We start from the raw sequence: 143,176 nt of genomic DNA, 5'->3' as shown, positions 1-143,176 counted from the left end.
ACAACCTACGGCAAACATTACTCCAACACCGTGTTCACTTCCCGGACTCCACCGAGAAGAGACCTTCACGATAACACACACAGTTGATTCATTTTAATTAAGTTAAAGTTCAAGTTATCTACAACCGGACATTAACAAATTCCCATCTGCCCATAACCGCGGGCACGGCTTTCGAAAGTTCAAATCCCTGCAGGGGAGTCCCAACTTAGCCCATCACAAGCTCTCACGGTCAACGAAGGATAAACCTTCTCCCGAGACATTCCGATCAGACTCGGCATCCCGGTTCTACAAGACAACTCCGACAAGTTAAAACAAATCCAGCAACACCGCCCGAATGTGCCGACAAATCCCGATAGGAGCTGCACATATCTCGTTCTCAGGGCATACTCAGATGAGACATCCTACGAGTAAAACCAAACCTCAAGTTGCCCCGAGGTGGCCTCGCAGTCTGCTCGGTCGGACCAACACTCAGAGGAGCACTGTGTTGGAAATATGCCCTAGAGGCAATAATAAATAAGTTATTATTATATTTCCTTGTTCATGATAATCATTTATTATCCATGCTATAATTGTATTGATAGGAAACTCAGATACATGTGTGGATACATAGACAACACCATGTCCCTAGTAAGCCTCTAGTTGACTAGCTCGTTGATCAATAGATGGTTACGGTTTCCTGACCATGGACATTGGATGTCATTGATAACGGGATCACATCATTAGGAGAATGATGTGATGGACAAGACCCAATCCTAAGCATAGCACAAAGATCATATAGTTCATATGCTAAAGCTTTTCTAATGTCAAGTATCATTTCCTTAGACCATGAGATTGTGCAACTCCCGGATACCGTAGGAATACTTTGGGTGTGCCAAATGTCACAACGTAACTGGGTGGCTATAAAGGTACACTACAGGTATCTCCGAAAGTGTCTGTTGGGTTGGCACGAATCGAGACTGGGATTTGTCACTCCGTGTAAACGGAGAGGTATCTCTGGGCCCACTCGGTAGGACATCATCATAATGTGCACAATGTGATCAAGGAGTTGATCACGGGATGATGTGTTACGAAACGAGTAAAGAGACTTGCCGGTAACGAGATTGAACAAGGTATCGGGATACCGACAATCGAATCTCGGGCAAGTATCGTACCGCTAGACAAAGGGAATTGTATACGGGATTGATCGAATCCTCGACATCGTGGTTCATCCGATGAGATCATCGTGGAATATGTGGGAACCAACATTGTATCCAGATCCCGCTATTGGTTATTGACCGGAGAACGTCTCGGTCATGTCTGCATGCTTCCCGAACCCGTAGGGTCTACACACTTAAGGTTCGGTGACGCTAGGGTTATAGAGATATTAGTATGCGGTAACCCGAAAGTTGTTCGGAGTCCCGGATGAGATCCCGGACGTCACGAGGAGTTCTGGAATGGTCCAGCGGTAAAGAATTATATATAGGAAGTGCTATTTCGGCCATCGGGACAAGTTTCGGGGTCACTGGTATTGTACCGGGACCACCAGAAGGGTCCCGGGGGTCCATCGGGTGGGGCCACCTGCCCCAGGGGGCCACATGGGCTGTAGGGGTGTGCGCCTTGGCCTATATGGGCCAAGGGCACCAGCCCCAAGAGGCCCATGCGCCAAGGGATAAGGAAAGGAAGAGTCCTAAAGGGGAAGGCACCTCCTAGGTGCCTTGGGGAGGAGGGACTCCTCCCTAGCCGCACCCTTCCTTGGAGGAAGGGCCAAGGCTGAGCCCCCCCTCTCCCTTGGCCCTATATATAGTGGGGGGAAGGGAGGGCAGCCGAACCTAAGCCCTGGTGCCTCCCTCTCCCTCCCGTGACACATCTCCCTCCTCCCGCAGCGCTTGGCGAAGCCCTGTTGGAATCCCGCTACTTCCACCACCACGCCGTCGTGCTGCTGGATCTCCATTAACCTCTCCTCCCCCCTTGCTGGATCAAGAAGGAGGAGACGTCGCTGCTCCGTACGTGTGTTGAACGCGGAGGTGCCGTCCGTTTGGCGCTAGGATCATCGGTGATTTGGATCACGACGAGTACGACTCCATCAACCCCGTTCCCTTGAATGCTTCCGCGTGCGATCTACAAGGGTATGTAGATCCACTCCTCCCTCGTTGCTAGATGACTCCATAGATTGATCTTGGTGACACGTAGGAAAATTTTGAATTATTGCTGAACCAAAGTATGACATGCTGGTAGGCAGTATGACTTATATCGCCCACAACTCACTTGTGTTCTATTCGTGCATATAACATCAAACCATAAAACCTAGGCTCTGATACCACTATTGGGGAACGCAGTAATTTCAAAAATTTTCCTACGCACACGCAAGATCATGGTGATGCATAGCAACAAGATGGGAGAGTGTTGTCTACGTACCCACGCAGATCGACTGCGGAAGTGTTGACGCAACGTAGAGGAAGTAGCCGTACGTCTTCCCGATCCGACCGATCCAAGCACCGTTACTCCGGCACCTCCGAGTTCTTAGCACATGTACAGCTCGACGATGATCCCCGGGCTCTGATCCAGCAAAGCTTCGGGGATGAGTTTCGTCAACACAACGGCGTGGTGACGATGATGATGTTCTACCGACGCAGGGCTTCGCCTAAGCACTACAACGATATGATCGAGGTGGAATATGGTGGCAGGGGGCACCGCACACGGCTAAGGAACGATCACGTGGATCAACTTGTGTGTCTAGAGGTGCCCCCCTGCCCCCGTATATAAAGGATGGAGGAGGAGGAGGCCGGCCAAGGCTAGGTGCGGCCAGGATGTGGAGTCCTACTAGGACTCCAAGTCCTAGTAGGAGTCCACCAAGAGGGGAGGAAGGGAGAAGGAAGTGGAGGAGAAGGAAAGGTGGCCGGGCCCCTTTTCCCTAGTCCAATTCGGACTAGAGGTGAGGGGGGGCGCAGCAGGCTCTTTCTCCTCTTCCCACTAAAGCCCATCAAGGCCCAATACTTCTCCCCGCGAATTCCCGTAACTCTCCGGTACTCCGAAAAATACCCGAATCACTCGGAACCTTTCCGATGTCCGAATATAGTCGTCCAATATATCGATCTTTACGTCTCGACCATTTCGAGACTCCTCGTCATGTCCCCGATCTCATCCGGGATTCCGAACTCCTTCGGTACATCAAAACTCATAATATAACTGTCATCGAAACCTTAAGCGTGCGGACCCTACGGTTCGAGAATAATGTAGACATGACCGAGACACGTCTCCGGTCAATAACCAATAGCGGGACCTGGATGCCCATATTGGCTCCTACATATTCTATGAAGATCTTTATCGGTCAGACCGCATAACAACATACGTTGTTCCCTTTGTCATCGGTATGTTACTTGCCCGAGATTCGATCGTCGGTATCCAATACCTAGTTCAATCTCGTTACTGGCAAGTCTCTTTACTCGTTCCGTAATACATCATCCCGCAACTAACTCATTAGTTGCAATGCTTGCAAGGCTTAAGTGATGTGCATTACCGAGAGGGCCCAGAGATACCTCTCCGACATTCGGAGTGACAAATCCTAATCTCGAAATACGCCAACCCAACATGTACCTTTGGAGACACCTGTAGAGCTCCTTTATAATCACCCAGTTACGTTGTGACGTTTGGTAGCACACAAAGTGTTCCTCCGGCAAACGGGAGTTGCATAATCTCATAGTCATAGGAACATGTATAAGTCATGAAGAAAGCAATAGCAACATACTAAACGATCGGGTGCTAAGCTAATGGAATGGGTCATGTCAATCAGATCATTCAACTAATGATGTGATCCCGTTAATCAAATAACAACTCTTTGTCCATGGTTAGGAAACATAACCATCTTTGATTAACGAGCTAGTCAAGTAGAGGCATACTAGTGACATTCTGTTTGTCTATGTATTCACACATGTATTATGTTTCCGGTTAATAAAATTCTAGCATGAATATTAAACATTTATCATGATATAAGGAAATAAATAATAACTTTATTATTGCCTCTAGGGCATATTTCTTTCAGTCTCCCACTTGCACTAGAGTCAATAATCTAGATCACATCGCCATGTGATTTAACATCAATAGTTCACATCTTTATGTGATTGGTTCACATCTCCATGTGACCAGCACCAAAAGGGTTTACTAGATTCAATAATCTAGTTCACATCGCTATGTGATTAAGACCCAAAAAGTGATCATGTTTTGCTTGTGAGAGAAGTTTAGTCAACGGGTCTGCCACATTCAGATCCGCATGTATTTTGCAAATTTCTATGTCAACAATGCTCTGCATGGAGCTACTCTAGCTAATTGCTCCCACTTTCAATATGTATCCAGATTGAGACTTAGAGTCATCTGGATCAGTGTCAAAACTTGCATCGACGTAACCCTTTACGACGAACCTTTTGTCACCTCCGTAATCGAGAAACATATCCTTATTCCAGTAAGGATAATTTTGACCGCTGTCCATTGATATACTCCTAGATCACTATTGTACTCCCTCTCTTAACACAGTGTATGGTATACAATAGATCTGGTACACAGCATGGCATACTTTATAGAACCTATGACTGAGGCATAGGGAATGACTTTCATTCTCTTTCTATCTTCTGCCGTGGTCGGGCTTTGAGTCTTACTCAACTTCACACCTTGTAATACAGGTAAGAACTCTTTCTTTGACTGCTCCATTTTGAACTACTTCAAAATCTTGTCAAGGTATGTACTCATTGAAAAAACTTATCAAGCGTCTTGATCTATCTCTATAGATCTTGAAGCTCAATATGTAAGCAGCTTCATCGAAGTCTTTCTTTGAAAAACTCCTTTCAAACACTCCTTTATGCTTTACAGAATAATTCTACATTATTTCCGATCAACAATATGTCATTCACATATACTTATCAGAAATGCTGTAGTGCTCCCACTCACTTTCTTGTAAATACAGGCTTCACCGAAAGTCTGTATAAAACTATATGCTTTGATCAACTCATCAAAGCGTATATTCCAACTCCGAGATGCTTGCACCAGTCCACAGATGGATCGCTGGAGCTTGCACATTTTGTTAGCACCTTTCGGATTGACAAAACCTTCTGGTTGCATCATATACAACTCTTCTTTAATAAATCCATTAAGGAATGCAGTTTTGTTTATCCATTTGCCAGATTTCATAAAATGCGGCAATTACTAACATGATTCGGACAGACTCTAGCATAGATATGAGTGAGAAACACTCATCGTAGTCAACACCTTGAACTTGTCGAAAACCTTTTGCGACAATTCTAGCTTTGTAGATAGTAACACTACTATCAGCGTCCATCTTCCTCTTGAAGATCCATTTATTCTTAATTGCTTGCTGATCATCGGGCAAGTCAACCAAAGTCCAAACTTTGTTCTCATACATGGATCATATCTCAGATTTCATGGCCTCAAACCATTTCGCGGAATCTGGGCTCATCATCGCTTCCTCATAGTTCGCAAGTTCGCCATGGTCTAGTAACATGACTTCCAGAACACGATTACCGTACCACTCTGGTGCGGATCTCACTCTGGTTTACCTACGAGATTCGGTAGTAACTTGATCTGAAGTTACATGATCATCATCATTAGCTTCCTCACTAATTGGTGTAGTAGTCACAAGAACAGGTTTTTGTGATGAACTACTTTCCAATAAGGGAGAAGGTACAATTACCTTATCAAGTTTTCTACTTTCCTCCCACTCACTTCTTTCGAGAGAAACTCCTTCTCTGGAAAGGATCCATTCTTAGCAACGAATGTCTTGCCTTCGGATCTGTGATAGAAGGTGTACCCAACAGTTTCCTTTGGGTATCCTATGAAGACGCACTTCTCCGATTTGGGTTTGAGCTTATCAGGTTGAAACTTTTTCACATAAGCATTGCAACCTCAAACTTTTAAGAAACGACAGCTTAGGTTTCCTGCCAAACCATAGTTCATACGGTGTCGTCTCAACGGATTTAGATGGTGCCCTATTTAACGTGAATGGAGCTGTCTCTAATGCATAACCCCAAAACGATAGTGGTAGATCGGTAAGATACATCATAGATCGCACGATATCTAATAAAGTACGGTTATGACGTTCGGACACACCATTACACTATGGTGTTCCAGGTGGCGTGAGTAGTGAAACTATTTCACATTGTTTTAATTGAAGGCCAAACTCGTAACTCAAATATTTTACCTCTGCGATCATATCGTAGAAACTTTTTGTGACGCCCCCGATTCAATCGTACACTAATCATGCATGCAAATGTGTACGATCAAGATCAGGGACTCACGGGAAGATATCACAACACAACTCTACAAATAAAATAAGTCATACAAGCATCATATTACAAGCCAGGGGCCTCGAGGGCTCGAATACAAGAGCTCGATCATAGACGAGTCAGCGGAAGCAACGATATCTGAGTACAGACATAAGTTAAACAAGTTTGCCTTAAGAAGGCTAGCACAAACTGGGATACAGATCGAAAGAGGCGCATTCCTCCTGCCTGGGATCCTCCTAACTACTCCTGGTCGTCGTCAGCGGGCAGCACGTAGTAGTAGGCACCTCCGGTGTAGTAGGAGTCGTCGTCGACGGTGGCGTCTGGATCCTGGGCTCCAACATCTGGTTGCGACAACCAGGTAGAAGGGATAGGGGGAAAAGAGGGAGAAAGCAACCGTGAGTACTCATCCAAAGTACTCGCAAGCAAGGAGCTACACTACATATGCATGGGTAAATGTGTAAAGGGCCATATCGGTGGATTGAACTGCAGAAAGCCAGAATAAGAGGGGGGATAGCTAATCCTGTCGAAGACTACGCTTCTGGCCACCTCCATCTTGCAGCATGTAGAAGAGAGTAGACTGAAGTCCTCCAAGTAGCACCGCATAGCATAACCCTAACCGATGATCCTCCCCTCGTCGCCCTATGAGAGAGCGATCACCGGTTGTATCTGGCACTTGGAAGGGTGTGTTTTATTAAGTATCCGGTTCTAGTTGTCATAAGGTAAAGGTACAACTCCAAGTCGTCCTGTTACCGAAGATCACGGCTATTCGAATAGATTAACTTCCCTGCAGGGGTGCACCACATACCCCAACACGCTTGATCCCATTTGGCCGGACACACTTTTCGGGGTCATGCCCGGCCGCGGAAGATCAACACGTCGCAGCTCCACCTAGGCACAACAGAGCGGTCAGCACGCCGGTCTAAACCTAAGAGCACAGGGGTCTGGGCCCATCGCCCATAGCACACCTGCACGTTGCGAACGCGGCCGGAAGCAGACCTAGCCTAGTGGCGTTCCAGTCCAATCCAGCGCGCGCCAGTCAGTCGCTGACGTCACGAAGGCTTCGGCTGATACCACGACGCCGGGATACCCATAACTACTCCCGCGTAGATGGTTAGTGCGTATAAGCCAGATGGCCAGACTCAGATCAAATACCCAGATCTCGTTTAGCGTGTTAAGTATCCGCGAACGCCGACCAGGGCCAGGCCCACCTCTCTCCTAGGTGGTCTGAACCTGCCTTGTCGCTCCGCCACAAAGTAACAGTCGGGGGCCGTCGGGAACTCAGGCCCACCTCTACCGGGATGGAGCCACCTGCCCCTTCAGCCCCCAACTCCGAACAGTATCACAGGTAATGTAACAGTGTAAGTATATAGTATATGCCCGTGATCACCTCCCGAAGTGATCACGGCCCAATAGTATAGCATGGCAGACGGACAAGAGTGTAGGGCCACTGATGGAACACTAGCATCCTATACTAAGCAGTAGGATAGCAGGTAAAGGTAACAACAGTAGTAGCAAGGACAGGCTACGCAGCAGTATAGGATTAACTGAAAGCAGTAACATGCTACACTACTCTAATGCAAGCAGTAGAGAAGAATAGGCGATATCTGGTGATCAAGGGGGGGGGGCTTGCCTGGTTGTTCTGGCAAGAGAGAGGGGCCCTCAACTCCGTAGTCGTACTGGGTAGCAGTGGCGTCGGTCTCGGTGTCTAGCGAGAGAAGAGGGGGAAGAAACAATAAATATTTAAGCCAACAGATGCATAGCGATGCATGATATGACAAGTATCGATGCTAAGGGTGCCCTAACGCAGTATGAGGTGATACCGGTGAAGGGGGGAAACATCCGGGAAAGTATCCCCGGTGTTTCGCGTTTTCGGGCAGAGGAGCCGGAGGGGGAAAGTTGCGAGTTCGATAGGTTAGGGATGCGTAGCGGACGAACGGGCTGCGTATCCGGGTTCGTCTTATCGTTCTGAGCAACTTTCATGTACAAAGTATTTTCATCCGAGTTATGGATTATTTTATATTAATTTTTATAGTTTTAAACATTTACTGAAACTATTTTAATTTGAAAATAATTATCAAATTGCTAGGGATGCCCAGCCCTGTGTACACAAAAATGTACCCAGGGGCTGACATGTGGGCCAAGGGGACACAGTTGACCAGTCAAAGTTGGACTGGTCAACAGGGGTGGGGCCCCCTTGTCATTCACTGTTTTTATAACCTAACAGATTAGTTGTACTAATTAGGTTATTAGACTATATAGGTTTAATTAGTTTAATTTAATCAAGTTAATTAATTATTTTGTTTTACTTACTTATTTTGTTTTTAATTCTTTTCGTTGTCTCCTTTATTTAACACAGGAGCGGGCCCACGTGTCTGTGGCCATGGGCCCTAGCGGGCGCTGGTCAGCGGTTCCCGGAGCGGGCGCCGGGTCGCCAGGACCCGAGCACGCGTGGGTGGGCCGGCAGCCACGGTGCACGGCCAGCCGACCGGAGCGACGAACGGGAGGGCGACGGCTATGTGGGCAAGCGACGCGGTCGCGTGGACGCAGCAAAGCAGAAGCGGCCAGCGGCAGCAGGCGGGCGAGGCCGCAGCGGGGAGTGGGCGGAGCGGGCGGCGTGCAGAGCAGGGCAGTGGCACGACGCGCGGGCGAGAAGGAGCTCTAGACAAGCGCGTGTGCGGCCAGAACGGGAAGGGGGCGTGGGCGCGTCACGCGTGCGATGCGGCAACACAGGGAGGGCGAGGACGGCGTGGTGTCGTTCTGTACAGGGAGAGGAAGAGGCGAGGCGGAGGCCGGGGGCCTCACCGACGTTGCAGGGGTACGGGGCGGCGAGGCTCGATGAAGCTACGCGGGGAGGAGATGATGACGGGGCGGCGACGAGGTGGCGGTGACGACGGACGGCGGCGTCAGATCGACGACGAGGCAGCACCGGGTCGAGGTCGCGGCTTCCGGCGGGTTGGTGACGAAGCTTCGCGGCGTCGGGGGCATTCGCGCAGAGGCGGGAGGGCGTCCCAGCGAGGGGGGGACTCGGCGTAGTGGCCGCGGGAATCGGCGGCGGCGTTGGGCCGATGGGATCGGGGATTTGCCCCGATCCAGATCGGGCAGGGGAGGGAGAGAGAGGAGTGCGAGGGGAGAGTGGGGGATCGGGAGGAGAGTGGGGCGGTTAGGGTTTCGGTCGGGTGGACCGGGGCGGTAAGTAGGCTGGGGCGCGGGGTGGGCTGGCCTGGTCGCTAGGCCAACTGGGCCGTGGCCCGGCAAGGGGGGGGGTTTCTTCTCCTTTTAATTTTCTTGTTTGTTTGTTTTTTTATTTATTTTACTTTATTCTATTTGGATTTTAGTTCCAGTTTATTTTTACTTAGTAAAATATGACAATAGCTCCTAAATTAACGTTTCAAAACAACCCTCATCCACAAAAGGTTTTAACCCAAAATAAAATAGTTTAGTGTTTTATAAAATACCAAAGGCATTTAAATAATGTTTTTTCTACCGTTGAAATCATTTCAGTGCATTTATACATTATATAAAAATGTGGATTCTTCATCATAATCATCTATGCATTAACTGGCACAACCCGAACATTTTGTTTCGTATCTTTGAAAATCTTTGATGTTTGCCTTTAATTCAATTTTGAATTTGAATCGGTTTGAACTACCCGAGATTAACTACAGCGACAGAGGTGACGTGGCATCATTAGTCAGGAACTACTGTAGTCTAATTATCCGGGCGTCACAATTCTCCTCCACTACAAGAAATCTCGTCTCGAGATTCAAGAGAGGAGTACGGGAAAGATGTGGCTATGAAATTCTATCGAGTCTTCTCGGTCTTGGTTGCTCTTCTCGGAGAGGTCGATCCTTTACATCGACGCCTTCATTCCTCATGCTTCAGGTCATCATCAGGAAATCATCATTCTTTTCTTCGGGAATTCCAACGTACTTACAAGTAGGTAAGCGGCAGCTCGGCTACGACAGCATGCTTACGAGGGAAACAATCTGGGGTTAACCATGATTGAGCATAAGATTATCTCTCGAGTTGAACATATAAAATACATTGAGAGTACAATACGAAGGTAAAATGAGAGGGTCCAAGCAGATAGATAGCTGCTCAAAGTCTGAACCAGAGTGAGAAAAGGGTTCAGAGCGGCGAGAGTAAGCATTGCGTCTGATACCAGAATAGAGCAGTAGGAAGTTGGCTCGCGAATTACCTACGAAACCAAGCATAAGGGATAACTTTGAAGCAGGGATGTACAGGAGAGTCAGGTTTCGATCCTGTGGAACTGTGGGTTATGGGCCCACCATGTGGGTTAAAAGTAGGAAGGGCGGTGACGTCTTGCACGATCATGTAAGCAAGGTATGTCAGAGGATAGCCTATCATTTATGTAAACAACAACATCAGTACCAAGGGCGAGGGACGAAGAGAACCATTTTCCCGCTCGTTGAACGAGGCGGACCAATAGGCAAGATTCTCGTCCATCGGTGGTTACCGGAATGCCATCAACAAAAGTAGCAGGGTCTTTCTAACAGAGTGGTACAACTGCTTATACAGTATAGATCACAAGAAGGTTTAAACAAACCAATGGAAAGGAAAAGTGATTAAACACATATTTCAAGGGTATATTCTTCCCAAGGACAAGCAGAACATATTACCCATGACAGGATAATGTAGAAAACTCTTTAGGTAAGGGGAGAAAAATTTTCATGACATTATCCATACAACGGTGTTTGGATAGTTGAGCAAGAAACAATTAGCATTGGGCTTCAAATGTTCTTGTTAGAACGGAGTACCATAGACATGCTTCAAGATAGCATTGACATGGTCAACAGGTGAAAATCAGACTTTGGAATCAAAAAGGATCCATCAGGAACAACTTATAGAATAAGTCTTACCATTTCCCCATGGAGAATGGCTAACCTTGTAAAAGGATACTATAGCAATAGGTCCTCCGACCAGGTGGGCTAGGCATGTTATCACCTTACTAGGTTATATAAGGATAAATGTTATGACTCTTGGAAAACGTTCCAACCATCATATCTGGCCGAGATTCAGATCTGATTGGTGTCAGGATAACTCAGACTCATGATGCCCGAGAAGGAAAGGGGGCAACACAATTTGATGAGATGGAGTTGCAAGATTCTCGGGAAATGGACTATGGAAGCAAGTTCCGAATCATGAGTTCATCATTAAACCATTGATAGGATGAGGAGGTGGCTGATGAACTCAACGACAAATCATTGAGATTTCCAAAAGATTGATTTCCACAGTTATGTGAACAAGGAGATAACATTTTTCGGATCAAATGATATAATGAGGTATACTCGACAAGAACATACACAATTAAACATTGATTGAAAGGTGCACCCGAAATATGGGCTTGGTTGCACGATCAATGTTTGAATGGTGACTTAATGAACAAAGTATTAGAATGAAACTCGACCATTAACTTCAAAGCAATAGGGTTGCTAGAAGTTTTGAATTCGCACAACATAGTTCAATTGTTGGTATTCTGATTAGAAAGAACACGAGTACCAAGACAGAATGGTGAGGATGAGAAGTATCACTATACCAAGAATTCTTAAGAGGTGGTGAAATTATCACGACATTCTTGACACAAAAGATGGTAATACTCCAAGGTAAAGAAGAACAATTGCTGGATAGCAAGGAACTCAAGGTATAACACAGAACACAAACAAGTTTATGTTGAACGAAAGGCAATAAAGTGGTCGATGATAACACAAACCATTGAGGGGCGAGGATGGTATTTCTCATCAAGAATTCCATTGATATCCTGGAAGGAGTCAAAATGTTGATGATGATCACGACAATTTGTTGTCGACAGGATCCACGAAGAAGCAATTGATCAGCGACTGCATCAAGCAAAAGGATTGATGCAGCAAAAGATTATTGGAGCCACAGATACGACACAAACTCGGGGTCAAGTTTGTTGTTCAAGGTGAAACGATAAGACGAGGAAAATCAACGTAAGATTAGCTCATCATCGTAATTTGTGCTCTGAGAAGGACCAGGCAGCACAGTTAAAAGTTTGCACGATAATGATATAGCCAATAAGGCTTGGAAATGACTTGAAGGATTATTAAACTCGTAAGCAACGAGAATTACTTAGAGTTATTGAATCAGAGTGCGGAATCGATTCACTTATCGGTGTTCTCGAGTGACTACTAACTCAGAACCTGGGGGAAATCTGAGATCGGTGAGAAGCAATACTAGATGAAGACTCGCAGGAAGCAACACAAATCTCGAGATACCAGAGGTTAATACTCGAGGAAGATCAAAACAGAGGTTGCGGAGATCTATCGATCAACAGAAGACAAGTGCTTTAACTTGTCTGAAAATGGAATCAAGGAGAAAATGTGGCAAGGACCGCGATTGCAAAGGATCAATACATAGATACCAGATGATATCGTATCAAGGAAATATTTATTATTACAAGAAGCTTTTATGATAAGTTCCACATCGGGTCCACGGGCATGAACACAAAGTTCAAGGTCGACTCCCACTTCTCCAATGCATAACCTTTCATTCACTTCTCACTTTCGAAGAACTTGTAGTGTTGAAATTTTATCTGGCAAAATACCAGAAGTGTATGACTCGTGAAAACTTTCGAGTTCACACATATTAAGGAAGGCATAGGTTCAACCCATCAGGGTATCGTGGAAATATATACCACAAGCTTCAATAGTAAATACCACCAGCTCAAAAGCTGAGCATGGTTGAGAAAGCAGAGGATACAATTTACCAAAGGCATTACGTATCTGAGGGAAGGCCCACAAGGTTATTGAGTATGAAGGACGTGGTTGGATAAAACCCAACAAAGGATCTGCCGGTCTATAATGGAGCTGATGTGAGTATCGGCACACAATCAGAGGACAAAACAAAGCAAGGGTTTGAATTATCGAAACAACTGACTAATCCAGAGCTCAAATGCAAAGGGATTATGATTTTTAAATCAAAGGGTCATAAGCAAACGCTCTGATTAAGGATGGATAAGTTGAGTAAGCTTAGGGGTAAAATCGACAACAATTTGATTGGTCGAGATCCAGCTCATGTTTAAAATGACGTCTGAGCCGAAAGGATGAATTTTAGGATCCGATTGAGGATTGCGAGCATTCGCAATATTTTGAATCAATGGACACAAAATGATAGAGACAAAGGCTGCCAATAAGATTATTATACTTATGGGCTTAACCATAATGCAAGCAAGCAAGAATTTCAAGAGCAATAAGCTGCTAAGGATTTGCGAAAGATTGAATATTATTTCAAAGACCTTAGTGGAACACATAAACAACGGGGAAAGAACGGATATCTGGTAAGTGTGAGGAACTGTCCGTAGGGGGTATTCATGTGGCAAGAACTGCAAGGCAGTGGGCATAAAGTATACTCGAAACATTATAGAGAATTTCGGGTTATCTTGTAATAACAAGATCAACCGGGAATAAAAGTAAGAACGACAGGTGTAAGTATTTATCCATAGGGATATTTCGGTGGAAGGGAATTGCAAAAGCAACGGGCACAAGGTCTCGAGAGAATATCGGAGAGTATCTTCGAAACCTTCTAGTGCAGCCGGCGATCATCTGGACTGAAGGGGCTCTCTGGGAGAAAGTATTTTCGAGAACCTAAAGTTAGATTTTAGTAAAAATCGTTTAACCCGAATAGAAGAGAGTTCAGAGTCGCAGAGTAAGGATCGAGGAGTAAAAGATCCTAATACCACCCAGAAGGCGACGTGGGCCCGTAAGGCACACAGCCATGTTAGTAAAGGTTTTTGAAATGTCTAGACTCAACTTCGGCCAAGGAGTTTGGAAAGGGGATTCCTACAGGCAGTCGGCTCTGATACCAACTTGTAACGCCCCCGATTCAATCGTACACTAATCATGCACGCAAATGTGTACGATCAAGATCAGGGACTCACGGGAAGATATCACAACACAACTCTACAAATAAAATAAGTCATACAAGCATCATATTACAAGCCAGGGGCCTCGAGGGCTCGAATACAAGAGCTCGATCATAGACGAGTCAGCGGAAGCAATGATATCTGAGTACAGACATAAGTTAAACAAGTTTGCCTTAAGAAGGCTAGCACAAACTGGGATACAGATCGAAAGAGGCGCAGGCCTCCTGCCTGGGATCCTCCTAACTACTCCTGGTCGTCGTCAGCGGGCAGCACGTAGTAGTAGGCACCTCCGGTGTAGTAGGAGTCGTCATCGACGGTGGCGTCTGGATCCTGGGCTCCAACATCTGGTTGCGACAACCAGGTAGAAGGGATAGGGGGAAAAGAGGGAGAAAGCAACCGTGAGTACTCATCCAAAGTACTCGCAAGCAAGGAGCTACACTACATATGCATGGGTAAATGTGTAAAGGGCATATCGGTGGACTGAACTGCAGAAAGCCAGAATAAGAGGGGGGATAGCTAATCTTGTCGAAGACTACGCTTCTGGCCACCTCCATCTTGCCGCATGTAGAAGAGAGTAGACTGAAGTCCTCCAAGTAGCACCGCATAGCATAACCCTAACCGATGATCCTCCCCTCGTCGCCCTATGAGAGAGCGATCACCGGTTGTATCTGGCACTTGGAAGGGTGTGTTTTATTAAGTATCCGGCTCTAGTTGTCATAACGTCAAGGTACAACTCCAAGTCGTCCTGTTACCGAAGATCATGACTATTCGAATAGATTAACTTCCCTGCAGGGGTGCACCACATACCCCAACACACTTGATCCCATTTGGCCGGACACACTTTTCGGGGTCATGCCCGGCCGAGGAAGATCAACACGTCGCAGCCCCACCTAGGCACAACAGAGCGGTCAGCACGCCGGTCTAAACCTAAGCGCACAGGGGTCTGGGCCCATCGCCCATAGCACACCTACACGTTGCGAACGTGGCCGGAAGCAGACCTAGCCTAGTGGCGTTCCAGTCCAATCCAGCGCGCGCCACTCAGTCGCTGACGTCACGAAGGCTTCGGCTGATACCACGACGCCGGGATACCCATAACTACTCCCGCGTAGATGGTTAGTGCGTATAAGCCAGATGGCCTGACTCAGATCAAATACCCAGATCTCGTTTAGCGTGTTAAGTATCCGCGAACGCCAACCAGGGCCAGGCCCACCTCTCTCCTAGGTGGTCTAAACCTGCCCTGTCGCTCCGCCACAAAGTAACAGTCGGGGGCCGTCGGGAACTCAGGCCCACCTCTACCGGGATGGAGCCACCTGCCCCTTCAGCCCCCAACTCCGAACAGTATCACAGGTAATGTAACAGTGTAAGTATATAGTATATGAGACCGTGATCACCTCCCGAAGTGATCACGGCCCCATAGTATAGCATGGCAGACGGACAAGAGTGTAGGGCCACTGATGGAACACTAGCATCCTATACTAAGCAGTAGGATAGCAGGTAAAGGTAACAACAGTAGTAGCAAGGACAGGCAACGCAGCAGTATAGGATTAACTGAAAGCAGTAACATGCTACACTACTCTAATGCAAGCAGTAGAGAAGAATAGGCGATATCTGGTGATCAAGGGAGGGGGGCTTGCCTGGTTGTTCTGGCAAGAGAGAGGGGCCGTCAACTCCGTAGTCGTACTGGGTAGCAGCGGCGTCGGTTTCGGTGTCTAGCGAGAGAAGAGGGGGAAGAAATAATAAATATTTAAGCCAACAGATGCATAGCGATGCATGATATGACAAGTATCGATGCTAAGGGTGCCCTAACGCGGTATGAGGTGATAACGGTGAAGGGGGGAAACATCCGGGAAAGTATCCCCGGTGTTTCGCGTTTTCGGGCAGAGGAGCCGGAGGGGAAAGTTGCGAGTTCGATAGGTTAGGGATGCGTAGCGGACGAACGGGCTGCGTATCCGGGTTCGTCTCATCGTTCTGAGCAACTTTCATGTACAAAGTATTTTCATCCGAGTTATGGATTATTTTATATTAAATTTTATAGTTTTAAACATTTACTGAAACTATTTTAATTCGAAAATAATTATCAAATTGCTAGGGGTGCCCAGCCCTGTGTACACAAAAATGTACCCAGGGGCTGACATGTGGGCCAAGGGGACACAGTTGACCAGTCAAAGTTGGACTGGTCAACAGGGGTGGGGCCCCCTTGTCATTCACTGTTTTTATAACCTAACAGATTAGTTGTACTAATTAGGTTATTAGACTATATAGGTTTAATTAGTTTAATTTAATCAAGTTAATTAATTATTTTGTTTTACTTACTTATTTTGTTTTTAATTCTTTTCGTTGTCTCCTTTATTTAACACAGGAGCGGGCCCACGTGTCTGTGGCCATGGGCCCTAGCGGGCGCTGGTCAGCGGTTCCCGGAGCGGGCGCCGGGTCGCCAGGACCCGAGCACGCGCGGGCGGGCCGGCAGCCACGGTGCACGGCCAGCCGACCGGAGCGACGAACGGGAGGGCGACGGCTATGCGGGCAAGCGACGCGGTCGCGTGGACGCAGCAAAGCAGAAGCGGCCAGCGGCAGCAGGCGGGCGAGGCCGCAGCGGGGAGTGGGCGGAGCGGGCGGCGTGCAGAGCAGGGCAGTGGCACGACGCGCGGGCGAGAAGGAGCTCTAGACAAGCGCGTGTGCGGCCAGAACCGGAAGGGGGCGTGGGCACGTCACGCGTGCGATGCGGCAACATAGGGAGGGCGAGGACGGCGCGGTGTCGTTCTGTACAGGGAGAGGAAGAGGCGAGGCGGAGGCCGGGGGCCTCACCGACGTTCTAGGGGTACGGGGCGGCGAGGCTCGGTGAAGCTACGCGGGGAGGAGATGATGACGGGGCGGCGACGAGGTGGCGGTGACGACGAACGGCGGCGTCAGATCGACGACGAGGCAGCACCGGGTCGAGGTCGCGGCTTCCGGCGGGTTGGTGACGAAGCTTCGCGGTGTCGGGGGCATTCGCGCAGAGGCGGGAGGGCGTCCCAGCGAGGGGGGGGACTCGGCGTAGTGGCCGCGGGAATCGGCGGCGGCGTTGGGCCGATGGGATCGGGGATTTGCCCCGATCCAGATCGGGCAGGGGAGGGAGAGAGAGGAGTGCGAGGGGAGAGTGGGGGATCGGGAGGAGAGTGGGGCGGTTAGGGTTTCGGTCGGGTGGACCGGGGCGGTAAGTAGGCTGGGGCGCGGGGTGGGCTGGCCAGGTCGCTAGGCCAACTGGGCCGTGGCCCGGCAAGGGGGGGGGGGGTGTTCCTTCTCCTTTTAATTTTCTTGTTTGTTTGTTTGTTTTTTTATTTATTTTCTTTTATTCTGTTTGGATTTTAGTTCCAGTTTATTTTTACTTAGTAAAATATGAAAATAGCTCCTAAATTAACGTTTCAAAACAACCCTCATCCACAAAAGGTTTTAACCCAAAATAAAATAGTTTAGTGTTTTATAAAATACCAAAGGCATTTAAATAATGTTTTTGCTACCGTTTAAATCATTTCAGTGCATTTATACATTATATAAAAATGTGGATTCTTCATCATAATCATCTATGCATTAACTGGCACAACCCGAACATTTTGTTTCGTATCTTTGAAAATCTTTGATGTTTGCCTTTAATTCAATTTTGAATTTGAATCGGTTTGAACTACCCGAGATTAACTACAGCGACAGAGGTGACGTGGCATCATTAGTCAGGAACTACTGTAGTCTAATTATCCGGGCGTCACACTTTTATTTTCTTGTCACGATGATTTTCCACTTCACTCTGAAATTCTTTGAACTGTTCAAATGTTTCAGACTTATGTTTCATCAAGTAGATATCCCCATATCTGCTCAAATCATCTGTGAAGGTCAGAAAATAATGATACCTGCTGCAAGCCTTAATATTCATCGGACCACATACATCAGTATATATGATTTCCAACAAATCTTTTGCTTGCTTCATTGTTCCGGAGAACGGTGTTTTAGTCATCTTGCCCATAAGGCATGGTTCGCAAGCATCAAGTGATTCATAATCAAGTGATTCCAAAAGCCCATCAGCATGGAGTTTCTTCATGCGCTTTACACCAATATGACTTAAACGGCAGTGCCACAAATAAGTTGCACTATCATTATTAACTTTGCATCTTTTGGTTTCAATATTATGAATATGTGTATCACTATGATCGAGATCCAACGAACTTGTTTCATTGGGTGTATGACCATCGAATGTTTTATTCATGTAAACAGAACAACAATTATTCTCTGACTTTAATGAATAACCGTATTGCAATAAACATGATCAAATCATATTCATGCTCAAAGCAAAAACCAAATAACACTTATTTAGGTTCAACACTAATCCCGAAAGTATAGGGGAGTGTGCGATGATGATCATATCAATCTTGGAACTACTTTCAACACACATCGTCACTTCACCCTTAACCAGTCTCTGTTTATTCTGCAACTCCTGTTTCGAGTTACTACTCTTAGCAGCTGATCCAGTATCAAATACTGAGGGGTTGCTATAAACACTAGTAAAGTACACATCAATAACATGTATATCAAATATACTTTTGTTCACTTTGCCATCCTTCTTATCCGCCAATCACTTGGGGTAGTTCCGCTTCCAGTGACCAGTCCCTTTGCAGTAGAAGCACTTTAGTCTCAGGCTTAGGACCAGACTTGGGCTTCTTCACATAAGCAGCAACTTGCTTGCTGTTTTTCTTGAAGTTCCCCTTTTTCCCTTTGCCCTTTTCTTGAAACTAGTGATCTTGTCAACCATCAACACTTGATGCTCTTTCTTGATTTCTACCTTCATCGATTTCATTATCATGAAAAGCTCGGGATTCGTTTTCGTCATCCCTTGCATACTATAGTTCATCACGAAGTTCTACTAACTTGGTGATGGTGACTAGAGAATTCTGTCAATCACTATCTTATCTGGAAGATTAACTTCCACTTGATTCAAGCGATCGTAGTACCCAGACAATCTGAGCACATGCTCACTAGTTGAGCGATTCTCCTCCATCTTTTAGCTATAGAACTTGTTGAAGACTTCATATCTCTCAACTCGGGTATTTGCTTGAAATATTAACTTCAACTCCTGGAACATCTCATATAGTCCATGACGTTCAAAACGTCTTTGAAATCCCGATTCTAAGCCGTTAAGCATGGTGCACTAAACTATCAAGTAGTCATCATATTGAGCTAGCCAAACGTTCATAACGTTTGCATCTGCTCCTGCAATAGGTCTGTCACCTAGCGGTGCATCAAGGACATAATTCTTCTGTGCAGCAATGAGGATAAACCTCAGATCACGGATCCAATCCGCATCATTGCTACTAACATCTTTCAACACAATTTTCTCTAGGAACATATCAAAATAAACATATGAAAGCAACAACGCGAGCTATTGATCTACAACATAGATATGCTAATAGTACTAGGACTAAGTTCATGATAAATTAAAGTTCAATTAATCATATTACTTAAGAACTCCCACTTAGATAGACATCCCTCTAATCCTCTAAGTGATCACGTGATCCAAATCAACTAAACCATAACCGATCATCATGTGAGATGGAGTAGTTTTCAATGGTGAACATCATTATGTTGATCATATCTACTATATGATTCACGCTCGACCTTTCGGTCTCCGTGTTCCGAGGCCATATCTGCATATGCTAGGCTTGTCAAGTTTAACCTGAGTATTCTGCGTGTGCAAAACTGGCTTGCACCCGTTGTAGATGGACGTAGAGCTTATCACACCCGATCATCACGTGGTGTCTGGGCACGACGAACTTTGGCAACGGTGCATACTCAGGGAGAACACTTCTTGATAATTTAGTGAGAGATCATCTTACAATGCTACCGTCAATCAAAGCAAGATAAGATGCATAAAAGATAAACATCACATGCAATCAATATAAGTGATATGATATGGCCTATCATCATCTTGTGCTTGTGATCTCCATCTCCGGAGCACCGTCATGATTTCTATCATCACCGGCATGACACCATGATCTCCATCATCTTGATCTATATCAATGTGTCGTCACATGGTCGTCTCGCCAACTATTGCTCTTGCAACTATTGCTATCGCATAGCGATAAAGTAAAGCAATTATTTGGCGCTTGCATCTTATGCAATAAAGAGACGACCATAAGGCGTTTGCCAGTTGCCGATAACTTCCACAAAACATGATCATCTCATACAACAACTTATATCTCATCACGTCTTGACCATATCACATCACAACATGCCCTGCAAAAACAAGTTAGACGTCCTCTACTTTGTTGTTGCAAGTTTTACGTGGCTGCTACGGGCTTAAGCAAGAACCAATCTCACCTACGCATCAAAACCACAACGATAGTTTTTCAAATAGACTCTGTTTTAACCTTCGCAAGGACCGGGCGTAGCCACACTCGGTTCAACTAAAGTTGGAGAAACTGTCACCCGCAAGTCACCTATGTGCAAAGCATGTCGGGGAAACCGGTCTCGCGTAAGCGTACGCGTAATGTCGGTCCGGGCCGCTTCATCCAACAATACCGCTGAACCAAAGTATGACATGCTGGTAGGCAGTATGACTTATATCGCCCACAACTCACTTGTGTTCTACTCGTGCATATAACATCAAACCATAAAACCTAGGCTCTGATACCACTGTTGGGGAACGCAGTAATTTCAAAAAATTTCCTACGCACACGCAAGATCATGGTGATGCATAGCAACGAGAGGGGAGAGTGTTGTCTACGTACCCACGCAGACCGACTGCGGAAGCGTTGACGCAACGTAGAGGAAGTAGTCGTACGTCTTCCCGATCCGACCGATCCAAGAACTGTTACTCCGGCACCTCCGAGTTCTTAGCACACGTACAACTCGATGACGCTCCCCGGGCTCCGATCCAGCAAAGCTTCGGGGATGAGTTTCGTCAGCACAACGGCGTGGTGACGATGATGATGTTCTACCGACGCAGGGCTTCGCCTAATCACTACAACGATATGATCGAGGTGGAATATGGTGGCAGGGGGCACCACACACGGCTAAGGAACGATCACGTGGATCAACTTGTGTGTCTAGAGGTGCCCCCCTGCCCCCGTATATAAAGGATGGAGGAGGAGGAGGCCGGCCAAGGCTAGGTGCGGCCAGGATGTGGAGTCCTACTAGGACTCCAAGTCCTAGTAGGAGTCCACCAAGAGGGGAGGAAGGGAGAAGGAAGTGGCGGAGAAGGAAAGGTGGCCGGCCCCCTTTTCCCTAGTCCAATTCGGACTAGAGGTGAGGGGGGGCGCAGCAGGCTCTTTCTCCTCTTCCCACTAAAGCCCATCAAGGCCCAATACTTCTCCCCACGAATTCCCGTAACTCTCCGGTACTCCGAAAAATACCCGAATCACTCGGAACCTTTCCGATGTCCGAATATAGTCATCCAATATATCGATCTTTATTTCTCGACCATTTCGAGACTCCTCGTCATGTCCCCGATCTCATCCGGGACTCCGAACTCCTTCGGTACATCAAAACTCATAATATAACTGTCATCGAAACCTTAAGCGTGCGGACCCTACGGTTCGAGAATAATGTAGACATGACCGAGACACGTCTCCGGTCAATAAACAATAGCGGGACCTGGATGCCCATATTGGCTCCTACATATTCTACGAAGATCTTTATCGGTCAGACCGCATAACAACATACGTTGTTCCCTTTGTCATCGGTATGTTACTTGCCTGAGATTCGATCGTCGGTATCCAATACCTAGTTCAATCTCATTACCGGCAAGTCTCTTTACTCGTTCCGTAATACATCATCCCGCAACTAACTCATTAGTTGCAATGCTTGCAAGGCTTAAGTGATGTGCATTACCGAGAGGGCCCAGAGATACCTCTCCGACATTCGGAGTGACAAATCCTAATCTCGAAATACGCCAACCCAACATGTACCTTTGGAGACACCTGTAGAGCTCCTTTATAATCACCCAGTTACGTTGTGACGTTTGGTAGCACACAAAGTGTTCCTCCGGCAAACGGGAGTTGCATAATCTCATAGTCATAGGAACATGTATAAGTCATGAAGAAAGCAATAGCAACATACTAAACGATCGGGTGCTAAGCTAATGGAATGGGTCATGTCAATCAGATCATTCAACTAATGATGTGATCCCGTTAATCAAATAACAACTCTTTTTCCATGGTTAGGAAACATAACCATCTTTGATTAACGAGCTAGTCAAGTAGAGGCATACTAGTGTCATTCTGTTTGTCTATCTATTCACACATGTATTATGTTTCCGGTTAATACAATTCTAGCATGAATATTAAACATTTATCATGATATAAGGAAATAAATAATAACTTTATTATTGCCTCTAGGGCATATTTCCTTCAGCTCGGGGAGGCGGCGTGGATCTCACCGGAGCAGGGGAAAGGGCTCGCCGGCCCCAGGCGAGGACGGTGGCGGCGGTGGCGCCCCCGGCGCGGGGCGCCGGCGGCTGACGATGGCCGGAGCGGGCGGGGCCAGCGCGGGTGTTGAAGCTCGCCGGCGTCTGCGGCCGGCGACTGCGTGCGGCGGCGCGGCGGAGAGGGCGGCGCGCCTCGGGAGGAAGAAGGCACCGGGTGGCGGCGGGTGGCGATGTGGGCCTCGGGGGCTCGATCTGGGTCTCCCGGACCGGCGGCGGCGACGAAGTGGGGTGGCGGTGCGGGCCAACCATGACTCGACACGTGGCGGCAGTGGGATGGAGCGGACGCGTCCCGTGCCGGCGGACGTTGTCCGGCGTGCGGAGGAGACGAATTTTAGGGTTTGGGAAAAGAGGAGATCCGAGATTTCGGAAGGAGATCTTTAAATAGGCATAGAGGGAGCTAGGATTGTCCAAATGAGGTGCGGTTTTCGGCCACACGATTGTGATCGAACGCTCTAGATGATGGAGAGGGTTTTGGTGGGTTTTGGGCCAAATTGGAAGGGTGTTGGGCTGCAACACACACGAGGCCTTCTCGGTCCCTCGGTTAACCGTTGGAGCATCAAACGAAGTCAAAATGGTACGAAACTTGACAGGCTGTCTACCGGTAGTAAACCAAGGCCGCTTGGCAAGTCTCGGTCCAATCCGGAAATGTTTAACCCCCACACATGAAAAGAAGGTAGAAATGACCACCGGAGGAGATAGGAGCGCCAGAATGCAAAACAGACAACGGGGAAAATGCTCGGATGCATGAGACGAACACGTATGCAAATGCAATGCACATGATGACATGATATGAGATGCATGACAAAGACAACAACACACGGAGGCAAAAAGCCCGAACCCGAGAAAATAAAATAACTTAGCGCCGGAAACGGCAAGAGTTGGATTACATATTAGGTAAATCACAACTGGGGTGTTACAACACTCCACCTCTACGAAAGGATCTCGTCCCGAGATCTAGGACTGGAAGAACGCCGGGTACTCAGAACGGAGGTGATCCTCGCGTTCCCAGGTGGCTTCACGGTCGGAGTGGTGTGACCACTTGACTTTGAAGAATTTGATTGACTTATTGCGAGTCTTGCGTTCAGTCTCTTCAAGAATAGCCACGGGGTGCTCACGATAAGAGAGATCTTCTTGGAGATCAATGTCTTCGAAGTTGATGGTGCGGTCAGGAGTCTTGAAGCACTTGCGGAGCCAAGAGACATGGAACACGTCGTGCACATTTGCAAAGTTTGAAGGAAGCTCGAGTTGATAGGCGAGATCGCCCCTCTTGCTGACGATCTTTAAAGGACCCACGTATCTAGGGGCAAGCTTCCCTTTGATACCGAAGCGACGAGTACCTTTCATTGGAGAGACGCGGAGGTAAACATGATCTCCGATCTCGAAAGCCAAATCACGGTGCTTACTATCATAGTAGCTCTTCTGGCGCGATTGCGCTGCTTTGAGGTTATCTCGAATGACTTTACACATTTCCTCTGCATCTGTGATTAAGTCATTTCCCAGAAGTTGACGTTCACCGGTTTCAGACCAGTTGAGAGGAGTACGGCACTTTCTGCCATACAGAATTTCAAATGGGGCCTTGCCCGAACTTGCTTGAAAACTGTTGTTGTAGGAGAATTCAGCATATGGAAGACAATCTTCCCACTTCATGCCGAAGGAGATCACACAAGCCCTTAGCATATCTTCAAGAATCTGATTGACACGCTCGACTTGACCGCTAGTTTGAGGATGGAAAGCTGTGTTGAAGCGGATGTTGGTGCCCATGGCCTTCTGAAAAGAATCCCATAACTTGGAGGTAAAGATGCTGCCACGGTCTGAAGAGATCACCTGTGGAATACCGTGCAGCGAGACAATCCGAGAGGTATACAGCTCCGCCAATTGAGCTGCAGTGATAGACTCTTTGATAGGCAGAAAGTGAGCCACTTTAGTGAGTTTGTCGATGACAACGAATATAGCATCATTGCCATGCTTGGACTTTGGAAACCCAGTCACGAAGTCCATCTCAATGTGGTCAAACTTCCATTCTGGAATGGCAAGAGGTTGGAGGAGACCAGCTGGCCTTGTTGGGGAACATTGCAGAAAACAAAAAATTTCCTACGGTTTCACCAAGATCCATCTATGAGTTCATCTAGCAATGAGTGATCGGATGCATCTACATACCTTTGTAGATCGCGAGCGGAAGCGTTCAAAGAACGGGGATGAGGGAGTCGTACTCGACGTGATCCAAATCACCGGAGATCCTAGCGCCGAACGGACGGCACCTCCGCGTTCAACACACGTACGGTCAGCGTGACGTCTCCTCCTTCTTGATCCAGCAAGGGGGAAGGAGAGGTTGATGAAGATCCAGCAGCACGACGGTGTGGTGGTGGATGCAGGGGTCACCGCAGCAGGGCTTCGCCGTTCTACTGCGAGAGGGAGAGGTGTAGCAGGGGAGAGGGAGGCGCCAAGAGTCAAAGGGTGCCGCTGCCCCTCCCTCCCCCCCTTTATATAGGCCCCCTAGGGGGTGCGCCGGCCCTAGGAGATGGGATCTCCTAGGGGGGGCGGCGGCCAAGGGGTGGAGTGCCCCCAAGCCAGGTGGGGCGCCCCCCACCCTAGGGTTCCCAACCCTAGGCGCATGGGGTGGGCCAAGGGGGGTGCACCAGCCCACTATGGGCTGGTTCCCCTCCCCACTTAAGCCCATGGGGCCCTCTGGGATGGGTGGCCCCACCCGTTGGACCCCCGGGACCCTTCCGGTGGTCCCGGTACAATACCGGTGACCCCCGAAACTCTCCCGATGGCCGAAACTGCACTTCCTATATATAATTCTTCACCTCCGGACCATTCCGGAACTCCTCGTGACGTCCGGGATCTCATCCAGGACTCCGAACAACTTTCGGGTTACTGCATATTCATATCTCTTCAACCCTAGCGTCACCGAACCTTAAGTGTGTAGACCCTACGGGTTCGGGAGACATGTAGACATGACCGAGATGGCTCTCCGGTCAATAACCAACAGCGGGATCTGGATACCCATGTTGGATCCCCCATGCTCCTCGATGATCTCATCAGATGAACCACGATGTCGAGGATTCAAGCAACCCCGTATACAATTCCCTTTGTCAATCGGTACGTTACTTGCCCAAGATTCGATCGTCGGTATCCCAATACCTTGTTCAATCTCGTTACCGGCAAGTCACTTTACTCGTACCGTAATGCATGATCCCGTGACCAGACACTTGGTCACATTGAGCTCATTATGATGATGCATTACCGAGTGGGCCCAGAGATACCTCTCCGTTATACGGAGTGACAAATCCCAGTCTTGATCCGTGTCAACCCAACAGACACTTTTGGAGATACCCGTAGTATACCTTTATAGTCACCCAGTTACGTTGTGACGTTTGGCACACCCAAAGCACTCCTACGATATCCGGGAGTTACACGATCTCATGGTCTAAGGAAGAGATACTTGACATTGGAAAAACTCTAGCAAATGAACTATACGATCTTGTGCTATGTTTAGGATTGGGCCTTGTCCATCACATCATTCTCCTAATGATGTGATCTCGTTATCAATGACATCCAATGTCCATAGTCAGGAAACCATGACTATCTGTTGATCAACGAGCTAGTCAACTAGAGGCTTACTAGGGACATGTTGGTGTCTATTTATTCACACATGTATTACGATTTCCGGATAGCACAATTATAACATGAATAAAAGACAATTATCATGAACAAGGAAATATAATAATAATGCTTTTATTATTGCCTCTAGGGCATATTTCCAACAGTCTCGCACTTGCACTAGAGTCAATAATCTAGTTACATTGTGATGAATCGAACACCCATGGAATTCTGGTGTTGATCATGTTTTGCTCTAGGGAGAGGTTTAGTCAACGGATCTGCTACATTCAGGTCCGTATGTACTTTACAAATATATATGTCTCCATCTTGAACATTTTCACGAATGGAGTTGAAGCGACGCTTGATGTGCCTGGTCTTCTTGTGAAACCTGGGCTCCTTGGCAAGTGCAATAGCTCCAGTGTTGTCACAGAAGAGTTTGATTGGCCCCGACGCATTGGGTATGACTCCTAGGTCGGTGATGAACTCCTTCACCCAAATTGCTTCATGCGCTGCCTCCAAGGCTGCCATGTACTCCGCTTCAAATGTAGATCCCGCCACGACGCTCTCCTTGCAACTGCACCAGCTTACTGCCCCACCATTCAAAATATACACGTATCCGGTTTGTGACTTAGAGTCATCCAGATCTGTGTCGAAGCTAGCGTCGACGTAACCCTTTACGACGAGATCTTCGTCACCTCCATAAACGAGAAACATTTCCTTAGTCCTTTTCAGGTACTTCAGGATATTCTTGACCGCTGTCCAGTGTTCCTTGCCGGGATTACTTTGGTACCTACCTACCAAACTTACGGCAAGGTTTACATCAGGTCTGGTACACAGCATGGCATACATAATAGAACCTATGGCTGAGGCATAGGGGATGACACTCATCTCTTCTATATCTTCTGCCGTGGTCGGACATTGAGCTGAGATCAATTTCACACCTTGCAACACAGGCAAGAACCCCTTCTTAGACTGATCCATATTGAACTTCTTCAATATCTTGTCAAGGTATGTGCTTTGTGAAAGACCTATGAGGCGTCTTGATCTATCTCTATAGATCTTGATGCCTAATATATAAGCAGCTTCTCCAAGGTCCTTCATTGAAAAACTCTTATTCAAGTAGGCCTCAATGCTGTCCAAGAGTTCTATATCATTTCCCATCAAAAGTATGTCATCTACATATAATATGAGAAATGCTACAGAGCTCCCACTCACTTTCTTGTAAACGCAGGCTTCTCCATAAGTCTGCGTAAACCCAAACGCTTTGATCATCTCATCAAAGCGAATGTTCCAACTCCGAGATGCTTGCACCAGCCCATAAATCGAGCGTTGGAGCTTGCACACCTTGTCAGCATTCTTAGGATCGACAAAACCTTCCGGCTGCATCATATACAATTCTTCCTTAAGGAAACCATTAAGGAATGTCGTTTTGACGTCCATTTGCCATATCTCATAATCATAGAATGCGGCCATTGCTAACATGATTTGGACGGACTTCAGCTTCGCTACTGGTGAGAAAGTCTCATCGTAGTCAACCCCTTGAACTTGTCGATAACCCTTAGCGACAAGCCGAGCTTTATAGATGGTCACATTACCATCCGCGTCTGTCTTCTTCTTAAAGATCCATTTATTTTCTATGGCTCGCCGCTCAACGGGCAAGTCAGTCAAAGTCCATACTTTGTTTTCATACATGGATCCTATCTCGGATTTCATGGCTTCTAGCCATTTGTCGGAATCCGGGCCCGCCATCGCTTCTTCATAGTTCGAAGGTTCAACGTTGTCTAACAACATGATCTCCAAGACAGGGTTGCCGTACCACTCTGGTGCGAAACGTGTCCTTGTGGACCTACGAAGTTCAGTAGCAACTTGATCTGAAGTTTCATGATCATCATCATTAACTTCCTCTCTAGTCGGTGCAGGCACCTTAGGAACATTTTCTTGAGTTGCACCACTTTCCAGTTCAAGAGGTAATACTTCATCAAGTTCTACTTTCCTCCCACTTACTTCTTTCGAGAGAAACTCTTTCTCTAGAAAGGATCCATTCTTGGCAACAAAGATCTTGCCTTCGGATCTGAGATAGAAGGTATACCCAATAGTTTCTTTAGGGTATCCTATGAAGACGCATTTTTCCGACTTGGGTTCGAGCTTTTCAGGTTGAAGTTTCTTGACATAAGCATCGCATCCCCAAACTTTTAGAAACGATAGCTTAGGTTTCTTCCCAAACCATAATTCATACGGTGTCGTCTCAACGGATTTCGACGGAGCCCTATTTAAAGTGAATGCGGCAGTCTCTAAAGCATAGCCCCAAAATGATAGCGGTAAATCGGTAAGAGACATCATAGATCGCACCATATCTAATAGAGTGCGATTACGACATTCAGACACACCATTACGCTGAGGTGTTCCAGGTGGCGTGAGTTGTGAAACTATTCCACATTTTCTTAAGTGTGTGCCAAATTCGTGACTCAAGTATTCTCCTCCATGATCTAATCGCAAGAACTTGATTTTCCTGTCACGTTGATTCTCAACCTCACTCTGAAATTCCTTGAACCTTTCAAAGGTCTCAGACTTGTGTTTCATTAAGTAGACATACCCATATCTACTCAAGTCGTCAGTGAGGGTGAGAACATAACGATAGCCACCGCGGGCCTCAACACTCATTGGACCGCACACATCAGTATATATGATTTCTAATAAGTTGGTTGCTCGCTCCATTGTTCCTGAGAACAGAGTCTTGGTCATTTTACCCATGAGGCATGGTTCGCACGTGTCAAATGATTCGTAATCAAGAGACTCTAAAAGTACATCTGCATGGAGCTTCTTCATGCGTTTGACACCTATGTGACCAAGGCGGCAGTGCCACAAGTATGTGGGACTATCATTATCAACTTTACATCTTTTGGTATTCACACTATGAATATGTGTAGCATTACGCTCGAGATTCATTAAGAATAAACCATTCACCATCGGAGCATGACCATAAAACATATCTCTCATATAAATAGAACAACCATTATTCTCGGATTTAAATGAGTAGCCATCTCGTATTAAACGAGATCCTGATACAATGTTCATGCTCAAACTTGGCACTAAATAACAATTATTGAGGTTCAAAACTAATCCCATAGGTAAATGTAGAGGTAGCGTGCCGACGGCGATCACATCGACCTTGGAACCATTCCCGATGCGCATCGTCACCTCGTCCTTCGCCAGTCTCCGTTTATTCCGCAGCTCCTGCTTTGAGTTACATATGTGAGCAACCACACCGGTATAAAATACCTAGGAGCTACTATGAGTACTGGTAAGGTACACATCAATTACATGTATATCACATATACCTTTTGTTTTGCCGGCCTTCTTGTCCGCTAAGTATTTGGGGCAGTTCCGCTTCCAGTGATCACTTTCCTTGCAATAAAAGCACTCAGTCTCGGGCTTGGGTCCATTCTTTGGCTTCTTCCCGGCAGCTTGCTTGCCGGGCGCGGCAACTCCCTTGCTGTTCTTCTTGAAGTTCTTCTTACCCTTGCCTTTCTTGAACTTAGTGGTTTTATTGACCATCAACACTTGATGTTCCTTTTTGACTTCTACCTCTGCTGATTTCAGCATTGCAAATACTTCAGGAATGGTCTTTTCCATCCCCTTCATATTGAAGTTCATCACAAAGCTCTTGTAGCTCGGTGGAAGCGACTGAAGGATTCTGTCAATGACCGCGTCATCCGGGAGATTAACTCCCAGCTGAGTCAAGCGGTTATGTAACCCAGACATAGTGAGTATGTGCTCACTGACAGAACTATTTTCCTCCATCTTACAGCTGAATAACTTGTCGGAGACATCATATCTCTCGACCCGGGCATGAGCTTGAAAAACCATTTTCAGCTCTTCGAACATCTCATATGCTCCGTGTCTCTCAAAATGCTTTTGGAGCCCCGGTTCTAAGCTGTAAAGCATGCCGCACTGAACAAGGGAGTAATCATCGGTACGTGTCTGCCAGGCGTTCATAACATCTTGTTCTACAGGGAGAACAGGTGCGTCACCTAGCGGTGCTTGTAGGACATAATCTTTCTTGGCAGCTATGAGGATGATCCTCAGGTTCCGGACCCAGTCCGTATAGTTTCTGCCATCGTCTCTCAGCTTGGTTTTCTCTAGGAACGCGTTGAAGTTGAGGACAATGTTGGCCATTTGATCTACAATACATGTTGTAAAGATTTCAGACTAAGTTCATGATAATTAAGTTCATCTAAATCAAATTATTCAATGAACTCCCACTCAGATAGACATCCCTCTAGTCATCTAAGTATAACATGATCCGAGTTAACAAGGCCGTGTCCGATCATCATGTAAGACGGACTAGTCAACATCGGTGAACATCTTCATGTTGATCGTATCTTCTATACGACTCATGCTCGACCTTTCGGTCTTCCGTGTTCCGAGGCCATGTCTGTACATGCTAGCCTCGTCAAGTCAACCTAAGTGTTTGCATGTGTAAATCTGTCTTACACCCGTTGTATGTGAACGTTGGAATCTATCACACCCGATCATCACGTGGTGCTTCTAAACAACGAACTGTCGCAACGGTGCACAGTTAGGGGGAAAACTTTCTTGAAATTATTATGAGGGATCATCTTATTTACTACCGTCGTTCTAAGTAAACAAGATGCAAAAACATGATAAACACCACATGCAATCAAATAATAATAGTGACATGATATGGCCAATATCACATAGCTCCTTTGATCTCCATCTTGGGGCTCCATGATCATCTTGTCACCGGCATGACAACATGATCTCCATCATCATGATCTCCATCATCGTGTCTCCATGAAGTTGCTCGCCAACTATTACTTCTACTACTATGGCTAACACGTTTAGCAATAAAGTAAAGTAATTTACATGGCGTTTCTCAATGACACGCAGGTCATACAAAAAATAAAGACAACTCCTATGGCTCCTGCCGGTTGTCATAGTCATCGACGTGCAAGTCGTGATTCCTATTACAATAGCATGAACATCTCATACATCACATATATATCATTCATCATTCATCACAACTTTGTTCATATCACATCACAAAACACTTGCTGCAAAAACAAGTTAGACGTCCTCTAATAGTTGTTGCAAGTTTTACGTGGCTGCAATAGGGTTCTAGCAAGAACGTTTTCTTACCTACGTGAAAGCCACAACGTGATTTTTCAACTTCTATTTACCCTTCATAAGGACCCTTTTCATCGAATCCGCTCCAACTAAAGTGGGAGAGACAGACACCCGCCAGCCACCTTATGCAACTAGTGCATGTCAGTCGGTGGAACCGGTCTCACGTAACCGTACGTGTAAGGTTGGTCCGAGCCGCTTCATCCCACAATACTGCTGAAGCAAAATAAGACTAGTAGCGGCAAGAAAGTTGACAACATCTACGCCCACAACAAATTGTGTTCTACTCGTGCAAAGAGAACTATGCATAAACCTGGCTCATGATGCCACTGTTGGGGAACGTTGCAGAAAACAAAACATTTCCTACGGTTTCACCAAGATCCATCTATGAGTTCATCTAGCAACGAGTGATCGGATGCATCTACATACCTTTGTAGATCGCGAGCGGAAGCGTTCAAAGAACGGGGATGAGGGAGTCGTACTCGACGTGATCCAAATCACCGGAGATCCTAGCGTCGAACGGACGGCACCTCCGCGTTCAACACACGTACGGTCAGCGTGACGTCTCCTCCTTCTTGATCCAGCAAGGGGGAAGGAGAGGTTGATGAAGATCCAGCAGCACGACGGTGTGGTGGTGGATGCAGGGGTCACCGCAGCAGGGCTTCGCCGTTCTACTGCGAGAGGGAGAGGTGTAGCAGGGGAGAGGGAGGCGCCAAGAGTCAAAGGGTGCCGCTGCCCCTCCCTCCCCCCCTTTATATAGGCCCCCTAGGGGGTGCGCCGGCCCTAGGAGATGGGATCTCCTAGGGGGGGGCGGCCAAGGGGTGGAGTGCCCCCAAGCCAGGTGGGGCGCCCCCCACCCTAGGGTTCCCAATCCTAGGCGCATGGGGTGGGCCAAGGGGGGCGCACCAGCCCACTATGGGCTGGTTCCCCTCCCCACTTAAGCCCATGGGACCCTCTGGGATGGGTGGCCCCACCCGTTGGACCCCCGGGACCCTTCCGGTGGTCCCGGTACAATACCGGTGACCCCCGAAACTCTCCCGATGGCCGAAACTGCACTTCCTATATATAATTCTTCACCTCCGGACCATTCCGGAACTCCTCGTGACATCCGGGATCTCACCTGGGACTCCGAACAACTTTCGGGTTACTGCATATTCATATCTCTTCAACCCTAGCGTCACCGAACCTTAAGTGTGTAGACCCTACGGGTTCGGGAGACATGTAGACATGACCGAGATGGCTCTCCGGTCAATAACCAACAGCGGGATCTGGATACCCATGTTGGCTCCCACATGCTCCTCGTTGATCTCATCGGATGAACCACGATGTCGAGGATTCAAGCAACCCCGTATACAATTCCCTTTGTCAATCGGTACGTTACTTGCCCGAGATTCGATCGTCGGTATCCCAATACCTCGTTCAATCTCGTTACCGGCAAGTCACTTTATTCGTACCGTAATGCATGATCCCGTGACCATACACTTGGTCACATTGAGCTCATTATGATGATGCATTACCGAGTGGGCCCAAAGATACCTCTCCGTTATACGGAGTGACAAATCCCAGTCTTGATTCGTGTCAACCCAACAGACACTTTCGGAGATACCCGTAGTATACCTTTATAGTCATCCAGTTACGTTGTGACATTTGGCACACCCAAAGCACTCCTACGGTATCCGAGAGTTACACGATCTCATGGTCTAAGGAAGAGATACTTGACATTGGAAAAACTCTAGCAAACGAACTATACGATCTTGTGCTATGTTTAGGATTGGGCCTTGTCCATCACATCATTCTCCTAATGATGTGATCTCGTTATCAATGACATCCAATGTCCATAGTCAGGAAACCATGACTATCTGTTGATCAACGAGCTAGTCAACTAGAGGCTTACTAGGGACATGTTGGTGTCTATTTATTCACACATGTATTACGATTTCCGGATAACACAATTATAGCATGAATAAAAGACAATTATCATGAACAAGGAAATATAATAATAATTCTTTTATTATTGCCTCTAGGGCATATTTCCAACAGGCCTTTGGTGTTCTGCCTTCACTCTTCTGCAGACATCACACTCATTCACGAACTGAGCAATCTCATGCTTCATTCGAGTCCACCAATAAGCCTGCTTGAGGTCCTGATACATCTTCGTACTCCCGGGGTGGATGGAGAGGAGTGAATTGTGAGCCTCGTTCATGATAACCTTAGGAAGATCACCTTTGGGCACAACAATACGATCCTCGAAGAAGAGAGTATCCTTGTCATCAAGGCGGTAGCACTTGTACTTGGGTTGACTCTTGGCAATCCCAATCTTCACCTTCTTCACCATAGCATCAAGAAGTTGAGCCTGACGAATCTGCTCTTCCAAGGTAGGAGAGACTTGAAGGTTGGCGAGGAAACCTTGAGGAACAACTTGCAGATTAAGTTTGCGGAAAGCTTCACAAAGCTCGGGTTGGTAAGGCTTGAGAATAAGACTGTTGCAGTAAGCCTTCCTGCTCAATGCGTCAGCAATCACATTGGCCTTGCCTGGAGTATACTCGATACTCGGATTATACTCTTGAATCATTTCGACCCATCGAGTCTGCCTGAGGTTGAGATTAGGCTGAGTGAAGATGTACTTGAGACTCTTGTGGTCAGTGAAGATGTCCACTTTTCTTCCCAATAAGAGATGTCTCCAAGTCAAAAGAGCATGCACAACTGCCGCCAACTCGAGGTCATGAGTGGGGTAGTTCTTCTCGTTGGGCTTCAACTGGCGAGAGGTATAAGCCACAACTTTCTTCTCTTGCATCAACACTGCACCAAGACCTTGAAGAGAGGCATCGCAGAAGACCTCGAACGGTTTGGATTCATCAGGAGGAGTCAGAACTGGAGCAGTGACCAATTTCTCTTTCAAAGTGTTGAAAGCGATGTCACATTCCGGAGACCAAACGTACTTGACGTGCTTCTGGAGAAGGTTTGAAAGAAGCTTCGCGATCTTAGAAAAGTTCTCCATGAACCTTCGACAATAGCTCGCGAGACCGAGGAAGCTACGGAGTTGCTTCATGTTCTGAGGTGGTTCCCAATTCACAATTGCAGACACCTTCTCAGGATTCACCGCAATGCCCTTGGCAGAGATGATATGCCCAAGATAAAGAACCTCATCGAGCCAAAACTCGCACTTGGAGAACTTGGCGTAGAATTGATGTTCCCTGAGCCTATCGAGCACCAAACGCAAGTGCTTGGCATGATCTTCCTTGTTCTTCGAAAAGACCTGAATGTCGTCGAGATAGACCAAAACGAAGTCATTTGTGTAGGCGTTGAAGATGAAGTTCATCATGCGAGAGAAAGTCGAAGGAGCGTTGACGAGGCCAAAAGACATGACAGTGTATTCATATGAACCATAGCTTGTCCTGAAAGCCGTCTTGGGAATATCTTGCTCACGTATACGAATCTGGTGATAACCCATACGGAGATCAAGCCTGGAGAATACTTGGGCACCTTTGAGTTGTTCGAACAGCTCGTTGATGTTGGGAAGTGGGTATTTGTTCTTGATAGTCTTCTTGTTCAATTGGACGGTAGTCAACACAAAGTCGGTCCATTCCATCCTTCTTCTTCACAAAAAGAACTCCACAACCCCACGGAGAAGAACTAGGTCGGATGAGACCCATTCGCTCTTGAATATCAAGTTGCTTCTTCAGCTCCTTCAACTCTTCAGGTCCGAGCTTGTAAGGACGTTTGCAAACCGGTTCCGTGCCAGGCTCAAGATCGATGATGAATTCAACTGGTAGGTGCGGAGGCATTCCTGGAAGCTCTTCTGGAAAGACGTCTTGATATTTGCAAACGACTAGAATTTGCGAGATGGCATTCAGTTCACCCTTCTCATTGAGAGAAAACAGACGGATTGTATGATCACGAGCGGCAAAGACAATTACATCCTCAGACGAATGAGTCAATTGAATCTGCCTGGCTGCACAATCAAGATGCGCCTTGTGCTTAGAAAGCCAATCCATTCCGAGAATAAGATCAATATCTGAATTTCCAAGAACCACCGGAGAATAAAGAAACTTGTAGTCGCCCAACGTGATAGAGATATCGGGAGCAACCAAACTAGAAGTCAAAAGCTTGCCGGGAGAAACAACTTGCATGACTTTGGGCATGACCTCAGTATCAACATTGTGCTTCGATGCAAATGGGCATGCCAAGAAAGAATGCGATGCACCAGTATCAAAAAGTACTTTTGCAGGAACATCGTTAACAGGAAGGTTACCCATGATGACATCTGATGAGTCCTCTGCCTGAGCTGCGTTCATCAAGTTGACCTTGGCGTGCTTGGGGTTATGCTTGACCACAACTGTACTTGCCGATCTCACAGGAGGAGGAGGAGGGAGACACCTCTGATTGAAGCATTCGTTGGCATAGTGACCCTTCTGTTGGCACTTGTTGCACGTGACCTCTGAAAGCGGACGGTGATACAGAGCACTCGATCTTGGAGCTTGAGACGAAGTCTTGTTCTGAAAGCCAGGGTTGGGTGGGTGGGAAGATCCACTGCCACCTTTGCTCTTCTGCTGAAACGGCTGACGGAACGGAGGAGGAGGAAGCCAATACTTCTGCTGCTTGGCCACGTGAGTAGAGGAAGAAGGAGTAGCATCTCTGACTCGCTTCTTGGAAGCATCACACTTCAGTTGAGCAGCCTCTTGCTTCAATGCCATGTTGTAGAACTCATCGTACCTCAAGGGCTCAAAGAGAACAAGAGCTAGCTGGATTTCTTCTCTGAGACCACCCCTGAACTGGTATATCATGCTCTTCTCGTCAGGGACGTCCTGCTTAGCAAAGCGGGCGAGCTTCTGAAGCAACTTGTTGTAGTCATAGACAGACATAGAGCCTTGCTTCAGGTTGCGGAATTCCTCACGCTTGCTTTCAACCATGCTCTGAGGAATATGATGAGCTTTGAAGTCTTGACGGAATTCATCCCAGGTAATCACACGGCCTCCTCTGGAATCTTTGTACTACTGGAACCATTCTGCAGCTTGGTCTTTGAGTTGGAAGGAAGCGAACTTGACAAAGTCCTCAGGCCTGACGTTACTGCATTTGAAATGCTTGCATAAGTCCACGAGCCAATCGTCAGCATCAGTTGCCTCAACACAATTGCTGAAGGTCTTTGGCTGGTTAGCAAGGAACTAGTTGAGTGTAGCAAAGTGATTCTGATTGTTTCCCTGGTTGCCTTGGTTGCCTTGGTTCGCTTGATTGCGCTCTTGAAGAATTTGCATGATCAACTGCGTGTTTGCATTGGTAGCGGCCATCACAGCTTGCCATGCCTCCGGAGGTGGAGGTGGTGGTGGCGGATCAGGATTCGGAGTCGTGCGCGTTGGAGGAGCCATCCTGAAGAGGTTGACATCCATTAGCACATTGACAGATAAAATTGAAGCTGAATCCAAGGGGATGAAATTGCAACATATAGTCTTCACATCCGAACAAAATGAACGAATGCATTCCAATTGAAATGGTCACATATCCATAAATTGAGAAGCCACTTAGAGTTTAGGTAGAGGAATAAATCAACAAGGTACGGATCAAGAACGAATACTCGGTAAAGATCACCCAATCTCAAACCAAATATCCGTGGAAGAAGAACTAGAGCTACAAGAATTCCCACTTATGAAACTCCCGAACCTTTCCGGTTATGCAATCAGGTGTTGGGGATACAGGGGAAGCATAATATCTCACCCAAATCTAGCAAATCCTACATCCAGCTGTATCCATCCTTCAACACATAACCGAGAAAAACTTCGGAAACCATCTACCTCAACCTTCGAAAAGCATCCGTTATACAAGTTATGGCAATACTCCCGAACTCCCGCCCCAGTACTAGGTGGCATCGAGGTTATCTCACCAACAACTGCATAAAAGAGATTTTCGATGTCGGCGAACTAAACTCAGGTATTCCATAACTGCAACGATAAAATTGTGACGACAACACCTCGGAGCTCAACTCCCCGGGACACTGCCACAACCCCTAAATGACAAGAGGGACCAAGAACAATGTTCTCGTCACAAATCCATCGGAACGATTCCAAGATACCCGCGTGATCCTACATTTTTTTTAGTGAAATTTGAGAAGAGAAGAGTCAAAACTCTACGTCAGGATGCCTTACCAGAGCGATGAAGGGACTAGGGAGTAAAAAGAATTCCTAAACTCTCCGATATATAATTCCTAAACGACTCAATTTTTTTTCTAGACTCAACAACGACTGCTAGTAACGATCAATCAGTGGGGGCTCCTAAGGTCGGGGAAGGCTCTGATTACCAACTTGTAACGCCCTCGATGCGGCTATATCTCCTACGTGTCGAAGCACGACTTAGAGGCATAACCGCATTGAAAGCAATGTCGCAAGTAAGGTAATCTTCACAACATCCCATGTAATATAGATAATAAAGGGAAAGGTACATAGTTGGCTTACACTCGCCACATCAAACAAAGTACATAAATAGCATTACAATCATCCAATCACTCATGGTCCGACTACGGTACCAAAATAAAAGATCAACCCAACATGCGAAATGGTCCCGATCACCCCAACTGGGCACCATTACTAATCATCAGGGAAAGACACATAGTAACGGCGTGAGTCTTCGTCGAACTCCCACTTGAGCTCAAGCGCATCATATGGAACGGAGTCATCAGGCCCTGCATCTGGTTTGGAAGTAATCTGTGAGCCACGGGGACTCAGCAATCTCGCACCCTCGCGATCAAGTCTATTTAAGCTTATAGGAAAGGTAAGGTAATATGTGGAGCTGCAACAAGCGACTAGCATATATGGTGGCTAACCTGTTCGCAAAAGAGAGCGAGAAGAGAAGGCAAAGCGCGAACGAAGAACTAGAGAACAACCTGCGACAAACATTACTCCAACACCGTGTTCACTTCCCGGACTCCGCCGAGAAGAGACCTAGACGGTAACACACATAGTTGATTCATTTTAATTAAGTTAAAGTTCAAGTTATCTACAACCGGACATTAACAAATTCCCATCTGCCCATAACCGTGGGCATGGCTTTCGAAAGTTCAAATCCCTGCAGGGGAGTCCCAACTTAGCCCATCACAAGCTCTCACGGTCAACGAAGGATAAACCTTCTCCCGAGACATTCCGATCAGACTCGGCATCCCGGTTTTACAAGACAACTCCGACAAGTTAAAACAAATCCAGCAACACCGCCCGAATGTGCCGCAAATCCCGATAGGAGCTGCACATATCTCGTTCTCAGGGCACACTCAGATGAGACATCCTACGAGTAAAACCAAACCTCAAGTTGCCCCGAGGTGGCCTCGCAGTCTGCTCGGTCGGACCAACACTCAGAGGAGCACTGTGTTGGAAATATGCCCTAGAGGCAATAATAAATAAGTTATTATTATATTTCCTTGTTCATGATAATCGTTTATTATCCATGCTATAATTGTATTGATAGGAAACTCAGATACATGTGTGGATACATAGACAACACCATGTCCCTAGTAAGCCTCTAGTTGACTAGCTCGTTGATCAATAGATGGTTACGGTTTCCTGACCATGGACATTGGATGTCGTTGATAACGGGATCACATCATTAGGAGAATGATGTGATGGACAAGACCCAATCCTAAGCATAGCACAAAGATCATATAGTTCATATGCTAAAGCTTTTCTAATGTCAAGTATCATTTCCTTAGACCATGAGATTGTGCAACTCCCGGATACCGTAGGAATACTTTGGGTGTGCCAAATGTCACAACGTAACTGGGTGGCTATAAAGGTACACTACAGGTATCTCCGAAAGTGTCTGTTGGGTTGGCACGAATCGAGACTGGGATTTGTCACTCCGTGTGACGGAGAGGTATCTCTGGGCCCACTCGGTAGGACATCATCATAATGTGCACAATGTGATCAAGGAGTTGATCACGGGATGATGTGTTACGAAACGAGTAAAGAGACTTGCCGGTAACGAGATTGAACAAGGTATCGGGATACCGACGATCGAATCTCGGGCAAGTATCGTACCACTAGACAAAGGGAATTGTATACGGGATTGATCGAATCCTCGACATCGTGGTTCATCCGATGAGATCATCGTGGAATATGTGGGAACCAACATTGTATCCAGATCCCGCTGTTGGTTATTGACCGGAGAACGTCTCGGTCATGTCTGCATGCTTCCCGAACCCGTAGGGTCTACACACTTAAGGTTCGGTGACGCTAGGGTTATAGAGATATTAGTATGCGGTAACCTGAAAGTTGTTCGGAGTCCCGGATGAGATCCCGGACGTCACGAGGAGTTCTGGAATGGTCCAGCGGTAAAGAATTATATATAGGAAGTGCTATTTCAGCCATCGGGACAAGTTTCGGGGTCACTGGTATTGTACCGGGACCACCAGAAGGGTCCCGGGGGTCCATCGGGTGGGGCCACCTGCCCCAGGGGGCCACATGGGCTGTAGGGGTGTGCGCCTTGGCCTATATGGGCCAAGGGCACCAGCCCCAAGAGGCCCATGCGCCAAGGGATAAGGAAAGGAAGAGTCCTAAAGGGGAAGGCACCTCCTAGGTGCCTTGGGGAGGAGGGACTCCTCCCTAGCCGCACCCTTCCTTGGAGGAAGGGCCAAGGCTGAGCCCCCCCTCTCCCTTGGCCCTATATATAGTGGGGGGAAGGGAGGGCAGCCGAACCTAAGCCCTGGTGCCTCCCTCTCCCTCCCGTGACACATCTCCCTCCTCCCGCAGCGCTTGGCGAAGCCCTGTTGGAATCCCGCTACTTCCACCACCACGCCGTCGTGCTGCTGGATCTCCATTAACCTCTCCTCCCCCCTTGCTGGATCAAGAAGGAGGAGACGTCGCTGCTCCGTACGTGTGTTGAACGCGGAGGTGCCGTCCGTTCGGCGCTAGGATCATCGGTGATTTGGATCACGACGAGTACGACTCCATCAACCCCGTTCCCTTGAACGCTTCCGCGCGCGATCTATAAGGGTATGTAGATCCACTCCTCCCTCGTTGCTAGATGACTCCATAGATTGATCTTGGTGACACGTAGGAAAATTTTGAATTATTGCTGAACCAAAGTATGACATGCTGGTAGGCAGTACAAGATTAACAAAGCATCCTTACTGATCATCCTCAAAAGAGGCACGGATCACTAGGAAACAACATGAACATATGGCATATTGATAAAAACAGATCAAGGACTTGGTGGAATTCCTAAGTCCCTGAAATCAGCATTAACGAATGCACCACTTTGCAAGGTTGTGCTAGTCACCACACACATCACAAAAATACATGGATAGCACCTCTCTAAAGATGGCAAAGCATATAAGAAAACACATGTAGAGCTCAGGGGCATATCATGCACACATTAATCATGGCAAAAATGACAAATAGCTATTTGGTGCAGCAGATCTAACAATTAACTCAAATAGCTCTCTTCCAACAGCATTTCGGGCATCAAGATGAGCTCAAATGAAAATGATGCAATGAGATGCAATGATGTACTCTCTGAGATGAACATTTTGATATGCTACACGTCCAAAACGGATCTACGGATGCGGAGATATAGCATGATGAACATGGCAAAATAATCTGCAGACTTTCAGGTTGCCACCAACACTATCCTGTCATCGATGCCATGATGGCCTTCCCGTTGTGCAACCCCTCCCCAGACCTGTTAGGATGTGGGGAGCATGAGTAAACCTTACAAGAATAGTCTAACATAGGTGGTCGATTGCTCTTCCATATGTTTATATGGCAGTGGCGACAAGAGACCAAAACCACTTGTTGGTTAGGGTGCTCCCAATTAGCACATGTCAATTGGGGGGAGGGGCACACGAACACTGGTTTGTGGTGCCTCCCCTAAAATGTTATCTTTTCTGGCTCGTAACCTCTAGTCATCAGATCAACGATCCAACTGTTTAGCACCATCGTCATCTCACATTCCATCATTCTTTAGATCCACGTACTCTCTGTCGACCTCTTGAACCAGGCCCCACAACCTTATTCATCATCACCTCACCGGTCCCACATTTTGCTTTCTATAAGGAGGCTTTTCGCATGATAGTTACACCCACGTGAGATTTATATGTTATATGTCGTATGTGTAAACTGGAGAGTATGTACTTGTAGTATGCAGTATATAAAATATTCTGGTGAGTAGGGCATTTTGGTGGAAGAGCTCCATGAAGCTCTTTTAAAAAAAATCATAGTTCAAAGTTTCAAAAAAAATCTGGAAAAATCATACATGTTTATATGGATGTGTTTTACATGTGTGTAAAGTTTAATGATGAAATACATTGTGGTTACACCTACACAAAAAGACAAAATTGTGCATTTTTCACAGTGAACAGTTCATGCCTCTTCATCATAGCTCTCACCATAAATGTAAGCCATCTTCAAATTTTATACATATGTAGTATACATCCATATGAACGTGTGTGATTTTCTGATTTTTTTCAAACTTCAAAATGTGTTTTTCAATTTTTTATAAATGAAAAACTCCATGGAGCTCGTCCTCCATTTAGCAATTATTGTATTTTTGTAGTACATATACCACTTTTTAAGCAGTATGTACTATTATTTTATTATATTGTTTTATACGTACAAATATGAACAATTTTGAAATATGTTAAAAACTATGGACTCACGTGCAATTTTTTAGGGAGCTCGTATAGGGCACCTTATACGGCAGTTGACGCAACGAGTGCTCACTACAGCACCCTGGTGGGCCGGCCCGTGAAACCGGTCAAGAAATACAAAAACGACAAAAAAGCCCCCTTCCGCCAACTGAATAAAAATAAGAGGCGAAAACGTAGTACGTAGTCACAAATGGTGTAGTAGTTCTAGTGGGTACGGTCTTTCTCCGCAGAAGAAGTGGTTTCGAGTTCGAGTCGTCCATCGCACTTCTTTTAGGAATTTAATGTCAGAAAAAATAATGAACGGAAACAAGGGCCGGCCCATGAAGAAGGGAGGGGTGTGTGCTCGTTTGCGCCGACGCCTGTAACGGGCGCCGTTTAGGGAATGCCAATTTGAGTTTGTGTTTGTAAATTAAATTTGCCATCCTCATACCACTAACTTTCCCATCAAAATGTTTGATTTGCCATACTTAAAAATTCCACATCAGATTTAACATTTAGTTATGTATTGTAGAAATGTGCTACTCCCTCCTTTTACTTTTGTAAAACCGTTTAGACATTTAAGGCAACACTCAAAACAGTTCAATTTTAGCTGTCTAAAACGTCTTATAAAAGTGAACATAGGAAGCACTATATTGTACCTATCCGTAAGGGCATCTTCAACAGTTTGTATGTTAGCTTGTTAGTAAAATATGCCATGTTATCAACCAACAACGTAACATACAACAATTTCAATAGGTTGTATCTAGTTTGCCCAATAGAATGTGATATATTATATAAGGTGCTCTCACATTCTACATTAGATCTTGTGCAAGGGGTGTTGGTTCATGTACATACAATCTTCCTTTTTTTCCTCATTATTGTATAACACATTATCAAAATTCCTATATGGCAAAATCTAGCAACAACTATCTTACCACCATTGGAGATGCCCTAAGCGTGGGGTTGTTTTGGGCTTTGGAGTTTTGACATCCTCATCAGTCGGATCTTTTTGGGAAGGAAGATGACTAGGGTCAAGTTGTTACAGCGTACTGAAAATCTCGCCGCCTGCGGATTCATCATCGTCGCCGCCGACGAGGGGAATAGCGCCAGGGTGATTTGAGTAGGTGCTCGCCGGATCAGAGGTAACTTGACCCCTCGCCTCTCTTCTCTTCTCCGACTCTGGCAGCGCAGCCCTCCGCCGGAGCCCTAGGAGGTTGTTTTTCGGCATTATAGATTCAGAGCAATCAAATCCACCCTTCCGTTCCTTTCCGAGACAATCTGATCCAATGCGCACTGTTCTGCGACCGGATTTGTTTTTGAATTATCGTCCTGGTAGATTGGCAGCTGGATTTCCCAAAATCAGTACCTTTGCGGGGGAAGAGGGGGAGGCTTGTTCCATCGAATCGAAGCCAACATCTGCAGAGTCGGCGATTTCTCCTGGAGGGGGATGGGGAAGAAGATGATGATGAAGAAGAAGACTCTGCAGCTTCACCATCTTCTGCCTGATGTGAGTGGTGCAGCCAGCAGTGCACACTCTTACTGTTCATTTCTGTTTTTCAGATTCAGAAAGGGGGCCGGGGGGATGTTAACTCACTCACCTGCGCATCGATGAGTAAATTAGTTCGGCCGTGGAGTCTCTCATTTATTACTTGTTACTGGCGTGCAGGGGATCGTCGGCTACGTGCAGTCGCAATTGGACTTCAAGGATGGGCATACCGTCGAGGAGGTGGAGACGGCTCTGGACATCATCCGACAGGAACCTGGTCTTCACCAGGGACACGTTGTTCTGCCCACAAACCAAGCGCAAAGAAGATTTTGTCAGAAACATCGACAGTGCGCTGTGCCATCTTAGTCACAACCTCACAACATTCCCAGGGACAAGTTCGTGCTCAAGTTTAGACTCAATCAAATCAAACGTGCAGTGCCATGTCGACAGATTGGTCGCCTTCTGTGCAGCAATGTGGCATCAGGAGCGAACCACGCTGTCCTCGATCTCAATACGGGTCGGATCGTGGGGCCGGGGACGTGCCAATTGGTGCACCATTTCAGCAGTAGCTCTCCTGCTGTCAGGTCTCTGCTTTTCATGTCTGTGTGCCTGGACCTGTGCCTTCGCCTGATTTCTGCTGCTTCGTAAGCCTTAGGAAGCTCAAACTCGACGCCGCGTGAAGAAATATCCAGTGCCTACTGCTGGACTACACTTTTGCCGATCTTCCTGGTGGTACGGAAGACCTCCATATCCAACTTGCTGTTGACACCAAGGTGATTCTCTTGTTGCTGAAACTGAAGTTGATACCCCTGTTGTTGTTCTCTGCTTCATTTTTAACTGCAGTTGTTCAGTCTCTGAATGCATGCCTTCCCATTAGTTTCATTGTCGTAGTTCCAAAATATTTTTCTCATTTCACTGTTGTGTGCATATGTATCAGTTGCATGGGTTTGCGAGATGCACTGGCAGCTTCGTCATTCTGAACTATGATGCATCTTATATTGACTCATGCATGCCTGTATACAATATGGTTCTACAAGTGGCGTCCTTCGTTTGGCTTCCCTTTCATAGTTAGCCCTGCTTTAGAGCAACTGGAACTGCATGTGGGTTCTTCTCATATCTCTCCGGCATTTACTTATGTACCTAAGCAAAAATAAATAAGTCATGCATTATTGTAAGTGTGACTGTCTGTGCAGTATTCCTCAATGCTTTACTGATAAAAATACGTGAGAAAGACGGAAAAGACCCAAGATACACAACTACTTGTATCTAATTACTGAATGCAATTACACAACTGTTCTTTGCTTTGGAAGTTTGCATTCATCATCATGTCATGTAGGTCCAAATTAACAATCTAAGACTTGATTCACATCATAATTAACAAGGTACAAAATACCCTATTCAATCTTTTTAAGTGAGCTGTACCCAAGCACAGTGTTGGATAATCGACCCATTCGCCTCCGATAACAAGCTTGTAGAGATTTTTCTTTATGCTGAAAACTATTTTCCTTATTTTGTATAATTGCCTTTGACTTTTCTTGATCCGGTCTAGGGCCTGATTTCAAATTTAGCATAGAACCCAGTTTTCTAGGTACATACATCATTGGTCCCATCGGTAGATCACATGCAGGGCCACCTTTATCTTTCGCTTTGCCCTGTGATCTTTTAAACTTAGCAAGCAAAGAATCTGATGATGAATGATGAATGGAGAGTGTGCAGGGAGCAAAGAATAATTCACAGCTTTGTTGGCAGAAAATCAAATAAAGCAACGAAGCAACACCAGTAATACTCCTACTACCCTTACTGCCTATCCAGAGCTTGCTGCATATCCATTCTATTCTATACTAGGTGAGGGTGTGTTCACGCAGCTTACTTGGTTTTCTCGTTCAGCCCGATCCATCTATTTGGCTGCTGTTTAGCTAAGCTAGCTTGTTTTGGCCTATCAATCCAGTTCCGTAATCAAGGTAACTACGCCAATCCAGATGTCTATACGATCTGCATGCAGAGTGCTTCTCCAGATTTGTCTAGCTTTTGAAAGTCTATTTTAAAATGAGTTGTAACTTCTCCAAATGCTTGCACTCATTTTATTCCTAAACATCTGCAGGAACGAAGAGTTAAGCCTGGGGTCTTTGCTGCAGATCCGTCTGATCCATGGGGTAGATTGAACAAGCCAATTCAACTCTAAATGAACCTGGGGATCGTTTCGATACATCATGGAGCCAAGGGTACTTAATCCATTCATGCATCTCGATCTTCAGCAATCAATTCTGCGAGCTTATCTGAGATTTGCATTTGTTATCAAATTTTGCTTATGGCATGTCCACTTTGTGGGCTTGCCCTCTATAGAATGTTGCACTTTTGTTTGAGAAGAGGATCTCTGATTCAGTCGTGCCATATATTGAGCTAATTGCATGAACCCATCTGTTGGGAGATGCTTCGTTGGCATGGTTTCTATATATACACACATTTTGGGTTTTTCGTGAATTTAGATGGTAGTAAATTTTTTAGAATCCAGATTAAGTGTTTGATTGCAGGCATTGTAAAGCATCCATACTTTCGTAACAAAGCGTGTACTAAAATAAGTAACACAAAGGCTAGGTTTGGCAGCAAGGTATTTTTTGAAGTTTTAGAAGAATACCGTGTTTTTTTAAATCATGGTTTTAATGACTTCGATGCGTTTGTCATTAACAAATACTTTAATTTTAAAAACAGTAGTATCTAAAAAACTGGTCTCGAAAAATAGGTCTGGACATCTTTTTTCCTAAACCGAGAAACACTCACACCTCACTGGTCTCTGGAGTCCATCTTCTCTGTCCGTCATCAACTGTGATTTCCCATCTTCTAGCCACGAACAAATCAAGCTCACCACATAGAAAGATATGTACGTGCTCCTCTACACCTACTCTACTTCCTCGTTGATCTCGCCAATATTTGGATTGTGCCAGTGCCCCAAGGGCAGCTTGTAGATTAGAACGTGGAGTAGGTTGATTGATTCTTGGAGCACCCTCGTATACAACAGGTTAAACTAGCTAGGACGATCGATTAGCACACATGCACATACATACCCTCTCACCCTATAGAAGTGCGGGCGGCAAGTGTTGGCCTCCTGTGTGTGGAGACATATGCCGACTTGTTCATAGCAATGGCAAGGCTGCATGCACGAGGCAGCTGTTAGCGCAAGTTGATGTAGGTCATTGGGTGTACCTGAGTTTAGCTCAGCTAGCTATCTCTAGAATTATGCAGCAACATAATAATCAGTTAAACCAGAGGAAACTTAGAAAGACTGCGCTTGCTAAATGCTCTGTAGTTTTGTCAAAGCAGAGGAAAACTATGGATTTTTTTAGAAACTGAGGAATACATTGCCCAGGCATTCGAACATCATAATTTTGGATTACTGTGGTTTTCTACATGTTGTGCTCCCCGAACTAGGCCTAAGAATAATAATTGACTATTATCTTTGTTATTCCTATGTGTTATCCCTGCAGTTAAATTTTGCCTTAAAACTTGAAAACAAAGTAGTGAAAGAAAAAAGAAAAGTAAAAGTGATAAACCTCATTCAGTTATTGTTATACACTGCAGCTCATCCTGCTCAAGGCAAATACCATCAATGCTGCAGCAGAAGAGATAGTTGGTATTCTGGAGGGCACGACCAAACACGAAAGAAATATCTTCTTCCGTGGCTGGCAGGGACTCGGGGCATCCACTGTTCTCAGAGTGGTTGCCCAACGCCTGAAATCATCAGCTGCTCAAGAAATGAAGTTTCAAAAGGTTGTACATGTGGATTGCTCATTGTGGCAAAGCATGAGAGCCCTGCAAAGGGCAATTGCTGAGGAGCTAGAGCTTCCCCAGTCGGTGATGTCCATGTTTGATCAGCATGATGAGGAGGATGATTTCAATGGGATAGACCAAGGCTCTAGAGGGGTAATAAGTGATGTCACAGGGGAGATCTTCAGAAAGCTTTATAACAGTACATTTGTGGTGATTTTTCACAACGGGAACAACCACTACATTGATTTGTATGAGTGTGGTCTCCCCATAACTACATTTTTGAGTAACAAGGTGTTGTGGACCTGGGGCAGGAGGCTCCGACTCTATAACGAAGAAGAAGAAGATGAATTCGAGAAAACTGCGAGTAAGGCTGATATTGACATGGGAGGTCAAGAATTGCGGAGAAATGTATTGCATGAAGAGGCCGCCAAGTACATTGATATTCTTGAGCCTGGCACAGTAGTTGAGTGCTTCCAGTACGTCTGGGCAAGAAAACGTGCCGGCTGTATTGACTGGCGAATGCATGCTTCAAACTATTGGATATGTGATGGGATTATACTAGAGGAAGGCAATCCGTCTGCATGGGAGGTTGGTGATGCTCTAGAGAGATACATCTACTTGGATTGGATTATGGAGGAAGATAATCCCAGTGAAGATGAAGATGAAGATGAAGATGCGATTGATGCTTACATTTCTGGCCCTAATGACCGTTGGGTTTCAGCCACACACCAACCCCTGATACATGATGATATTGGTGTGCTGCCTCTTCGAGCGACATCCTTCCTCCTCCTAGCAGATAAATCAAATGGTAGGAGGGTGAAGCCTCTATTATCAGTTGTCATGTTCCCAGACAACAATAGGCTGCGTGTGTTGCACCTATCTTGGTGCACCTTCAATTTTACATCTCCTCCCTTCCTCTGCTGCAGCCACCTAAGATTCCTCCTGCTGGACCATTGCACAGATATCAAAGATGAAGAGCATAAAAGCAAAAACCAAAATGGATCATGCTTCCAAAAGCTATGGGTGCTGGACCTGAGGTATACAGACTGGTACTCAGAAAAGATGATGTGTTTAATGGATGAACTCAGGGAGCTGAATGTGGAGGGAGTCAGGGACTGGAGGGTAGTTGATCTTTGTGGCAGTAAAACTAGGCTTGTCAAGCTCCGAGTAGAAGCTGACCCAGACACTGCAACTGAAATAACCATGCACAAGCCAGTCCCTAACATGTCCAACGCCAACCACCTTAAGACAATTATCCTTGAGAGTTGCGTTGGATTGGAACAAGTTGTTCCCGATGTTCTTCCCCCGTTACTTGAGTCATTTAGCTTTACTGTAGATGATGACGCTATTGCTAAGATATCCAGCATCTCCTTCCAGGGCCTCGCTAAATTGAAGAGTGTGCTGCTGAGAGGCTTGATGGAGAGCCTCGAGGAGCTGGACCTCTCAGGCACAGCAGTGAAGACCCTCGACCTTAGAGAAGTGGTAGCAAGAAACCTCAAGCAGCTCATCATGTTGGGCTGCCAGAAGTTGCAAGCAATACAATGGCCGCGAATAGGAGAAAGGCCATGGTGGTTGGAGGTGTTGCGCGTCGACACTGTACAATCCGGATCATCTGGCCAAGGCAATTGTGAAGAAAAATCCAAGGAGACTATTGCTGCTACAGGATCATCACAGAATATTGCAGTTGTTGCTATGAAACAAGATGCATCTTTTGATAAATACATCTATGTAAGGGACGGAAGGCTCCTGAGGTCACTAGTGCCTGTCAGAGCATCTTTTGAGCTTAGGGGTGGACATATGGAGATGTCATCATCACCTGCAAGTAGTGTTGCTGTTGGTGATCGTGGATATGCCCAACGAATTAGACATCCTGATCATTATTTATATGCAAGAGATATCGTATTTCAATACCACCTTCACGTTGTTGCTGCTAATGAAGGTGCAATCAGGTGGATGTGGGCTTGTCCACCTGCTCCTGTTGTTGATACAGTCAAGGATTGGTATGTCCACATACAAGTTGAAGAGGGTATGAAGAAGAGTGGCTTACTGAAGCAGGAAGGTGGCACCCAAGGAACTATTACTGGTGCTACTTCAATCCCAGATGATATATGCAGATTACATGCTAAGATGTTGCATGTGCATGATTGCTTGTCCATCACTAGCATCCCAGTCCCAAGAGATTTTGTTTGGACACGACTTGAACAGTGTCGAGTTGAGAGGTGCCCCAATATAAGCTCTGTCTTTGCTGCTCTCAAAGGAAGTTATACTAATTATGTTATGTTTTGCTTTTATCACTTGACCACATTCTGGGCATCCCAGCTCCTGATGGCGCGCTACATATGGAACTGGAATACAATATGGCAACCCAGTGAGCATTCCTTTCGAGACCTAGAATTTTTGCACCTAGACTACTGCCCAAGGCTCATACATGTGCTCCCCTTATCTGTGGATATGACTACCTTGCCTCACCTAGTGACCCTCGAGATTGTGTGCTGTGGCGATATCATGGAGATCTTCCCTCTGGATCCCGAGCGCCAAGAGAAGCAAACAATTATAAATTTCCCCGAGCTCAAGCACATCCACCTGCACGATCTCCCCAGGCTGCAGCACATCTGTGGAAGTAGGATGTTAGCACCAAAACTTGAAACTATCAAGATAAGGGGCTGTTGGAGCCTCAAGCGCCTGCCCGCCGTTGCCAAGCAATGCCCAGAGGTGGACTGCGAGAAGGAATGGTGGGACATCTTGGAGTGGGATGAGGGGGATGCAAACCACCACCCTTCGTTCTACAAGCCGAGCCACTCGAGGTACTACAAGAAGGCCCAACTGCCGAGAGGCACCGTACTCAGGTAAGATATATCTGGCTCCATTTTTCCATTCATTAATAATTAATTTCGTGTGCTTGTCAAACTTAGTTTCATCATCATCGTCCCAGTACTATTCTAATTTCTTTAATTTACATAGTTATAATCAATCATCTCATTGGCGATTTATTATGCTTCATTCCAGGTAATCCATCCATTCCATGCGGTGATCTTCAGCTTGCTTCAACGCTACATGCATGTTGGCTTACAAAGTTGAAGATTTCTCTGCAATATATGGTTTGTGTGTATGTTGCCTACCCAAATTCATGTTACTTGATTGGTTTGTGAGTGCTCTGTATCTGCTTTGCCATGGCGTGGCTCTGCTCCTACAGCAATCCACATTGTTGACGTGATGATGCGTCTTCCAATTTGGTTTTGTTTGGTTTGGTTTGGTTCGGTCATCTTTGCTGGACTGACCCATGTATCCATCAGAGCAAGTACCTATCATCTGGTTGGAGAGATGATGGTATAGGCTCTGAGCAAGAGAGAAATAAATGGGAGTGGCATCCAGCTTACGGGGCATGGGCCCTGACATGCTCATGCTGCTACTATGCTCTCTGTGTCTGGTGTGTGATTTGTCGGCTATCGACTGATTGTTGTAATAATTTTTGTACTCTGACTTGCGTATACATAATGGTGATGAAGGTTGTACGTGCGTTTGATTTTTGCAACAGTTGTGCATTGTTATAAATCCGCTGCTGAATGTTTCTTATCTGAATGTTGTAGCTCTATGCTTTATGCTTTGCTTTGTTCTGGGTTGCTTTCTTTTGCTTTCCCTTATGCTCCGCTTCTTATTTTTACTGGCTAGCTGAGCAGCTATCGGTTAATGATGTTCAGGCTTGTAATAATCATGTAAATTTGTATATCTAGACCATCCAGAGCATGATATACTAGCTTTTTAATAATGGTTTTAATAACTGTATATTAAGTTTTTCAAACAAGATTATCTAGATGCATGCATATATACATATCATTCTCAGCTATGCATCTTTATTTAGTTATTTCCAGAAGATCATTGCTAGATTAAGCTAGCAAGGAAAACAGAGCTACAGTACATATACACACACACAGAGTTGAGTAGTACTTGTAGTAGCTATTTAAGTGGCAACTGGGCAAAGGGAAACCATGCTTTTATGTATTTCTGCGAGTATCACTGTTCGATGCTAATGCAAGTCGAAATGTAAATTCGGATGGGATTTTTTTTTTCAATCTGAAAAGAAACAGCCCAGTGTTAGTTAGGGTCTCAATTCACTTATCTTTTTGGATACAAATATGATAAAGACAAAGTCTGGACAAGGCGAGGCAGAGCAAAACCTATAGAAAAGTGGAAACTCGAGTTGTACCAAAGCTCCATGGCCGGAAGTCTATGAGTCCCCTGCATACAGAAAATAAAAGAGTGAACGCTGTTTATATCGAGGCACTGGTTAACACGCTTGGTTGGCCCATCTGTTCCTGAGAATTTTGAACAGCTCATGCCAAGATTGGCTTGTACATACAAGACTGGCCATGGAGCTCCCTCACGGTTGCTTCGTAGCGTCTCCTGCTCCAGCTGTGTTGACCTGCTGGTGTGCATGAACGTGAGGCACAACAGAGTTCCCGTGAATCTCCTTGAGGTTCATGAGTAACCATAGCCCGTTAATCATCTCCAGGTATTTATTTGTCAGTTTGTAGCAGCTCGAACTTAGGCAGTGCGTCCTTTTCAAACCTCAAAAGTTCGGGATTGCTATCCCAGGGCCAGAGGCAAATCTCGGCGCCACGAGGCTCAGGAAAGATGAGCCCAGGAAATGCAGCTGATTCATTATAATTGCCTGCGAGATTTGGTAGACTCCCGAGGTTTGTAGACAGGATCTTTTTTCAGTTTGAAAACAGAGCAAACAAGCTCAAATTTGGACATGATCCTTTTCCAGTTTGAAGACAGAGCACCTGACAAGTTTAATAGCTCTTGCCGAGATTGGCTTGTCTGGATCAATCCACCAAGTCAGACCCTTGGTGCACATCACTTGCGTCTCTGCTTCCTCCTTCATGTGTGTGAGGCACGCACACTACCAAAAGAGATCCAGCAGCTTCTCGAAGAGAACCTCGTTGCCTGCCTATGTGCTTAACAAATTCTACCTCTCCATATTCCACCGTGTCATCGCGTCAAGTATGTTGCTCTTCCGTGTTTGTCATATTGTCACGCGAGTCCATCAAATCTGTAACATCATGGTACAAAACTGCATGACCTATTACAAGACACATTCTCGCGAGAACTTTATCAATTTCTCGCAATATGTCCAGATGATGATGCGGTACAAGAAGTAACAGCCAAAGATACACATTGGGTACAATTTCAATTTCTGAAACATCATTCGGACACAAATGGATGGAGTACTAGAGTTTAGAGGATAACTGATCAAGCACACATACACATAACCAGCTTAGAGGAGATGCAGACATGAACAGCACACATCGATGAATCCAAGCAACAGATTACAAGGAGAAGAAGGGTAATTAAGGCAAATAAGGCTACAAGGAGAGGGCCCGAGCACTAAGGACATGATCAACACAGCCAGAATACATTAGCTTCAGGCTGATGTTCTTGAGATTTGGATGCTCCGCATACTGGTTCTCTAACTGTATCTTCATCATATTGATGCCTTCACCATCCATCCGAATTTCCTTGAGGTTCCTGAGAAATTGTAGCCCCTTCATTTCCATGTATTCGTAAGTTTGTAGCAGCTCGAGCTTAGGCATTGCGTCCTTTCCAAACCTCAAAACGTTGAGATTGAACAGGACGAAAAACTCAAGCACCAGCAGGCTCGGGAAATGCAGATCATCCACGTCAATTGCCTAATACCCCAATCGTAAAACTGCAAGGTTTGGTAGACCCCCGAGGACTTGTATGTCATCAGTTTTGTCCAATCTGCTGCGCTCTAGGTCCAACTTTGATAGACTCTGTAGGTGATGCATCCAATGCGGCACTCTGTCTAGGGGGACAAACAACGTGAGGCTCTCAAGGTGTTTTGGTGGCAACAAATCACCTCCCAAACAACCATCTATGGATTCTTTTTGCATGAAATTTCCATGCACTGTCAAAGAACGTAGTTGGTTGTGAGCAGCAATGGCAGACCAGAACTTCTTCATGTTTTTCTTGTTGATAAACGTGAAACACACATCTAGCTTACACAGCTGGGGTCCTTTATGACCTTTTCATGCCCCCTTGTAACATTGACAACACCCAGTGTTAGCAGGGACGTCAATTTTCCAGTCCCTCTTGGAGCTTTAACACCTTCTGTACATATATGTTGTAAACGCACCCAGAGAGAACGGTGCACGTTGAACATATCGTGCATGTTCAAGCCAAGTTCTGCACGTTGTGCACTCCAAAATGATTTGACTAGAGATAGCAAAAAAATGGCCTGCTGGAACACCAAAAGTTCGCATTCCATGGACCTCTCCACTAACCGGTAATCAAACGTGTCATGTTCGTTCGCTGCGCGAATATAACGACCAGTTGTACGGAGGTTGTAGCTTGCGAAGCTCGGTTTTGGTTCTTGGCAGTTCTTATATATGTGTGCCTTTGATATCCAATGTTTGGAGGTAGCTCAAATTCCCAATAGAATTAGGAAGATACCAAATATAAGCACCATTCCGTATAGAGAGGTATCTGAGGTGATAGAACTTCCCAATTCCATCAAGGTTGTGATTTGTGAACCGTAATGTGTCCTCCAAATCGAGCACTCGGAGGAACCTCATCTTCTCAGAGATGAAATACGGTCTCCACTCTCCGTACACAGTCAGTGATCTCACATGTGACAAGTCCAGCATATCAAACACATCTGTATCTCTTTTCCAATTGCTGCTAATGGCAAGATGCCGTATTGGACCTCGTATACTGCTCAAACAACATCCTTCTTCAAGTGTAAAAACAAGGTTCTCCTCCCTAGCCTTGGAGATGCATATTTCACGAATGATATCATGAAGCTGACAAGAATTATTTTTCCCACTATGATGGTTTACACCTTCTCTTGGCAGAATCATACTCCTGTCCAAAAGTTCATCAAAGTAGTTGTCGCCAATTTCTTCTGCTGTCATGCCATGCATCTCCTTGCAATAACCCTCTGCGATCCATCTCCTCACCAAACGCTTGCGCTTAATGATGTAGTCTTCTGGGAATATGGACATGTATAAGAAACACAACTTGAGGTGGTAGAGTAAGCCATCATAGCTCCTCATAAGGACTGTCTTTATAGTCCTAAGCTCTGGGTTGATCTCCAACTCAGCACTAATACGGCCATGCATCTTCCTCCATTCAATAGCAGTTTTAGGCCTTGTGGCTAGGAATCCACCTATAGTTGATATTGCAAGGGGAAGTCCATCACACTTCTTTAAGATAAGTTTTGCTTGTTCCTCCATATGAAGGTCCAAATTAACCTCTCCTCTCTTGTTCTTAAACACCTAACATAAATATAACTAAATATTGTCAAGTACTTGGATTAAAGAATAACCGTTTGAGATAAAAAAAACTGCTTTTTTCAGTCTTGCTTCAGTATGTGGCTTTTGAAAGAAGTCCTATGCCTAATAAGCTCAGTTTGTGGTTGTTGAGCTGTGATATTATGTGCTTTTTTTCAGCAGTGTTGTAGAGAAGAACCCGAATAGAGTCTATTGCATGCTCTTCTTTATCAATACATTTAATGTTGCCTCTCACATTTCACCGTCTTCCTTCCACAATAAAAGCACATGTGTATTTGCTTATTGTAAAATATCAGCAGATAGCTGACCACTCAGTAATAGGATATATCGGAATCTACCTCGATCCAAAATGGAGTTATGGAGTGTAAGTCTAGTAATCTCAATCTTATGTCTCGATGCAAATGACAAAAGAATGATAAGAAATGTGTTTGAGACATCTTAAAAAACTCTAAATAATATTGTCTGATGACAAAGTCTCAATCTTATGTCTCGATGCAAAAGTCCCTCCTCTCCCCTCGCGTCGCCTCCCCTGGGCGACGCCAGGGCCCCCCCAACCCTAGCGCCGCAGGCCACCCCTCGCGCCTCCTCCTGCCGCCGCTGCCGCCGGCGTGGGCCGCAGTGGCGGCGGGCCCGGCGCCAAAGGCACCTGGGCAGGCGGAGGTTGTGGGATCCCATCTGAGGTGGTAGGGGCGGCACCTCTCGTGGGAGTCCGAGGGCGGCGGCTAGGGCGGCGACCCTATGCCACGCGACGGTGGCCGCAGTTCCATGGCCGGCGGAGCGGCGGCCCTGAGATGGACGGCGGCGGTGGTAGCGTCCCATCCGGCGGGGTTGGCTGATCTGTGCGGAGATGGTGACGGCGGTGGCTGCGGATCCAACGTCCCGATCGGATCTGCCGCAGGGTGGCCTTGCGCCGACCGGCGGCGCGTGGAGGGACCGGTGAGGAGATGACGAATCTCCGCCGGAGTACCGATGGCGGCGTACGTCTTCGTGGCGAGGCTCCGCTCGGTTCCAACCAGCCGAGAGAGATCGGGACGACGTGGCTTTCGGTGAAAATCGCGCCTGACTGCGGTCTTGGTGGACGATGGCGGCGTCTCGGACGTCGTTCCCTTCTCGAGACATCGTCGCTGCAGGTCACGTCAACCTGATCCGGATGTTCCTGGGGAAACCCTAGATCTGGGTCTACCAGATCTGACGATGACAGCTTTCGGTATCGTTCTCCCTCCTGGGGGCATCATTTTGGAGCAAGTGCTGGCTGGAGGGGACAAGAGGAAGAGCGGTGCTTCATCTTGCCCATTTATGGTGGTGGATCTCAGCGGCGTGGCGCACTGGAGATTCGGCGCCCGATGCGCGGAGATGGACTCGCACAAGATGGTGGCGTTTTTTAGCGTCGTGGTGGCGTCGACGGCAGCTAGGCCGGGCAAGTTAGATGCAACCATACAACACTGAGGATGGATTGGTGGCAGGTGGCTGCGGCGGCCTCAGGCGTCCTGGTTGAGGAGACCGTCGGACTGGTAGGTGCCACATACCCCGCAGGCGTCCTGGTTGGGACCTCAGGCCTTAGATGTTAGCTTTGGTTGCGAGGTTTTTCTGGTACTAGGCCCAGACTATCAGCATCCCTTCATTAATTGGATAGGAGTGGCGACACTTTTGTTGCCTAGACAGTGGCTTCAGTCTTACTGTTGCATGACTTTGTAAGGATTTGTGTGAATAATTAATAAAGTGGCTGCATGCATGATCTACATGCAGAGGCCGGGGGTCTTCCTTCATATCTAACAAAAAACTCATGCAAAAGATTACTGCCAAAAAAAGACTCATGCAAAAAGAAAGTTAAGATATCAGATTTTTAATAAAGCACCTTCTTTTTGAAGATATCAAGTGCAGCAGCATCTTTCAGACCTTCAAGACGATACATGTTGGTGTCTTCTCCTGAACAATGTTTGGCAACATTTTTTCCCTTGTGGTGACTGACCGTTCCGGCATTTTTCAAGCAACTTCTGACCAAATCCCATTCTGCAGTGGTTGATATATCATCAAGAACAATGAGGCTCTTTTTATTCGCAAGGAGATTTAATTCTTCAACCAATTCTTGAAGTCTCATTGTTGCTATGATCTTCTTTTCTTTTCTGGTTTTTGTTGCTCCAATAGAGTCTTCTCTTACATCACTCAGTAGTTGCAAAGCTAAACTTCTGATGACCATTTTAGGGTCGAACGGACGCAATGCAGTGATCCAAGCACGCTTCCAGCCACCAAGTTGTTGGCTTCGGTAGCTGCTTCAAACAAGAGTTGTCTTCCCAAGACCTCCCATTCCCTACACTGAGGTACACCAACAAAATTGATAACATGATCTTGCTCTGCTTCTCGCCCAGTGAACACTTCCTCAACCACTGTCGTTGTGACGCTAGCGATCAAACTTCTTTCGGGAGGTGAGTGATTAATTGTATCTCCAGTGGCACTCTCTGGCAGTTGTTCCTCTATTTCACTTGTGGACGTTACTGGGTTGTCTTCAGTAGTGATAACTTTTTCCGTGTTCGGTCTAGTCTCTACAACACCTGATGCAGGCCTACCCTACAGATATAGCATATATATGAGAAATTTTATGTACATGTGCTCCACAAAATTTATGCCTGGAGTTTCCATGTATTAGTGTTGACCTTAGCATCTACCCGCATATTAGCACCAGCTCTAAACAATTTTTCAATGTTTCATTCTTTACTAAACACATAACTGAAAATTCAAGGGGAGCTCCATTTCATTGCAGCAGAACCTAACAGGTTTCGTGTACTAAGCACCTTTGGATGCAGATGTTGACCTAAGAATATGGATAAGTTTCATTTATGAGGATCATTAAGCTGCTACACAAGCTTATTAAGATTTTCAAAAAATGTAAACTGATAAGAGTGTACACTTGCCACTTGATGAAGTGCTTGATGTGATGAGAGTGTACACAAGCAAAGATTTTAACAAAACATGAACCGATAAGATTAAACATTGGTCACTTGATGAAGTATTACCTCCTGGTGGAAGAGATAAAGTGCTTGATCTGATGATAGCTGCTTAAGCTCTGTTACTTGGAGCGGTTGATCAGGGCAGAAACTTGCAATTTCTGCTCGGCGTGTAGAGAGTATAATTCTGCTACCTCTCTTGTTTCTCGGGAAGAAACTTTTGATGCAACCCATTCAACAATAGTGGCCAAATCATCAATCACAACAAGGTATCTTTTGTCAGTAACATGTGCATTAAACTCATAAATCAAATCACTTTGTCCCATATTCTCCATCTTCATCAGGACGTTGCCCCCTACAGTTGTCCCTTGTTGTGCCTTTTCGATTTCCTCTGGATAATTTTCATAGAACTGCCTTACAAGGCTGTGAAGGAAATCTCTCGGGTCAAAAGGACGCATCAGCCTACACTAGTAGAAAAAGGGTCAAACGTGAAGCACATTAGTGCCGGTTTGTATTTGAGCCGGCACTAATGTATACATTAGTGCCGGTTCCAACGGCTAGCCGGGCCGCTTTCATTAGTACCGGTTCGTGGCGAACCTTTAGCACCGGTTCGTGCCACGAACCGGTACTAATGAGAGTGGTGGCAGGATGTTGTCAGAATGGGGCCCCTCCAGCCCCTTTAGTACCGGTTCTTGGCACAAACCGGTACTAAAGGTCGTCCTACATAAACCCTTCGTCCACCCGAGCTCGCTCTGTTCTTTCCCTTTCCCCTCTCCTCTCTGTTCTTCCCCTCTTCCTCTCGAGCTCATCACACATTTTGCCCAAAATTTGTCAAGATTTGAAGGCCCCCATCCATTCAAATGATCACAAAGGTTAGCAACTTTGTCCTTTCATCTCTCATTGCTAGATTAGCTCTTGCAATGCTTTATATAGTGATTAATTTGTGAGTTTAGTAATTTGGGAGGATATATATATGTGCTAGTATTTGATTTATATGCAATTTGAGGTCAAAAATAACACTTAGTTTGCATATGTAGGTGTGGTTTACTTAGTGCCTTCTAAATCTCCATCGTAGCCACCGTCGATCGCCCGCACCGTCCCGTCGCCGGCACCACCTTGTGGTGAGCCTCTTGTTCATGAAATTTTATATAAAAATTGATGTTTGTGTGATTTGGATATATAGTTACTCGTATAATTATCTTACCCGTACGTTGTTTGTTATACATATAGTGCCATGGTTTTGATATCCGTCCCCGTCGGCCCTAGTCCTTGTTATGATTCGGATGTGGTATGTATATTCTCTTTTAAAACTAGTTGCATTTCGTGTTTATGACAAATTATGCCCATCAAGTTGACATAGAAATTTTTTCTACGAGGTATGTGAACCGGAAATTCCAACCGACCCTATTGCCGAGAGGTTAAATTTAGTTGAAAGAGAAAAGGAGTACTTGAAAGAAAAATTGAAAAGAATTGAGGGGGAGAAGATGGAATTGGAGTTGCATGTTGCCGATGTCGTCGATAATCACAAGATCAAGATGGAGAAAATGCGCTTGAAGATTAGAAAGATTAGAAAATATGCCATCGATAGTGAGGCTTGGTATCATTATGCTGTTGGATCCATTGTTACCTTAGTTGCGATCTTGATCGTATTTGTTGTTGCATTTAAATGCTTTAGCTAGAGAGTTATTTGTTTGTTGCATTTAAGTGTTGTATGAACTTTATGTATGAACTTGTATTAATTTGGTCTATTCGGTGTTGTGTAATGAAGATGAGCCGGCAATGGATGTACGATGACCGATGCTCTCCCCAGTTCGTTGAGGGCGTGCATACTTTTCTGCTTGCGGCTGAGGCAAACAAGCGGGCGGATGGTTTTATACCTTCTCCATGTGCTCGCTGTAAGAATGGTCACAATTACTCTACGTCAAGAACCATTCACGTCCACCTGTTTAAGTCCGGTTTCATGCCCCATTATAATGTTTGGACCAAGCACGGAGAAAGAGGGGTTATGATGGAAGACAATGAAGAAGAAGAGGACGACGACAGCTATCCTGGCCATGGGTTCCCTGAATACGATGATACAACAATGGGGGAAGAAGCTGAGCCGGTAATGCGGGAAGAAGCTGAGTCGACAATGCGGGAAGAAGCTGAAGAAGAGGCATCAGATGAGCCCGTTGATGATCTAGGTCGGGCCATTGCCGATGCAAAGAGAAACTACGCAAGTGATTTGGAGAAGAAGAAGTTGCAGCGCATGTTAGAGGATCACAAAAAATTGTTGTACCCAAATTGCGTAGGTGACAAGAAAAAGCTGGGCACCACACTGGAATTGCTGCAATGGAAGGCAGAGAATGGTGTATCTGACAAGGGATTTGGAAAGTTGCTGGTAATGATAAAGGATATGCTTCCAAAGGACAACGAATTGGCCGAGAGTACGTACGAAGCAAAGAAGGCTGTCTGCCCTCTAGGGTTAGAGGTGCAGAAGATACATGCATGCCCTAATGATTGCATCCTCTACCGCGGTGAGTACGAGGATTTGAACGCTTGCCCGGTATGTGGTGCATTGCGCTATAAGATCAGCCGCGATGACCCTGGTGATGTCGAGGACCGGCGCCTCAGGAAGAAGATTCCTGCCAAGGTGATGTGGTATGCTCCTATAATACCACGGTTGAAACGTTTGTTCCAAAACAAAGAGCATGCCAAGGCGATGCGATGGCACAGAGAAGACCGTAAGAAAGACGAAAAGTTGAGAGTACCCGCTGACGGGTCGCAGTGGAGAAAAATCGAAAGAAAGTACGGGAAGGAGTTTGCAGATGACGCAAGGAGCGTATGGTTTGGTCTAAGCGCAGACGGCATTAATCCTTTTGGGGAGCAGAGCAGCAAGCATAGCACCTGGCCTGTGACTCTATGTTTGTATAATCTTCCTCCTTGGTTGTGCATGAAGCGGAAGTTCATTATGATGCCAGTGCTCATCCAAGGCCCTAAGCAACCCGGCAACGACATTGATGTGTACCTAAGGCCATTAGTTGAAGAACTCTTACAACTGTGGAATGGAACAGGTGTACGTGCGTGGGATGAGCACATGGGGGAAGAATTTGACCTAAAGGCGTTGCTGTTCGTGACCATCAATGATTGGCCTGCTCTCAGTAACCTTTCAGGACAGACAAACAAGGGATACCGCGCATGCACGCACTATTTGGACGATACCGATAGTATATATTTGGCTAATAAGAATGTGTACCTGGGACATCGTCGATTTCTTCCGAGCAGGCATCCCGTAAGAAAGAAAGGCAATCATTTCAAAGGTGAGGCGGATCACCGGACGAAGCCTCGCCACCGTACTGGTGCTGATATACATGATATGGTCAAGGATTTGAAGGTGGTCTTTGGAAAGGGTCCTGGTGGACAACCTGTTCCGAATGACGCTGACGGACGCGCACCCATGTGGAAGAAGAAATCTATATTTTGGGACCTGCCCTATTGGAAAGACCTCGAGGTCCGCTCCGCAATCGACGTGATGCACGTGACGAAGAATCTTTGTGTGATCCTGCTTGGCTTCTTGGGCGTGTATGGGAAGACAAAAGATACACCTGAGGCACGGGAGGACCAGCAACGTATGCACGGAAAAGACGGCATACATCAGGGTCATGCAAGCTACGCTCTTACCAAAGAAGAGAAGGAAATCTTCTTTGAATGCCTGCTCAGTATTAAGGTACCGTCTAGCTTCTCGTCGAATATAAAGGGAATAATAAACATGGCAGAGAAAAAGTTCCAGAACCTAAAGTCTCATGACTGCCACGTGATTATGACGCAACTGCTTCCGGTTGCATTGAGGGGGCTTCTACCGGAAAACGTTCGATTAGCCATTGTGAAGCTATGTGCATTTCTCAATGCAATCTCTCAGAAGGTAATCGATCCAGAAATCATACCAAGGTTACAGAATGATTTGGTGCAATGTCTTGTCAGTTTCGAGTTGGTGTTCCCACCATCCTTCTTCAACATCATGACGCACGTCCTAATTCACCTATGCGAAGAGATTAACGTTTTGGGTCCTGTATTTCTACATAATATGTTCCCCTTTGAGAGGTTCATGGGAGTCTTAAAGAAATATGTTCATAACCGTGCTAGGCCAGAAGGAAGCATCTCTAAGGGCCGTCAAAATGAGGAGGTCATTGAGTTTTGTATTGACTTTATTCCTGACCTTAAGCCGATTGGTGTTCCTGAATTGCGGCATAAGGGCAGACTGGATGGAAAAGGCACGCTAGGAGGGGAACAAATAATATGTATGGACGGACATTCTCTCACTGAAGCACACTACACAGTTCTACAGAATTCCGCCTTGGTGGCTCCGTATATGGATGAACACAAGAATTTGCTACGCTCCAAACACCCGGAGCGGTCTGATGACTGGATTACACGTGAACAAACCAGGAGTTTCGCCAGCTGGTTGCAAGCACGTACCATGCATGACACCTCTATTGAAGATGACCTGTACTTGCTGTCCCAGTTACCATCTTCGAATATAATGACTTTCAAAGGGTACGAGATAAATGGTAATACATTTTACATGATCGCCCAAGATAAGAAGAGCACTAACCAAAACAGTGGTGTCCGCTTTGATGCAGAAACCAAGACGGGAAAGGAAGCATATTATGGTTATATACAGGACATATGGGAACTTGACTATCGATGTGGTTTGAAGGTCCCTTTGTTTCGGTGCAAATGGGTCAATATGACACGAGGCGGGGTAACGGAAGACCCGCAGTACAGAATGACAACAGTGGATCTCAACAATCTTGCGTATGCAGACGAACCATTCGTCCTAGCCAATGATGTGGCACAGGTTTTCTATGTGAAGGACATGTCTACCAAGCCAAGAAAAAGAAAAGATAAGGAAGTGAATGCATCGTACGATGAGCCAAAGCGGCACATAGTTCTTTCTGGGAAGAGAAACATCGTGGGAGTGGATGACAAGACAGACAAGTCAGAAGATTATGAAAAGTTTGATGAAATTGCTCCATTCACAGTGAATATTGACCCGAGCATCCCGTTAAATGATGAAGATTTTCCATGGCTACGACGCAAAGGGACACACGCGAAGAAAAAGTTTCACACCCAAAGATCTGGGATGTGATCGGCTTAACTATCATCACTTTCTTCTGTGTTTCACACCCAGGAGGGAATCTCTGTAATAGTTAGGGTAGCTAGTTATGTGTTTTGGCATTTGAAACGCGAAGAAATTTTATGTGCAAGCAAATTCTTTCATGCATTTACTGATTTTTTCAGCTAAATGACCCTGAAATTGAAAAGCATTTCAAATGAACTCAGAAAAGGATGAAAGTTGGCATGGTATCATAATTTCACCCACATAGCATGTGCAAAAAAGTAGAGAGGGTTACCGCAAAAACTGGATGCACTTCGTGTACAAAATGGACAATCTGTTTCGAAGTATCAGGGTTTCGGACGAAAACTCATCCGTTACAAAGGCATTTCATTTTTTAAATAACTTAAGCATTACCAAATTGAATATAATGATAAAACACACTAATATTAAACATAAGAAAAAAGAATCACTGAAAAATGTATTTTTAAAGTTAAGTTATTCACAAACTAGTGATTTACAGAAATTTCAAATAATTCAAAATTTAAACTATTCAAATTTAAAAACTACCGGCACTAACTGAAAGTTTCTAAAAACTATCAAAAATATTCACAAAGAAACTCTAAATACAACAAAAAACAACTAAAAATAAATAAAACAAAATAAATAAAGCAGAAAAGAAAAAACTAAATGAAAAAAGCCCACCTACCGGGCCACAGCGGCCTGCATACGATTAGAAACCCAACCTGTTGTTGGGCCAGGATGCAGGCCCGCAAGCCCAATAGGCCCCACAGGGCAGAGTAGCAGAGGTAGGCCCAGAAGGCCTGCTTTAGAGAGGAGCTCGAGACAGCAGCGGCGGCGGGGCTTATAAGCAGGTGTGAGCGCCCTTCAGCTAGCGAGGTGGGACTAAACTTCTGCGCCCCTCGCCTGGCAGCGCACCCCCTTTAGTACCGGGTCGTGGCAACAACCGATACTAAAGGGGGGGTCTTTAGTACCAGTTGGAGCCACCACCCGGTACTAAAGGCCTGCCCTTCCCGCTGCTTGGCCTGGCCAAAACAGGCCTTTAGTACCGGTTGGTGGCTCCAACCGGTACTAAAGGTGCCTTCTATATATACAGCACTTCGAAAAATTTCATTCTCCCCCCTCTGTTTCTTCCCGATTGATCGATCGACGCCGTTGCCGCCCCCGTCCTACGCCGCCCCCGTCGCGCGCCGTTGCCGTCGCCGCCCCCATCCTCGTCGCCGCCCTCATCCCCGTCGCCGCCCCCGTCGCCGTCGCCGCCCCCGTCCCCGTCGCGCCGTCCCCGCGTCGCCGCCCCGTCACGCCCCGGCTCGTCGCCGCCCCGGGCCATTGCCTCGCCGTCGCCGTCGCCCTGCTGTGAGCTCTCCCCCTCTAACCCCTCTCCCTCGCCCCCGGTGGCCACCATGGGCGCCGCCCCCCCGACCCCATACACACACACAAGCATGCATGATGAACACACGCACATTTCCTTAAGTTAATTAGTATATACGTATTTTAATTTGTATGTTTAATTAGTTTAGATTTTTCAGATTATTATTTTTTCACTAGTATATATGTATAAATGCATGTTAGATGGATATAATTAGTGTTTAATTAGTATGGAATTTTTCTATATAATGTTGTTTTTCTGTTTTTAATGGATGTATAGAAGTTGTTTTTTTCTGTTTTTAGTGTTAGATGCTTAATTAGTATGAAATAGCATATAGAATTTTGACATATGCAATGATGATAGCATAATTAGTGTTACATTTGCATATAGTATTTGTTGTCGACGATGCCCGGCCCGCATCCTCGCCGTCGACCCGTTCGCGACGACGTCCTGCTTCAGAGGACCCATGTCCGGGACTGGGCTCCGCCGGGCTGGCACTGGGAGGTGCTACCTTCAGGGGCGCGACGCTTGGTGAGGAACCCGGCCTCGGGTCCCGTCGTCGACCCTCATCTCCTTTGGTGGCATTCGCGTGGGACACTTTCGGTGCGGAGGGAGCCGGCCCCGCCGGAGGTGGTACGTCGCCGTGTCAGGGAGGAGGACGAGCACGTCCATCGCTACATGGCTGCTATGGACGTCAGGTTCTCCAATACCTGGCAGGTTCTTTGGGGAGATCACTCGAGCTATGATCCAGTGATGGTTCCTTCACTTTGGTTGTCCACCGCTTAGATTACTCTCTAGTATTCGATCTTTATTAGCTAGCTAGCTAGCTAGTGATGTATTCGATATATAATATTCGAGATGATTTATTCGAGATTATATATATTATTTGAGACGATGTATTCGAGATTATATCTATTATTCGAGACGACGTATTCGAGATTAAATCTATTATTCGAGACGGTGTATTCGAGATTATATCTATTATTCGAGACGATGTATTCGAGATTATATCTATTATTCGAGACGTTGTATTCGAGATTATATCTATTATTCGAGATTATACTAAATTGTTTTATATTTCTTTTGGCATAGTTAAATAAAAGCTATGGCGGACAATACTGACAGAGAGAGAGAACAAACCATGTTCGATATCATACGCGGGCCAGATGATGATCAGAATGAAGAAGATTTTGATGGCTCCGAATTTCTAAACAACACCGGAGAGGGTGATATGATATTCGATCGCGACGACCGAGAAGATGAAGTCATGAACTACGACGAAGAACATGTTGATCCTGAAACAACAAACACCGGCGAGGTATATATATTTATAAGCAGGAATCTGGTGATCATCGCATGTTTAAATGAGTTGAAGATATATTAACAAATCGATCTTTCTTCTTTCAGCCATCCGGATCGAGCAAATCTTCAGGCACAAGGACGAAACGAGGCCCTAACAAAAAGTTGAAGGAGGGCGTAAAGTACAATATCGAGTCATTCAAACCTAATGGCGAACCATTAGCACCTAAGAAGATTGCGGACAAGTTCGTTCGTCAGTGCGGAGTTCTTGTGAAGGACCAACTCCCGATCTCCCTTCAAGAATGGAGAAAGCCAGCAAAGCCACGTCCAGATGTTACTTTTGTCGACGAGAATAAAAAAACTGCTTTGGGATACTCTCATGGAACATTTCACCCTACCAGATAATATCATAGAAGCAGATGTGCGGAAAGTCAAGGACGCTGCTTTTAGGAAGATGGCGGTTGCATTCAAGAACCACAAGAGAATGACGTGGGAGAAGTACGTCAAGGGAGGAAGGAAGACTCCAGTATTCGTGGGGATACTAGAGAATCAAAGTGCTCATTGGGACGATTTCGTGAAATTCAAGGATTCAGAATTAGCTAAGGAACGGTTGAGAATAAACAAGAAGAATGCCGAAAAAAAGGATAAGTTCCATAAGCTGGGGCCAGGTGGCTACGCGGTGGCAATGCCTAAGTGGGATAAGTCTGAGAAAGAGATGGAGGATGCAAGTGTCACTCCGGTTACTAAGAGCTGGCCCCCCAGGTGCAGGACTTGGTTCTATGCGCATGGGGGGAGTTGGACCCGAAGACAGGCAATGTTTCGACGAAGGCATGTCTGAACGGAGCCGACGATGTGCTACTTGTTGCAATAGAAGATGCTCGATCGGGGGTGTTCCAGCCCAACAGAGAGAACGACGAGCTTATGCGTGCCCTGGGAAATCCTGAACACCCGGGAAGAACACGAGGCAAGGGCGCTCTTCCGCGGTATGAGGGGTTTTCGGACTGGAACGCCGACTACAGAACCCGTGCGAGAAAGAAGATTGCGGAGGAGAAGAAGAGGAAGATGGAGGAGGAGCAGAGGAAGCGGGACTATGAATGCCTTCAAGGCCTAGAAGCAAGTCAAGCGGAATTGGCAGCTAAATTCCAGCGGCAGTAGGAGCAGATCGACTCACTTAGCCAGCAAAGGGGGTCTCAGCAGCTGCAGTAGCTAGCGGATGATCCAGCATTGGATACCACCGCCCCATCCATGCCGAGAAGCAGCGTGGGTTCTACCCCGGGCGACGCAGTAGTGCTGGATAGATACCCCGTGGATGACATCACGGAGAACACTAACTGCGAGCTACACTTCAAAATGAAGAACATATCCATGAAGGTGGCGGACGCCGTTGCTTTTTCAAATTCCCCCGAGGCAACCTTCCATTGCAACCCGATTCCAGCGGGCTATGCTCGTGTCTTGGTTGATGAGGTGGTGGACCCATATTCGGAGCTACAGCTTGACATTCCTGGAGGTGACGACGAGCACACATTGGGAGAGGCCATACATCGTGTCATCCTATGGAGAAAGGATTGCATCATCTTTCGAAGGCCACCGACACCGCGTCACCCGACTCCTCGTCGAAGTCCGCCACCGAGTCAGCAGACTCCCACTCCTCCAAGTCCACCAACGCGTGAGGCCACTCCTCCTCCTCCAAGTCCAGCAAAGTGTCAGGCCACTCCTCCTCCAAGTCCGACACAGCGTCAGACGTCCACTCCTCCTCCAAGTCCGGCACAACCTCAGGCCACTGCAAGTCCGGCACAGCTTCAGGCCACTCCTCCTCGTCCAACTCAGCCCCGTCAGCCGTCTCCGCCGCCTCAGCAATCGCAGAAGAGGCACCCCGCAGCTATGGTGCGTAGCGGTACGAGTCGAGGTCATAGTACAGGAAGTACATGCGGAGGCAAGCGATATAAATATGGTCCAAACCTCACTACTCCTCTTCCTGTGAGGGCTTACGACAGGACCGAGGAGCAAACCAATGCCATAGTGCAGGCAGAACTCGACGCCCATTTTGGACCGAAACCGCCACCGCCGCCAAGGGAGAAAGTGCCTGTGGAAGTAGTTGACCACTTCATTCGTATGGCTCAACCACCAGCTCCTAAGCCTGTTGACACAGACTATGAGCGCCACATCAGGAAGTTTCATCGACGACGTCTACAGAAGGAGGCGAGCTCGAGCTCGAGCAAACAACAAGCAGCTGTCAAAAAATGCGGGAAAACCGTTGCCCAGCTGGGAAAACAGGCGGCGCAATCGATCCCCCCGCTTGTTGTGCCACCAACAACACGTGACAGTACACGCGCCCAATATTATTGTGGCGAAACAGTTTACGTTCCCGAGGTGGGCGATGTGGTAATAACCCAGGAGCATATAATGCAGGCTGAAGAACTCAAGATCACTGTTGGACAACTCCTCGAGATCGAGGACATGCCTGGGATTACAGAGGAGGAAATAAAACGGAAATATGTCCGGGGCCAACCTTTGGTCGAGCCAGAAGATGTCAACAAGCTTCCAACGAGAATGTATGAATTGCATCAATGGTACATGGACATTACCAAGAGATCCAATCGAGAGTCCCTCATGGTGAATGTCAAGAAGGATGAGTACTACCATGAGAAAGCTGTGGCCGTTGAGTATCCTGAACTGTTTCAGTTATACAATCAAGACGCACTAGACAAATCTATCGTCAGTTGCTATTGTCTGTAAGTGATTTCTTTCTGTAATTTAAGTCTCAAGCTAGCTGTAGTGATCCTTTTGATCAATCATTACCTGTAATTATCCTCACTATATTCTTTTCTGTGGTATTATGCAGGATGAAGATGTATGAAATGAGAAAAGGTGGACGCTATGGCATTGGGTTCATTGACCCAAACACCATTAATGAATACACATGGAAAATGAACAAGCATCAAGAAAAAGAGGTGGAGGACAGCATGCTAGAGTTCTTGAAGCTCCTCAAATACAATGAAGATATACTACTTCCTTACAACTTCCAGTGAGTCACACTTTCTTGTACTACAAATTCTCTGTTTTTGCCTACTAGCTAGCTAGCTACATGTTTTTGCTTACATATGCCCACTTAATTAAGACATGCAAATGTGTGTGCATGCAGATTTCACTGGATCTTGTGTATCATTAAAGTTGACGCCGGAACAGTTGAAATACTGGACTCGCTACTTAAAAAACAAAGTGACTATAACATCTTGTTTGGGATAGTCAACAGGTAATTTCAATCATTATTAACTATATATCTCGGCCTATTTAGTAATTCGTCATTTCATGATATGAACTATTTAATAACCCCTTTATTCATTTTCTTTGTCGGCGGGCAGGGCTTGGGCAAGGTTCATCAGCGTCACGGAAGGCGAATGGAAACCAAAGCTGAAATGGTTTCGATCCAAGGTAAGTAATTAAGTAGTACTAGCTAGCTAGCTAGCTGCCATCTCTTTAATTATCATGCTTGATTAATTATTATTTGATCAAATTAAATTCCATTCTCGTAATAAAGGCCCTGAAGCAGGCGCAGGGGACTGATCTGTGTGCATTATACGTTTGCGAGAACATTCGCATGATGGCGTCCGAAAGGAGCAGATCTCAAAGACAGGAATGGGTACGCTTGTCAGAACACTATTCACAATTTTTACACCATTATCGATATCTAGTCACACAACTAATACACATGCATATTGATCTCCTTCTTAACAGTTCAAAGAGGTGCGGGACAAGCTCCTACCAACGGAGCGCGTAGAAGCACTTCAAGAGAAAATAACGGGATTTTTGCTCGACCAGGTCATAAATCCGAAGGGAGAATACTATTACCCGCTACGCCCCCATGAACCGCTTCCAATTGTCATCGTGCTCTGAAGGCACCAATTAGGCTAATGCCACTGGCTCCGAAGGCAACATGCATATGTAGGAGAAATTGTATATAGCTATACATGTGTGTATGTGTGAATTAATATGGTTTGTGAGACATTGATGATATATATATGATTGTTCTACTAGAAATTCTATTTATATATATATATATATATATATATGCATAACGTGTACAATGTGTAGTACCGTAAAATACCAGCAAACGAAAAAGAATTAAAATGAAAAACACAAAATTAAATGAAAAAGAAATCATAAAACCAAAAAACCCACAACCACTTAGTACCGGTTGGTATTACCAACCGGTACTAAAGGGCTCCCGGCCCCCGGAGCTGGCTCGTGCCACGTGGTTCCCCTTTAGCACCGGTTCGTGTTGAACCGGTACTAAAGGGGGGGGGGGGGGGCTTTAGTGCCGAACCTTTAGTGCCGGTTCCTGAACCGGCACTAAAGGGCCTTACGAACCGGTGCTATTGCCCGGTTCTGCACTAGTGCTAACCCAAGCACGGCATCCAAACCGGTCAAACACTTGTTTGTTATCATAGACCTTCCTGATCTCGTTTGCCTTGCCAAGATCACCACCGGTTCCCCACACCGCGATCACGCCAAGGTTCTCCTTTCCGCTGGTGACCAGCTGAACGAGATCCACCTTGGGTTTCCCCTCCTCGACAGCGGCAAGCCTTGCTTCATTGATGCCAAACATTTCTGCGCTGGCAAGGCTGGCCTGCTCTTCTGCAGCAGCGGCAGGCTTGGAGCTAGATGTACCTTCCTTGATGAGGCGGTACGGCTGGTTTCTGCTCGACTACACCTTCGCAGATCTTCCTGGTGGTACGGAAGCCCTCTATATCCAACCTGCTGTTGATATCAAGGTGATTCTCTTGTTGCTGAAATGGAAGTTAATACTCCTGTTGCTTCATTGGTACAATGTTTTAAATAGCGGGCTATGGAAAATAGCGGCGGGCCTCCAAATCAGCTATAGCGGAGCTATAGCGGGCTATTCATGAAGGCGACCATTTAGCGGCACCCTGCTGAAAAGGCTATAGCGGGCTATAACGGAGCTATAGCCGGCTATTTAAAACTATGCTTTTAACTGCAGTTGTTCGGTCTCTAAATGCACACCTTCCCCCTAGTTTCATTGTTGCCATCCCACAATATTTTTCTAATGTCATTGTCGTGTATGTATCAGGTGCATGGATTTGCAAGATGTACCAGACTACCAGTACCTTCATCACTTTGAACTCTAAAGCATTTTACATGGACCCATGCATGTCCTTGTAGTTACAACTCTACCAGTGGCGTCCTTCGTTTGGTTTCCCTTTGGGAGTTAGTTAGCCCCTGCTATGTAGGTTCTCTTTGGCATTAGCTTATGTATCTAAGCAAAAAATATCATGCATTATCCAAGTGTGAGCACAGGATATGAGAAAGCTTATCTTGGATCTTTCAAATGTGCAGAAGTCAGGCGAAGATAAGAGGTGTTGTTTTACATGACGAGACGAGAGATGTTGACGGGCTGGATTTTCAGAGTGTTAAGCCCAATACCAATTGACCAGTTTAAACAGACATATTGTCTTTTTCAGAACTAAAGGGGTAAACTTTAATCTCAACCATTGGTTTGCACCGAAATTTATAATTTTTTTTAAGGGAGTGTACCCAAGCATACTTAAAAAAATGGTACTAGCAAAATGCTGGATATTTGACCTATTCGCTTCGGACAGTAACAAATCATCCTTACTTGAGAACTGTGATGATACAAGCCAGTATAGAAAATTTTGTTACCATCATAATTTTTTCTTATTATTTTTGTATAATTGGTTTCGACTTTTCTCGATCAGGTCTAGGGCCTGATCTCAAATTTGACATAGAGCCCAGTATTCTGTAGGCACGTACAACCCTGATCCCACTGCTAGACTCGATTTGTTTTTGCTGGATCACATGTAGGGCCACCCATAGCCTAACTTTTATCTTTACCTTTACCTTTGTGTTCTTTAAACTTAAGCAAGCAAAGAATCTGATGATGACAGATGGATGGAGCTAGAGACTAGAGTGTGCTGGGAGCAAAGAATTTTCACAGCTTTGTTGGCAGAAGAGCAAGTAAAGCAGCAAAGCAAACGCAAGGAATACTACTATGTATGCATGCCCCAGGACAAGAGCTTGCTGTATCTATTCCATTCTGTGTCTGCAAGCAGCTTAGTTTTCTGGTCCACCTGATCGATCTATCTCTGGCTTCGTTTTAGCTAAACTTGTACTGGTTCAATCCAGCTACGCCACAATCAAGGTAATGTTACTGTGCCAATTGTCTATATATGTATGTGATCTGCAGAGTGCTTCTGCAAATTTGTAAAGCTTTTGAAAGACTTCATAACGGGCTAGGGATCAAACTTCTAACTTCTCCGAATGCTTTCATCGATCCTAGACATATGCAGGAACGAATTAAGCCAGCTGGAACCTTCGCTGCAGATCCATTAGATCATGGGTTAGATCGAACAAGCCAATTCAACTCCAAATGAACCTGAAGATCAATTCAATACATCATGACGAGGGTACGTAATCCATTCATGCATCTCGATCTTCAGGAACCAATGTCGCAAGCTTAACTGAGATTTGCATTTGCTATCATATTTTGCTTGTTGCCTGACCACTTTGTGCGAAAACATGTTTTAGAGCACCTGCACCCCGGCCCTTCTATCCTAGCCATCCATCCACACATCGCGATCCGTGCAAATACATTTCTCTTTTTTGTTTCTCTCATATAGAACATGTCTTGAAGTTCAAACCTTTGCAGAACAGCAAAGTTTTCTAACTAGAATGTAGGAAATTTTTTTTAGATTTTTGGGCCCAACATAAATATACAAAATAAGTTTTGTATGATTAAAAAAGTATCATATTTTTAGTATTTATGCCGGACAAAAATTTCTGAAAGATTTATCCTAGATTCTAGTTAGAAAGCTTTGCCGCGTTGCAAATGTTAGAACTTCAAGACATGTCCTATATGAGAGAAACAAAAAAGAAAAAATTTCATGTAAAAATTTAGTTGTGTCGCACAAATCTTAAAGAAATATTGAAGAAGCAGGATAGAAGGGCCTGGGTGCAGGTGCTTTAAAAATCTGCGTGCCCACTTTGTGGGTTTGCCATCTATAAAATGTTTCACTTTTGTTTGAGAAGAAGAGGATTTAGTTTGGCGCCGTGTTCTGAATTTCGGCCGAGAAAAGTGGATTTCGGCCGAATTTCAGCCATTTCGGCCTGGGGCGAAAAGTATATTTAGGCCGAAATTGCTCAAATTTGGCAAATTTTGATCAAATTTAAGTCAAATTGTAGTCAAAATTTGATCAAATTTCAGCCGAAATTTTTGAAAATGGCCGAAATTCGGCCATCTCGGCCTAGGGCGAAAAAAAGCTCAAACCAAAAATCAAAACACAGGTTCAGTGAGCTATTTGCAAGTATTGCTCATGTATCTAGATGTCGATCTCAGTTCGGTTAAGCTTTCCACGCGACAGACAGCGAACCCTAGCCGCCTCCCGGCTCGATCTCGGGAGGCACCCCCGCCGCACCTATGTCTCGACCCCCTCGTTCGTCAACCCTCCTCGCCTCCGCCGGCAGTGGCCTCCCCGGCCGGCTTGCCGGCGGCGGTGGGCCTCCCCATGACGCCTGCTTTCTCCTCTTATATCTTCCCCATCTAGTCTCCTCCATGTCCATGGTCGGCCAGATCGGACGCGCCTCCGTGCGGGTGTGGCGGCTGCTCGCGATTTGCTACTGGTTGGTGCGGCCTCGCGGTAGATGAGGCGCGACCAGTGCTCTTGCTTCATCCCGTACGTCACACTGGGAGTGGCTCCCACGGCTGGACGGAGTCCCTAGCTGCTCTGCCTAGAGCAGAACAAGTTGGGTATCGTCCCTAGTCACTCCCACGGCCCGCCTGTTGTGCCTGCTCAGGCACCTCCCGCTGGCATTGTCCATGACTGTGCGTGGTGAGCGTCGGCGGCTCCGGCATAGACGTCGCGATGTACTCATGCTCCTCACGCGCCGGGGATCCGATCCATGGCGAGGCTGGTCGAGGGGTCCTTCCTGGTGGTTATTGCATTGTTGGGCCGTGAGCAGCACAATGAAAATTTGGGCTGTGTCTTCCAACGCATGATGCCAGAGGCGGCCAGGAGGGGAATATCCTATTTGACGCACGTTCTGTCAAATTGTCGACCTTTCGCACAGACCTTGCCGATCAAGCGATCACTTGGGCCAGCCCATTTAACGTGTTTGCAGCATATCCGGTTTTGGGAACCTTCTAGAGTTTCCCAGTCAGTTTTTTCTGGTTTTGGGAACCTCCCTGAACCGGTTTTTTCGGTTTCTCTTTGGTTTTTCGTTTTTCTTTCTTTTTTCATTTCTTTTCCTTTTTTTTCTTTCTCGTTTCTTTTTTTTACTTTCAACTTTTTTTTTCCTTTTTCAAGTCGATATTTCCTTTTTTTTCAAAAACTTAAAATTTTTCTCAGATTTTATAAAAATGTTCCATTGTTTAAAATATGTTCCCAAATTTTAAAAATGTTTTGAACTCCAAAAAATGATAGGAATTTGAAATAATGTTCATGTATTTAAAAAAAATAAAAAATTTAGAAAATGTTCATATTTTCAAAAACAAACTTCCATAATTGCAAAAAATGTCCGCGGTTGCAAACTTTGGTCTGAAATTAAAAATTGTTTGAGTTTGAAAAAGTGTTCAGAAATTTCAAAAAATGTTCATGGTTTTAAATTTTTGTTAGATATTTCATGAAGTTCGATTTTTAAATATTTGTTTCACGGTTTCAATTTTTTTTCATAATTTCATGAAATGTTCCATTTTCAAATATTTGTTCAAAAATTCAAAAACTCTCTGTGGTTTAAAATTTTGTTCGGAATTTCATAATTTGTTCGCAACTTCAAAAAATGTTTCATGTTTTGCAAAAACATTTTCTGCCGTTTTAAATTTTTTGTTCACATATGCAAAAAAAGTTCTTGTCTATGAAAATGTTCAGAAATTCAAAAAATGTACGCACTTTTTCAAAATATAGACCATTTATCTGAAGTTTTGAGCAAATTTCAGGTTCGAAAACATTTTTTTGGAATTTTGAACAAAAAAATCAAAAACACAAAAAGAAAAAAAAAGGATCTCTGTTTTATTGTTCTTAGAGGCTTGCGCTGGCAAGTAATCACTAGTTCTCATTTTTTTCGGTGGCTAGCCCAAAAATCTTGTTTGATGGGGGTCTCGTGTTTGATCCTCGGTAATGCTCCTTTTTTCGAGAACATTTATATAGTTGCTACAGTAGTCGATCGCTAGCACATCCGCTCGCTTCGCTCATTCGCTAGTGGGCCTCCGTCACTGTTTTGGCGTGTGTATGAGTTGGTGTTGGTTGTGTGCATCCTAACTATGCAGAGGTCGGGTGTGTGCTCATTGTGTTTTATACCTTCTTGATGCTCCATTTTAAGCAAATAAAATCCACCCCGAAAAAAAATCTTGATAGAACTAATGTATAGTAGTATATGACCCGTCTGTTGGGAGATGCTATCATTCCCTTCGCTGCCATGATTCTGTATCCTTACATACATTAGCCATTGTTTTCTTAACGAATTTAGATGATAGTAAATTATACACAATCCAGTTTAAGTGTTCGATTGCAGGCATTATAAAACACCTATATAGTCATAACAAAATGTGTACTAAAAGAAAACACAAAGAGTATAATTAACTACTTCCTCTGTCCCAAATTATAAGACATTTTTGGTAGGCTAAATAGCGTACCAAAAACGTCTTATAATCTGGGACTAAGGTAGTATTATCTTTGTTATTCCTATGTCCTGTCCCTATAGTTAAAAATGTGCCTTACAACTTGAAACAAAGTAGTGAAAAAGAAACAATGGTAAAAGTGATGAACCTCATTCATTGATTATTATACACTTCACAGGTCATCGATATCAAGGCAAATACCATCGATGCTGCAGCAGGAGAAATACTCGGTATTCTAGATGGCATCAGCAAATACGAAAGAAAAATCTACTTTTTTGGTTGGTGTGGACTCGGGGCATCTGCTGCTCTCAGAGTGGCAGCCCAACGCCTGAAATCACTGGCTGCTAAAGGAAGGAAGTTTGACAAGGTTGTCCACGTGGATTGCACATTGTGGCAAAGCATGAGAGCCCTGCAAAAGGCAGTTGCTGAGGAGCTAGAGCTTCCCCAGTCGGTGATGGCCATCTTTGATCAGCATGATGAGGAGGATGATTTCAATGGGATAGACCAAGGCTCCAGAGGGGTTTTATTGGATGTCAGAGAGGAGATCTTCAGAAAGCTTGCTAGTAGTACGTTTGTGGTGTTTTTCCACAACGGGAGCAACCACTACATTGATTTGTACGAGTGTGGTGTCCCTGTAACAACATTTTTGAGTAACAAGGTCGTGTGGACCTGGGGTGGGGGTTTTCATTTGCCCAATAAAAGTCTGGAACGTCAGCTTAGAAACAATGTGGTTGATGTTTTCGTGGGAAGTGAAGACTGGCACGATCATGTATTGCATGAAGAGGCCGCGGAGGTTGCCAAGCGCGTGGGTATTCTTGATCCTGATAAGATAGTAGAGTGCTTCCAGTATGCTTGGGCAAGAAGACTTGTGAGTGATATTGACTGGGAGATGCATGCTTCAAACTATTGGGTAAGCGACGGGATTATACAAGGTCAAGGCGATACATCGGCATGGGAGGTTGGCAATGCTTTGAAGAGAAACGTACACTTGGATCGGATTGTGGAGAATATTTACTATGAGAAAGAGATTGGTGGTCGCATTTCCAGTCCTAATGGCTGTTGGGTTTCAGCCACACACCAAACCCTGCTACATGATGATAATCGCGTGTTGCCTCCTCGGGCGACATCCTTCTTCCTTCTAACAGAAGAATCAGAGGGTAGGAGGGTGGTATTACTAGCTGCCATGTTCCCACACAACAATAGGCTACGGGTGTTACATCTATCTTGGTGCACCTTCAGTTTTACATCTCCTCCCTTCTTCTGTTGCAGCCACCTAAGATTCCTCCTACTGGACCATTGCACAGATGTCGGAGAGGAGGAGCATCAAAGCAACAACCAAAGCGGATCATGTTTCCAGAAGTTGTGGGTGTTGGACCTGAGGTACACAGATTGGTACTCAAAAACTATGATGTGTTTAATGGATGAACTCAGGGAGCTGAATGTGGAGACAGACAAGGATTGGATGAGCATAGTTGATTGCTGTGGCAATAGAACAAGCCTTGTCAAGCTCCGAGTAGCTACCGACACAGACTCTGCAACAGAAATAGTCATTCACTGTCAAGTCCCTAACCTGTCTAGCGCCAGCCTCCTTAAGGAAATCATCCTTGAGGAGTGTGTTGGATTGGAACAAGTTGTCACTGATGTTCTGCCACCATTGCTTGAGTCATTTAGTTTCTTCATCACTGATGATGCTATCCCTAAGATATCAAGCATTTCCTTAGAGGGCCTTGCCAAATTGAAGAGTGTGCTGCTAAGAGGGGTGATGGAGAACCTCCAGGAGCTGGATCTCTCGGGTACAGCAGTGAAGACCCTTGACCTCAGAAAAGTGGTAGCCCTGAACCTCAAGCAGCTCATCCTACTGGGTTGTGAGAAGCTGCAAACAATACAACATCCATCAAGTAACAAATGGCCAAGGAGGTTCGAGGTGTTGCGCATTGACACCATCCGATCAGCATCATCTGCCCAAGCTAATTGGGAAGAGAAGACCAAGGAGACTATTGCTGCTATAGGATCATCTTGTATTGCTGCAGTTCCTTCTGAAAAACCAGCTACATCCTTTGATTGGTACATCTCTGTAAGGGATGCAAGGCTCTTTAGGTCGCTAGAGCCCTTTGAAAAATATTTCACGAAGAAGTATGGATGTATAGAGATGGCGTCATCACCTACAGGTAGTGTTGCTATTGATGATAGTGGACGTGCTCAAGGAATTAGAAAGCCTGGTCATTATTTATATGCAAGAGATATAATCTTCCGAGACCACCTGCTGGCTGCTACTGCTAATGAAGGTGCAATCGGATGGATGTGGGCTTGCTCGTCTGTTCCTGCTGTTGATGAATCCGTGAGCTGGTACGTCCACATACAAGATGAAGAGGAGATAAAGAGTGGATTACTGCAGCAACAAGGCAACATCCAAGGAACTAGTACTGGTGTTGCTTTAATCCCTGATTTTATATGTTACAGTGCTATAACACTGCGTGTGCATGATAGCTTGTCCATCACTAGCATCCCAAGCCCACAAGTGCTATGGTCGAGCAGGTTTACAAAATCATGGAGCTGCCTTCGATGGTGTCGAGTTGAGAGATGCCCCAAGCTAAGCTCTGTATTTCCTATCCCCACACGAAGTGATGATGGGAATGATTATGAGATAGTTGAATGCTTTTCTTGTTTGACCACGTTCCGGGCATCCCAGCTCCTGAAGGCACGCTACATCTGGAACTGGAGTACAACATGCATACCCAGTAAAGATTCCTTTCAACGCCTAAAATTCTTGCACCTAGACTATTGCCCCGGGCTCATACATGTGCTCCCCTTATCCGTAAATATGACTACCTTGGGGAACCTAGAGACCCTCGAGATCGTGTGTTGTGGCGATCTCATGGAGATCTTCCCTTTGGACCCTAAGCGCCAAGAGAAGGAAACAAATATAAATTTCCCCGAGCTGAAGCATATCCACCTACACGATCTCCCCAAGCTGCAGCGCATCTGTGGAAGTAAGATGTTTGCGCCAAAGCTCGAGACTATCAAGACAAGGGGCTGCTGGAGCCTGAGGCGCCTGCCCGCCGTTGCCAAGCAATGCCCGGAGGTGGACTGCGAGAAGGAATGGTGGGACATCTTGGAGTGGGCCGAGGTGGATGCAAACCACCACCCTTCGCTCTACAAGCCGAGCCACTCGAGGTACTACAAGAAGGCCCAACTGCCGAGAGGCACTGTACTCAGGTGAGATATATCTGGCTCCATCTTCCCATTCATTAATAGTTAACTTCGTGTGCTAGTCAAACTTAGTTTCATCATCATCCTGCCAGTACTATTCTACTTTCATTAATTTACATAGTTATAATCAATCATCTCATTGGTGATTTATTATGCTGCATTCCAGGTAATCCATCCCTTCACTGACGTGATCTTCAGCTTGCTTTGACACTACATGCATATTGGCTTACAAAGTTGAAGATTTCTCTGCAATATACGGTTGTGTGTATGTTGCCTACCCAAATTCATGTTACTTGATTGGTTTGTGAGTGCTCTATATCTGCTTTGCCATGGCGTGGCTCTGCTCCTACAGAAATCCACATTGTTGACGTGATGATGTGTCTTCCAATTTGGTTTTGTTTGGTTTGGTTTGGTTCGGTCATCTTTGCTGGACTGACCCATGTATCCATCAGAGCAAGTATCTATCATCTGGTTGGAGAGATGACGGTATAGGCTCTGAGCAAGAGAGAAATAAATAGGAGTGGCGTCCAACTTATCCGGCATGGGCCCTGACATGCTCATGTTGCTGCTATGCTCTCTGTGTGTGGTGTGTGATTTGTCGGCTATCGATCGATTGTTGTAATAATTTGTTGTACTCTGACTTGCGTATACATAATGGTGATGAAGGTTGTGCGTGCGTTTGATTTTTGCAACAGTTGTGCATTGTTATAAATCCGCTGCTCAATGTTTCTTATCTGAATGTTGTAGCTCTATGCTTTATGCTTTGCTTTGTTTTGGGTTGCTTTCTTCTGCTTCCCCTTATGCTCCGCTTCTTATTTTTACTGGCTAGCTGAGCAGCTATCGGTTAATCACTACTACAAAAAGGGCTATTAATGGCGCACCAGTTTTGCCTATTAATGGCACATCACTGGTGCGCCATTAGTACCACGCCACTAGTATTTATTACTAATGGCGCACCGGGCAGTGCGCCATTAGTTTTGCCCATGGTGCGCCACTAGTGTGTGCTATACTAATGGCGCACCGCATGGTAGTGCGCCATTAGTAACAATTTTTTTAATTTTTTTTAAATCTCAGGTCACTATTTCACCTATGAGATATCCAACACACACATATATATATATATACAACAAGCATCCATATAACATACATAGCCAACACACAAGTTCCATCATATATACATACATAGCCAACATATAGTTCCATCGTTACATATTACAAAAGTTCCACATTGTTCATCCAACACCGTTATCCATCAATTCACAAAAGTTTCACATTGATACAAAATTCAGTTCTCATGCATTGTTGTCCTTCTCCTTCCTCAGTCTGATGCGCCAAGAGCGGCAAGGCGGTGGAGGCGGTGGAGGCGGTGGAGGCAGAGGGATGTAGTCTTCTACCTCAATTGGCGTGGTCATGTCGCCCAGCTGTGGGATCGCCGGCGCCACCACCGGCGCGTGGTCATTGTCAAGCACCACCACCATCGCGAGGCCACCTTCAGGCACGACCATCGCTAGGTCATCCTCAGCCACCTCCATCTCTTGCCCATGGTCAGCCACCACCATTTCTTGCCCTTGGTCAGCCACCACCATCTCTTGCCCTTGGTCAGCCACCACCAGCGCTAGGTCATCCTCAGCCTGATGCCCATCGTCATCCTGCAGCTCCTCATCCCCACTCTGCTCCTCTTCTCCCGCACTCCAGTCCGGATCATCCTTCTTGTTGTCTATGCTGCTGCCAGAATCGCTGCTGCTTTCGCTACAGCCATGGTCGCTGCTGCTTTGGCTGTAGCCATTGTCGCTGCTGCTGCTCCCATTACCTGTCCAAATGCAACAATGACCGGTAACAATCAATGTGAGACAAAGCCAAATGTAGAGGAATAAGAAGAGGCAGAACGTACCGGCATCATAATCTTCAGCATAGCGCATGCGACACATAGTCGTGTTGAACACCTTCACGATGAGCGTGGTGGCGTCATCGTCGTACCTGAAGAGAAGGAAGTACCCCAGCCGCAGGTCATAGGCACGGTAGAACTTCTCCCACCCACGAGACAAGTACATTTGGCCCTCCTTGATCACCAACTCCACATCCCACAGCCTGCGAAACCCGATGCCGGCCTGTCGCACCTTCACATTATTTGGCGGATCTTCACCCATCAGCATGTTCTTAAAACTGTTAGGCAGCCTCTGCAGTTTGGGACAAAGAGTGATGTAGGCAAACAACAGATATCATAATGAGATGGGTGAAGCTAGGGGAGATCTCTCATTTTATATACCTGTGTCATTGATGATACTGAAGTCCCAAGTATGATAGTGAAGAACTCGGAAGCATCCAAATCATATTGCGGTGTCGCAGAGCGGCGGTGGCTGCTTCCCGCCATCTCTGATAAGCAGCAGAAGAGACCAATTAGTACCCTTACAACAGATCATAAAACATGCATGATAACAGGCATTAGTCGCAAGTACCCCATATGTCCTATTTTTAGCAAAGTCATGCTAAAATTCACAGAAAATTTCAGCATGACCTTTGCTGAAAACAGGACATATGGAGTACCCGAATTCGCCGGAACGGAAGTTAATCGACATTCCGGCAAACACAGATTACCCAGCAGCCATACTCCATCTTTACTAGCCTTAATCACACCTAACATTTGTACATTTTTCTCAGTTCTAATACTCTACCAATCAAGCCCAACCCGAGGTCAAAAGATTCGACAGGCCAACGTTCACTCTTCAACAACTATATACATCTAATATGAACACTGACACTAAAATTAACAGTATACAACTATATAATCATGCTAACATGGATATTACACTTGTTATTACTAAAACTAGTAGGAAGATGAAAAGAAAAAGGCGCGTAAAATGTGAATGCATGTACCGGTGTTGACGGGGCCGACGGTGGCCTGCTTGTAGAGGCTGTAGGGGCAGAGATTGCTCTCGTTGGTGGTGGTGTCCGGCAGCGTCTTGGTCTTCTCCGCAAACTCCTGAAACTCCTCCTGGAATAAGAACAAGAACAGGCAAGCACAACATAAGCTAATCGTAAAACTGACAACTGTTACTACTGATAACTGTTACTTGCGCTCATCAGGTATGCAATGACACGGAGATGCCAACAGGCATGCAGTAGATATGCAATGAGGAAACATAAAGCTCTTCTAACTATTACCTTTGTCGGATCATTCTCCTCGGGTAAAATAGATGCTGTTCCCACACAGTAATACAAGTTATTATCATCCGAGAATGAGCAGAGCTAATCATGGAGCAACCACATTCATATTGATTAACAGTTTTGATGACCCATCAGTCAGACAAATAAAATGTTTTCTGGTTCTATATACTTAAACATCAGCATCCTAAACTCTTCTCATTTAACGGAATCTAGGATGTCAACGATATTTCCAAACGGAAGTTCACCGCTGATATACACAAACAAAACTAACTTCACAGCAGAATTTAAGACATCACATTGTTTCCAAATAACCGCTGCCAAGAAATTAATGAAATGGAACCCTAATCTCTAGGTAAACAAGATGGACACCGCGGGTGACCAACAGAACATGCAAACACAAAAATGTGTCACTTAAAATTATACTAGTAGAAAACTAATATTAATGTGAATTCAAAACATCGTCAAGCACAGAGGATGATCGCATATATATCTACCTACTAATGAACAAGTGTCGCTCAAGCACAAAGATTTGGACTTTGGGAGTCAAGAAACAAAGTTAAGAATACAAAATAAAGAAAGAACTGAAAGGCTACACACAAGGAGCTCCATAGTGTTTAAAGTGACTGTTTTGTCAACAGTAGGCCATCTGATAAATGGCAAGTTCCCCTCCCTTCTCTTGTTTATTTACATGACACTCCTAAATGTACTTCGGTCAATTTGTACTTGTGTCGATGATCCTCAGCAGTACCAAGGAAAAAAGCCGACAGTAGCATTATTGCTCCAGCTCAAATTAAGAGACAGAGTGCCTCACTCTACATACTATAAACAGAATGCCATCAATTGATATAGGAAATAGGAAGCCAACAAAACAAGAATTTGGATATATACCAAACAAATTATCTTCCATATGAAAGCAACTCTCCGAGGACAAAACGATATTCAGGGCATTTGAAGTTTTGAACCATGGATGCGCAGAAAATCAAACAAAAGGTAACCACAGCCAACCTATTAAAAAAACTGGAAATGTTATGAGCCACTCATCATCATTGATCAAATCATATTGTAAACAACTTGTCCAAATTGCTCACATATTAACCAGCACTGTAAACAGACTGAAAGACTATCTTGTGTTCCTATCACATAGCCTGAGAACATTCACCGTTACAAAGTTAACACAGGCAAAATATTAAAGCCATTTCAAGCCTCATTGAGCCACAAAAACGTCACATTTTCAAATTGAATATCCGTTCTAATTTTACATAGATCGAGTTGGCTCAAGTTCTTGTTTTTGCAGGCGGATCAATGGATTTTAAGTTCAGTACGGCCAGAGGAGGAAGAGAGGCAGAGGGAGGAGGGTTACCTGACCACGATGAGGTGGTGGCCAGAGCGGCGACGATGGAGGACGGAGGACGTGGGGCCTCCTCTCCTGGTGGACTTGGGGCGGCTCTGAGGCTCCAAGTCTCCGGCGGCTCCGAGGCTCCAAATCTCCGGCGGGTTTCTAGGGTTTCGAGGGAGGCGAGGGAGGCGGCGCTCGCGGGGGAGGTGGGGCTCGAGGGGGAGGCGGCGCTCGAGGGGGAGGAAGGGGAGAGGGAGGCGGCGGAGGCGCGTGGGCGGCTGCGGCGCCGTGGGTCGGGGCAGCGGCGGTGGCGCGGTGGAGGGAGGGAGCGGCGCTCGCGGGGGAGGTGGGGCTCGAGGGGGAGGCGGCGCTCGAGGGGGAGGAAGGGGAGAGGGAGGCGGCGGGGGCGCGTGGGCGGCTGCGGCGCCGTGGGTCGGGGCAGTGGCGGTGGCGCGGTGGAGGGAGGGAGCGGCGCGGTGGAGGGAGAGGAAGAGGGAGGGAGCGGCGCGGTGTCGATCTGGCAAGAGGGAGAGAGACGAGGAAGGGGAAGATTACTAATGGCGCACCCCCAGGCGGTGCGCCATTAGAATATTTTTTTTAGATAGCAATGGCGCACCGGTCGTCCGTGCGCCATAAGTAAGATTTTTTTTATTTTAAAAAAATGAATATGAATATGAATATGAAAACTGTAATATTTTTTATACAAACAGTAATAATTGTTATTTAACAACAATTGTAGTCTACACTTTTTTAAAAAAGAATAAAAAAAATAACAGTAATGGCGCACTCTATGCCTGGTGCGCCATTACTAGTTAGAACTAGTAATGGCGCATTATCGAGCAGATGCGCCATTAGTATGTATGGAAAAATGAAAAAAAATATTTAATACTAGTGGCGCACCCTATTTCTGGTGCGCCATTAGTGTCTTCCACACTAATGGCGCATCACAAACAGGTGCGCCATTAGTATATAGTAGTGGCACACTGTTTCCCCGATGCGTCATTAGTATCAATCCTATCTATAGCCCTTTTTCTAGTAGTGAATGATGTTCAGGCGCTTGTAATAATCATGTAAATTTGTATATCTAGAGCATAGAGAGCATGATATACTAGCTTTTTAACAAGGGTTTTAATAACTGTATTAAGTTTTTCAAACAAGATTATCTAGAGGCATGCATATATACATATCATTCTCATCTATGCATCTTTATTTAGTTATTTCCAGAAGATCGTCGCTGAGATTAAACTAGCAAGGAAAACAGAGCTACAGTACATATATACACACAGAGTTGAGTAGTAGTAGCTATTTAAGTGGCAACTGGGCAAAGCGGAACCATGCCATTTTTGTATTTTTGGCATGGCCAGTATCACTGTTCGATGCTAATGCAAGTCAAGATGTAAATTCGGATGGGGCTTTTCTTTCAATCTGAAAAGAAACAGCCCAATGTTAGCTAGGGTCTCAATTCACTCTGTTTTCCTTTTGGATACAAATACGATAAAGACAAAGTCTGGACAAGGAGTGGCAAAGCAAAACCAATAGAAAAGTGGAAACTAGAGTTGTACCGAAACTCCATGACCGAAAGCCTATGAGTCCCCTGTGCATACAGAAAGGAAAAAGAGTGAACGCCGTTTGTATTGAGGCACTGGTTAACACGCTACGTTTGCCCATCTGTTTGTATGTATGCGGGCGGTACGTTGTGCTAAGCTTTGGCTGTGTTCCTGACAATTTTGAACAGCTCATGCCAAGATTGGCTTGTACTTACAAGACTAGCCATGGACCTCCCTCACGGTTGCTTTGTTGCGTCTCCTGCTCCAGCTGTGTTGACCTGCTGGTGTACGGCTGCTGATTGCTGTGCTTCCGGTGAATGTGAGGTATAACAGAGTTCCCACGAATGCCATGATCAATCGTCCGAACCTACTTGAGGTTTGTGAGAAACCATAGCCCGTTAATCATCTCCAGGTATTTATTTGTCAGTTTGTAGCAACTCGATCTTAGGCATTGCGTCCTTTTCAATCCTCATAAGGTCAACTAAGGTCGGGATTGCTATCCCAGCGCCAGAGGCAAATCTCGAGTACCACGAGCTCAGGAAAGATGAGCCTAGGAAATGCAGATCGTGCATGTCAATTGCCAAGAACCCCAGTCGTAAAACTGCGAGGTTTGGTAGACCCCCGAGGGTCTGTATGTCAACAGCGTTATCCAATCTGCTGCGTTGTAGGTACAACTTTGATAGACTCTGTAGGTGATGCATCCAAGCGGTACTCTGTTTAGGGTTCCGGCCAACTTGAGGCTCTCAAGGTGTTTTGGTGGCAGCAAATCACCACCCAAACAACTATCTATATCATCATTGCCACCCACTGTCAAAGAACGAAGTTGGTTGTGAGCAGCAATAGCAGACCAGAACTTCTTCTCGTTTCCCTTGTTGATACCAGTCACACCAAGCTTACGCAGCCGGGTATTTACAACACCTAATGTTTGCAGGGACGTCAACTTTCCAGTCCCTCTGGGAGCTTTAACACCACGCATATCTTGACTGTGTAACCACACCCAGAGAAAGCGCTGCATGTGGAATATATCATGCATGTTGAAACCAAGCTCTGAACATTGTACCCTCAAAAAGAATTGGACTAGAAACAGGTATAAAGCGGTCCGCACAAGACACATCCTTCCCCCATTACCACTGAACTGAAATTTATGTGAGAAACGTTGTACAACCTGCTCATAATCTATGAATATGTCATCCTCATTTTTTGTGCCAATAGAACCACCCCTTGCCTGGAGTTGGAGGTGCTGTAGCTTGCGATGCTTGGTGATAGTTGTTGGAAGTTCTAATATACGCGTACCTTTGATATCCAGTGTCTGTAGGTGGCTCAGATTCCCAATAGAATTGGGCAGGTGCCAAATATAAATACAATTCTGTACAGAGAGGTACCTGAGCTGATGGAGCTGCCCAATTTTATCAAGATGGTGATTTCTGAGCCGTGATGTGTCGTCCAAGTCGAGCACTCGGAGGAACCTCATCTTTTCAGAAATGAAATAAGGTCTCCACTCTCCAAAAACAGTCAGTGATCGCACGTGCGACAAATCCAGCATACCATCAAACACATTTTTATCTCCTTTCCAATTGCTGCTAATGGCAAGATGACGTATTGGACCTTGTGTACTGCTCAAACAACATCCTTCCTCAAGTGTGAAAACAAGGTTTTCCTCCTTAGCCTTTGAGATGCATATTTCACGAATGATATCATGAAGCTGACAAGAATCAATTTTCCCACTGCGGTGTTGGTTTACACCTTTCTCCTGGCAGAATCATACTCCTGTCTAAGAGCTCATCAAAGTAGCTGTCACCAACTTCTTCGGCTGTCATGCCATGCATCTCCCTGCAATAACCCTCTCTCCATCGCCTGACCAAACGTTTGCGCTTAATTATGTAGTCTTCCGGGAATATGGACATGTATAAGAAACATGACTTCAGGTGATAGGGTAAGCCATCATAGCTCCTCATAACGACTGTCTTTATAGTCCTAAGCTCTGGGTTGATCGCCAACTCAGCACCAATACGGCCATGCATCTTCCTCCATTCAATAGCAGTTTTAGGCTTAGTGGCAAGGAATCCACCTATAGTTGATATTGCAAGGGGAAGTCCATCACACTTCTTTAAGATAAGTTTTGCTTGTTCCTCCATATCAAGGGCCAAATTAACCTTTCCTGCATTGTCCTTAAACACCTACATTGATATAATTTAATATTGTTAAGTACTTGGACTAAAGAAAAATTGTTTGAGATAAGAGTATGCATTTTTCAATCTCGCTTTAGTTTGTGGCTTCTGAAACAAGTCCTATGCCTAATAAGCTCAGTTTACGGTTATTGAACTCCTCTATTGTAGATTGAAAAAAAAAAAACTATGCTATCATGTGATTTTCTTTCAGCGCTATTGTAGAGAAGAACTTGAAGACAATCTATTTTGTTTTGAAACAATCTATGGTTGTTGAAGAGACTCTATTGCATGCTCTTATATATTGACACATTTGAATGCAGATAACACCTTATTCTTCCACAATAAAAGCACGTGTATATTTGCTTATTGATTGAAATATAAGCAGTTAGCCAAGCACTCAGTAATATGATATATAAGTTCACCATCATACAAAATGGAGTTATGGAGCGCAAGTCTAGTAATCATAATCTTATACCTCAATGAAAAAGATAAACAAATGATCAGAAATGTGTTTGACACACCTTAAACAACTCTTAATAATATTCTCTGATGGCAAACTAATGCAAAAAAATACCGTAAAAAAAAGACTGATGCAAACGGAAAGAAAAGGCATGAGATTTAGTAAAGGTACCTTCTTTTTGAAGAGATCAAGTGCAGCAGCATCTTTCAGTCCTTTGAGATGATGCATGTTGGTGTCTTTTCCGGCACAATGTTGGGCAACATTCTTTTCCCTTGTGGTGACTATGACTCTTCCAGCATTCTTCAAGCAACTTTTGACCAAATCCCATTCGGCGGTGGTTGATATATCATCAAGAACAATGAAGCACTTTTCATCTAGAAGGCGATTTAATTCATTGACCAGCTCTTGAAGTCCCATTGATGCTATGTCCTTCTTTTCTTTTCCAGTTGTTGTTGCTCCAGCAGGATCCAGCAGTTGCAAAGCTACACTTCTGATGAGCACTTTAGGGTCAAATGGGCGCAATGCAGTGACCCAAGCACGCTTCCAGCCACCAAGCTGTTGGTTTCGGTAGGCGCTTCGAACGAGGGTGGTCTTCCCAAGACCTCCCATTCCCCACACGGAGATCACCTTAGTTTCTTGATTGTTTTCTGATTTACCAACTAAATTGATAATATGATCCTGCTCTGTTTCCCGCCCAGTGAACAACTCCTCAACCACTGTCCTTGTGATACTGTGATCAAATGTCTTTAAAGGAGTAGAATAATTAACTGTATCTCCACCGGCACTCACTGGCCGCTGATTTTCCTCCTCAATTTCACTTGTGGACTTCGCTGAGTTGTTTTCAGTACTGATAACTTTTTCTGTGTTCGAACCAGTCCTTGCAACACCTGATGCAGACATGACCTACAAATAAAGCGGATCTATGAGAAAATTTATGTATGACTGCTCCACACAATTAGCACGAAGCGCGATATATTAGATACATGCTTTCAGATTGACGACTGGGGTTTCTACCGTATTGGTACAAAGCTTATGGACCTTAGCATCGACCCAACTACCCTATCATTGTATTATCACCAGCTTTCAACAATTTCTCTATCGTTTCACCTCTATTAAGGACCTTTGGGATTTGGATGCTCACCTAAAAATACATATGTCTAATTTATAAGGATCATTTAGTTGCTACACAAGCAAAGATTTTCAAAAAACATGGACTGATAAGAAGTGCACACTACCACACTTGGTCAGAAGTGTTACCTCCTGGTGAAACAGATAAAGTGCTTGATCTGATGACAGCTGCTTAAGCTCTGTCACTTGGAGGGGTTGGTCAGGGCATAAACTTGCAATTTCTGCTTGGGGTGTTGAGAGTATGATTCTGCTAGCTCTCTTGTTTCTTGGGAAGAAACTTTTGATGCAATCCCATTCAACAATAGTGGATAAATCATCAATCACAACCAGGAATCTGTTGTCAGTAACCTGGGCATTAAACACACGAATCAAATCACTCTGTCCCATATTCTCCATCTTCATCAGGACGTTACCCCCTACAGATGTCCCTTCTTGTGCCTTTCCAATTTCCTCTGGAGAATTTTCATAGAACTGCCTCACAAGGCTGTGGAGGAAATCTCTTGGGTCGAAAGGATGCATCAACCTAATCCAAGCACGGCATCCAAACTTGTCAAACACTTGTTTGCTATCATAGACCTTCCTGATCTCTTTTGTCTTGCCGAGATCACCGCCGGTTCCCCACAGCGCAATCACGCTAAGGTTCTCCGGTCCGCTAGTGACCAGCTGACGGAGATCCACCTTGGGTTTCCCGTCCTCGACAGTGGCAAGCCTTGCTTCATTGATGCCAAACATTTCTGCACTAGCAAGGCTGGCCTGCTCTTCTGCAGCAACAGCAGCACCAAGCTTGGAGCCAGATGAACCTTCCTTAATGAGGCGGTACCGCAGGTTTCTGCTGCTGACGTCCTCAACCTTTGCCCTTAGATCCTTCACTTCAATGGCAATGCGGCGTCGATCACATAGATCACGGGGGATGCACCCCCAGATCGGCTTCTTCTCCGCATGGAGGCCGAAATCCATGAGGCTGTCTTCCACCTTGTAGGCCAGGTCGCGGACCTGCTGCACCCAGATAATGAGTACACTAGTGTAGAACCAGGCAATAGCACCGGTTCGTAAGGCCCTTTAGTGCCGGTTCCATAACCGGCACTAAAGTGTGGTCACTAAAGGCCCCCCCCTTAGTACTGGTTCAGCACGAACCGGTGCTAAAAGGCAACCACGTGGCACGAGCCAGCTCCGGGGGCCGGGAGCCCTTTAGTACCGGTTGGTAACACCAACCGGTACTAAAATGTTTTTGTTTTATTTTTTAGTTTTCAATTAAATTTGTGTTATCAATTGAATTTATGATTGTTTTACGTTATAATGAGTTGTAGTCGTCGTCGTCGTCATCATCATCATCATCATCATCATCATCGCATATTAATAAATAAATAAACTCTAGCTAGCTAAAAATCATCGTAGTCATCTAATTATATATACCACTATTTAATCATCATAGTCATTACCGCTAGCTATCTAATCATCACCAACACTGGCTAGCTTAAAGAGGAAACATTCACTTTGTAACAGAAGCAAAGATATCATCGAGTTCAACATAATGATCATCACCAACATCGAAGTTCAGGACACGGACATGAGACGACAAGTACTAATTAATTAAGAACATGAACTTACTAGCTAGCTACTCCTGCTGCTCCCTCTCAGGTAGAATAGCATAGAACATATATAGCTCTCCTGATTCATCATACTGGAGCATGCAGATGAATCTGTCTCCTAATCTTGGGTTGCGCTTCTCCTTGCTGCCCCCTAGTACTTCTCTGCGATCGTTAACAATTTTGCTCCAATCTTTCACTATCAAGCATTCTTCGCTTTCAGAAATCCTGAATGCACTCATGTGCAATGTAGGATATCTTGGCCGTAAGCTAACCATTGACATGTGACCTTTAGTCTCGATCCACTGAGGCACAACTGTCATCGGAAGTCCCTGTTGAAGAACATCGTATAGTAATTAATATACTAAGCAATGAAAGTTTAGTTTCAAAAATAATGTATGCAAAAGATGCACTAATTAAGGACAAATAGTTAAAATCTTACCATCTTTCGATTATAGATGTGACCGTAGTTCAATACGATCACCATTGGTCGCACGTTTTGAGTAATAACATTTCTAAGTTCAGGAAAAAAATTGTCTTGACAGTATTAAGATCCTCAAGCCATGAAACATAATGACTTATCTCCTCGCAGTTTAGTTGAGCCCCGGGGCAGTAGTAGGTCCTGTCTACCAAGCGCCGGACATGTTTGCTTGAACCGAAATAAGCTGACAATACAAATTAGTTGTCAACTATTTTTGAATAAACTGTATCAAAGACATAAACATATGCATGCATGGTTGAGAAAAACTCACATAATGGTAGAACTGGAGGCGTTTGCACATCGACCCAGATGTCTATATTACCTTCAATATCATCTTCCGGACGAATATCAAAGGTGATAACCATATCAGGCTCAAATGCATAAGCCTTGCATAGTGCTTGCCAAGTTTTGCATTCAAAATGGGTGTATGCACTAGTGCAGAACCGGGCAATAGCACCGGTTCGTAAGGCCCTTTAGTGCCGGTTAGGTAACCGGCACTAAAGTGTGGGCACTAAAGGCCCCCCCCCCTTTAGTACCGGTTCAGCACGAACCGGTGCTAAAGGGCAACCACGTGGCACGAGCCAGCTCCGGGGGCCGGGAGCCCTTTAGTACCGGTTGGTAACACCAACCGGTACTAAAATGTTTGGGGGGTTTTTGGTTTTATGATTTCTTTTTCATTTAATTTTGTGTTTTCCATTTTAATTCTTTTTCGTTTGCTGGTATTTTACGGTACTACACATTGTACACGTTATGCATATATATATATATATATAAATAGAATTTCTAGTAAAACCAATCATATATATATCATCAATGTCTCACAAACCACCATATTAATTTACACATACACACATGTATAGCTATATACAATTTCTCCTACATATGCATGTTGCCTTCTGAGCCAGTGGCATTAGCCTAATTGGTGCCTTCGGAGCACGATGACAATTGGAAGTGGTTCATGACCTGGTCGATGGGGGCGGTAGCGGGTAATAGTATTCCTTCGGATTTATGACATGGTCGAGCAAAAATCCCGCTATTTCCTCTTGAAGTGCTTCTACGCGCTCCGTTTCTAGGAGCTTGTCCCGCACCTCTTTGAACTGTTAAGAAGGAGATCAATATGCATGTGTATTAGTTGTGTGACTAGATATCGATAATGGTGTAAAAATTGTGAATAGTGTTCTGACAAGCGTACCCATTCCTGTCTTTGAGATCTGCTCCTTTCGGACGCCATCATGCGAATGTTCTCGCAAACGCAGAATGCACACAGATTAGTCCCCTGCGCCTGCTTCAGGGCCTTTATTACGAGAATGGAATTTAATTTGATCAAATAATAATTAATCAAGCATGATAATTAAAGGGATGGCAGCTAGCTAGCTAGCTAGTACTACTTAATTACTTACCTTGGGTCGAAACCATTTCAGCTGTCGTTTCCATTCGCCTTCCGTGACGCTGATGAACCTTGCCCAAGCCCTGCCCGCCGACAAAGAAAATGAATAAAGGGGTTATTAAATAGTTCATAACATGAAATGACGAACTAAATAGGCCGAGATATATAGTTAATAATGATTGAAATTACCTGTTGACTATCCCAAACAAGATGTTATAGTCACTATTTGCTTTGAGTAGCGAGTCCAGTATTTGAACTGTTCCGGCGTCAACTTTAATGATACACAAGATCCAGTCAAATCTGCATGCACACACGTTTGCATGTCTTAATTAAGCGGGCATATGTAAGCAAAAACATGTAGCTAGCTAGTAGGCAAAAACAGAGAATTTGTAGTACAAGAAAGTGTGACTCACTGGAAGTTGTAAGGAAGTAGTATATCTTCATTGTATTTGAGGCGCTTCAAGAACTCTAGCATGCTGTCCTCTACCTGCTTTTCATGATGCTTGTTTATTGTCCATGTGTATTCATTAACGGTGTTTGGGTCAATGAACCCAATGCCATAGCGTCCACCTTTTCTCATTTCATACATCTTCATCCTGCATAATACCACAGAAAAGAATATAGTGAGGATAATTACAGGTAATGATTGATCAAAAGGATCACTACAGCTAGCTTGAGACTTAAATTACAGAAAGAAATCACTTACAGACAATAGCAACTGACGATAGATTTGTCGAGTGCGTCTTGATTGTATAACTGAAACAGTTCAGAATACTCAACGGTCACAGGTTTCTCATGGTAGTAATGATCCTTCTTGACTTGCACCATGAGGGACTCTCGATCGGATCTCTTGGTAATGTCCATGTACCATTGATGTAATTCATACATTCTTGTTGGGAGCTTCTTGACCTCTTCTGGCTTGACCAAAGGTTGGCCCCGGGCATATTTCCGTTTTATTTCCTCCTCTTTAAGCACAGGCATGTCCTCGATCTCGAGGAGTTGTCCAACAGTAATTTTGAGAGTTTCAGCCTGCATTATATGCTCCTGGGTTATTACCACATCGCCCACCTCGGGAACGTAAACTGTTTGGCCACAATAATATTGGGCGCGCGTACTGTCACGTGTTGTTGGTGGCACAACAAGCGGGGGATCGATAGTGCCGCCTGTTCTCCCAGCTGGGCAACGGTTTTCCCGCATTTTTTACAGCTGCTTATTATTTGCTCGAGCTCGAGCTCGCCTCCTTCTGTAGACGTTGTCGATGTAACTTCCTGATGTGGCGCTCATAGTCTGTGTCAACAGGCTTAGGAGCTGGTGGTTGAGCCATACGAATGAAGTGGTCAACTACTTCCACAGGCACTTTCTCCCTTGGCGGCGGTGGCGGTTTCGGTCCAAAATGGGCGTCGACTTCTGCCCGCACTATGGCATTGGTTTGCTCCTTGGTCCTGTCGTAAGCCCTCTCAGGAAGAGGAGTAGTGAGGTTTGGACCATATTTATATCGCTTTCCTCCGCCTGTACTTCCTGTACTATGACCTCGACTCGTACCGCTACGCACCATAGCTGCGGGGTGTCTCTTCTGCGATTGCTGAGGCGGCGGAGACGGCTGACGGGGCTGAGTTGGACGAGGAGGAGTGGCCTGAAGCTGTGCCGGACTTGGAGGAGGAGTGGCCTGAGGTTGTGCCGGACTTGGAGGAGGAGTGGACGTCTGACGCTGTGTCGGACTTGGAGGAGGAGTGGCCTGACACTTTGCCGGACTTGGAGGAGGAGGAGTGAGCGGGAGTCTGCTGACTCGGTGGCGGACTTCGACGAGGAGTCAGGTGACGCGGTGTCGGTGGCCTTCGAAAGATGATGCAATCCTTTCTCCATAGGATGACATGATGTATGGCCTCTCCCAATGTGTGCTCGTCGTCACCTCCAGGAATGTCAAGCTGTAGCTCCGAATATGGGTCCACCACCTCATCAACCAAGACACGAGCATAGCCCGCTGGAATCGGGTTGCAATGGAAGGTTGCCTCGGGGCAATTTGAAAAAGCAACGGCGTCCGCCACCTTCATGGATATGTTCTTCATTTTGAAGTGTAGCTCGCAGTTAGTGTTCTCCGTGATGTCATCCACGGGGTATCTATCCAGCACTGCGTCGCCCGGGGCGGAACCCACGCTGCTTCTCGGCATGGATAGGGCGGTGCTATCCAATGCTGGATCATCCGCTAGCTGCTGCAGATGCTAAGACCCCCTTTGCTGGCTAAGTGAGTCGATCTGCTCCTGCTGCCGCTGGAATTTAACTGCCAATTCCGCTTGACTTGCTTCTAGGCCTTGAAGGCTTTCATAGTCCCACTTCCTCTACTCCTCCTCCATCTTCCTCTTCTTCTCCTTCGCAATCTTCTTTCTCGCACGGGTTCTGTAGTCGGCGTTCCAGTCCGAAAACCCCTCATACCATGGAATAGCGCCCTTGCCTTGTGTTCTTCCCGGGTGTTCAGGATTTCCCAGGGCACGCGTAAGCTCGTCGTTCTCTCTGTTGGGCTGGAACACCCCCGATCGAGCCTCTTCTATTGCAACAAGTATCACATCGTCGGCTCCGTTCAGACATGCCTTCGTCGAAACATTGCCTGTCTTCGGGTCCAACTCCCCCCCATGTGCATAGAACCAAGTCCTGCACCTGGGGGGCTAGCTCTTAGTAACCGGAGTGACACTTGCATCCTCCATCTCTTTCTCAGACTTATCCCACTTAGGCATTGCCACCGCGTAGCCACCTGGCCCCAGCTTATGGAACTTATCCTTTTTTTCGGCATTCTTCTTGTTTATTCTCGACTGTTCCTTAGCTAATTCTGAATCCTTGAATTTCACGAAATCGTCCCAATGAGCACTTCAATTCTCTAGTATCCCCTCGAATACTGGAGTCTTCCTTCCTCCCTTGACGTACTTCTCCCACGTCGTTCTCTTGTGGTTCTTGAATGCAACCGCCATCTTCCTAAAAGCAGCGTCCTTGACTTTCTGCACATCTGCTTCTATGATATTATCTGGTAGGGTGAAATGTTCCATGAGAGTATCCCAAAGCAGTTTTTTTTATTCTCGTCGACAAAAGTAACATTTGGACGTGGCTTTGTTGGCTTTCTCCATTCTTGAAGGGAGATCGGGAGTTGGTCCTTCACAAGAACTCCGCACTGACGAACGAACTTGTCCGCAATCTTCTTAGACGCTAATGGTTCTCCATTAGGTTTGAATGCCTCGATATTGTACTTTACGCCCTCCTTCAACTTTTTGTTCGGGCCTCGTTTCGTGCTTTTGCCTGAAGATTTGCTCGATCCGGATGGCTGAAAGAAGAAAGATCGATTCGTTAATATATCTTCAACTCATTTAAAACATGCGATGATCACCAGATTCCTGCTTATATAAATATATATACCTTGCCGGTGTTTGTTGTTTCAGGATCAACATGTTCTTCGTCGTAGTTCATGACTTCATCAATTCGGTCGTCGCGATCGAATATCATATCACCCTCTCCGGTGTTGTTTAGAAATTCGGAGCCGTCAAAATCTTCTTCATTTTGATCATCATCTGGCCCGCGTATGATATCGAACATGGTCTGTTCTCTCTCTCTGTCGGTATTGTCCGCCATAGCTTTTATTTAACTATGCCAAAAGAAATATAAAACAATTTAGTATAATCTCGAATACATCGTCTCGAATAATAGATATAATCTCGAATACATCGTCTCGAATAATAGATTTAATCTCGAATACATCGTCTCGAATAATATATAATATTTAATAGTACATCACTGGCTCATAGCTGAAGTGCGGCGCGGGCGGTGGACACCCAAAGAGAAGGAACCCTCACAGGATCATAGCTGAAGTGAGATCCCTGAAGAAACTGCCAGGTATTGGAGAACCTGCCGCCCTCTAACGAAACCATGTAGCGATGGACGTGCTCGTCCTCCTCCCTGACACGACGACGTACCACCTCCAGCGGGGCCGGCTCCCTCCGCACCGAAACTGGCCCACGTGAACGCCACCAAACGAGATCAGGGTCGACGACGGGACCCGGGGTCGGGTTCCTCATCAAGCGGCGCGCCCCTCCAGGCAGCACCTCCCAGTGCCAGCCCGGCGGAGCCCAGTCCCGGACATGGGTCAGCTGGACGTCGTCGCGGACGTGTCGACGGCGAGGATGCGGGCCAGGCATTGTCGACAACAAATACTAGCTATATGCCCGCAAAAAGTAACATTTTTTTAATGATTGGATTTTGATAACTAAAATTTCTAACATTTCTATAACATTTCTAACAATGCTATATATAACTAACATTTCTAATATTTCTATAACTAAAAAAAAGAAAAATTTCTAACTTTTTTATAACTATTTCTATAACTAAAAAACAGGCTCGGGGACGGGGGGCGCGCGGCGACGGGGACGGCGACGGGCTCGGCGACGACGGGGACGGGGACGTACGGGCCGGGGCGGCGACGACGACGGGGACGGTGACGACGCGGCCGGGACGGGGCGGCGGTGACGACGGGGACGACGGGGACGGGACGACGGGGCGGCGACGACGGGGACGGGGCGGCGACGGGCCGGGGCGGCGACGAGGGATATGGAGACGGCGGGGGCGGCGGGCGACAGTGCAGAGGAGAAGAAGCAGAGGGAGAGATGAGAAACTGACGAAATTTTGAAGTGTTTTCTTATATAGAACCCACCTTTAGTACCGGTTGGAGCCACCAACCGGTACTAAAGGTCTGTTTTGGCTAGCCCAAGCGGCGGGAAGCGACCCCCTTTAGTACCAGTTGGTGGCTCCAACCGGTACTAAAGGCCCCCCTTTTAGTACCGGTTGGTGCCACGACCCGGTACTAAAGGGTGTGCGCTGCCAGGCGAGGGGCACAAAAGTTTAGTCCCACCTCGCTAGCCGAGGGGCACTCACACCTGCTTATAAGCCACGCCGTCGCTGCTGTCTTGAGCTCCTCTCTTAAGCAAGTCTTCTGGGCCTACCTCTTCTGCGATGCCCTGTTGGGCCTACTGGGCTAGCGGGCCTGCATCCTGGCCCAACTTGAATTTGGGTTTCTAGTCGTATGCAGGCCGCTGTGGCCTAGTAGGTGGGCTTTTTTTTCTTATTTTTTTGCTTTATTTATTTTTGTGAATAACTTAACTTTGAAAATAGATTTTTCAGTGATTCTTTTTTCTTTTGTTTAATATTAGTGTGTTTTATCATTATATTCAATTTGGTAATGCTTAGGTTATTTAAAAAATGAAATGCCTTTGTAATGGATGAGTTTTCGTCCGAAACCCTGATACTTCGAAACAGATTGTCCATTTTGTACACGAAGTGCATCCAGTTTTTGCGGTTACCCTCTCTACATTTTTGCACATGCTATGTGGGTGAAATTATGATACCATGCCAACTTTCAACCTTTTCTGAGTTCATTTGAAATGCTTTTCAATTTCAGGGTCATTTAGCTGAAAAATCAGTAAATGCATGAAAGAATTTGCTTGCACATAAAATTTCTTCGCGTTTCAAATGCCAAAACACATAACTAGCTACCCTAACTATTACAGAGATTCCCTCCTGGGTGTGAAACACAGAAGAAAGTGATGATAGTTAAGCCGATCACATCCCAGATCTTTGGGTGTGAAACTTTTTCTTCGCGTGTGTCCCTTTGCGTCGTAGCCATGGAAAATCTTCATCATTTAACGGGATGCTCGGGTCAATATTCACTGTGAATGGAGCAATTTCATCAAACTTTTCATAATCTTCTGACTTGTCTGTCTTGTCATCCACTCCCACGATGTTTCTCTTCCCAGAAAGAACTATGTGCCGCTTTGGCTCATCGTACGATGCATTCGCTTCCTTATCTTTTCTTTTTCTTGGCTTGGTAGACATGTCCTTCACATAGAAAACCTGTGCCACATCATTGGCTAGGACGAATGGTTCGTCTGCATACGCAAGATTGTTGAGATCCACTGTTGTCATTCCGTACTGCGGGTCTTCCGTTACCCCGCCTCGTGTCATATTGACCCATTTGCACCGAAACAAAGGGACCTTCAAACCACGTCGATAGTCAAGTTCCCATATGTCCTGTATATAACCATAATATGTTTCCTTTCCCGTCTTGGTTTCTGCATCAAAGCGGACACCACTGTTTTGGTTGGTGCTCTTCTTATCTTGGGCGATCGTGTAAAATGTATTACCATTTATCTCGTACCCTTTGAAAGTCATTATATTCGAAGATGGTAACTGGGACAGCAAGTACAGGTCATCTTCAATAGAGGTGTCATGCATGGTACGTGCTTGCAACCAGCTGGCGAAACTCCTGGTTTGTTCACATGTAATCCAGTCATCAGACCGCTCCGGGTGTTTGGAGCGTAGCAAATTCTTGTGTTCATCCATATACGGAGCCACCAAGGCGGAATTCTGTAGAACTGTGTAGTGTGCTTCAGTGAGAGAATGTCCGTCCATACATATTATTTGTTCCCCTCCTAGCGTGCCTTTTCCATCCAGTCTGCCCTTATGTCGCGATTCAGGAACACCAATCGGCTTAAGGTCAGGAATAAAGTCAATACAAAACTCAATGACCTCCTCATTTTGACGGCCCTTGGAGATGCTTCCTTCTGGCCTAGCACGGTTATGAACATATTTCTTTAAGACTCCCATGAACCTCTTAAAGGGGAACATATTGTGTAGAAATACAGGACCCAAAATGTTAATCTCTTCGCATAGGTGAACTAGGACGTGCGTCATGATGTTGAAGAAGGATGGTGGGAACACCAACTCGAAACTGACAAGACATTGCACCAAATCATTCTGTAACCTTGGTATGATTTCTGGATCGATTACCTTCTGAGAGATTGCATTGAGAAATGCACATAGCTTCATAATGGCTAATCGAACGTTTTCCGGTAGAAGCCCCCTCAATGCAACCGGAAGCAGTTGCGTCATAATCACGTGGCAGTCATGAGACTTTAGGTTCTGGAACTTTTTCTCTGCCATGTTTATTATTCCCTTTATATTCAACGAGAAGCCAGACGGTACCTTAATACTGAGCAGGCATTCAAAGATGATTTCCTTCTCTTCTTTGGTAAGAGCGTAGCTTGCATGACCCTGATGTATGCCGTCTTTTCCGTGCATACGTTGCTGGTCCTCCCATGCCTCAGGTGTATCTTTTGTCTTCCCATACACGCCCAAGAAGCCAAGCAGGGTCACACAAAGATTCTTCGTCACGTGCATCACGTCGATTGCGGAGCGGACCTCGAGGTCTTTCCAATAGGGTACGTCCCAAAATATAGATTTCTTCTTCCACATGGGTGCGCGTCTGTCAGCGTCATTCAGAACAGGTTGTCCACCAGGACCCTTTCCAAAGACCACCTTCAAATCCTTGACCATATCATGTACATCAGCACCAGTACGGTGGCGAGGCTTCGTCCGGTGATCCGCCTCACCTTTGAAATGCTTGCCTTTCTTTCTTACGGGATGCCTGCTCGGAAGAAATCGACGATGTCCCAGGTACACATTCTTATTAGCCAAATATATACTGTCGGTATCGTCCAAACAGTGCGTGCATGCGCGGTATCCCTTGTTTGTCTGTCCTGAAAGGTTACTGATGTTGGGTTTCGTAGTAATTTCAAAAATTTTCCTACGCTCACGCAAGATCATGTGATGCATAGCAACGAGGGGGAGAGTGTTGTCTACGTACCCAACGCAGACCGACTGCGGAAGCGATGACACGACGTAGAGGAAGTAGTCGTACGTCTTCACGATCCAACCGATCAAGCACCGAAACTACGGCACCTCCGAGTTCGAGCACACGTTCAGCTCGATGACGATCCCCGGACTCCGATCCAGCAAAGTGTCGGGGAAGAGTTCCGTCAGCACGACGGCGTGGTGACGATCTTGATGAACTACAGCAGCAGGGCTTCGCCTAAACTCCGCTACAGTATTATCGAGGTATATGGTGGCAGGGGGCACCGCACACGGCTAAGGAATAGATCACGTGGATCAACTTGTGTGTCTAGAGGTGTCCCCTGCCTCCGTATATAAAGGAGTAGAGGGGGGGAGGCTAGCCGGCCAAGGAGGAGGCACCAGGAGAGTCCTACTCCCTCTGGGAGTAGAATTCCCCCCCCCCCCCCAATCCTAGTTGGAATAGGATTCGCGGAGGGGGAAAAGAGGAGGAGGGGGTCGGCCACCTCTCCTAGTCCTAATAGGACTAGGGGAAGGGGGAGGCGCGCAGCCCATCTAGGGAAGCCCCTTCTCTTTTCCACTAAGGCCCACTATGGCCCATTTAGCTCCCGGGGGGTTCCGGTAACCCTCCCGGTACTCCGGTAAAATCCCGATTTCACCCGGAACACTTCCGATGTCCAAACATAGGCTTCCAATATATCAATCTTTACGTCTCGACCATTTCGAGACTCCTCGTCATGTCCGTGATCACATCCGGGACTCCGAACAACCTTCAGTACATCAAAATGCATAAATTCATAATGTAACTGTCATCGTAACCTTAAGCGTGCGGACCCTACGGGTTCGAGAACAATGTAGACATGACCGAGACATGTCTCCGGTCAATAACCAATAGCGGGACCTGGATGCCCATATTGGCTCCTACATTTTCTACGAAGATCTTTATCGGTCAGACCGCATAACAACATACGTTGTTCCCTTTGTCATCGGTATGTTACTTGCCCAAGATTCGATCGTCGGTATCCAATACCTAGTTCAATCTCGTTACCGGCAAGTCTCTTTACTCGTTCTGTAATACATCATCTCACAACTAACATATTAGTTGTAATGCTTGCAAGGCTTATGTGATGTGTATTACCGAGAGGGCCCAGAGATACCTCTCCGACAATCGGAGTGACAAATCCTAATCTCGAAATACGCCAACCCAACATCTACCTTCGGAGACACCTGTAATGCTCCTTTATAATCACCCAGTTACGTTGTGACGTTTGGCAGCACCCAAAGTGTTCCTCCGGCAAACGGGAGTTGCATAATCTCATAGTCATAGGAACATGTATAAGTCATGAAGAAAGCAATAGCAACATACTAAACGATCGGGTGCTAAGCTAATGGAATGGGTCATGTCAATCAGATCGTTCAACTAATGATGTGACCTCGTTAATCAAATAACAACTTATTGTTCATGGTCAGGAAACATAACCATCTTTGATTAACGAGCTAGTCTAGTAGAGGCATACTAGTGACACTTTGTTTGTCTATGTATTCACACATGTATTATGTTTCCGGTTAATACAATTCTAGCATGAATAATAAACATTTATCATGATTATAAGGAAATAATAATAACTTTATTATTGCCTCTAGGGCATATTTCCTTCAACTGAGAGCAGGCCAATCATTGATGGTCACGAACAGCAACGCCTTTAGGTCAAATTCTTCCCCCATGTGCTCATCCCACGCACGTACACCTGTTCCATTCCACAGTTGTAAGAGTTCTTCAACTAATGGCCTTAGGTACACATCAATGTCATTGCCGGGTTGCTTAGGGCCTTGGATGAGCACTGGCATCATAATGAACTTCCGCTTCATGCACAACCAAGGAGGAAGGTTATACAAACATAGAGTCACAGGCCAGGTGCTATGGTTGCCGCTCTGCTCCCCAAAAGGATTAATGCCATCTGCGCTTAGACCAAACCATACGCTCCTTGCGTCATCTGCAAACTCCTTCCCGTACTTTCTTTCGATTTTTCTCCACTGCGACCCGTCAGCGGGTACTCTCAACTTTCCGTCTTTCTTACGGTCTTCTCTGTGCCATCGCATCGCCTTGGCATGCTCTTTGTTTTGGAACAAACGTTTCAACCGTGGTATTATAGGAGCATACCACATCACCTTGGCAGGAATCTTCTTCCTGGGGCGCCGGCCCTCGACATCACCAGGGTCATCATGGCTGATCTTATAGCGCAATGCACCACATACCGGGCAAGCGTTCAAATCCTCGTACTCACCGCGGTAGAGGATGCAATCATTAGGGCATGCATGTATCTTCTGCACCTCTAACCCTAGAGGGCAGACAACCTTCTTTGCTTCGTACGTACTCTCGGGCAATTCGTTGTCCTTTGGAAGCATATCCTTTATCATTACCAGCAACTTTCCAAATCCCTTGTCAGATACACCATTCTCTGCCTTCCATTGCAGCAATTCCAGTGTGGTGCCCAGCTTTTTCTTGTCACCTACGCAATTCGGGTACAACAATTTTTTGTGATCCTCTAACATGCGCTGCAACTTCTTCTTCTCCAAATCACTTGCGCAGTTTCTCTTTGCATCGGCAATGGCCCGACCTAGATCATCAAGGGCTCATCTGATGCCTCTTCTTCAGCTCCTTCCCGCATTGCCGGCTCAGCTTCTTCCCACATTACCGGCTCAGCTTCTTCCCCCATTGTTGTATCATCGTATTCAGGGAACCCATGGCCAGGATAGCTGTCGTCGTCCTCTTCTTCTTCATTGTCTTCCATCATAACCCCTCTTTCTCCGTGCTTGGTCCAAACATTATAGTGGGGCATGAAACCGGACTCAAACAGGTGGACGTGAATGGTTCTTGACGTAGAGTAATTGTGATCATTCTTACAGCCAGCACATGGACAAGGCATAAAACCATCCGCCCGCTTGTTTTCCTCAGCCGCAATTAGAAAAGTATGCACGCCCTCAATGAACTGGGGAGTGCATCGGTCATTGTACATCCATTGCCGGCTCATCTTCATTACACAACACAGAATAGACCAAATTAATACAAGTTCATACATAAAGTTCATACAACACTTAAATGCAACAAACAAATAACTCTCTAGCTAAATCATTTAAATGCAACAACAAATGCGATCAAGATCGCAACTAAGGTAACAATGGATCCAACAGCATAATGATACCAAGCCTCACTATCGATGGCATATTTTCTAATCTTTCTAATCTTCAAGCGCATTTTCTCCATCTTGATCTTGTGATCATTGACGACATCGGAAACATGCAACTCCAATTCCATCTTCTCCCCCTCAATTCTTTTCAATTTTTCTTTCAAGTACTCGATTTATCTTTCAACTAAATTTAACCTCTCGACAATAGGGTCGGTTGGAATTTCCGGTTCACATACCTCCTAGAAAAAATTTCTATGTCAACTTGATGGGCATAATTTGTCATAAACACGAAATGCAACTAGTTTTAAAAGAGAATATATATACCACATCCGAATCATTGCAAGAGTAAATCTAGCAATGAGAGATGAAAGGACAAAGTTGCTAACCTTTGTGATCATTTGAATGGATGGGGGCCTTCAAATCTTGACAAAATTTGGGCAAAATGTGTGATGAGCTCGAGAGGAAGAGGGGAAGAACAGAGAGGAGAGGGGAAAGGGGAAGAACAGAGCGAGCTCGGGTGGATGAAGGGTTTATGTAGGACGACCTTTAGTACCGGTTCGTGCCAAGAACCGGTACTAAAGGGGATGGAGGGGCCCCAGTCTGACAACATCCTGCCACCACTCTCATTAGTACCGGTTCGTGGCACGAACCGGTGCTAAAGGTTCGCCACGAACCGGTACTAATGAAAGCGGCCCGGCTAGCCGTTGGAACCGGCACTAATGTATACATTAGTGCCGGCTCAAATACAAACCGGCACTAATGTGCTTCACGTTTGACCCTTTTTCTACTAGTGATGTGTATCCATTATATAATTTGGCGTTGAAAGTATACCGATGCTCCGTCTTCAGGTAAACTCTCTTTACCTCCATATCATCTATAGCACTAAAACCTATCTTATCCAAGACAAAAATTCTTGCATGGCGGGGATGCGCTAGTAGAATAGTGAAAATTTACAATTATAAGTTGAAGCAAATGAAGCATAAGTTTTGCATTCAAATAATAATTGCCAAAGTGACTTACTGTATCAACTTCGAATGTCTCATCCAGCTTGATGCTGAAGCGCCTACCATCAACAAGGAAATTTCTGTCGCACAGGCCGCGCTGGCCTTCACAGTGTTCGCACATAATGAAATCCTTTTCGTCGTCAGATGACATTTTCTATGTTCATATAGGTGAAACATTAAACACCTATTACTATCTAACATTAATTAATATCTAGCCAATTATATATTCATCTAACATTTGACATTAATATATCTAACTATATTCATCTCTAACAATTGACATTACTAACTTTTCTATCTAATTCATCTAACATTTGACATTAATCTAACATTTATATAAACTCAAAATATATAAAAAATTAAATAAACAGAAAAACGCATTAACAAATAATATTTTACTTAGATCATCAAATCTCAGATACCTAAATTTTCTTACTAAAAATAAACTAGTTATATTAATTATTGAACTAGTTCAAATCTCATATATACCTAAATAAACTAGTTCGGCAATTTTCTTACTAAAAATAAACTAGTTATATTAATTATTCAACTAGTTCAAATCTCTAGTTTGACAATTTTATCGGTCTATAGGACTCTACTGTTGTCGATTTGTCGGTTTTATTTCATGAATTTTTTCAGACTTCTAGATTTGGTTGTGTGCATCCTAGTTATGCAGAGGCCGGGTGTTACTCATAATTCTTTGTATCCACTTGATGCTACATTTTAAGATAATAAAGTCGCCCTTTATCATTTTTTATGAAGCGGTGAGTCGACATTGGGCTTTGAAATATTGACTCGTGTATTGCTTTTCGAGCGCTATCCATATTGCCAAAGAGTGACGGCCATCTTCACAAACTCTGTATGTGATAATGCATCCATCATGTTAAAGAGAGTAAATAGCATAAAACTACTACTTTACAGGCTAGGGTTGCAAAAATCTACCGGTTTTTAATTTTTCTCAAAAAACTACCAAACGCGTGGTCGGCTGTTTCAAAAAAACCCAAATGACCGTCGTTTAAAAATTAAACCTATTTATGAGAGGTCGGGCCCGCACCTAAACGAACCGTCTGCTTGACCATTTGTTTGACCGTTAACTGACATGTGAGGCCTGCCTGTCAGTGTCTCTCCCCATTTTCTTCTCTCTAGCAATCTTCTTCTCCTCTCTCTCCCCTACGCCGCCGCGTAGAGCCACGTTCGTCGCCTCCTTCCGTACTGAGGCCCGCCATGCCGCCACCACCTCCAATCGGTGCCGCTGGATAGAGGACATCGAGCTCCGCCTCCGCGCGAGGCAAGCCATGCTGCCACCACCTCCAGCCGGTGCCACCTGACGGAGCTGGTCGAGCTACTCCACCCACCTCGAGCCAGCGCGAGGAACATGGAAGGGAGAGAGGCCGCGTGGCGAGGAGCTCACAGCGGGTACCGGCGCGGCTCGCCGGCTAGAGGAGGCGGTGGCCGGCAATGAGCTTCGCCTTTACCCTCCCCGCCTGGAGAAGCCCCGCCTTCGCGCCCTTCCGCCTGGCCCGTGACCTAGCCTGCGACCTCGCCGAGCCGTCTCCTTCCCTGACCCGCAAACCGGCTGCCGGCGAGAGCTCCACACGATAGCGGATGGCCGGCGAGCATGGTTGCGGGCGCCCGCTCGTCTCGATCTGGAGCACGGCCACGGGAAGGACCTGATTGCTTTTTTAATTTTTTTGTAGGGACCTGATTGCTTTTCAAAAATATTTACAGGGGCCTGATTGCTTTTTTAAAATTACTAGATTATGATGAATAAACACAGACACGTGGGATCCATATGTCAGGTAACGGTCAAACAAACGGTTTGTTTAGGTGCGGGCCCGACCTGTCATAAATAGGTTTAATTGTTAAACAATGGTCATTTGGGCTTTTTTGAAACAGTCGACCGCGTGTTTGGTAGTTTTTTGAGAAAACTTAAAAACCAGTAGTTTTTTGCAACACAAGCCTGTAAAGTAGTAGTTTTATGCTATTTACTCTGTTAAAGAGACAGTGTTTTGCATTAGGTTCTTGAGAGTCAACAATTTGATCAGTTAATTCATCGTCACCTAAGGCCCACACACACCTCGACACTGTGCAATCAATCAACGAGTGCCTCCATGAATCAGCAGCTCCACATAGTTGGCAAGAATCTGTCACGACCGGTTTTCCGGGCATTAATTTCCAGAAAATGGCCGTTGTGCTCACCAGCCCCAGGATTACTGTTAGCTGATGAGGCACCAACTTGATACAGAAACTCCAAGCAGGAGTACAAAATATGTAGTACAAGACCATTCTGGTCTGTGAGTACAATAAATGGTTTCTAGTGGTTGATGGCGGAAGCGGTTTGTGGATCATCGGTGCCTATGGGACTCCATTTCCCACAGGAACAGCTGACCAGGCCAACTCCTATCTTCGCGAGGCTGCTATCACCGTTGCTTAGTTTCCGGGGCTGTCATCGCAACGCTCCTCTCCAAGCAGAAATTTGGCCGAGACAATAGCCAGGGACAAGCCAGTGAGTACTTTGAATGTACTCGCAAACCTTATGAACAATGGAATAATATAATTGATAATCAAGCACTAAAATATTCTATGATCATATCGTCAGTCATGAAAATAAAATCCCGATGCATGCAAGCAGGTCATTTAAATGCAACAGGAATATGTAATGACATAATAGTAATAAAATGCACCGATCGGATGTCTGAAGCGACGTCTCGAAAGGATAGTAAGAGTGAGCATGCCTCAGTCGGGCATCTTAGTGACACCACATAAAGGGCTTATAAAGTAAAATAACTAGCATGCCACAGTTGGACGTCTGAGCGACACCACATAAAGGGCTTATAAAGTAAATAAAATAACAAGCATGCCACAGTCGGGCGTCTAAGCGACACCACATAAAGGGCTTATAAAGTAAATAAAATAACAAGTATGCCACAGTCGGGCGTCTAAGCGACACCACATAAATGGCTTATAAAGTAAATGAAATAACAAGTATGCCACAGTCGGGCGTCTAAGCGACACCACATAAAGGGCGTGTAAGTAAATGAAAATACGAATCTGCCACAGTCGGGCGTCTGAGCGACACCACATAAAGGGCTTATATGAAAATGAAATAATGAACATGCCACAGTCGGGCATCTGAGCGACGCCACATAAGGGGCTTATATGAAAACATAATCATAGTGAATATCCAGGAGGTGGTACCGTCCCAGAGATATTCCTTATTTCAACCAATGCAAACGGTTAGTCCACAATGATAATAACCATAACCATCATATATCACAGGTCATAATCAATACTCGAGTTTAGTGGTTTCTCCTCCGAAGACCGACACTAAGACCGACACTTGACCCATCCCAGACTGTAGTCCTTAACCATGGACACGGCTATCCGAATAGGTTTAATCTCTACAGAGGGTGTACTCTTTACCCACGAGTAACGGATTCCTTTAGTCCATCGGGACTAATTCCGTCTATGGTCTTTTAATTGAAAACACACCTGACTTGCACACACCAGCTTTTACTCGTGCCTGGAATCACCCATGGCACCTGTTAAGCAAAATTCTAAGTGGGGAGGCTACAACCTCGTGTAGCATGGGATCAAATTTCTATCGCGCGCTCTAAGGGGTGCCCCCCTCTCGGTCCCAACCGGATACACCCATGCTCCCGGACCAGGTGGCATGCCTACCGGGTGCAGCCGGTATCTTCCACCATGGCCTCTCTGTACGGTGTGTGCCAAGACAAGGGTTAACAACTTACTGAACCATACCCTACCTACGGCAGGGACTAGTGGCAGTACGAAACAAGTATGGGGGTTACCGGAACAAGACTCGATCTATGGCCGACTCAGGAGGCATATAAATTCCCTGCATGACATGTATAACAAAAATATATTTCAACCAACAAAATCACCACCCATTATACCTTACTATGCCATACCGGACATAACCGTCCCGATGGAGACCGGCGACAAGCTCACGCCTACCCAAGGCAGAGGCTTTCCCGGATTCCTTTCCGGCATGCATGCAAGGCACATGAGGATGATTACCATCACAAGTATATTCATTTCCAATAGCAAGGAAAGCACTAATATGCATTCATGCAAATGATCGTATCACCACATAAAATAACGTGTTCTCCGAAATGAGGTGGTGTTATAAACGTGTCAACTAACACATGAAGAATATTATGCCAGGGTTCAAGATGCTTGCCTTCAAGGTGTGGAGAGGTGGGGGTGCTCTCCAAAACTTTTGAAAGTTTTCTCCCTCTCTCCAAAATCCTATTTTCAATAAATTTGAATTAACACACAATTTCAAAACAGCACAAAAAAGTTGTTTGAATTTTTTTCAAATAAATCTTAAAATAAACTAGACAGAATTTGAGAGATGTGGGAAAAAGAATCAATTCATTTGGAGTTATATTTAAAACGTTATAGCCAGTCAAAGATTTGGTCAAAATCTGTTATTTAAAATAAAACTGAAAAGAAAACGTTTCAGAAGGAAATACGCTTTCGGTGCAGGGAAAATGTACTAGGGAGTTATACGCCTTCACTTAACACGTGGACCGGTGCGGGGGTCACTGACAGTGGGTCCAGAGGGCCCACTGGTCAGTTTTGACTGGCCCCCTTCCCTCTTCTTCCTGTGCCCGAGCGGAAGGTGGGACTCCGGCGGTCGTCGCCGGCGATTGGCGGCATCTCTCGAGAAACGGAGGCCACCCGCGGGCTCAGGGGGTCGAGGCGGTCCCTCCGGTGGTCGACATGTCCCCTGGGGTGGATGGAGCTGCCGGCGGCGAGCTTCTCAGCGGCCGGTGGCCGTCGGGCATAGTGAGTTCTCGCCTGCGGCGAGTCCCGGGCAAAATAGAGTGGGGGTTTGGACTCATGAGAGGGAGAGGGAGTTCCTGGTGAATAGAGTGGAGAGGGGGAGGCCCTGGTGGCGCCGGAATGGCCGGGGTAGTGGCGGCGGCAGGAGTTGCCGGAGAGGGAGAAGACGACCTCCTCGGGTCGATTGGCTGCCATGGGGAGGAACTGGAGGAGTGGACTGAGTCCGCCTGAGTGCCCAGATGAGCTCGGGCCTCCTATTTATAGTGCATCCATGGCGGTTCCGCGGCCGAGGATAAGGTCGCCGGCGAACCGCCTCTCTGTAGCGGTCAGGGCGGCGTGGCGGCGACGAGAGCTAGGCGACCCACTTATGGATGAGCTCGCGAAGCTCCAGGGATCAGGTGGCGAGCCGGGGTGGCTCGGGCGGCGCTGCCCGTGGCAGAGGCGCACTGCGGACGCCGGCGTGCCGCCAAGAGTGCCCTGACGGCGGCGCTGGGGATGCCAAGGGTGGTCGGGGTGGCGTGGCGGTGCAGGAGGATACGTGGTGTGCTGGCTGCGGTTGGCCAAGGGCCAGGACGGGTGCGGGGCGAGACGCGGCGGGTCGGACGCACGTGCGTGCCAAATGCACGCTCTGGGTGCGCCCTGAGCACGCCCGGGATGTGTTCGGCGAAATGCCAGTGCATGCTAGAGGCCGCAAGTGAGGCTGGCAAGGAACATGGCTAGGTTAGGGTTAGTCATAAGGTAAATGGACATGGTGGTTTGGTCAGGGGATCAGGTTCACAGTGCAAACAAAAACTCTTGTCAAAACAGATCATGCCCATAAGGTGTTTGACAAAATGCCAAGGGCACTTAGGCATTTCTTGGAGTGGCCAAATCTTCCAGAGTGGGGTCTCTTTAGATGAAAGAGAGGGTGGTGAGGTTAGTTTGCCAAATGCAGAAACTTTTTAGTGCAAGTTTTGCAGAACTTCAATTCTGGATAGAAGGAAAAAGGCATTATTACATGAACCAAAAATAACCCAATGGGTGCATGCTCATGGACTTAGGTGTTTAGCGGGGAGGACTACAAGTAGGAAAAAGAATCATGGATAAAGGAGCAACTAAAAATGTGGTTGCTGTACAAATCCTCAAGTTGGACCAGAATGGAAAAGAGGTTGATTCACTCAAAATTTTCAAAGATCAACACTAGCTTTTTGCATAAAGTTGAATCATATGCCACTACCAACATCCCATAATTTTGGTGGAGGCTAGAAAGAAATATTTAAATTAGTTGTAGTGCAAAATTGCACTCTGGACCAGAGAAGAAAATTGGGTGCAGAGCTCAAAATATTTCATGAATAAAAGATATTTTTGTATAAAAGTGATTTAAAAGCATCACATGACATCTCCAAATTTTGGTTGGAATTTTAAGTGAATTTATCAAATGGTTGTAGTTCAAATATGGCCATATAACTTTGGAAAACCATTGTTCAAGAAAATAAAGATCAAGCAAATTAATTATGTAATTAGTTCTACTAATAAAAGAAGAGTTTTTCTTGAGAGGTTGAACAAGTCCAATAACATATTTGAAAAGTTTTCACTTTGGGGAAAAACTCCATAATAACAAGGGAGAAAATGGTTCAAAAATGAAAAGGGAGCCCAGAAAATAAAAGTTTTAATTTCCTGGCAAAATTTTTAATTAACAAACAAAGTTAAAATCTTGGGGTGTCACAACACTACCCCCCTTGAGAAAAATCTCGTCCTCGAGATTTGTTAGGAGTTGTTTTTTAAAGACAAATACTCCACGGTTATGTGTTTTTACAAGCAGGGTAGGTGTTTGAGCGGTTGTGGTTGTGAGTCTGCTGCCGTGGTGCTGTGTGAAATAAAATAATCCACGTCGTGAGAAGGTGTACGATGCAGCAACTCAGGGAAAAGAAATCTCACTCCAGGATTTTTCGCGAGGGAAAAATTGGTTAATCTAAAGGAGCATAAACCACAACAAAAACTACACACATTTATAGAAGCCAAATAATTGACTCGTCGCACAAACTCAGGGTATCACGCATAAGTTACAATACATAAATAAAGGTTGCAATAATGAACATAGCAGCGACGTCTAAAATGGAAATGGTAACTGGACGGGGTCCCGAGAAAACGTCCCTGGTACTGGGACACACTCCTCTTCTATCGGGGGAAGTGGATTGACCAGTCTATGTATGTGTCTTTCTTGGTCGGGCCTCAGAGTTCTGCCGATGGCAATCTGAGGATTTAAATCCGCGAGGCTCTGGAGATAACCCATCACGTGTTGGGTTAAACGCTCTTGAGCGATGACGTACTGGACAAGGTTGGCCAGGACTGGGTCTCTCTCAATTCGTCCACCGGGAAAAGATGTTACTCCTCCCGGTGCTGCACGGCTCAGAAAGTAATAATACCCTCGTTCGCTGGCATAGAGTACCGCGAATCGAAGGCGAGCAAGCGCTCCGTATGCAGCAGCTTCTATGGCCATATGCGGGGTCGGCATAGATTTCCCTACGAAGGAGACCTCCGTTGGTTCTTGGTTCGAGTTTACGGGAGGGATGTGTACTGCTGCCCAATATCTCGAGGTGGAAGGGGTGATTCTCGATTTGAACAGCTCGTACTGGGGTGGCTGAGTAGCGCCCATGGTACTGTAGGTAAAATCCCACAATATCTTGACAAAACTACCCGGGGTTGCATCTGGAGTTCTCAGATAAATACTAGGGCTCGGCATGGCAAGAAATGGTTGTGAGGATGGTGCACAAGATGAGGGGTGCTTGGCAGGGTCATGCGGTGGCCTTCTTATAGCACCGGAGCTGGGTCATTTCTACCGTGGTGAATGGTAATGAAATTTCCAGCTCTGCTCCAAGGGTCGGGGTCAAGACACAGATACACACATTTCACTAAAGTGACGTGTTACTGTGGAGGTTGTCGGGGAGGTTTTTGGTAACTGGGTCTGGGATAGAAATTTTATACCGCATGCTGGCATATCCATGCAAGGCTACAGAGGCACAACGACAGGTGGCGTTTATTTACAAGGTCACATGATTACAAAGCGAGGATACACTGGGACTCGACACTACTCGAGTGACTTAGTCTACCTCGTTTACATCCAAGCGGGCGTGCCTTGTGGATGTCGAGGCTTCTCCACGGGTCTCACCGTCGGAATTAGCTGGAGTGGGCTGAGGGGCTGCAGGTTCGGGGTAGCGATGATGACCATCACGGGGATTGTTGGCCACAACCCCGTTGGAGTGTGCTCCCAAGAGGCGACGAAGCACTTCTGGGGTCGTCAGAGTACCTTGGCCGACGGCTGGGGCAGACCTCAGGGACTCGATCGGGTGCCCAAACAGCACGACTGGGTTGTCGGCTTTGGGTTCGTTCTCTTCTCTCGCCGGGGCTCGACGAACCAGCTCTCCACGAGCTGCGATCAGATCATAGTGATTTGATCTAACAGTTCCTCTAGTGCACTTACATAGCGCACCAGGTGCAACAATGCAGGATCTGTCTCGTGATCTCCGTTGGCAACTTGGGGTGGTCTACCATACCCTTCACGTCTGGGGTAGTAGTGGAACGAGCGACAGTTAACTCTAGGCGACAAGTGCCGGAGATGAACGATAGCCTCTCGAGCAGCTAGTTGGATGGCTTGAGGCTCAAAGGAAGTTGTCCTTCCGGTGAACCTGTAGGGGCGCTCGGGCGCTAGACCCCTACCGTAGATGTGCACAGTGGCCCAGAATTGACGGCTCTCACCGCTCATGGACCCTTGGTACACAACATGTTCTGGGGGCTCTTCTAACGCATAGGCACGATGGGTGAGGTTTGCGAGTATGGCCACAAAGCCTCCAAGGTTGGTTGCTGTGGTCTCATTGTGCACGATGGGGCCAGGCATTGTGGCTCGGTTTGGGGTAGCGGCTGTGCTGTGCTGGGTTGAGCCTAGCATGCCCATTTTATAGGAAAAAGGGGACGGAGTCTTCCTTCGCACGCTTGCGAATGAGATGCCTTGGGTGCTGGTCACTGGTGCGTGGTCGACAGGCTAGGGTGATAGGTTGGGCACCGACTGCCAAAAGGTGTCAGGTCACTGTGTGGCTATCTTGCACGAGAAGCTTGGCTGGGGTTTGGTTTTGGTTTGGTGGGTTGGTTAGCCAAGGTTTTTCGACCGGGCTAAGATAGGATTAGCCAATGGTCAGCCTGGCTCTGATACCAAGTTTGTCACGACCGGTTTTCCGGGCATTAATTTCCAGAAAATGGCTGTTGTGCTCACCAGCCCCAGGATTACTGTTAGCTGATGAGGCACCAACTTGATACAGAAATTCCAAGCAGGAGTACAAAATATGTAGTACAAGACCATTCTGGCCTGTGAGTACAACAAATGGTTTCTAGTGGTTGATGGCAGAAGCGGTTTGTGGATCATCGGTGCCTATGGGACTCCATTTCCCACAGGAACAGCTGACCAGGCCAACTCCTATCTTCGCGAGGCTTCTATCACCGTTGCTTAGTTTCTGGGGCTGTCATCGCAACGCTCCTCTCCAAGCAGAAATCTGGCCAAGACAATAGCCAGGGACAAGCTAGTGAGTACTTTGAATGTACTCGCAAACCTTATGAACACTGGAATAATATAATTGATAATCAAGCACTAAAATATTCTATGATCACATCGTCAGTCATAAAAATAAAATCCCGATGCATGCAAGCAGGTCATTTAAATGCAACAGGAATATGTAATGACATAATAGTAATAAAATGCACCGATCGGATGTCTGAAGCGACGTCTCGAAAAGATAGTAAGAGTGAGCATGCCTCAGTCGGGCGTCTTAGCGACACCACATAAAGGGCTTATAAAGTAAAATAACTAGCATGCCACAGTCGGGCGTCTGAGCGACACCACATAGAGGACTTATAAAGTAAATAAAATAACAAGCATGCCACAGTCGGGCGTCTAAGCGACACCACATAAAGGGCTTATAAAGTAAATAAAATAACAAGTATGCCACAGTCGGGCGTCTAAGAGACACCACATAAAGGGCTTATAAAGTAAATAAAATAACAAGTATGCCACAGTCGGGCGTCTAAGCGACACCACATAAAGGGCGTGTAAGTAAATGAAAAGACGAACCTGCCATAGTCGGGCATCTGAGCGACACCACATAAAGGGCTTATATGAAAATGAAATAACGAACATGCCACAGTTGGGCGTCTGAGTGACGCCACATAAGGGGCTTATATGAAAACATAATCATAGTAAATATCCAGGAGGTGGTACCGTCCCAGAGATATTCCTTATTTCAAACAATGCAAACGGTTAGTCCACAATGATAATAACCATAACCATCATATATCACAGGTCATAATCAATACTCGAGTTTAGTAGTTTCTCCTCCGAAGACCGACACTAAGACCGACACTTGACCCATCCCAGACTGTAGTCCTTAACCATGGACACGGCTATCCGGATAGGTTTAATCTCTGCATAGGGTGTACTCTTTACCCACGAGTAACAGATTCCTTTAGTCCATTGGGACTAATTCCGTCTACGGTCTTTTAATTGAAAACACACCTCACTTGCACACACCAGCTTTTACTCGTGCCTGGAATCACCCATGGCACCTGTTAAGCAATACTCTAAGTGGGGAGGCTACAACCTCACGTAGCATGGGATAAAATTTCTATCGCGCGCTCTAAGGGGTGCCCCCCTCTCGGTCCCAACCGGATACACCCATGCTCCCGGACCAAGTGGCATGCCTACCGGGTGCAGCCGGTATCTTCCACCATGGCCTCTCTGTACGGTGTGTGCCAAGACAAGGGTTAACAACTTACTGAACCATACCCTACCTACGGCAGGGACTAGTGGCAGTACGAAACAAGTATGGGGGTTACCGAAACAAGACTCGATCTATGGCCGACTCAGGAGGCTTATAAATTCCCTGCATGACATGTATAACAAAAATATATTTCAACCAACAAAATCACCACCCATTATACCTTACTATGCCATACCGGACATAACCGTCCCGATGGAGACCGGCGACAAGCTCATGCCTACCCAAGGCAGAGGCTTTCCCGGAATCCTTTCCGGCATGCATGCAAGGCACATGAGGATGATTACCATCACAAGTATATTCATTTCCAACAGCAAGGAAAGCACTAATATGCATTCATGCAAATGATCGTATCACCACATAAAATAACGTGTTCTCCGAAATGAGGTGGTGTTATAAACGGTCAACTAACACATCAAGAATATTATACCAGGGTTCAAGATGCCTGCCTTCAAGGTGTGGAGAGGTGGGGGTGCTCTCCAAAACTTTTGAAAGTTTTCTCCCTCTCTCCAAAATCCTATTTTCAATAAATTTGAATTAACACACAATTTCAAAACAGCACAAAAAAGTTGTTTGAATTTTTTTCAAATAAATCTTAAAATAAACTAGACAGAATTTGAGAGATGTGGGAAAAAGAATCAATTCATTTGGAGTTATATTTAAAAAGTTATAGCCAGACAAAGATTTGGTCAAAATCTGTTATTTAAAATAAAACAGAAAAGAAAACGATTCAGAAGGAAATACACTTTCGGTGCAGGGAAAACGTACTGGGGAGTTATACGCCTTCACTTAACACGTGGACCGGTGCGGGGGTCACTGACAGTGGGTCCAGAGGGCCAACTGGTCAGGTTTGACTGGCCCCCTTCCCTCTTCTTCCTGTGCCCGAGCGGAAGGCGGGACTCCGGCGGTCGTCGCCGGCGATTGGCGGCATCTCTCGAGAAACGGAGGCCACCCGCGGGCTCAGGGGGTCGAGGCGGTCCCTCCGGTGGTGGACATGGCCCCTGGGGTGGATGGAGCTGCCGGCGGCGAGCTTCTCAGCGGCCGGTGGCCGTCGGGCAAAGTGAGTTCTCGCCTGCGGCGAGTCCCGAGCAAAATAGAGTGGGGGTTTGGACTCATGAGAGGGAGAGGGAGTTCTTGGTGAAGAGAGTGGAGAGGGGGAGGCCCTGGTGGCGCCGGAATGGCCGGGGTAGTGGCGGCGGCAGGAGTTGCCGGAGAGGAAGAAGACGACCTCCTTGGGTCGATTGGCTGCCATGGGGAGGAACTGGAAGTGTGGACTGAGTCCGCCTGAGTGCCCAGATGAGCTCGGGCCTCCTATTTATAGTGCATCCATGGCGGTTCCGCGGCCGAGGATAAGGTCGCCGGCGAACCGCCTCTCTGTAGCGGTCAGGGCGGCGTGGCGGCGACGAGAGCTAGGCGACACACTTGTGGATGAGCTCACGAAGCTCCAGGGGGTAGGTGGCTAGCCGGGGTGGCTCGGGTGGCGCTGCCCGTGGCAGAGGCGCACTGCGGACGCCGGCGTGCCGCCAAGAGTGCCCTGACGGCGGCGCTGGGGGTGCCAGGGGTGGTCGGGGTGGCGTGGCGGTGCAGGAGGATACGTGGGGTGCTGGCTGCGGTTGGCCAAGGGCCAGGACGGGTGCGGGGCGAGACGCGGCGGGTCGGACGCACGTGCGTGCCAAATGCACGCTCTGGGTGCGCCCAGAGCACGCCCGGGATGTGTTCGGCGAAATGCCAGTGCATGCTAGAGGCCGCAAGTGAGGCTGGCAAGGAACAGGGCTAGGTTAGGGTTAGTCATAAGGTAAATGGACATGGTGGTTTGGTCAGGGGATCAGGTTCACAGTGCAAACAAAAACTCTTGTCAAAACAGATCATGCCCATAAGGTGTTTGACAAAATGCCAAGGGCACTTAGGCATTTCTTGGAGTGGCCAAATCTTCCAGAGTGGGGTCTCTTTAGATGAAAGAGAGGGTAGTGAGGTTAGTTTGCCAAATGTAGAAACTTTTTAGTGCAAGTTTTGCAGAACTTCAATTCTGGACAGAAGGAAAAAGGCATTATTACATGAACCAAAAATAATCCAATGGGTGCATGCTCATGGACTTAGGGGTTTAGCAGGGAGGACTACAAGTAGGAAAAAGAATCATGGATAAAGGAGCAACTAAAAATGTGGTTGCTGTACAAAACCTCAAGTTGGACCAGAATGAAAAGAGGTTGATTCACTCAAAATTTTCAAAGATGAACACTAGGTTTTTGCATAAAGTTGAATCATATGCCACTACCAACATCCCATAATTTTGGTGGAGGCTAGAAAGAAATATTTAAATGAGTTGTAGTGCAAAATTGCACTCTGGACTAGAGAAGAAAATTGGGTGCAGAGCTCAAAATATTTCATGAATAAAAGATATTTTTGTATAAAAGTGATTTAAAAGCATCACATGACATCTCCAAATTTTGGTTGGAATTTTAAGTGAATTTATCAAATGGTTGTAGTTCAAATATGGCCATATAACTTTGGAAAACCATTGTTCACGAAAATAAAGATCAAGCAAATTAATTATGTAATTAGTTCTACTAATAAAAGAAGAGTTTTTCTTGAGAGGTTAAACAAGTCCAATAACATATTTGAAAAGTTTTCCCTTTGGGGAAAAACTCCATAATAGCAAAGGAGAAAATGGTTCAAAAATGAAAAGGGAGCCCAGAAAATAAAAGTTTTAATTTCCTGGCAAAATTTTTAATTAACAAACAAAGTTAAAATCTTGGGGTGTCACAGAATCTGTGTCACACATGTTTCTATGGTGGCGCACGTCCTCTGACGGCAAAGAATGTCTTGACAGCCTCCAAAGAAAAGTTCTAATTTGCCTGGAACTTTGGTGTTCCACAAAGATGACCAGCAATTCTCTTCTGTCGCGCTATTGGACGAAGCTCCTCTTTGATCGAGCAAGTTATCTCTAATATTTCTCAAATTCACAAACATTCGGTATGCTGACCTGATAGAAAATACACCTTTATTTTCAAATTCCCATGCCCAGAAGTCAGTCATTGATGTCATGCAAAGGGTATATTCTTTATAACTTGAATATCAGACGGAAGAAAAAACTGGTGCAACTTATCATCTCTCCAAGCTGCTTGAGTGTGACCAGGCAAAGATGTGGCCTCGTCGACGAGTCTCTTGGTATCCAATTGTCTGCCCAAATACGGGTGTTTGAACCACCCCCAATGCGCCTTATAGTGCCTAGCAAGAGCACGTCCCTACCTTCTAGGATTGACCTCCATACCTGAGACGGGTGTGATCCCAATTCGACCGTCAGAATGTTATTGTTTGGGTAGTAGACAGATTTAAGCAACCACGTGCAAAGTGAATCAGGCAATGTGAGCAGGCGCCATGATTGATGGGCCAATAAGGCTAAATTGAAGAGCTCGATGTCCCTAAATCCCAATCTGCCACACTTCTTCGGTAGAGTCATAACTCTCCAGGAAACCAGCTGTGTGGTTTTCTTTGACCCTCTTTGCTACCCCAGAAGAGCTGGCGAATGAGCGTATCCAGCTTTTCACATAAACCTCGTGGCAATTTAAAGCATGACATCGAGAAAACTGGGACGGCCTGTGCTACTGATTAATAAGAATTTCTTTGCCTGCTGCAGAGATAGTTTTCTCAATCCAACCTTTCACCTTAGATCATAACCTGTCTTTCAAATACTTAAAAACACCCATCCTGGAAGAACCAATATCAGAGGGCATACCCAAATAATTCTCATTAAGAGTTTCATTATGGATGTCGAGAACCCTTTACTTCTTGTCTGACATTGTCTGGTGTTCCCTTGCTGAAATAAACTAAGGAGTTGTTTGTATTGATCCCTTGCTAGAAGCTTGGCAATTGGAATCCAACAGGTTTAACACTTCGATCACACCTGAACCGTTTGCCTTGAAAAACAGCAGGCTATCGTCAGCTAATAACAAATGGTTAACTCGTGGCGCTGAAGGAGCCACTTGAATCCCACTCAAATGCAACGAATGACCTCTTTTGAGGAGGCCTGAAAGGCCCTCTACTGCTAACAAGAAAAGATAGGGTCATATTGGGTCCCCTGCTGAATACCTCTCAAAGGTTTGAAATCGTCAAGTTTCTTGCCATTGAAGAGAACTAAGTATGAGACTGATTTAACCATATTCATGACAATTGAAACCCATCTCTCTTAAAAGCCAAGCTTGAGCATTACTGCCTCCAGATATGTCCATTCTACCCTATCATACGCCTTCATCATGTCTAGCTTCAGGGCACAGGGGCGATGTTTCAGGGATTTATTTCTTTTCATAAAGTGCAAGCACTCATAAGCAACAATGATGTTATGTCACGATGGGCCTAAGATTCTCTTTGTGCGCACCACTCTTTCATAGATCTAGTTGGAGCGTAATAGGTGCTGTTTCTTTTAGAAGATTGATATGATGTCATCGGTGGTAATTGCCTGGTTGAAGAATAAATTCGTGATGTGAAAACTTGCGACGAGCAGTGGGTATATTAATAGGATTACACGAGTTTATGTTCGTCTGTGTGTGTGGGGGGGGGGGGCGTGTGTGTGTGTGTGCGGGCGGGCGCGCGCGCGTGCGATCACCTATATCTGCTCACAACTCTGTAATTTCCTCTTGGTACTTACTCTCCTTCTTTCAATACAAAAGGCACGAAAGTCTCGTGCTTGTTCTTGAAAGGGAATATCTTTAGTCATGTCCATAATAGAAGCATCTACGCTGCCAAGATAGTTAAATATATTAAGATTGGAACAACATATGCAAACATAACAAGACATTTAAATAGCATAAATTCTGCTGATGGAAATGATTTATTTTGATTTATAAGAAATCCGGTTTAACCTAATGTCCAAAATAAATAATAAATAATACATTTCATAGCAAATTGTAATTCCACTATAATAGTTTTGAATTTATTGTGATAGATATTTGAGTTACTCTTACTAAACTTTAATATTAATATCATCAATAAAATTATGTAAATATTATACATAAAATATAAGTTACATGCTATTTAATTACATAATAATTAAAAAATAGTGATATTGAAATATGCAGAGTTAAAATTGTTTGGTATAAATGTATAAGAAATGAATTTTGAGATGTGTATGTATGCAAAAAATTATTCACACAAATGATGGGTTTGCAAGGACCTATCTTAGTGGCCAGAGTTTAGTTTAGGCTCAACATAGAATATTTAATCGTAGATATCATACGTGAACTTATGGAACTTCATTAGCATGTGATCAACTTACAGCCTAATTTTTCAATGTTAAGCAATCTCATATAACCAGGTACGTGTACTCAACTTACCTTATTATATTTTATTATTCCCTTTTATTATCTCTAATTAGTATTTACAATTTTACGTCCTAATTTTTACAGTGACATAATTAGATTAAATTGTAGGTATGCAACAATTGTATAGGAGTGAAACTGGTCAGTGAATAAATTTTTCACATGAACATATTAGCAACACCTGTCTTTGAAAAGTGGAGTTACAATACACTGTAATATCTTAGAAGCTTTATACAATATTGATAAATTATGTCAAATGTGCATGTTTTTTATGTGGTCTTATTTATTCCATAGCTAGAACTACAACATTCTCTTGGCTAGAGAGTGTGTGGTGCATTTAGAAAGGAAACAATGCATTATATCATGAAGATAATTAACCATGTTTCCCTAAAAAGAAACATTCTACATTGTTAGAGCTCTCCAACTTGTAGTCCAAAGTCCAAAACTAGACCCATTGTGCTTGCACTACTCGGAGAGGGCTTATTGGTGAACTCACATTAGCGTTGGTCCAGTCTAGTGCAAGACAATGATAATCTAAGAAATTACTAGTGGCGGGTGAAAATCAATGCCCGCCACTGCTATTGTCTTACCAGTGGTGGGCGCAAGTTTACAGCCGCCACTGGTAAAACATTCCCAGATTTGTCGTGGGACAAACATTACCAGGGACAGGCACAAAAATATGCCCACCACTGGTACTTGAGTAACCAATGGCGGGCGGCAGTACATACCAACCACTGTTATTTTTGGTCTCGCAGCAAATCTGTCCAAAAATACCAGTGGTGTGCACTATTTACTGCCCGCCAGTAAGAACATAGCGTTCAAACGAGCTCTGAAATTGATGAAAATTGACATGGTGTCCTCATAGAATCCTGTAGGGCATGGTAAAAATTTGAGTGCATTATGGCAAAACTCTATGCACTTAGTGTACAAACTGAACACACTCCAGTGAAGTGTAAGGGTTTCGAATGGAAACCGCCACCTACCACACTTAAGTCAATTTTTATACATTAGTTCAGTTGCAAACTTCTTTCATGATTAACACAGATCATTGGAAGCCTCATGGTCAAATTTAAGCATGTGTTGTGTTGGTTTGTTATTTTCGAAGCACTAAGTAATTTAGAGGTCGCTAAAAAGGTCAGAACGCAAATTCGTTCAAAATACCGTGCAAAGCAACTTTGAAGTGGATGAAAATTGGTATGGTGTATTCATAGGACCACAATAGGGAGTGGTAAAATTTGAGAGCACTACAGGAAAACTTGATGCACTTGCTGTACAAACCGAACACTCTCCGGTGAAGTGTAAGGGTTTCGAATGGAAACCGCCACCAACGACATTGAAGTCAACTTTTATACATTAATTCAACTTCAAACATTTTTCATGATTAACGTAGACCATTGGAGGCCACATGGTCAAATTTGAGCACGTTTTTAGATGGTTTCATATTTTCGAAGCATTAATTGAGTTATCGGCCATTAAAAAGGTCAGAACACAATTTCGTTCAACATACCATTCAAATGAGTTCCTAAATTGATGAAAATTGGCATGGTGTATTCATAGGACCCCTATAGCATGTGGTAAAAAATTTGAGAGCACTATGGAAAACTTTATGCGCTTGGTGTACAAACCAAACACTCTCTCGCGAAGTCTAAGGGTTTTGAACAGAAACGACCACCTATCACAATTAAGTCAAATTTTATAGATAAATTCAATTGCATAATTTTTCCATAATTAACACCAGTCAAGTCTCAGGATTTTCGTTGCTTTCTTCGACTAAAATGACAATAACCTACATGTCACTTTACCATGTTGTAGCAAATAGCACAAGAAATTACTTACTCCGTGACTTAACCACGATTTGCCGGAGCCGGAACGTCCTAAGGCGGAATGCAAAAAGTCTCTCTTCAAGCGATCCTCGCAGGAGACGCCTCCAGATGCCGCCCCTACCCAGCAACACCCTGAGGGTCGTCCACTCATTAGCCCGACGACACTGGGGGTGGTGGTTAGGGGAGGTATGGTGGCCTCACTACCGCCACCCACCAAGAAGCAAAGGTTTTACATGTGTGAGCTTCAGTGTTTGACTGAAGTGAACTTTATTCCTTTTTTGCATGTGTGTCCATAATGTTTTACATAAGTGAGCTTCAGTATTTAACATAACTGAACTGCGTCGTTTGACAAAGTGAACTGCAGTTCTTTTTTACGTATATGTGGGTTGAAGTTGTAGCTGTTTTGATACACGTGGGTTGCAGTTGTTGTTGTGTTAATTATCCCCGCGCTCATTTTTGTGTTATTGTGTGTTTTTAATCTTTCAACAGCCTGGAGAAGAAAATGTGGAAGTTCACGTTGATCTGAATCAGGGCGGTTGTGCTGTTGATGGTGGTGGCAGTGTTGGTGCTTCTGCATCGGCAGCTGTCGACTGTGCAGACGCTTCTGTAGCTCAATAATACCATGATGCTCTTTCCCCCAGTCGGCATGAAGACTCTAATTTTGTCATTGAAAAGCCGCTGGAGGATGTCGTCCCTGCTGTTAGTGTTGTTGCTTCCCCTGATTGTCTGGCGGCCAACGATGTTCCTGAAGTATCGATAATTGAGACTCATGTAGCTGAAGTATCTAAGGACGTTGCGGTTGACCAGACTGTTGTAAATCCAGAGAATGCTGATGTTGCTGCAGAAGGGAAGTCCAGTGAGGTTGTGGTGGATTCGTCGCAATCTGTCCAAGAAAATCTTTTGGTGAGCTCCGAAGAACAACAACCTGAAGACTCTGACACTGAAGGCAAGAGTTTTGTTTTCCAACAGTGCAGTTGAAGTTTTTCTCATTTCATTTTTTGTTTAATTACTATGGTATCTGTATTAGATGTTTAATGATAAGTGAAACTTGATCTTTTGTTTATGATTTTCAAAATAGCTAGCAGAATTTCCTTATCTTAATATTCGAACTTCATTATTTTGGATAAGTGAACTTCATCTTTTTATTACAGATGACGAACTTCCTGTTGTGACACCGTCGAGCATTAATCCAGCTCGTCTGAAAAGATACAATGAGTTGTACGCTGCTGTTACGAGGGTTCAGAAGGACAAGAAGAAGAAGTATGGTTTTTTAGAAATTGTTTTGTTCATATTTATTTTCTAAATTTGGTTTTTAGCCCTTTTACTTTGTTGTTATTGTTTTTTAGTATCTTATGTTTTCAGTTTTTCATGAAAAATTTAGGGACATGATTGCTTTAAAAACTGAGTTGGGTGATATTACCATTGGCGAAGTTGGTCAATCCTTTTGGGATAAAGGGATGCTCACTACAAGACTTGTAGATCTTGGGGTTTCTTTGCGGGTAGATAAGTTTAAGGGATCTCCGACAATGGTTGTCCCGTACCATATTTGTGTAAGAATGCAGAATTTTTTTTATTTTCTTTTCTGATTTCGTGCGACGGACATGTTTCCTTGAGCACTATTTGATTTTGGGTTTTGTATTGGAAGACAAATATTTGGAATGGTGGTACTATAGGCAGAAGTGTTAAAATGGTGTTCTCTTCGAAAGCCGAGGAGCGTGTTGATAAAAAGGATATGGTGAGTAACGTTTTTAGGTGTTGAAGACTATATTGTTTGCGTGTTTGTTATTACAGTGTTTTGTTTCTTCTTATTATTATAATTTTATTTATTTATTCGTGCTTTGAACAGGTCCTTTTTGCAACTTTTGATCCACCAGATACAAGGGATGGCGTTGGTCATTATTGTGTAGTTGCGTTAAATGTGAAAGAAAGGCAGTTTGAATTTCTTGACTCGCTCAATAAACCTGGCAGCCCTGGTGCGATCAGGGTTTTTAGGAGGATGGTTAAAAACATCAAGCGTGCATGGAAAGAAGGAAGCTCAAGTTCTGATGAGCTGCTAAATCCTCCTACACTTGATGGATTTGTGTTGAAACATGTCATTGTCCCAATGCAGCCTAATGGGTGTGTTCCGTACAGCCCCTCTTCACTATACTGCTCAAGTTTTTTTATTTTTCATTTTTTTGAAACTGATGTTTTTTATTCTTTTATTGCAGGCATGATTGTGGATTCTATATGTTTCAATTCCTGCAGACTTGGGATGGTGTTCGAGTTGCTCAGTTTGGGGTGGAGCACATTGGCTACATCAGAAGGCCATGCTCTATAGTTGGCTCACATCGAGAAAGTGTTCCCTTGATTTAACATCACTTTTAATTTTTGCAGATAAAGGTTGTTTTAGTAAACTTCTTTATCCTTCCTTTATTTATTATTTGCCTACTGCTTGCTTCCGGTTCTTACGGGCTTTTTTTAATAGTTTGTTTAGTTACGTTCGTGATTTAGATTGTATGTGTATTTTTATTTGTTGTGTTAGTGAGTTGCATTTTTTATTTTTGGGGCAAGTGAGTTGCATTGTTCTTTAAAGGTGGGCTGCATTGTTGTATACATTTTTTTAATTCTGCATTGCTGCGGACAAGTGGACTGCATTGTTGTAGACAATTGTGCTGCATTCTATTCTTTAGTGAACTGCATTATTTTATTTTAATGAGTTTTTTGTTTTTTGTATTTTTTTGTGCGGAGTGTTTCCATGTTTTTTATTTGACGGTTTTAGGTTTTGATGGGGGGCTTCATGAAGGTTGTACATCACTGTTTGAATCCCAGGGTTCTGATGTGGTTATGGAGGATTGCACCATTGAAATCTCGCCAGATAATTCTGGTTCTTTGGCTGGAGATGGTTTGAACCCAGCTGTGGCGTCTGGACCTGATGGTGGAAGTGTTTCTCGCCCTAGCTCCCCATGTGATGTGTTTGATGTTGATGATGATGATTTTGTTACGTCGTGTCCTCGCGTCACGAGGACTCGGAGTGCAGCAATTAATCGTCCTCCTGTGGATGATGTTGAAGTTTTTTCGAACAAGAGGGCAGGTGAGAGGGCTTTTAAGTTGATATGCTCTATAGAGAAATTGAAGCCTCCGAGGTTCAAATATATTGATGAGGCGAGGAAAATAAAGGATCTTGTTCTCAGTAAAGAATTTGTAACCAAATACCACGAGTAAGTTTTTATGTGTGTGCCCTTGATTCTTTTTGTGTGTTTTGTTTTTAATTTTAATTTCGTTGATCCCATTTTCTGTATGTTTACTTCAAGAATGCGTTCTTTATGGTGAACAGTCCTTTTGGTGATCTTGATACTTACAAGGTTGACTATATCTATAATACATTTGGTAAAGGAGCTTTAATGGATTCGTATCTCATGGATTTTGTCATCAAGTACTGGAAGCAAGACGCTGAAATGGGTTTAGTTTATCATTCTGGTGAACATGTGCTACTTTCACCCTTATTTATCATGGTAAACGTGTGCTGTCATTTTTTTCTATTCGTACTGGTTTTTTTATGTCCATGCCTGCATGCACTGTTTATTCTTTTTTTCATGTCCTTTCTTTGTTCTTTTTTCTTTGCAGTATGTTCTTAAGATGGAAACATTTGTGAAGAAAGATGAGGAAGGAAACCCTGTGTTGCCAGTTTCGCATAGCACGTTTGTTTTAGAAGACGCAGTTAACCAGTTAAAGGTTTTTGTGAGTGACGACGAAAACCTGTTGGATGCAAAACTGGTAAGTTCATTGTTTCCCGTCGTTTATTTTTCTGGTTTGTTGTATTTCTTTTTATAGTTAATTTTTTGGAGCAGTGGTTCTAGTGCTACGTGTCGAAATAAGTTTTCATTTTTTTGTTTTTTTTATGTGAACAGATTATGATTCCGCGCTCCAAGGATGGTCATTATTCCTTATACACGATGAACCAGCATCGCCAGACGTTTGATATCCATGACACTAGGAAGTAAAATGGCCATCCTGATGTCACGACAAAGTGGCGCAGGAGTGATTACCATTCAGATTGCACTGAAGTGGTATATCATTTTTTTTCTTGCCAAGTGCAAAGCTTTTTTGTGTTTCTCCTACTGCATTTTTTTTGGATAAACTGCACATGCAATGTTAGCACACATAGTACCACACTTGTTTATGTAGTGCACTGCAACATACGTGTGACAGAACTGCATTTTTCTCAGACCCCCCATAATCCATGTAAAAAAGGAGATAAAAGGAAATGACCTCATGTGCATTTAAAAGAGGGACTGTCTAGATGTCGAGAACAACTTTCGTATCTGAATCGTAATTTGATTTGTGGTGTGTGTTATTTTTACATTGTGCTTCCTTTTTTTTGCCAGATGAGGAGGATGACTCAGTTGCTGAAGGCGGTTTATGGCGAAAAAATGTGTAAATCTAAGAACCACCCTGACTGGGTTAAATTGGCAGAGAAGCCCTCTTACCCGGTCGTGCCAGCATAGGGAGCAAATGAGTGCGGAATCTATGTTCTGAGGGTGACACAGTTGTATGACGGCCAACGTCTAGTTGAGAAAATTATCAAAACCGACGTAAAACCTTCTCTGTTTTTCTTCTTTTTCTTGTTACTTTTTTATTATTTTTACCTTTTCACTTTTTGTTCTTTATGACAATCTTTTTATTTAATCACTGTCTGCATTTTTTTAATTTTCTTTTTCAGCCTGCTGTTGAAGATTGGAAGCGGAGTACATGTTCCAGCTGCTGTTCAATCCCTCGAACATGTTGTGTTATGAAGACATGTCGCTTGAGCTACGAGAACTGATTTCGGACCTCGGGCTTACTTCCCTGTCGCAATCGCAGACGCAGTCGCACACGCAGTAACAATCTACATTTGTAAAAACCATGTGTATGGACAAGAACTAGGCGTTCATGTTGTGTCCTGTGTGGTGTCTAAGGTATATAATGTATGAAAAGATGTTTGTTTTACTGTTTGTTGTGATTCTCGTCTGCTCTTTTTGCAGAAGTGTTTTATGGACGAATTTGTATCTATATGTGTATTTTATATAAATAATTCATACAGTATATATGTGTATATTTTTATTTTTTTGTTTGACTTACACGTTCTGTGTGAATTTGGCATTTTGACACGCTTATATGTATCTTATGTGTCCCATTTTTAACGGCATTGCATGTGATACCGAAGTTCTTCGTCCAAGAAAAGAACTGCATTTTTGTCTACAAGTTTGTGTTGCAATCTTTTTTTTCCTGCACTTTTTTACCGCAGACCCTGCATTCATGTGTGTATCCTGGAACTTCGTTGCTTTATGATACTGCACTGCTTTGCCTAGCCAGGTGAAGAGCGTTGTTTTATGATACTGCACTGCTTTTTTTCCTGCCTAAACTAAGTGCACTGCGTTTTTTGCATATCCAGGTGCACTGCTTTTTTTTGCCTAACCTTCAGTTGGTTATTTTTTATTGTTTTTTGTTTTTGTAAGGTATGGGCGGGTTGGGGGCCCATTTTTTTGGTTGACTATATATTTTGTGTTTTGCTATTTGTATTCCCTATACTTAACGGACTGCGTGCGTTAGCGCGAGGCCGAGCAGGGGGTGGGGAGGGGGGGTCGTGACCCCCCTCCCCACCCCCGTGCGAGGCCGAGCCTGGAACAAGCCGGAGCAGGCGGAGACGCGGCGTGCTGCGGCGTCGCATGCGCAGGCGAGTCCGTCACACCCGTGCGCCTCCCTGACTATCTTAGGGGTGTGGCTCTAGGGTTGTGTGCATCCTATTGTGGAAAAACAGAATGTCTGCACTGCGCCTGTCATCCAAGCGCACTTCGTGCCTTAGCGCGAGGCCGAGCAGGGGGTGGGGAGGGGGGTCGTGACCCCCCCCCCCTCCCCACCCCCCTGCGAGGCCGAGCCTGGAACGAGCCGGAGCAGGTGGCGACACGGCGTGCCGCGGCGCCGCATGCGCAGGCGAGTCCGTCACACCCGTGCGCCTCCCTGTCTATCTTAGGGGTGTGGCTTTGGGGTTGCGTGCATCCTACTGTGGAAAAAAAGAATGTCCGCACTGCGCCTGTCATCGAAGCGCACTGCGTGCGTTAGCGCGAGGCCGAGCAGGGGTGGGGAGGGGGGTCGTGAACGCCCCCCCACCGCATGCGAGGCCGAGCCTGGAACGAGCCGGAGCAAGCGGCGACGCGGCGTGCCGCGGCGCCGCATGCGCAGGCGAGTCCGTCACACCCGTGCGCCTCCCTTTCTATCTTAGGTGTGTGGCTCTGGGGTTGCGTGTGTCCTATTGTTGGAAAAACAGAATGTCCGCACTGCGCCTGTTATCCAAGCGCACTGCGTGCGTTAGCGCGAGGCCGAGCATGGCGTGACCCCCCTCCCCACCCCCCTGCGAAGCCGAGCCTGGAACGAGCCGAAGCAGGCGGCGACGCGGCGTGCCGCGGCGCCGCATGCACAGGCGAGTCCGTCACACCCGTGCACCTCCCTGTCTATCTTAGGGGTGTGGCTCTGGGGTTGCGTGCGTCCTATTGTGGAAAAACAGAATGTCCGCACTGCGCCTGTCGTCCAAGCGCACTGCTTGCGTTAGCGCGAGGCCGAGCAGGGGGTGGGGAGGGGGGTCGTGCACTGCATTCGTCATGGTATTGTGCTGGTTATGGTACTTTAGCATGTACCGCACTTCACGCACACATATAGTGAACTTCCTTGGAAGACTTTGGAGAAGTTCACACATTTTGTAGAGACCTATTATGGGACTGGCTGGGGCCTGGTTGTAACTGGGTTGTCAATTTTTTTCCTTACCTGAAGCATTTTTTTCTTTTGTAGTATATATTTTTCGTGGTAGTACAAATGATGTCATTTGTACTACTTGCACCAACGTTGAGTACTGCACTGTGCGTACCAAGTGTGTATTTTGTGCACTGAGCGAATGTTGTTGCAGCCCCTTCGTTCTGCATTTGTGCACGTACTGCACTTCATATTTACACTCTGTGAACTGCCTTATATTTGTTATTTGAACATTATTTACGTTTCTTTTATAAATATTAATATTAATGTTCTTTTTCTAGAATTACTTTTGTGGATACTTTGTTCAGTGAAAGCAATTGATCAGAAACAAACTGTGATACATAAGCAAACGACAGAAATAAAATTTAATGACAATTCTAAAACGACATTGTTTTTAGAAAAAGAAATGTTCGATGTGAAGCAATGGACATAATCAAAAGCTTGCATACATGAAACAAAGAACAACACAACGACTAATGTAAAGTGAAACTAAAACATAGCCCTGAATTATTTCTAGTTGCTGTATTGGATTACAGCCTTGTTCTTCTTCTGCTTTGCTTCTTTGTCTCTTTTTGCCCTGTCCAGTCCCATGATGACATCGTAGATGATTCTCCATGACTCATATGTTGCGAATGCATCTATTGCTGCATACTTGATAAGCTTTTCTGGCAGTGGGCAGAATCCCCACAGACTATGGTCCTCCTTGTGGTTAATTTTTTTCTTCATGGCATGGTAGTGAATGTCTATCATCCTGCCGGCAACATCAGCCAAAGAGTTAAACTTCTTTTTATTGTATGGGTCTCTCCATTCCACCTGAATATCAATGTAGTTGTCGGAGTTTATCTCCCAACCAGATAGCTTAAGCTTGCTTTTGTCTCCTTCAATGGCGAATCCGACGAAGGTGTACTCAGCATTCATGAGGAATTTGTCTAGTTCCATTGGCCTGCAAGATGTTTGTATAGAGTGAATATAGTTTATTTTCTTAGAAGTACCAATGTTTTTTGTTTTTTCTGAAACTGAACTAAAATATGAGTATCTGAATCTGCTGCGTTGAGTAGTTGGTAATACTTTGTTCATCATAACTAGTAAACCTGATAATATATTGCATAAACAATGCATGTTTTGTGCATGATTGTATTTCTTGAACTGGATATCATACATGTTTTGTATAGTAATGTTGCAGTTTTCTATTGTTCAGTCAAATATTTTGTATTTGGTAAAACAAAATAAAACTGCGTGTATTGCTAGATCATATAATTCAAGAATCGAGCACATGAGTGGCATACATGGAGCCAGACGAAAACTGTCAATGAATTCAGATGCCATGGTTTTCAAAAATGAAAACCAAAGTTTAAATAGTGGCGATTGCAGTGAAGAAAATTTAAAATCAATATTGACAATCAGTAGTACAGATTGATAGTTATATTCTGAGCTGTCTTTAGCTGCAGAGATGTGGTAGACAAGGCATTCTTTTTCTACACATAGCTGGAGCACTGCTGCCTGCTATGGCTTCACGTAGTGTGTGTACTCCACATCAACGCCGACTAGTTTGACGGGCATTCCGCCGAGCTTCCTCCTGAGCGTGGACAGCATCTTGTCCACATCTTCACCCTTGCTTGTGCAAACGACGTGGAGCTTGTGGTTGCCGTGGAGATCGACGTCGTGGAGCTCCCTGGTGTACCTGCGGTGCTGCTTGTAAAGAGGTGCATCCGCCATGACTATCCTCTGCTCTCTCGTGTTTGTTCTGGAGAGAAGAGGTTGGTGAAAGGAATTGTGGAGAAGAAGCTGCAATGGGGTTTTTTGGGGTACAAAGCAGTTGTGTTTTCTCCTCTGCTCTCCTCTGCTCTCCTTGACAGGACGTGGGAGAGGTGGAGCGGGGTGGTAGCGTGGTGGGGCTCTGTTTTAAGTTACGTGGCAACTACAGAGAGGTTCTGCTATGAGGATCCTCTGTTAGTGCGTTGGAAATCCGGAATGTCGTGTCCTGTTTTTTCGTGACTTTTTTAGGTATGCACGCAACTGTCAGAAAATGTGATGATTGTGTTCTCGGTGAATTTTCCTATTAAGTGCACTTCTTTTATATCAGAACATAACTGCATACATCCACATAGTGTACTGCATGGAAATGAAATTTATTCTTCGTGCACTGAATTATATCGGATTAGGATTGATACAGATGTACGCACATTTTTTATGGAGTTCTTTCATGCAGTTCTTTATTTTATAACGCACTGCTTTGCTTAACTAACAGAGCTGCATTTTTCATTTAAGCCACACTACAATACAGTAGAAGGAGAACTGTATGTCAGAAAAAAATGCTTTGTGGAGAACTGCATTGTTTGTCGTCGCGGACTGCATTTGTACTTTTACTACTGGCTTTCTGCGTTTTATTTATTAATAACGAACTGTAGTTTCTGGCTGTGCCCACGCACATTTTTCTTTTGTTGTTGTTATTCACTTAAAAAATATTTTCTAATTTTTCTTTGATGTTTTATTTTTTGAAGTTATTGTTTTTTCTTAGTGGGCCTTGTTGGCCTGTGTTCGTGGAGTGAAGCGCATTGGGCCCAAGACGGACTGTGAGCACGGCTGGTTTCCGGTGCGCTGTGTGCAGCCTAATGTTTAGTCCCACCTCGCCCGTGGAAGGCGTGCTCGACCTGTTTATAAGCGCTGACGAGGCAGCTGTATCGAACTCCTTTGGTTACTTATTTGAGCTCTTATACACGACGCTCGCTGCTCTCTGCACTTTGAGCTGTGGGCCCATGTGCGCCCGGCCCTACACATCGTGGCTCAGAACGACTCGCCTGCTATTGGCGCAGACCTACTACGAGACTGGCTGGGGCCGGCTGCACCTGGGTGGTCAATTGTTTTTTCTATTTTGTGTTTTTTCAATGTGAGGGCGCGCACTGCTTAGGAAATCGTCCTTGCACTGCATTGATCAGTGTTCTGTGCTGCATGTGCAAGCATTCCGTTCTACATGTACATTTTTCATTTTTTTTGTTTTCATGTTTTTTCTCTTTTGTAATCTTTTTTTCCAGTGTAGGGGAGTGCACTGCTTAGTAAACATACATGTACTTCATTTGATTATGTTCCTGTACTGCACGTTCGTATATTTCCGCACTACATTTTTTTCAATGTAGAGGCGTGCACTGCTTTGTAAACCATGCGTGCATGATACGTCTCCAACGTATCTATAATTTTTGATTGCTCCATGCTATATTATCTACTGTTTTGGACAATATTGAGCTTTATTATCCACTTTTATATTATTTTTGGGTCTAACCTATTAACCGGAAGCCCAGCCCAGATTTGCTGTTTTATGCCTATTTCAGTGTTTCGATGAAAAGGAATATCAAACGGAGTCAAAACGGAACGAAATCAACTAGAAAAGTTATTTTTGGAACGAAAACCACCCGATAGACTTGGACCCCACGTCAAGGAAGGAACGAGGAAGCCACGAGGGTGGGGGGCGCGCCCCCTTCCTCATGGGGCCCTCATGGCTCCCCTGACGTACTTCTTCCACCTGTATAACTCCATGTACCCTAAAACTTCCAGAACGGAGATTAGATCGGGAGTTCCGCCGCCGCAAGCCTCTGTAGCCACCAAAAACCAATCGGGACCCTGTTCCGGCACCCTGCCGGAGGGGGGGAACCCTCACCGATGGCCATCTTCATCATCCTGGCGCTCTCTATGACGAGGAGGGGGTAGTTCACCCTCGGGGCTGAGGGTATGTACCAGTAGCTATGTGTTTGATCTCTCTCTCTCTATCGTGTTCTTGATTTGGCACGATCTTGATGTATCGCGAGCTTTGCTATTATAGTTGGATCCTATGTTTCTTCTCCCCCTCTACTCTCTTGTAATGGATTGAGTTTCCCCTTTGAAGTTATCTTATTGGATTGAGTCTTTAAAGATTTGAGAACACTTGATGTATGTCTTGCCGTGCGTATCTGTGGTGACAATGGGATATCACGTGATTCACTTGATTTATGTTTTGGTGATCAACTAGCGGGTTCCGCCCATGAACCTATGCATAGGTGTTGGTACACACTAGTAGAAAAAGGGTCAAACGTGAAGCACATTAGTGCCGGTTTGTATTTGAGCCGGCACTAATGTATACATTAGTGCCGGTTCCAACGGATAGCCGGGCCGCTTTCATTAGTACCGGTTCGTGGCGAACCTTTAGCACCGGTTCGTGCCACGAACCGGTACTAATGAGAGTGGTGGCAGGATGTTGTCAGAGTGGGGCCCCTCCAGCACCTTTAGTACCAGCTCCAGAGTGGGGCTAAGGGTATGTACACATGGAAAATGAACAAGCATCAAGAAAAAGAGGTAGAGGACAGCATGCTAGAGTTCTTGCAGCGCCTCAAATACAATGAAGATATACTACTTCCTTACAACTTCCAGTGAGTCACACTTTCTTGTACTACAAATTCTCTGTTTTTGCCTACTAGCTAGCTAGCTACATGTTTTTGCTTACATATGCCCGCTTAATTAAGACATGCAAACGTGTGTGCATGCAGATTTCACTGGATCTTGTGTATCATTAAAGTAGACGCCGAAACAGTTGAAATACTGGACTCGCTACTTAAAAAACAAAGTGACTATAACATCTTGTTTGGGATAGTCAACAGGTAATTTCAATCATTATTAACTATATATCTCGGCCTATTTAGTAATTCGTCATTTCATGATATGAACTATTTAATAACCCCTTTATTCATTTTCTTTGTCGGCGGGCAGGGCTTGGGCAAGGTTCATCAGCGTCACGGAAGGCGAATGGAAACCAAAGCTGAAATGGTTTCGATCCAAGGTAAGTAATTAAGTAGTACTAGCTAGCTAGCTACCATCTCTTTAATTATCATGCTTGATTAATTATTATCTGATCAAATTAAATTCCATTCTCGTAATAAAGGCCCTGAAGCAGGCGCAGGGGACTGATCTGTGTGCATTCTGCGTTTGCGAGAACATTCGCATGATGGCGTCCGAAAGGAGCAGATCTCAAAGACAGGAATGGGTACGCTTGTCAAAACACTATTCACAATTTTTACACCATTATCGATATCTAGTCACACAACTAATACACATGCATATTGATCTCCTTCTTAACAGTTCAAAGAGGTGCGGGACAAGCTCCTAGAAACGGAGCGCGTAGAAGCACTTCAAGAGGAAATAGCGGGATTTTTGCTCGACCAGGTCATAAATCCGAAGGGAGAATACTATTACCCGCTACCGCCCCCATGAACCACTTCCAATTGTCATCATGCTCCAAAGGCACCAATTAGGCTAATGCCACTGGCTCCGAAGGCAACATGCATATGTAGGAGAAATTGTATATAGCTATACATGTGTGTATGTGTAAATTAATATGGTGGTTTGTGAGACATTGATGATATATATATATGATTGGTTCTACTAGAAATTCTATTTATATATATATATATATATGCATAACGTGTACAATGTGTAGTACCGTAAAATACCAGCAAACGAAAAAGAATTAAAATGGAAAACACAAAATGAAATGAAAAAGAAATCATAAAACCAAAAACCCCACAACCATTTAGTACCGGTTGGTGTTACCAACCGGTACTAAAGGGCTCCCGGCCCCCGGAGCTGGCTCGTGCCACGTGGATCCCCTTTAGCACCGGTTCGTGCTGAACCGGTACTAAAGGGGGGGGCCTTTAGTGCCGAAACTTTAGTGCCGGTTCCTAAACCGGCACAAAAGGGCCTTACGAACCGGTGCTATTGCCCGGTTCTGCACTAGTGACACGTTTTCGTCATGATTCTCCGGTAGAAACTTTGGGGCGCCCTTTGAGGTTCTATGTGTTGGTTTGAGTAGATGAATTGAGATTGTGTGATGCTTATCGTATAATCATGCCCACGGATACTTGAGGTGACATTGGAGTATCTATGTGACATTAGGGTTTTGGTTGATTTGTGTCTTAAGATGTTATTCTAGTACGAACTCTAGGGCTGTTTGTGACACTTATAGGAATAGCCCAACGGATTGATTGGAAAGAATAACTTTGAGGTGGTTTCGTACCCTACCATAATCTCTTCGTTTGTTCTCCACTACTAGTGACTTTGGAGTGACTCTTTGTTGCATGTTGAGGGATAGTTATATGATCCAATTATGTTATTATTGTTGAGAGAACTTGCACTAGTGAAAGTATGAACCCTAGGCCTTGTTTCCTACCATTGCAATACTGTTTACGCTCACTTTTACCACTTGCTACCTTGCTGTTTTTATATTTTCAGTTTACAAAAACCTGTATCTACCATCCATATTGCACTTGTATCACCATCTCTTCGCCGAACTAGTGCACCTATACATTTTACCGTTGTATTGGGTGTGTTGGGGACACAAGAGACTCTTTGTTATTTAGTTGCAGGGTTGCTTGAGAGAGACCATCTTCATCCTACGCCTCCCACGGATTGATAAACCTTAGGTCATCCACTTGAGGGAAATTTGCTACTGTCCTACAAACCTCTGCACTTGGAGGCCCAACAATGTCTACAAGGAGAAGGTTGCGTAATAGACATCAAGCTCTTTTCTGGCGCCGTTGTCGGGGAGGTTAGTGCTTGAAGGTATATCTTTAGATCTTGCAATCAAATCTTTTTGTTTCTTGTTTTAGCACTAGTCTAGTTTATAAAAGAAAAAAATGGAATCGAGTTTGCATCATACGCTTCATCTTTTTAATATCTTTCGTGAGTATGATGGAAAAGAAAATTGTGCCAAAGTGTTAGAAGAAGAATGCATTAAATTGTTTGGCACTAAATCTTTGAATGATGAGCATGATTGCAATGTTGTTAGTATGAGTTCCTTGAATATCCATGATGCTAATGATATGCAAAGCCACAAGCTTGGGGAAGCTATGTTTGATGAAGATGATATCTTTTGTCCCCCAAGCTTTGATGAGCAAATTTACTATGATGAAAGCATGCCTCCTATAAATGATGATTATTGTGATGACACGTATGCTTTAAATAATAATTATAACCATGAAACTTGTCATCTTGATCTTAATTTTCAATCACATGACAGTTATTTTGTTGAGTTTGCTTCCACTATTCCGAATGAGAAGAATTTTGCTTGTGTGGAGAGTAGTAAATTTTCTATCCAAGTAGATCATGAAAAGAATGCTTTACGTGCTGGTTATATTGTTGAATTCATTGATGATGCTACTGAAAATTATTATGAGGGAGGAATATATGCTTGTATGAATTGCAATAATGTCAAGTTTCCTCTCTATGTGCTTAAAATTTTGAAGTTATGTTTGTTTTACCTTCCTATGCAAGTTGATTCTTGTTCCCATAAGTTGTTTGCTCACAAAGTCGCTATGCATAGGAAGTGGGTTAGACTTAAATGTGCTAGTCATATTCTTCATGATGCTCTCTTTATGTTTCAATTCTTATCTATTATGTGAGCATCATTGAAATCATCATGCTTAGCTAGGGGCGTTAAATGATAGTGCTTGTTGGGAGGAAACGCAATTTTCTTTTAGTTTCTTTCTTTTTGGTTCTGTTTAGGAATAAATAATCCATCTAGCTTCTGTTTAGATGTGGTTTTGTGTTTTAATTAGTGTTTGTGCCAAGTAGAACCTTTGGGAAGACTTGGGTGAAGTCTTTATGATCATGCTGAAAAAAACAGAAACTTTAGCGCTCACGAGATTAGCTAGAACTTTTTACTGGAGAGTGATATTTAGTTGATTATTTTTGAAGATGATTGCTAGACAAATTCCTCAGGTCCACCAATTTATTTTATAATTTTTGGAGTTCCAGAAGTTTGCGTTAGTTACAGATTACTACAGACTGTTCTGTTTTTGACAGATTCTGTTTTTCGTGTGTTGTTTGCTTATTTTGATGAATCTATGGCTAGTAAAATAGTTTATAAACCATAGAGAAGTTGGAATACAGTAGGTTTAACACCAATATAAATAAAGAATGAGTTCATTACAGTACCTTGAAGTGGTGTTTTGTTTTCTTTCGCTAACGGAGCTCACGAGTTTTCCATTAAGTTTTGTGTTGTGAAGTTTTCAAGTTTTAGGTAAAGATTCGATGGACTACGGAATAAGGAGTGGCAAGAGCCTAAGATTGGGGATGCCCAAGGCACCCCACGGTAATATTCAAGGACAACCAAGCGTCTAAGCTTGGGGATGCCCCGGAAGGCATCCCCTCTTTCGTCTTCGTTCATCGGTAACTTTACTTGGAGCTATATTTTTACTCACCACATGATATGTGTTTTGCTTGGAGCGTCATTTTATTTTCTTTAGCTTTGCTTGCTGTTTGAATAAAGCACCAAGATCTGAAATTATTAAATGGGAGAGTCTTCACATAGTTTCATAATTATTCAACTACTCATTGATCTTCACTTATATCTTTCGGAGTAGTTTGTTGTTTGCTCTAGTGCTTCACTTATATCTTTTTAGAGCATGGTGGTAGTTTTATTTTGAAGAAATAGATGAACTCTCACGATTCACTTATATTATTTTGAGAGTCTTAAATATCATGTTAATTTGCTTAAATAATCCTAATATGCTAAGCATACAAGATTTGTAAGAATTCTTATGAGTGTGTTGAATACTAAGAAAAGTTTGATGCTTGATAATTGTTTTGAGATATAAAGATGGTGATATTAGAGTCATGCTAGTTGAGTAGTTGTGAATTTGAGAAATACTTGTGTTAAAGTTTGTGATTCCCGTAGCATGCACGTATGGTGAACCGTTATGTGATGAAGTCGGAGCATGATTTATTTATTGATTGTCTTCCTTATGAGTGGCGGTCGGGGATGAGCGATGGTCTTTTCCTACCAATCTATCCCCCTAGGAGCATGTGCGTAATACTTTGCTTTGATAACTTCTAGATTTTTGCAATAAGTATATGAGTTCTTTATGACTAATGTTGAGTCCATGGATTATACGCACTCTCAACCTTCCACCATTGCTAGCCTCTCCAAATACTGTGCACCTTTCGCCGGTATCATGAACCCACCATATACCTTCCTCAAAACAGCCACCATGCATACCTACCTATCATGGCATTTCCATAGCCATTCCGAGATATATTGCCATGCGACTTTACACCGTTCCGTTTATTATGACACGCTCCATCATTGTCATATTGCTAGCATGATCATGTAGTTGACATCAAATTTGTGGCAAAGCCACCGTTCATAATTCTTTTATACATGTCACTCATGAGTCATTGCACATCCCGGTACACCGCCGGAGGCATTCATATAGAGTCATATTTTGTTCTAAGAATTGAGTTGTAATTCTTGAGTTGTAAGTAAATAAAAGTGTGATGATCATCATTATTAGAGCATTGTCCCAAGTGAGGAAAGGATGATGGAGACTATGATTCCCCCATAAGTCGGGATGAGACTCCGGACGAAAAATAAAAAAAATAAAAAAGAGGCCATAAAAAAGAGAAGGCCCAAACAAAAAAATGAGAGAAAAAGAGAGAAGGGACAATGCTACTATCCTTTTACCACACTTGTGCTTCAAAGTAGCACCATGATCTTCATGATAGAGAGTCTCCTATGTTGTCACTTTCATATACTAGTGGGAATTTTTCATCATAGAACTTGGCTTGTGTATTCCAATGATGGGCTTCCTCCAAATGCCCTAGGTCTTCGTGAGCAAGCGAGTTGGATGCACACCCACTTAGTTTCTTTTGTCGAGCTTTCATATACTTATAGCTCTAGTGCATCCGTTGCATGGCAATCCCTACTCACTCACATTGATATCTATTGATGGGCATCTCCATAGACTGTTGATACGCCTAGTTTATGTGAGACTATCTTCCCCTTCTTTTGTCTTCTCCACGACCACCATTCTATTCCACATATAGTGTTATATCCGTGGCTCACGCTCATGTATTGCGTGAAGATTGAAAAAGTTTGAGAATGTCAAAAGTATGAAACAATTGCTTGGCTTGTCATTGGGGTTGTGCATGATTTAAATACTTTGTGTTGTGAAGATAGAGCATAGCCAGACTATATGATTTTGTAGGGATAACTTTCTTTGGCCATGTTATTTATAGAAGACATAATTACTTTGTTAGTATGCTTGAAGTATTATTATTTTTTATGTCAATATGAACTTTTGTCTTGAATCTTATGGATCTAAATATTCATACCACAATTAAGAAGAATTACGTTGAAATTATGCCAACTAGCATTCCACATCAAAAATTATCTTTTTTATCATTTACCTACTTGAGGATGAGCAGGAATTAAGCTTGGGGATGCTTGATACGTCTCCAACGTATCCATAATTTTTGATTGCTCCATGCTATATTATCTACTGTTTTGGGCAATATTGGGCTTTATTATCCACTTTTATATTATTTTTGGGACTAACCTATTAACCGGAGGCCCAGCCCAGATTTGCTGTTTTATGCCTATTTTAGTGTTTCGAAGAAAAGGTATATCAAACGGAGTCGAAACGAAACGAAATCAACTAGAGAAGTTATTTTTGGAACGAAAGCCACCCGATAGACTTGGACCCCACGTCAAGGAAGGAACGAGGAAGCCACGAGAGTGGGGGCGCGCCCACCCCCCTAGGGCACGCCCCCCTGCCTCGTGGGGCCCTCGTGGCTCCCCTGACGTACTTCTTCTGCCTATATAACTCCACGTACCCTAAAACCTCCAGAACGGAGATTAGATCGGGAGTTCAGCCGCCGCAAGCCACCAAAAACCAATCGGGACCCTCTCCGGCACCCTGCCGGAGGGGGGGAACCCTCACCGGTGGCCATCTTCATCATCCCGGCGCTCTCCATGACGAGGAGGGAGTAGTTCACCCTCGGGGCTGAGGGTATGTACCAGTAGCTATGTGTTTGATCTCTCTCTCTCGTGTTCTTGATTTGGCACGATCTTGATGTATCGCGAGCTTTACTATTATAGTTGGATCTTATGTTTCTTCCCCCCCTCTACTCTCTTGTAATGGATTGAGTTTTCCCCTTTGAAGTTATCTTATCGGATTGAGTCTTTAAAGATTTGAGAACACTTGATGTATGTCTTGCCGTGCGTATCTGTGGTGACAATGGGATATCACGTGATTCACTTGATGTATGTTTGGGTGATCAACTTGCGGGTTCCGCCCATGAACCTATGCATATGGGGTTGGCACACGTTTTCGTCGTGATTCTCCGGTAGAAACTTTGGGGCACTCTTTGAGGTTCTATGTGTTGGTTTGAGTAGATGAATTGGGATTGTGTGATGCATATCGTATAATCATGCCCACGGATACTTGAGGTGACATTGGAGTATCTAGGTGACATTAGGGTTTTGGTTGATTTGTGTCTTAAGGTGTTATTCTAGTACGAACTCTAGGGTTGTTTGTGACACTTATAGGAATAGCCCAACGGATTGATTGGAAAGAATAACTTTGAGGTGGTTTCGTACCCTACCATAATCTCTTCATTTGTTCTCCACTATTAGTGACTTTGGAGTGACTCTTTGTTACATGTTGAGGGATAGTAATATGATCCAATTATGTTATTATTGTTGAGAGAACTTGCACTAGTGAAAGTATGAACCCTAGGCCTTGTTTCCTATCATTGCAATACCGTTTACGCTCACTTTTACCGCTTGCTACCTTGCTGTTTTTATATTGTCAGTTTACAAAAACCTGTATCTACCATCCATATTGCACTTGTATCACCATCTGTTCGCCGAACTAGTGCACCTATACAATTTACCGTTGTATTCGGTGTGTTGGGGACACAAGAGACTCTTTGTTATTTCGTTGCAGGCTTGCTTGAGAGAGACCATCTTCATCCTGCGCCTCCCATAGATTGATAAACCTTAGGTCATCCACTTGAGGGAAATTTGCTACTGTCCTACAAACCTCTGCACTTGGAGGCCCAACAACGTCTACAAGAAGAAGGTTGCATAGTAGACATCAGTGCACTGCACTGATCACCATTCTGTACTGCATGTGCACTCAGTCGGTATTACATGCACAGTTCTCATTTTTTGTTTTCGTGTTTTTGCTCTTACGTTATTTTTTTTCCAATGCGGGGGAGTGCACTGCTTAGTAAATCATTCTTGTACTGCATTGATTTCGTTTGTGTGCTGCACATTCATATTTTTCGGCACTACATATGCAGATTGCATTTTTCTTTTTGTGTTTTTTCTCTTATCTATTTGTTTTTCCAAATTTAGGGGCGTGCACTGTTTTGTTGGGTATGTGTAAACTTCATTTTGACAAAGTCTGTACCGCATTGGTACACAACTTGCACTGCATGTGTCCTATTTGCACACTACTCGAATCTAATGATACATGAGCAAACAACAGAAAACAAATTGTCACAGGCATTCTGTATGACAAGTTCAACATGAGCAAACTAATTTCAACAGAAAGCAATCTAACATAATCAAAGTTCACATCATTACAAAGGAATCTGCATGGGAAGTAAACTAAGTTCAGCAAAAGCAAATGATCACAAGCAAACTAACGATACATAAGCAAACACCATAAAGCAAATTTGATGATAATTCTAAAACGACGGTGGCCTTGGGTGGATCTTTGGTCGGCACCATCTTCTTCTTCACCAGTCAGCGTCTCCCCATCCCCAGCTGGTCCTGGCGCGCTTCTTGGGGGGCTCCTCCTTCTCCAGCTTTGCACGGCGAAGCCCGTCCTGGGTGAGGGTGATGCGGTTCCATATCTCGTACGCTGCGTAGGCATCCTTTGCCGCGTACTCGATGTGCCTCCTAGACAGAGGCAGGGTGGCCCAGCGCTTGTGCTCGTCGTCGGTGATCTTCTTCTTCATGTTGTTGTAGTAGTCGTCGATGAGCATGCCGAAGACGTCTCCAAGGGAGTCCAACTCCTTGGTTGCCTCGGGCACCCTCCACTCCTTCTGGATGTCGACGAAGTTGGCGACCTCCAGATTGACGCGATCCAGCCTTTTTTTGTCGCCGTTGATGGAGAAGCCTCCAAAGGTGTACCTGGGGTCGGCGAGGAAGTTGTCGAAGACGGTAAACCTTTCAGCGGCACTCAGTTGGAAGAGCAGCACCGGGTGTTTCTTGCCGATGGAGAGTTGGCAGAGGGCGGGTTTCTGCGTCGCTTCAGGCTCGTTGTTGTACTCGAGATCAATGCCGACGATCTTGTGGCGCTGGAGGCTGAGGTGGCGCTCGTACTGCGCGAGGGTGATCTCCACCTGCTTCTTGTCGTTGGTGTGGATGATGTGCAACTTGGTATTGCCGTGTGCCTCCACGACCTCCACGTCCCTGTACTCGTCGGCGAACGCCATTGGCGACAGTGGGGCTTGGTGTTTTTGCATGGAGATGGATGTGACGGAGCGATTTGGTGGCAGCGCGATGGGTACTTGTGTTGTTTGTGGATGAGATGGCCTATGGCAGGGGTCTGAATTTAAGGGGAGGCGCGGTGTGGGATGGCCGCAGCGGATGAACTGCATGATCTCGGCGACGATGCGGTTTGTGCAGACCGTGGGTTGGTGTTGCGTCTGTGATCGTGGGCTTGTGACGATGGAACCACTCCGATTGGGTGGTTGTATGCGAACATGGTTTTTTTATCAGTAGATTTTTTTTAACCACCACTTTTCTGTGCGAACGGGCTTTTTTGTGACATTTATATGTATTCTGTGTGACAACGAAACTGCATTTGTTGTAGTGCCGCACTTCATCGTGTGCAATGGAGAATTGCATGTTGTCTACAGGTACGTACTTCACAGTATTTTTTGCGTGTCCTTGCTGGAGCCCCTGAATAAAGTATAATGTATTCCGCATTTTTACGAGTTTTTCACTGTGTTCTATACCGTGTTTTTATTCATGTAGGTAATCCGGAACTGGATTTGCTACACCGTACTGCTTCGTGTACCTAAAAGGACTGCATCTTTGTAGTGCTGCGTACTGCATCAATTTTTTTGCGTGTACTTACTGCAGTCCTTGTACGGGAGGGGTAAGGGGGGTTGCCCCCCCCCACATTTATTTTTTGAAGTTATTGTTTTTTCTTAATGGTCCTTATTGGGCTGTGTTCGGGGAGTGAAGACGCATTTGGGCCCAAGTCAGCCTGATAGCATGGCCGTTTCCCTGTGCGTTGTGTGCAGCCTAATGTTTAGTCCCACCTCGCCCGCGGAAGGCGCGCCCGACCTGTTTATAAGCGCTGACGCGGCAGCTGTATCGAACTCCTTTGGTTACTTATTTGAGCGCTTATACACGGCGCTATATGTTATATGCTCTCTGACCTGTGGGCCCAAGTGCGCCTGGACCCACGCATCATGGCTCAGAACGACTCGCCTGCTGTGGGCGCAGACCTACTACGAGACTGGCTGGGGCCGGTTGCACTTGGGTGGTCAATTTTTTTTTCTATTTTTGTTTTTTTTCAATGTAAGGGTGCGCACTGCTTAGCAAATCATCCGTGCACTGCATTGATCAGTGTTCTCGACTGCATGTGCACGCATTCCGTATTGCACATGTTTTTGCGCTACATTTTTTGTGCACTGGATTGGTAAGGGTGTGCACTGCTTTGTTGCCTCTATGCACTGCTTTCTTCATGGTCTTGTGCTTGAGGTGTACACATTTTTTCACTGCGTGCATGCTTCTTTTGTGCTGAAGTTGTGACTGGTTATGCCAATGCTGCGGACTTCATGGCTTACAGATAAGGACTGCATCAGGTGCACTAATTCTGCTTTTGTGCACTGCGCGAAAGTGCTTTTCTTTGTGCTTCATTTTGAGCATGTACTGCACTTCATGCACACATATAGTGAACTTCCTGGTAACACTTTGAAGAACTGCACACATAAATGGCCTGTGGATTATAATTTTTCAGAGAATTATTATTTAATGATCATTGGTTAGTTCGTGGGAATTTCTGCAGCCAAATCTTTGTAGAACTTCCTAGTAAGACTTTTTTGTTTTGGTAACATAAACCTTTATTGATTGTCCTTCATTCTTGGTAACGTAATTTTCATTAACTCCTCTTTAATTTTCAGTTTTGACCTTTTTGCATTCCTCTCCTATAAATGTAGGCCAACTTCTACCCTTTGCAATTCATTTCTCCTCTAGCCGCAACTTCTCTCCTTTCTCTAGCCTCTCTTTATTTTTTACCTTTTATAGGTTTTTGTTGTGATGGCTCCAGGCCCCTGCGCGAATCTCTTGTGCTGCAGGCATGGTTGTGGTGTGCCGACGCACTGCGATTGCTCAGCTTGCTCGCAGGTGTGTCGTGCTCGTCGTGGGGGGAAGGTATTGTACCGAGCTGGGCGAGGTGAGCAGCTTGCATATGGCACAGTATTCACAGAAGGATTGGATATGGGCCACATCAACGTTTCTGTGTTCCATTCCGCCCTGCTTCGCCGTGGTCTTGGCCGCACAAGTCCTTTTGTCCATCAGCTTACGCCAACAGATGTTGAGACTCATTACAAGATGGTAATTTTCGCTTTGATCTGGTTTTTTCTTTGTGTTTTCTTTTTTTTG

At 45.1% G+C, this 143,176-nt stretch overlaps 4 protein-coding genes and 2 pseudogenes across 10 annotated transcripts; 2 read left to right on the top strand and 4 right to left on the bottom strand.

Annotated features, from left to right (window-relative positions):
• The first annotated feature begins 45,175 nt into the window (after positions 1–45,175).
• LOC125525196 (uncharacterized) lies at positions 45,176–50,735 on the top strand. Of its 4 annotated transcripts, XM_087536203.1 has the most exons (5): positions 45,184–45,419; positions 45,560–45,680; positions 47,035–48,507; positions 48,601–50,069; positions 50,230–50,735. In XM_087536203.1, the coding sequence occupies exons 2-5, from the start codon at positions 45,669–45,671 to the stop codon at positions 50,231–50,233; spliced, it is 2,958 nt and encodes a 985-aa protein (XP_087392329.1). In that variant the 5' UTR covers positions 45,184–45,419; positions 45,560–45,668; the 3' UTR covers positions 50,234–50,735. The 4 variants fall into 4 exon arrangements, with proteins under 4 accessions (XP_048546166.1, XP_087392329.1, XP_048546164.1 ...); XM_048690209.2 differs by having other exon boundaries at positions 45,176–45,303; positions 47,035–50,069; XM_048690207.2 differs by having other exon boundaries at positions 45,185–45,419; positions 47,035–50,069.
• Positions 50,736–52,589: 1,854 nt separating this feature from the next.
• On the bottom strand, positions 52,590–70,394 carry LOC125525384 (disease resistance protein Pik-2-like; annotated as a pseudogene).
• An 826-nt stretch (positions 70,395–71,220) lies between these two features.
• LOC125524683 (uncharacterized) lies at positions 71,221–78,809 on the top strand. 4 transcript variants are annotated; one of them, XM_048689719.2, is made up of 4 exons: positions 71,221–71,440; positions 71,589–71,705; positions 75,090–78,127; positions 78,288–78,809. In XM_048689719.2, exons 2-4 carry the CDS (start codon positions 71,697–71,699, stop codon positions 78,289–78,291), a joined length of 3,051 nt encoding a protein of 1,016 aa, XP_048545676.2. In that variant the 5' UTR covers positions 71,221–71,440; positions 71,589–71,696; the 3' UTR covers positions 78,292–78,809. The 4 variants fall into 4 exon arrangements, 3 of the variants coding, with proteins under 3 accessions (XP_048545676.2, XP_048545675.2, XP_087391992.1); XM_048689718.2 differs by having other exon boundaries at positions 71,222–71,440; positions 71,579–71,705; XM_087535866.1 differs by lacking the exon at positions 78,288–78,809 and having other exon boundaries at positions 71,222–71,440; positions 71,579–71,705; positions 75,090–78,131.
• A 1,118-nt stretch (positions 78,810–79,927) lies between these two features.
• Positions 79,928–108,044, bottom strand: LOC125518062 (disease resistance protein Pik-2-like; annotated as a pseudogene).
• Positions 108,045–128,256: 20,212 nt separating this feature from the next.
• LOC147957037 (uncharacterized) lies at positions 128,257–129,459 on the bottom strand. Its single transcript, XM_087531555.1, has 2 exons — positions 129,272–129,459; positions 128,257–128,686 (listed from the first exon to the last, which is right to left on the bottom strand). Exons 1-2 carry the CDS (start codon positions 129,457–129,459, stop codon positions 128,257–128,259), a joined length of 618 nt encoding a protein of 205 aa, XP_087387681.1.
• A 10,833-nt stretch (positions 129,460–140,292) lies between these two features.
• LOC147957036 (uncharacterized) lies at positions 140,293–140,994 on the bottom strand. The gene has a single exon (XM_087531554.1). It carries the CDS (start codon positions 140,992–140,994, stop codon positions 140,293–140,295), a length of 702 nt encoding a protein of 233 aa, XP_087387680.1.
• Positions 140,995–143,176: the final 2,182 nt, after the last annotated feature.

This window comes from Triticum urartu, chromosome 7A, assembly GCF_056163025.1.
Source record: "Triticum urartu cultivar PI428250 chromosome 7A, HENAU_Tu73, whole genome shotgun sequence".
In the NCBI taxonomy this organism is placed as follows: domain Eukaryota; kingdom Viridiplantae; phylum Streptophyta; class Magnoliopsida; order Poales; family Poaceae; genus Triticum; species Triticum urartu.
Note: the sequence above shows the minus strand (reverse complement) of the source record. Positions and strands in the feature narration are given on the sequence as shown.

Bases quoted from the DNA above. Each gene is read 5' to 3' on its own strand.
- LOC147957037 (XM_087531555.1), bottom strand. From the start codon at position 129,459: ATGGCGGATGCACCTCTTTACAAGCAGCACCGCAGGTACACCAGGGAG. The intron at 128,687-129,271 runs GTACACACACTA...AACATCTTGCAG, and splicing joins CTAGTCGGCGTTGATGTGGA to GCCAATGGAACTAGACAAAT.
- LOC147957036 (XM_087531554.1), bottom strand. From the start codon at position 140,994: ATGGCGTTCGCCGACGAGTACAGGGACGTGGAGGTCGTGGAGGCACAC.